The sequence below is a fragment of the Lissotriton helveticus genome, chromosome 10, assembly GCF_964261635.1.
Source record: "Lissotriton helveticus chromosome 10, aLisHel1.1, whole genome shotgun sequence".
Classification (NCBI taxonomy): Eukaryota; Metazoa; Chordata; class Amphibia; order Caudata; family Salamandridae; genus Lissotriton; species Lissotriton helveticus.
In genome coordinates this window covers 179,056,241-179,200,419 of record NC_136071.1, presented here as the reverse complement: position 1 = coordinate 179,200,419, position 144,179 = coordinate 179,056,241, and positions in this window count along the sequence as shown.

The following is a 144,179-nucleotide window of genomic DNA, read 5'->3' as shown; positions in this document are numbered from 1 at the left end:
CGTAGTGTGCATTATGGCTGCATTGTAATTGAAAACTTTAAAATGATAAAATGCTGCGCCCTCTCTGAGGATGTGCGCAGATAAGATATGGCAGTGCGCCTGTGAAAAGGCTGTCCAGACAGATGAATCTCCGGGTACCTCAATGATCGTTTGAAATGCCAACCTTTCTCGGGTAATATGCGGCAAAAACAGATCACTGTGAATATTAAATGGTTCTGTTAGAGCGAGTTCAGATTCCTCTGCCACTATTTAAAATGACGAAATGCCAGCCTTTCTTGGAAGATTCACAGAGAGAAGTCAAGTTACGAGGCTGCTCTTCTAGAGGTGCTCAGTTTCTTTCATGGCGGTTTGAAATGATTATATGCTACCTAGGCCTGGGCGGTAAATTCCGTTCCGCTCGCGGAATTTGTGGAATTTCGCATCGCGAGCGGGTGGAACAAGCAATTCCGCATGTTTGCGGAACTTTTGTGTGCTCGCTGAGATTTTTTACCGTTTCACAGAGCTTTGCGTAGCGCGACTACGCAAATTCCGCCCACCCTATGAGGAGAGGAGAGAAAGCTGTGCAGATTACAACTGCTGTTTTAGAGGAAGTACAGTTTCCTCAGTGATTGTTTGAATTGATTACAGATCAGCCCTTCTACCGTGATATGCTAAGATGAGAGGTGGCAGTGCATCTAAAGGAGCAGCTCTTTTCTTTAAATTTTATATTTTTTAACACTGTTACCAGAGACACCGCCAAGTGTTGGGTCAAATGATGAATGGCAGACCATCTCGCAGAGATGGGAGGAAGAGCACAGCAAGCAATTGAAGTTTTAGAGGGAGATTGTTTTGTTATGAGATTATGACATTTTTGCTTAGGTGGTATGAGGAGATCACAGACATACTGGCCTGTTGGATGAAGGTCAGATACTCAATGCCTTCTTCTCAGACATTATAGCAAGAGGAGGGACTACAGTGCATTGTAATGTGCCAAGGCTTCTCAGATTCCACAAAATGTGTATTTATTTATTTATTTTTAAAATTTCTAAAGTGCACAAATACCTTACGGTGTCTCGGCGCTAGTGTTTGCAGATTGCGAGGGTTATAAAGATGTTACTGGTTGAAGAGCCAGGTTTTAAGATGTTTTCGAAAGGAAAACAGCAAGGTGTGTTCCTTAATCTGAGAGGGAACCTGGTTCCATAGTTTTGATGCAGCCACTACAAAACGTCTGTCTCCCCATGTTACCTTTTTTGTTGGAGGAATTTGGAGCTGTTGGGCAGTAGATGACCGCAATGTTCGACTGGGTTTGTAGATTTTAAAAGCGCTTTTAAAAAAGTCGGGACCATTATTTTTCAACGCCTTGTAAGTGATACACATGGCCTTGAACTTTATCCTACTTCTTATAGGTAGCCAGTGAAGCTCTCGAATTGTAGGAGAGATAGAGGCATGTTTTGGAATCCCCATGAGGATCCTTGCAGCGGCATTTTGAACAAGCTGTAGCTTGCTCACCACTTGTTCCTGTGCATTGAGCAGTAGGCCATTGCAGTAGTCCACCTTGGATAGTACCAAGGAGGACATTAAAGTTTTGCCAGCAGTGGGAGGAAGAAAAGGGAGCAGTTTCTTCACCATTCTCAAAGTGAAAAAAGAGGCCGAAACCACGGCGTTGGCGTGACTAAGGAACGTAAGCTTGCTGTCAAAAAGCACGCCCAAGTTTTTCACCTTGGCTACTGGCAATGGAGGCATACCCAGTTCCGAAGGCCACCAGACCGGAGACCAAGACGGAGTCAGTTCACCAAAAACCAATACCTCCGTCTTGTCGGAATTTAGCTTTAGGCAATTCCGGTTCATCCATGTACTGATGGCCTTCATGCCTGCCTGAAAATTCGCTGCCACAGCTTCTCCGTTTTTGTGTATCTCCAGGACCAACTGTGTGTCATCGGCGTACGATGTTAGCCCTATGCCAAATGACTTAATTACCCTCGCCAAGTCCGACACGTAGATGTTGAAAAGTGTCGGACTTAGCGAGGAGCCCTGGGGGACACCACACGGGAGAGAGAAATCAGGGGAGCTGAAATTTCCCATCTTTACGGACTGTATCCTGTTGGCCAGAAAGGATGCTAGCGTTGCTCTGGCCCTGCCCTGAATGCCAAGGGCGGCGACACGGTCGATCAGGATAGAATGATCGACCGTGTCGAAGGCCGCGGATAGATCCAGGAGTATTAGGATAGCAGCGCCGCCCCTGTCCATGATGATCCTGACCTCTTCTGCCGCTTTCATTAGAGCTGTCTCTGTCCCATGGCCCTTCCTAAACCCGAACTGCGTGTTGTCAAGCAGATCGTTCTGGTCAATAAAGGTCGACAGCTGTTGGTTTATTACCTTTTCGATTATTTTTGAGGGATGGGGAGAGAGGCAATTGGACGGTAGTTTTTGGGCTCTGAGGGGTTTAATGCGGGTTTTTTCAGAAGTGGTGTTACAGTTGCCTTTTTCCAGATTGCGGGAAATACACCTGTCTGAAATATGGCTTGGCAGATGTTGGTAAGTACTGGGGCGATTAAGTCAGATACTGATTTGATGATACGTGGGGGGCAGGGGTCCAGTGGGGATCCTGACTTAACAGTATTTATGAATTCCATCATAGATGCAGGTGGTGTAAAAGCCTCTAAGATTGGTTTTAGTGGCCGAGGAAGAGTCTCCAGAGAGACTCCATCTGCGGTCGGTGTTGTGGTGAATTTATTCGAAAATATCGTTAACCTTGGCCTGAAAGAAGTCTGCCACCTTATTGCAGAATGATTGGGATGGTTCGACGGAAGGTGGGGCAGGAGGATTGGCTAGGTCTTTTACCACCTGATAGAGTTGTCTGTTAGAGTTGAGAGCGTTTTCTATTTGTGTACTGTAGAAGGCGCATTTTTCCGCAGTGATCAGCTTTCTGTAGCTAGTCAACGCGTTCTTGTAGGTCTCTCGGTCGGGGTTGGCATAGTTCCTGTGCCAACGCCGCTCCAAGTTTCTGCAGCGTTGTCTCTCGAGCCGTAATGACTCCGAGAACCAGGCCGCAGAAGGTTTGACGCGGTTTGGCTGCATTTTTTTTGGGGAGCTAGGTGATCTAATGCCTTAAGTAGCCAGCGTTGATAGTTCTGAGAGGCTTCGTGGGGATCGGGTCGATCTTCGGGTATCGAAGATTCCAGGATGTTATGTAGGGCAGTGACATCAATGTTTTTCCAGTTGCGACATAGGATCGAAGGGCAGGTGCTAGTGGAGAGATTCTTATGAGATTTAACTAAAATTGTGAATTTGACAGCTAGGTGATCTGTCCAGGTAAGAGGGAGTACTGTAGAAAGGGTAATGTGGGCATTGTTGGTAAATAAGGCATCTAAAGTGTGCCCCGCTTGATGGGTGGCTGTAGTGATCTGCTGTTCTAAACCAGCGGCCAGAAAGTCAGAGATCAGCGTACGCGAGTCCTTATCGTTCGCATTCTCCAAATGGAAGTTAAAATCTCCCTTTATGGTGTAGTCCTGATTAGCGGCTACTGGTTCTAATAAAGGATTGAGAGATTTTAGGAAGAGCGTACGTGAGGTGGGTGGTCGATAGAGGAGGGTTCCTTTAAAAGTTTGTGTGGGAGAAAGAGAAATCGTAAAGGCAAGGGCTTCCGCACAGCTGTAATCAAGCGGTTCGGTTTTTAAGGCTAGCTTAGCTCGATGTATAATAGCCAGCCCCCCCCCTCTTTTCCCTGATGACCTATCTAGTCTTGTTACTTGATAGCCAGCTGGAGTAGCGATGTTGAAATCCGGGCCAGATGCAAGGTCTGCCCAGGTCTCAGTAATAAACATGATGTCGATATTTTGGCTGGTTATTAGTTCTGCGACGTCATTCCTGTGTTTTATGAGAGAGCGTGTGTTTATCAGAATGCAGCTTATATATGTAGCGCTGTCATCTCCTGAGGGTGCAGCCAAGGGGTGCTGGGAGATGGATGATGTGGTTGTGAACGCGCAATTGGAACAGACGGAGTGTAAGGAATTATACAATGAACCAAAATCAAAGTGGGTGCATTTCTTGTCCTGAAATCTGTTGCCTATGGTCAGGAGCTGTGACCTGGGATAGGTAATTACCTTAGAAGTTTGTTGGGGTGAGTGGTGGGCAGAGGAGGTGACACGCAGCACGGAACCAGCGCGGACTGGCGCAGACTGGCACCCCTTTGGCGCGGCTTCGGCGCGGAGACGGCGCTCCCGCTGCGCTTCCGGGTGGCCATTTTAAATCCTGAGCCCCGCCCCCAGCTGAGACACTAGCTCCGTTGTGATTGGAGAGCCAGCGCTGAGGCGCAATGGAGCTGACCCTGCCCTCCACGCAAACGGCACAGAGCCGCGATGGAACGGGGCTAAGGGTGGGAATAGTGCAACACAAAGGTGAGTTAAGCGAGTGGATTTTTAAAAATACAATTAGTGATTCAATTGCATGGGTGACAGATAAATTTTTAAAATCAAATGCAGTCAAGCGTTTCACAGTGGCCGGTAGCGTCCAGAGGAGGATCCCCTCGCAATCTGTGCTAACACAACAAACAAAACAGAGAGCTGCCACCACCCTGCTCGTTAGTCGAGTGGCTCGCTGATGCTTCGACTTAAATCCTGAGCCCCGCCCCCAGCTGAGACACTAGCTCCGTTGTGATTGGAGAGCCAGCGCTGAGGCGCAATGGAGCTGACCCTGCCATCCACGCAAACGGCACAGAGCCGCGATGGAACGGGGCTAAGGGTGGGAATAGTGCAACACAAAGGTGAGTTAAGCGAGTGGATTTTTAAAAATACAATTAGTGATTCAATTGCATGGGTGACAGATACATTTTTAAAATCAAATGCAGTCAAGCGTTTCACAGTGGCCGGTAGCGTCCAGAGGAGGATCCCCTCGCAATCTGTGCTAACACAACAAACAAAACAGAGATCTGCCACCACCCTGCTCGTTAGTGTATCTGCAGGAGCCAGAGGCCAGTGGTAGGGTACTGGTCACAGGAAACTGTACTTGGTCCAGGTTCCATTGCAAGGTCGCGAAGACTCAAAGATCCAGGAGGAAGCAGGAGGCAAACAGGAGGTGTGACCAATCAGAAGCAAGAAAAGGAGAGTGACATCAGAGACAACCAATGGTAACAAATGGTAAGTAATGGGTGGGCTCCAAGCCCCTTTTAAGTTTTTTTTCATTTACAAGAGGTTTCACAAGCACAGCACAGCACAAGCACTGAGCAGGCTAAACCTATAAAGCACTCTTTCAGAGTAAAGATCTAGCTTTCTGACAGACTTGGTGTAATTCTTTGCCCATTTTTTATGTATTGGTGTCTAAAGTTCTTTTGGAAATTGCATGTAGAAAATACATCTTGGGAGCCCCCTTTTCTCAGCCCCCTCTTGGCAAATCACCCTGAAACTTTCCAGGAAGAAGCTGAAGTTGTTGAACTTTTTTTGTGCGGTTTTGTGAAGATTCATCAAATTGTGCCAATTTATTAGTGAAACAATAAATACTCTTCAACTACTTTAACTGTAACTCACCACTCTACAATGCTCTGTCTTCTCACAAAGGATATTGATTTGCTATGGCACGTGTTGCTATAAATGTTATGATTTCAGATGGTATAAATGATGTAATATGAAAGGATATAAGCAGTGCACCAAGAAGGCGTGAGTTACAGGTAATGTAGTACGCCTACTGAGATCACTACACTGTGTATGGAGGTGCACAAGTTTTAATAATTTGAAAGCGGTGCATAAATTATACATTTAAGGTATAACTTTAGAATTTTTAATGTATGTGTAATTTAAGTTTTTTTTTAGTATGTAAGGAATAAATAGTGTTTTCCTAACTATAATTTATCCTTAAATCTTTTTTTATTGAATATATATGTGTTTGTGTGTGTATATATATTTAAATATATATATATATATATATATATATATATATATATATATATATATATATCAATCTATCAATCTAGCTATCTAGCTATCTATCAATCTAGCTATCTAGCTATCTAGCTATCTAACTATCTATCAATCTAGCTATCTAGCTAGATAGCTATCTATCAATCAATCTAGCTATCTAGCTATCCAGCTATCTAGCTATCTATCAATCTAGCTATCTATCTAGCTATCTAGCTATCTAGCTATCTAGCTATCTATCAATCTAGCAATCTAGCTATCTAGCTATCTATCAATCTAGCTATCTATCTAGCTATCTAGATATCTATCTATCTATCTATCTATCTATCTATCTATCTATCTATCTATCTATCTATCTATCTATCTATCTATCTATCTATCTATCTATCTATCTATCTATCTATCTATCTATCTATCAATCTAGCTATCTAGCCATCAATCAATCTAGCTATCTATCTATCTATCTATCTATCTATCTATCTAGCTAGCTATTTAGCTATCTAGCTATCTAGCTATCTAGCTATCTATCAATCTAGCTATCTAGCTATATATATATATATATACACGGCTTAATTTTTTCGCGTTATGACATGAGTCAATTGGATAACAGCACGAGGAAAGTGCTTGTGATGTTGTTATAAATCTTTGTACATATCACCTACCTAAAAGACTTATGTGAAGGGTGGATGGACATGTTTTGAGAAAAACTGAATCACAAAACATGTTTGCAATACAAATCTACTTGTAAATATGTAAATATGTACCACTCTAAGATGGCGCTGGCTATTACCGGTTGGCCTGTAGTCCTTCCTCTACCTGACTAATTGTTAAAAACAGGATGTTGCAAGAGGGTCATTGACATTGAGAAAGGCAATCTGCCGAAACGCGAGGGCGTCTGTCATTGCAATAAAGCAACTGTTGGCAAATTTACCCCAGAGTGCGGAGAATTCTTTGTCTTTAGACGGAGGAGTTGGAGCAGGAATATATATATATATATATATATATATATATATATATATATATATATATATATTCAGTTCCACAAGTGCCCAAGCTTTAGGACGCACTCTTCACCAGTACAATCCATATAAAGGTTGCAGCGCAGTTCACAGCTTCACGGAAATAATTACATCAGCCTTACGCGTTTCAGATATTTTTCTATCCTTGTTCACAAGCAAAAGCGGCAGCAGATATAAGGCAAAGGACTTCTGTTTACGTCACCAGTATCTCTTTATTGCCAGCAGGTGAGGCAACACGTGATGTTACAATAGCATCCTGGGATCAGTAGTCCAAATATACCAACAGTTCATAGTCAAACTGATACTGCCACTTTTCAATAATATACAATTCAGCCATTAGTGGGCTCCTCGTGAGCTGCTCAGATGCACTGCACATACTAACTGCCAAACTGATGAACCGATCACGGGCTTCCCACATAGGCACCCACTGGACCGCTCACTCTCCAGTGGTGGTGCAGTCCCCACGGCAGGACTGCCGTGCATTAATTCAGTTCCACAAGTGCCCAAGCTTTAGGACGCACTCTTCACCAGTACAATCCATATAAAGGCTACAGCGCAGTTCACAGCTTCACGGAAATAATTACATCAGCCTTACGCGTTTCAGATATTTTTCTATCCTTGTTCACAGGCAAAAGCGGCAGCAGATATAAGGCAAAGGACTTCTGTTTACGTCACCAGTATCTCTTTATTGCCAGCAGGTGAGGCAACACGTGATGTTACAATAGCATCCTGGGATCAGTAGTCCAAATATACCAACAGTTCATAGTCAAACTGATACTGCCACTTTTCAATAATATACAATTCAGCCATTAGTGGGCTCCTCGTGAGCTGCTCAGATGCACTGCACATACTAACTGCCAAACTGATGAACCGATCACGGGCTTCCCACATAGGCGCCCACTGGACCACTCACTCTCCAGCGGTGGTGCAGTCCCCACGGCAGGACTGCCGTGCATTAATTCAGTTCCACAAGTGCCCAAGCTTTAGGACGCACTCTTCACCAGTACAATCCATAGAAAGGCTGCAGCGCAGTTCACAGCTTCACGGAAATAATTACATCAGCCTTACGCGTTTCAGATATTTTTCTATCCTTGTTCACAGGCAAAAGCGGCAGATATGTGTGTGTGTGTGTATCTGTAAATTACCCACTTACTCACAGAGTTTGAGTTTAGTCTATGGTCGCTGGTGCTGCATCATCTCTATCTGGTTCTCGCAGGCTGCAGAGAGAGATGAGTAAGCATCAGGGTTGCCCTGGGGAGTGTGACGGCTTGAGGCTTAAGCCACCTTAGTGCTCCACCCTCCAGGTCTTGGGTCCCCAAATGTGCTGTCGATCCTCAGTTGGAAGATTCCCCTCTTCCAGGGACCACCAAGTAGGCCCCATCCTTCTACCATCCCCTACCCAGGGATTAGGGGCCGAAATGCCATCCAGCTGCATCTCACGTACACTTAACAACCAAGATGTTCTTGTTTCAAGCATGCACTGCCACTCACAAAGAGACTCTCAAGCAGGCACCCTCAACTCATGCCATCAAAAGAGGCTCTGAACCAGGCACTCAGCCTCACTCACACCACGAACACTCCTTTGTCCTCCATGAAGGGTCTTTGGATTCACTGCAAACAGAGAGACCCTTGTATGGCAGCACACCAGGTGATCAAACCAGTTGGGTAGAGTTTCTTGTATACATGTACATTTTCATGCTCATTTCTATAATTTTAGGCACTATCACTTGATTACTTCCCTTTTAGAAGCTATTACAGTCCTGCCATTTGGTTGTGACTTTTGGTCATTTGTTCAAGAACGTACCGATTGATTGTCTATTTTATGTCCTCTTTTTTTGTCCTTGAGGGCCTAATCCCATATCAATTGGGGAGATGAGTTGGCCCAATGGCTAGGACGGTCAACCTCAAATCTGGGGAACTGGGTTCGAGTCTCGGCAAGGACATGCAACATCCTGTGATTCTGGGCAAATCACTAAATCTCACCATGCCCAAAAATGAATGTGTTCTCATGTAACCCAACTGGTGCTCGTGTAAAGCGCTCTGATACCCAATACCTTTGGATAAAGTTTGCACTATATAAAACTCCGTAAATAAAAAATAATTGTGCCTAGGTTCTAAAGCCTTTCCTGGATTAGGAGCTGCTCGTCTTCTTTGGTCGTACACAGTGCCACACAGTAATCAGTCCTGGACCTGACCAGCGCCCTTGCCCTGGCGGCCCATATTCTGAGACTCAAAGGGTCTTAGATTCGGGAGTCATGAGGTAGAAGCAAAATGATAAAGGACATTTACAGAAAACACCTGGGCATAAGGCGGCACAGCGAGGCAATCATGCCAGAGATTTTAGATTTTTTTTTTTCTGAAATACAAGAGGAAGTGAGAAAGGCAATGCCTGTCTGGAGATATGAGGAGGGACAGAAATACTATTTTTGTCCGAATAGATGCAGAGTGACATGTAGAATGGCTTGCACAGCCCCCATGTGTCCCTAAAAGTATGTGTGGTGCAGACCCTATTAGTAGCTGCCACTCCTGGATTTCTCTGTGGTGCAGATACCAAAATTGCATATATTTATATATCGGCGCACCCTGTAAAAAAAAAATCCAAATCAATTGTTCAATTTTCTTTGTTTCTTCTTTAATTTGTATCCAAAAAAGTTATTATGTTTTCATTACTCATATTCAAATTGTTACAGCTTCAGCTTCAGCCAACGCGTTTCATTCACGACAGTGAACTTCTTTAGGGCATTCAAAACGGGCACTCGACATGTAGGTGGCACACAACAAAGAACTCGAAAGTTCCTGAACATTATGGGCCTCATTAGGATGGCGGGCGGACTTTGCCCGCCTGCCATCCTCGTGGTAAATGGGACCGCCCGCCATGAGGGCGGGGGTCCCGTGGGGGGTATTAGGATGTGCCCGCCACAGTGGCGAGCACATCCTGTATTTTTAGTATTGTGGGGGGCGGTGCTCTCTGCACCGCCCGCCACAATACACAATACATGCCTGCCGCTTTGTTTATGTACATGTGGGGGGGGTACCACAAGTACCCCCCGTGTGCATGTCCCCACTCTGCTTCACTCTGGGGGCCCGCAAGCCCCCAGAGTGAACACCGCCTGCCTTTCCATGGCGACATTGCCGCCGCGGAAAAGCATGACACACAGCCCATGTTAATATGGCTGGCAGTGTCTAATAGACACCGCCACCATATTAATCATTTTCCGCCCCGGCCGCAGGGCGACCGGGGCGGAAAACAGGCGGGCTGTGCTTTCTCCCGCTGCGGTGTCCCCCCCCCCCCCGCCATTGTAATAGGGGGACATTAGGATGTCTGGCGGATTGCCTCCGCCAGCCTGGCAGAGGCAATCCGCCAGACATCCTAATGTCCCCCTTTGTGTAGATGTGTATACAGTGCTGGCATGCATGCTACCCTCCTTCCCCAGTGTAGGGACCGACCCAATGTGTGTGATGTGGAGACTGAATTTGTGTTTCTTTGTGCAGATGGTGCAACCTGTTAGTGCTGCAGATTGCTGGTAATATATACCATCAACGGTGCCAGCACTAGGGTGGTGTGTCCAGTGCCCCTGCATCAGGCACTAAACTTGTGTCATGCCATTTTACAGCCCCCCTCAGCTCACTGCTATATTGTCAGTGAGCAGAGTATGATGACTCAGTACCTCTCTTGTTTTATCTCTGCAGGCGGCAGCGTTTCTCAGTGACTCACATGAATATGGTGCACAGATTTTAAGAAACAATCTTTGATATGCCCTTGCTATGCTCTTCATCCTGGAGCAGTTCATTGACTTGTGAGCAGCGGTAGAGCGGCCCAAAAAAAGTTTGGGTTACAAATAAAGGGTAAACACAAAATCCCTGGGACCTGGGTGCAAGGCAGTATATATTACAGTGGTCCCAGTATTAGAACATCAAAATCGTGTTAAATAGGGGAAGAAAAGATACAATAATACTCAAAACAAAAGGTTAATGCAAGACCGAATCAGTTGTTCCAGTGTTAAAAAGTTTGGGAACTGAGATCCTGGGAATGGGGGTGGGGTCAGTGAATGTGGGAGAAGTATCAGGCACGTAGCTAAAAAGAACTAAGGGCCAGGTGTAGGTAGGCGTTTACCAGTCGGTAACGGCCGAAAAACAGTAAAATCGGCCGTTACCGACCGGAATCCAGGAAATGAGATGTAGGAGATCATAAATATCCGATTCGGAAAACACGAGATCGGAAACATACCTACTCGGTAATAATGAAACGGTAAAATTACCGTGGCGGAATCTACCGTATTCATAAATACCGAGTTCGTATTTTCCGACTCGGAAAATAAGAAACAGTAAAAAATGGCCTTGGAGATGTAGGTAAGCCCAAAAATACCGATTCTGCAGAAAAACGGTATTTTTGAGTCGGTATTTACCATGGATTGAAAGCAGGTGGTAACCAAGGGAGGGCTATAAAAAAAGTCCCAAAATGCACCTCAGGACCCATGATGGCGGCTTTTTACATCATAGCAAGACGGCAGAGACTACAGGCAGCAGGAGAGAGAGAATGGCAAAGGGATGAACAAGTGTACAGGCAGAGGATAACACTGTTCCAACTGACAGAGCCTGAAATACTGCAGAGGTACAGGCTACACCCAGACACCATCAAGGAATTGATCAGGGACCTACACCCACTCCTGGACCACCCAGGGCCCATGCCATCCCACCCCATGTCCAGGTGCTATGTAGCTTATACCTGCTGGCCTCAGGGAGCTACCAGAGTGTGATAGCTGCAGTGGGTGGCGTGTCCCAGGGCTGCCTGTCCCGCTTCTTCAGGAGGTTTCTTGACGCCATGATGCAGAGGATGGGGCATTATATTTCTTTCCCTGTAACACCAGCAGAATTAGCAAAAACCAAGACAGACTTCTATCAACTGGCACACTTCCCTCACGTGATAGGCTGCATCGATGGCACCCACGTCCCACTCTGTCCACCTGCAGCCACAGAGCACATTTACAGGAATCGCAAATCGACGCACTCCATCAACGTCCAGGTCATATGTAATGCAGGGAACCTCATCACTGACATCGTAGCCAAGTTCCCCGGAAGTACCCATGATTCTTATATATTCCAGAATAGTGGAATATACACACGCCTACTTGCCGGAGAATTTGGAAATGGATACCTGCTAGGTAAATCACAATGACACACCATGACACTCACATCAGATCTACGTCTCATGTACTTGCAATTAATGTCTATCTTTCTCCCCCCTAGGCGACAGTGCATATGCCCTGCGGTCCTTTGTGCTCACTCCCTACCTCAACCCATCCACCAGGAGTGAAAGGCGATACAATGTGGCTCACAGATCTACACGAAACGTTGTTGAGCGCACATTTGGACTCCTTAAGAGCAGGTTTCGCTGCCTCCACAAGAGTGGAGGTGCACGGCAGTACACCCCTATCATCTGCTGCAAAATAATAGCGACCTGTGCAATGTTACATAATCTCGCCACCAAGGAAGGCACAGAGGTGGAGATCACATATCATGAGGACATCGATGACGACCCAGAGGAGGCAGAGCCCCATGCTACGGTGGCAGCAGCAGCTACAGATGGGAGAATGAGACGGGAAGAGGTTACACAACAATATTTCTGAGTGAGTAAAGAGACACAGGCATGAATGTAACTTTGTGTAAGTAGTTTAATTTTCACTACGCCACACCATTGATAGCTCACATTGGGCTCACAATATCAAACACTCCATGAGTGTGTTGTCACGGTTAACACCACCGTGACTACAGCCTCGGGTGGAGGGCAAAGTCATTGTTTGTGGGCACGGGCCACAGGGCGGGGCTGCTGTGGCTGTGAATCAATGTTCTCACTCTGGCCTGTCACACTTCCCCGACGCCTGCCACTCCTCCGTAAGTCTTGCACAGGAGTGCTTGCACCACTCCTGCTGGTGGACCCCTCGCTTTCCGCAGCACAAGTGTCGCCTCCAGTGCCAGTCTGATGCGCGAGCACGAGCTCCATATCATCCTGGCCATACCTTCAGTTAAATTGTTGCAGCACTGCACTATGGCATCCTGCATCGTCACTGACCGTCTGCACAGCACAGTGGTAGCAGTGGCTAACCTGTTCAGGGCCTTTGTTTGCTGACGCACATCCACACGGGCCTTGCGTCTCTCTAAATGGTCCCTGTCCAATTTGTCACACAGGACAGTCATGCACTGTGTAATATCAGATATTCCTGACGCCATAGATTGCATGCTTTCTGCCATTTCCCCTATGCCCTTGCCTACTGCTTCCAGTTTGTTATTTGTAGTGCGTGTTTGCCTCTGAACCCCCATCATCGTTTTAGCCTGCAGGCGCTGCACTTTCACCATGGTGGCCTCCAGTCCGCAGAAGACACCCTGAACTTGACGCACATCCTCTACCTCCCGTGGCCGTCGCCCTCGGACACTGGCCCGCGTGACTTTGGGAGTGGGCTGCTGCTCGGTGTTGCCTCTGTCCTGTGTGTCACCCTCCACCTCCTCCTCCGATGATGTTACCAGTATTCTGCGAGGGGGCACATCATGGCACCTTACCCTTCCCAGCACTGGGGATGGTGTTGTGGGGGTGGGTGATTGTTCAGCCGCTCCTGTGTCCTGACTACCGAATAGGAGAGGGGATTGTGGATTTTGTGCTGTTGCCTCCTCAGGTATCGGGGCTGCCTGCTCTTGGTCCTTCCCTCCGTGTGATGTGCTTGGTCCGGCTCCTTCCCTCCTCTTCTCTCTAACCTCTGCTGTGCTGCGCATTGACTCTCCTGTGGACAGACATGGACATTGTGTCAGTGGAGTTGTTCACCTGTGTCTTATGATAAAAAACACTTCTATTGCACTTTTAGCTGTCTCTCATTTGCCTATGCTAGTTGTCTGTTGCTCCCCTTGCTGCAATGCACGCTGACTGCTCTGAGGTATCTACACATGACTACATTTCCCAGGATGCATTGCAGGGCATTAGTTAAACCTGTTGTGGAGTCTGATTTGTCCTGTGAGGGGAATAGGTAAATGGGTAAATGATAATGTACTTGCATCTTACCTGGTTTCTTTGCTCCTCTTGCTGAGCTGTCTGCGTCTCCGATGCCGTGAATGCATTCCTTCTCAAGGGTGGATGCCACCATCTCCTCGATGTCGCTGAGTCTAGGGGCTCTGTTTCTTCCTCCCCCTGTTGCAGCACTTTCCTTGCGGTGGGCAGCAAGTTTTTTCTTTGTGATGATGCGGATGTCATACCACCGTTTTTTCAGGTCTTCAAGGTCACGGTGGGTGACACCAATGGCATTTACCTTGCCTTGTATTTCCAACCAGGTGCTGCGTTTGATAGATTCTGCAACATGCAGAGTTTGCTTCCCGAAAATTTTGCCGTCATGTCTTACAATCTCGGAAATTAGCACCTGCAGTTCTTCCTGGCTGAACTTCTGCTTCCTTTTGCGCTCTGCAGCATCTCTCTGTGCCTCCTGACTCTCCATCTTGCAGTGTTGTTTGACTCAGGAAAGGCTGCTCCACACTCTGTCCTCCTGCTCTCCTGACTGTTGGTTTCTGCACCTGCATGGGCGTGGCCTGTCCCAGGTACTGGGGTGTGGTGCTTGGATCTGATTGGTTAGTTCCCCTGTGGCTTTGGATCTGGGTGTGGTTGGAGTACCTGATTGGTTCACAGGCTCACATGTTTGTCAGTTTCAAATTCTGAGACGGATATTACCGACACGGTAAATACCGGGTCGGTTTTTTCCGACTCGGTATTTTCCGAGTCGGGACTTGCCATTCATTCCTATGGGCCATGGAACCGGTGGATAAGTTTGGGTTTTTCCGTATCGGATTTTACCGTGTAGGTATATTCCGACTCGGTAAATACCGATTACGATTACCGACTGATTCCGAGTCGGTATTTGTTACCGATTTTTTATCTACATCTCATTTTCCGATTCTGAAATACCGAGTCGGTATGACTCGGTATTTAAGAGGTCGGAAAATAAAATTTACCTACATCTGGCCCTTAATGTTCTGTAACTATTTTGTTTACATTTCATCTACAAGGATATGCATATAACCTGTAAGGCACATGTCTTAAATGAAAAATACATTTTATTTAAAGTTCTCTGTGGGAAATGCATTGTTCCTCAAGGAAAGCTAAGATAGTTAATGCGGTCCCTTCAGATGTCTAAATGTGTAGACATTCTGAGTGACACACACTTGACTTACACGCTTGTATGATGACTAGCGCCTGGATACCCTCGCGGGTGAGTAGCCGCGCTTTATAAATCTGAGTAGATTAATTGATTCATTCATTGCCTCTATACGATATAAGTGTGTGATAGAAAGCACCTAGACACCCTACATTATGATAAGAAGCTCTACAACAGAAATTCAATCTGAGAGAAGGGCTCTGGAGAGATGAGGGGCACAGTTGGAAGTTCTCTGTGCAGGAGCTGGTAAGTGGTTATGTCAACAAATATTGTTACACTGGTCGCCACTATCGCTAAAGCCAGACATTCTCTTCAAAATAAGGTAGGAACAAAAGGGAGAAAAGACATAACAGAGCAGGCAGATATGACAAGCCAATGGAAGAAAGGGAAACAGAAAAAAAAGGCAAAAACAGAGCACAATATATCTATATTTTTACTTAAGTCTGAATTATATATTTAATAAACGTTTAAACAAATAATCACGGAAAACATTCTACAAGCCACACATCAATGCATTTTAAATGTTGGAGAACGAAGGGATTCATAAACATTGATATGCATGTTTTAAACTAGTAAAATTTGTAGGTAGTTCTCTGCCTGTGTAAGGTCCTATTGATGTTATTATGGGCCCCATTCTGTTTCTTAGAAAATCTTCAGCAGGACACTCTGGGTATATGCTGCTTACTGAAAATGCATGCAGTGCCCATTGTAGGGGCACAGGACACATTAATGCAGTCTGCTCAGTGGCTGCGTGGCCCAGGGTTGCACGGGGCACCCTGCACGTAGTTTTGGTTGCCTTTTCATACTTAATCAGGGGTTGGGATCACCATTTTTTGGGGCTTCCATAAGGGCCTATGATATCCTTGCTACTCCATTGGCTTTGCCCATCGTGGGCCGGTGGATCTACCTGCCACTCTGCCAGGATGTGCTTCAAGCCATCTGACCTTTGAAGGAAGGGTCATTCTCAGTTTGCATTCCTCCTCATGTGGGTCCCAGACCCCCAGATGTACAGGCACTCTTTTTTTTCCTAACCCATGTTAGGGCCTCATCTCTGGTACAGATACATCTATTGTCACCTTCCACAAAGCCCTATTTTAATCGTAAGTCGTTAGTAGCAAACTTGACAACAAGTACATAAGCTATCTCATTGACCTTTTACCTGGGAAGGAAAAAGGTCACGTTAGTCAAATACATACAGTAAATAATTACATTTACTCCACCTGTCATCTTACGCCTTCTCATCTCCTCTTCACTGACCAGTTCCTGGGTGTGGGGAAAACAGGGCAAAAACTGATTAGTGGCATCTCCACCCCCCCACCCCCCTCCCTGGGACAAGGGCAGGGGGACCCCTTGGGTCCGCAGCTGTCGTCATCATCTTCATTACCTGAGCCTTTCAGGGCCCCCATGTGAGGGTACAAGAGGACCCCTTTGGATCCTCAGGATTCATCGTCGCTGTCTTCATCTGATCCGCCCAGTGCTGCGTAGTCGCGTAGGAGGCTGTTGATCATCTTATGGCATGCCAGGGTCGATGTCTCCTTCTTCCCTACTACCAGGCGGTTTCTGTAAAACAGAAAAACAGAAGAACATCTTTAAAACAGCACAGGAGCCTCCAGCAGTTCTGGAGGTCACTCAGTGTGTGTGTCCCTGGGAACAAACCATGCATCACAGAGTCCACTGTGATGCAGGGCGTAGGTATTCAGGCCCTAAGCTCTGTGCCAAGGGCCTTCAGCAGGTCCTGTTTGTACGCACACTCTCAGAAGAGATGGTATGTTGTCTCCTCTGCAATGCACCCTCTAGGGCAGGACTTGCATTGGTAGAGTCATCTTGCATGCATGAAGGCTCTCATGGGAAGTCCTCCATGGATGGCCATTCAGGTGATGTTTTTGTGCTGGTTGGTCAGGCTCTTGGATGCGACGTTTCCCTATACGTGGTCCGCTGTGGCAGAGGGGAGGGTGCCGATCGGTTCGCTGATGTCCTTTGCTCATATCTGGCATTGGACAAGCTTCTGGGTCCATGTGGCGGGTCAGCAGCCTCTAGCCCGAACTCCTTAAAAAACGTCTCCACTTTCCCAGTTGTACGGGACGGTGCTGACCCACTCTGCCATCTGAGGTGCCTCCACTTTGGCAACAAGAAGAATGGTGCCATCAGAAAGCCGGCGTAGCTCTCGTCTTTGGTCCTCAGGGTGCTCCTCATGCAGTGGCACACGAAGATTCCCCTCAGGATGGTGGTGAAGTCTGGCCCTCCCTTGTCGTTGTTCTTGAACATCACCTCCCTCTTTACCCTGCCCATCTTTGAGCTCCAGATGAAGTAGAAGATCATTCTCATGATGGCCCTGGCCGTGCGGAACTGCAAAGGCCATACTTGGACATCGTACTGGAGCACTGGCAGGGTCTCGTTCCGCAGGACCAAAGACTTCCCTTTGATTGCTAGCTTCCAGAGGCTCCAGAGTTCCAGCTTCTGCCTTGTCTTCGCCAGTCTCATTTCCCACGTCTTCTCCGCTGCATGTTCTCCGCCGAACTAGACTCCAAGGATCTTCAGGAAGTCCTGCTTGATGGGACATGGCAGTGAATCTCTGGTAGGGGTCCAGAGTCCGAAGAGTAAGGTTTCCGACTTGGCACTGTTGATCTTTGCTCCTGATGTCTTTCCAAACTTGATACAAGTCCTCTCCAGTTCTCTCACAGATGGTTCGTCCGTGCAGAAGACTGAGACGTCGTCCATGTAGAGGGAACACTTCACTTCGCCCTTTCCGTTGCTTCTTGGGGCTATCACTCCTCTGACGTTCTGTCTGATGCATTTGGCGGTGATTTCAATCACGCAGATGAACAGAAGAGGGAAGAGCGGACAACCTTGCCTGACGCCTGACAGGACGGGGAAGGGGTCAGTTTTCCAGCCGTTAACCAACACCGTGCTAGAGATATCTCTATACATTGTAGTCACCACGTCACAGAAGAAGTCTCCCAGCCCCAGTGCCCTGACTGTCCGGTCTATGAACTCATGGGAAACACGGTTGAACACCTTTTCCTGATCCATGCTGACCAAGGCTGTTGGAACCTTGCGGCTCTTGACGTATTCGATCATGTCCCGGACCAGGGCCAGGCTGTCCACAATTTACTGACCCGGTATCCCACAAGTCTGGTCTGGGTGGACTATCTCCACTATTACCTTCTTAAGGCGGTTGGCCATCACCTTTGCGAGAATTTTGTAGTCTGCATTGAGGAGAGAGATGGGCCTCCAGTTCTTGAGGTCTTCTCTATCTCCCTTCTTCTTGTGCAAAAGTGTTATCATACCCTCTGGCAGAAATTGCGGCATACTGCCCTTGCCCACCATTTCCTCGTAGAGGTCCAGCAAGTCCGACCCCATCAGGTCTCACAGTACGACATAAAGTTCCACTGGGAGACTGTCATTTCCAGGCATCCTGCCTCTCTTGGAGGTCGTAGCGGCCAAGGTGAAGGGTGCCTTCAGGCCCTCTCTCTCTACCAGATCCAGTGTCTTCGAGATGCCCTCCAGCGAACTATTCGCTTGGGCTCTCTCTGATGACTTTGGTGAGTAGAGCTCGCCATAAAAGTCAGTTACGACTCTCATGACTTGCTCTGATTTAGAAGGGGACCAAGATACTCATCACTGGGATGCTGTGTTACAGTTTCCACCACGTAGAGCCTATAAGGCACATCATTTACCACCCTAATCTTAGGGCTTTGAGTCTATTTTTTGGAAGTTAGTAGTGCTTTATAAACACCTCCAAATAAAAACATTAAAAAAACTTAGTGCCCCTTCACCTTCTCCTAGAGAGCATAAAAAGCCTGACACTTCATGGGTGATTGACATGCGCTGAGTATCCTGGGAAATCTCTTGCACGCAATGCTTAATTTGAGCCAGTGGTTTCCGGGGCTCAGCCCGACAATTAATTGTGAACACCTGCACATATCACAGTCTGCCACATGGTGGCGCTGTCTGCCTAATTTAGAAATGAGCAGAACAATAGTTATTTATTAATTCAATATACTTTAAAACGGACTAATACCTGCCACCCAAGCCATTCTTCTAGTGCTGGGCGCCTGGAATAGTCTCAATTGTCACACTTCTAGGAGTGTGATGGTTAGTAGTTGTGTTGGTACTGTCATTGGCAGCTTTGACAGGGGCAACGGGTGGTGCAATCGCACTGGCCTCCTGATAAGGGCCCTGTCACTTTTTTTTCCAACATTAAGCACTGCATGTAGCATACTCCCATAGTGAGTCCTATTTCCCACTGAACTTGACTGCTTGCAATTGAGGGGACGCCCCTTTGGGATCGTTTGTATGCTATCTTTAAGCTCATAGAATACATTTTGCAGATGGTGTCTTGCAGGGCTGGAGTGAGAACCAAAAGCAGTCCTGGCAAATTTTGTCAGGCCAGCCTCCATACTGCAGGTAGCGGGTAATCACAGCAAGCATGTCCACCCACCGTAAGGACTGTTAATATTTCTTCTGGCGAGATTCTCCCTGCAAAAAAACAAAAATATTTTTAACAAAATAGTGGTAAAATGGTGCATTTTACAACACATTTTTCATTGTATATTCAAATACCATAACTTTCAAAGCATAGTAAATGCTGACTTAGCTGTGCTCCGCAATGTCCAATCATGGTGGGAACAACAAGGAGCGCACAGGCATTCTTTTGCATAATACGGCGCACATTGTCATATATCTATTCTTTATTTGCCAAACTTCTGCTCTCTTATTCTCGCTCTCTGCTGCATCCTTCATTAGTTTTCCCGCTTTCTGCTTTTCTTCATCACAGTAACTCTTCTGGCTTTCTATTGTATCTTCCGTCCTTGATTACAGTTAGTTTCGATGTACTGCAGTCTCAGTGCATTCATGCGTCACCAGACTGCTTTCTCTCAATGCCCCCCCCCCCCCACATGATAGCTTCTCTGTCTGCATTGTTTGGCTGCCATAAACTATCCTTTCGATTTCTTCTAGTTTTGTCACTCTTCAATGGATTCCCTGTTACCAGTGCTATACCTTATTAGAACCTATTTCAGTTTTCTATCACTGGGTAAAAGAACCAGGCACATTTAAAATAAGTACAATGCATCTTGCTCAGCATGCACTAACTTACTAGAGGTGCTGTGTTATGGGAAGCTACTGTGTGGCCTCAAAAGTTGTGAGCTGGGGCCAAGGCAAGGACTGATAATCAGTAGCGGCTGATAGGGGGCAGTAGTGGTAAGGCAGGGAGGGGGTTTAAAAAAAAGAAAATTTCACTTACTTACTGGAAGCGGCCTCTCCTCCATCCTCTTTGGTCAACGCAGGAAGCACACAGGCTCCTAGACTCCCCTAAGCCAATCACGACGCTGCTGTCATCCAGTGGTGGCTCTTCCGATATGGCGGAGAAGCGTCACCCCACAAGAAAAATAAAATGATAATAATGCCAGGTTACTAACATTTTATTTTTACCTAGCAATCTCCAGGAGTGGGACGTGCCTGGGCTGCCCACAGAGCAGGGGAGGAGTGGTGGGACTCCCAAGTGCACATGACTGCTTGGTCGCCAGCCTTGGGCCAGCAATACAGTCCTGCACACGGTGCATGTTACCCACCGGGCTGTAATACACAGCCTGGTGAGGAACATGCTCAGCCTCCCATTCTGCGTCTGCGCGCCGAGCTACACCGCTCAGACCAATCACAAGGCTGCATTGCAGCACTGTGATTGACTTAGGGGAGGGAGCCTGGGTGCTTCCAGTTCCTACGTCTGCAAAAAAGGCGGAGGAGATGCAGCCGCCGGTAAGGTAAGTTTTATTTCTTTTTTGTTTTTCTATCTTTTTTTTTAAACACCCCACTCAACCTCTCCCGCCCTGCCCCAACACTGATGCCCGGTAGCAGCCGCTACCTCTGTCATCAGCATGACATCAGCGTAGTGATTGTTCTGAGCAGCATGGTTCGGTGCTCTGACAGGTGTGTGGAATACAGCTGGGCGGCGAACATGCAAAGTGCGCATAACTGTTTGGCCGGCCCAAGACGGCCGGCAAACCACCATGCGTCCTTAGAAAGTGCCCACCACTCCTCCCTCTGCTCTGTGGGCAGCCCAGCCCGCCCCGCCCCACCCCGCACCTAAAAGAAACATAACAGAGCCAGTACTGACAAATACAATTATAATAACATGGTTTTTATTATCATTTGATTTTTTTCTGTGGGGTGATGCTCATGCATCTTGACTGCTGAGAATGGAAGAAAAGAAGGACGAGCCGGGGAAACCAACAACAGCGCTGGCAAAAATCTCAAAACCAGCCCCACTCATCGTCTCCTCCTGCAACCTTTCTTTTTACATCCATCATTTCTCTTTCTCTACTTCTCCCCTCTCGCTCTTCTACCTTTCTGGCCGTTCCTAGCTTCCCCCTCTCTCCGTTCCTCTCTCCCTTGAAAGCTCCATGCCTGATGCACTCCACCTCAGTGGGATGGGGGAATTGACAGAGCCACCGGGAGTGGCCCTGGGCTTTCAGAACCGTCCTCCAAGGGCTCCAGCCAACCGGGGAAATGCCCGGTGGAATAACAGGCCTGTCCGGCCTTCAAGGGAAGGATTGATAAATGAAATGTGTAGCCCTTGGAGGATGTTTGCCACAGGATGAAGCTTTTTATGGCTGTAGAGGATTGGGCAGCTGAGATATTTTCTTCCTGCTGTTGTGGGTCGCTTTGGAGGTCCATATGGTTGCGCGAAGCAGCACCTGTCTTTAAAACCCTTTGTTTTTGCAATTGATTTTAAAGTGTGTTTGGCAGGCAGCAGCCTCCATGGCCCTAAGCACCAAAAGCAGCCATCGCCCTTCTTGCCTCCTGGGAAAATGCTTGGTGCCCAATATGGCCAGTCCAGCCACAAAAAGAGGTATATGCCTTTAGTAGAGAAAAATCCATGCTGTCCTGCAGAAGAATCACATTGATGAACTTTCCCTACAGCTCTGCCTTAGTATGTGGAATAGACTGATGCACCCGCTGCTTACCACATACACATGCTTCTATAGGGGTTTGTGTATTGCAAGTGACAGTAACAAAACCCTCATATTTTATGTTTTTTTCCCTTTAATTCCTATCCAAGTGTGTCACTTGCTTAATGTAGGATGTCATCCTTCTCCTTCATACATAATTATTCATACCAGGAATGTTTTGGGCCATCATCCCAAGACTGTAAGTCATTGCCATCTCATAACACACATTGTGCCCTAAATTCACCATGTTATGTTTCTGAACCCCAAACACGCCAGGATAGCCATTCCATGACCTGTGCATTAAACCGCCTGGAAGATTAGAAGTTCAATTCCAGACCCAAGGGGCATCCTTTTTAACTTGCTCTTTGATACATTGTGGGATACGTTCTGCTAGGAAATTTTGTATTCCACAGAGCTCTAATCCTATTCAAAACCCCTAAAAAAGGTGTGATTATGCCTGGTCCATATATTAATAAATACATTATTTGACAGATTGAACATCGTTGTGTCCCAGGTGCACATAAGGATTGTGGTGTAGCCATGGTGTGATAGGCCCTAGTATAAGTAAGGAAAATCGCCCCCTAGGTAGTAAAGTACAGCCTTCCAGGCCACTGAACATGCTGCACCATTGATAACTATGCCTCTGACTAAGGGCTCAGGATGACGAGAGCCAAGGGATTGTGTGCTATCACAGGACAGCACAAACCCAGCATCGGGCAAACACTATGTGCCTGATATGTTCTGTCATGTTACATGTAATGTTAATTTGTACAGCACAATAATCAACCAAAGGGGTATCAAAGTGCTTGAGCAGGTGTGTGGGTGTGTGGTCCCAAGTTGTTTATATGAATAGCCCGGTCTCCAGCATCTTGCGAAATACAAGAAGTGAGGAAGAGTTTCCGATGTGTTGCGGGAGGTCGTTCCATATCTTGAATGCTATATAGGCGAATGAGTGACCTTGTTTTGTTTTTGAGGATGCAGGGAGTGAGTGAGAGTGAGGTAGAGCATAAGTGTCTGCTGGGTTTGTGAAAATATATGCAACTGTTCAGGTATTCTGTTCCTGTGTTGTGTAGGGCTTTGAACTTGTGCATTGATGTTTGAATTGGCTGCGTTTGTGAATGAGAAGCCAGTGAAGCTTTCTGAGGTGCGGTGTTATGTGGGTGTAGCGTTTGAGGTTGAGTATGAGTCTTGAGATGGTGTTCTGGATGGTCTGCTGTCCATGTGGGAGTTGTTCATGGATTTGGCCATAGTCCAGCCTGCTGGTGATGAGTGCTTGTGTAACGGTCCATCTAGTATTCTGAGGCAACCATTTGAAGATCTTTTGCAGCATGCATAAGATGTGGAAGCAGGAGGTGCACACTGTGTTGACTTGAACTGTCATGTTGAGCTTGTTGTCTAGGATGATCTCTAAATTTCTTGCATGGGTGTGAGTGTTGGTGGAGTCCTCTGGGCAGGTATTGTTGCCGAAGACCAGTATGTCCATTCTTGTCGGAGTTGAGCTTCACGCAGATGGTTTGCATCCAATTTGCTACCATGGTCATGCAGATGGTGAACTTGGTTGTGATGGTGTTTGTCTAGTCCATCAGAGAGAGGATGAGTTGGGTGTCATCGGCGTAGGAGTTTACGGTGATATCTTGTGATCAGATGATGTTAGTGAGTGGTGTCATGTATTTGTTGAAAAGGGTGAGGCTGAGGGACGATCCCTGTGGGACATTGCATATCAGTTTCTTGGTCTCTGATGTGAAGGGTGACAGCCTGACCCTTTGGGTTCTTCACGTGAGGAAGGAACAGAATCATTTTGAAAGAGGATCCTTGTATACTAATCTCATGGAGTCTTCTGGTGATGGTGTTGTGAGAGACAGTGTCGAAGGCTGCAGAGGTGGTCGAGCATGATGAGGGCCGCTGTTTTCTTGGTTCAGAATGTTTCAAATGTCATCAGTGGTCACAATAAGTGCTGTTTCGGTGCTGTGGTTCTTTCTGAATCCTGATTGAGGAGCAGGGAGAGGTATCGGAAGTTGCTCCGTTGATTCGGGTTAGCTGTGGGCTTTTTGAGGAGGGGGCTGATTTCTGCAAGTTTCCATAAAAGTGGCGGATGTGATGGAGGTATTTATGATGAGGGTTAGGGTGGTGGTGATTGGCGATTGGTGATGTTCCCAGGTTGTAGATGTGGTAGGGGCATGGGTCCATTAGGGCCCTTGAGGGGATGGTCTGCATAATTGCTGCTGTATCGTTTCTGGTGAGGGTTGTCCATTTGGTCAGATGGCCGTCTTGAATGGAGGTGGGTTAGTTAGCGATTAGTGCTCTGGGGTTGGTTTGGTGTGTGGAATTTTGTTGTGTAAGAGGTTTGGATACATTGTTGCAGAGTTGTTGGGAGGCAGCAATGTTGTTGGCAGTAGCCGAGGGAGAGGTGAAATCCTTGATGATGGAGAAGATGTCCTTTCAGCTGTTAGAGCTTCCTTCGAAGCGGTCCACTGGTGCTTTTTGCTTTGTGTCTCTCATTTGCTGGTGATAGCGTCTGAGTGTAGCCTTGTAGGTAGTTCTATCAGTTGTATTATGGCTGTCTCTCCATTTTCTTTCTAGCTGTTTACAGTGTCTTTTTGTGTCTCGGAGGTCTTCTGTGTACCAACTGGCCTGCTTGTTTGATCTACTATTCTTGTTGAGTTACATTGGTGTGAGAGAGTCCGCACAGTTCTTGATTCAGTTGTTGAAGTTGTTGATGTTCTTGTCAAGGTTGTCTGTGGGGCTAGACTGATTCGTGCTGAAGGCGCTAAACCAGTCTGCTTCTGTCTTTTTGCCCCTGCTGCGGCTTGGAATGCTGAGCCTGGTAGGGGTTGACTTGAGGTGTGTCGACTTGGAAGTGGATGATGGAGTGGTTGGTCCATGTCAGCTGTGTGGTGGAGTTGTATTTGATGCTGTCGCTTGTGGTGAAGATAGGGTCCAGTGTGTTTTCTGTGGTGTGTGTTGGTTCTGTGATGAGCTGGGTGAGTCCGATGTTACACAAACCTTCAAGTAGTGCTGTGGAGCAGGGGTTGTTTTGGTCATCCAAGTGAAAGTTGAGGTCACTGTGGAGAATTTAGGCTCTGGAGTCCATGATGAGCGGCGCAATGAAGTCAGTGATTATTTTGGTAAAGGTGGCTTGTGGTCCGGGTGGCTGGTAGGAGAGAGTTCCGTTCAGGGTGAAGTTTTCAGAAATATAACTTTGGTCTAATTTCCTATGACAGCAATTCACTTAATTTCCTTCAACATTTTTAAAAAACCTGATATTTTTGTCTCATGTGTAGTATGTAGAAAGGATCAGCTTTGCCTCTCATCACTCGTTATGATAGGCCTACAGACTATAAAACCAACTGCAAAAACAAAGGATTTTTAGGTCAAAGCCTACCAGACAGCACAGCTCCCTGGTTTGCTAACAACATCATGGGAACATTCGGAAAGCTTCTCTGGGAATGCATTTCGCCTATTGCTTACCACTGGCTTTGTGGTTTGTAAATTACATTTCCTTTCTTTCTATTCGCTGGCTCTATTTGATTTAGGCTGTCCAGCTTGAGTTCATCCCTTCCATTGTCCAAACCCTATTCACTGTATTCTTCCACCAGTACTCTATTTCTGTAAACAGGCCTTTAAATATTGATCATATCTTGTCACATTTGCTGTGTGTGCATTCAAAGACAGAGGTCTAATGTCAAGCTCTGTCTTCAAGGGAGCTTGGTGTTTACTTTTCGTTCTCTGACTTCAAAGTGAGAGGATTTATGTGACAATCATGCTGACTACTGGGGGTGTGCTTGAGGAAGGCTGCCAATGTTTTATTGTAGCACACAAGGAAATGTATCTGTCTGTAAATAAACAGTGCAGATATTTCAGAATATATCAGAATTAGGAAAGCTCAAATGAAGCATATTTTTGGAAATTCTGAAGTGAGTGGAAATAAATATTTTAACACGATCAAAACAAATTAATACACTAGGTGAGGACCTTTTCACACATTCTCGTTTATGCGCTGTATATTTTTTTCAGTAAAAATGTAGGTCTGTGCAAATGTAAGGGTCGTTTCATTTGAAGATGTGATGTCTGTCCACTCTCTACTCTGAACCACTCCAAACCACTGCAGTCTATCTGCACTACTACACACTGTGCCACTCCACTCCTCACCACTCAACACTGAGTCACTGCTATCTACTCTGCACCCCTCCATGCCACTTCACTCTACGCCTTTGTACAGCACTCCACTCTATGTGAATGCACTCTATCCTACACTACTCTACAATGTACCACTGTACTCTTCGCCACTGCACTCTGCACCACTCACTGCCACTCTACTCTGCAATATTGCACTCTGTGCCACTGCACTCTACACCAATGCACTCTACTCTGTACACATCCACTCTATGCCAGTGCACTCTGCCAATCCACTCTAATCTGCTCTGCACTCATTGCCACTCTACTGTACGCCACTGTACTCTACCACGAACCACTCCACTCTATTCTGAAATATTCTACTCTGCACCACTACACTCAGCACCACTGCACTTGGCCCCACTGCACTCAGCACCTATCCACTCAGTGCTATTCCACTCTGCGCCACTCCACTCTACTCTACACCACTGCCATCTACTCTGCACCAATGCACTCTACACCAATGCACTCTATCCTACTTTACTCAAAACCAATGCACTCTATACCAATCTACTCTGCACCACTGCACTCTACATTACTATACTCAACTCTGCAACACTTTACACCACTGCTTTATACGCCACTCCATTCCACTCTTTACCACTGTACTCTACAATATTACTCTCTATGCCACTTTACTCTGCACCACGCTATGCCACTGCCCTCCACGCCAAAGCATTCTATGTCCTGCTACTATACACAAATGCACTCTACCACAGTTTACTCTGCAACACTGCACTCTTGGCCGCTGAAGTATATACAACTCTACTCTATGCCACAGCACTCTATGCTACTGCACTCTATGCCACTGCACTTTACTCTGCATCAATCTACCCTCTGCCACTTTACTCCAATGCACTCTACGCCACTCCACTCTACGCCACTCCACTCTGTGCCATTGCAATCTACCCAGCATCACTCCACACCACTATTCTATGCCACTGCACTTCACACCACTGCACTCAATGCTAACACACTCTACACCACTTTACTTAAAACCAATACACTGTATGCCAATGCACTTTATCCCAATACACTCTACACCACTACTCTATGCCACTGCAATCTATCCTGAACCACTCCACTGTACCCTGAACCACTCCACTCTATGCCACTTCCCTCTACTCTGAAACAATTACTCTATGCCACTGCACTCTATGCAACTGCACTCTACGCTGCGCCACTCTACTTTACTCTGCACTGCTCTACCCTACACCACTCTACTCTAAAGCACGACACTGTATGCCAATGCACTCAATAGCTCTTTACCCAAAGCCAAAGCTCTAAGCCACAGCACTCTATGACTACTACCCTGCACTACTGCACTCTACTCCACTGTACTCTACAACACTATGCCACTGCACTCTACACCACTGCACTCTATGCCACTCTGCACCAGTATGCTCTACAGCACAGGACTCTACACCACTCTATTCTATTCTGCACTACTGTACTCTATGCAACTGCTCTCTGCACCACTCTACTCTGCACCACTCTACTCTGCACTACTCTTTTCTACACCACTGCACGTTATATCACTGCACTTTATGCCACTCTACTTTGCAAGAGTGCACCTCCACTACTGAACTCAGCACCACTCTACTCTGCACCACTGCACTCTATGCCACTGCACACTATGCCACTTTGCACCATTGTGCTCTATGTCCCTGCACTCCACGCCACTCTATTCTACTCTGCATCACTGTGTGCTATACCACTGAACTCTATAGCACTACACTCATTGCACTCTACTTTGCACCACTCAACTCTACACCACTCTACTGCACTCTACACTAATGCACTCTATGCCACTACACCCTGCATCACTCTATGTCACTCAAATCTAATCTTCACTACTCTACGCCGCTGCACTCTATGACACTCTATTCTACAAGACTACACTTTCTGCCACTGATATCAATTCCACTCTACTCTGCACCGCTGCACTCTATGCCACTGCATGCTATGCCACCGCACTCTACACCATTGCACTCTACTCCGCTCTACTCTACTCTGCACTACTGCACTATACGCCACTGCTCTCTGCACCACTCTATTCTACGTCTCTCTACTCTATGCTACTGCACTCCATGCCCCTGCCCTCTACACCACTGCACTCTACTCTGCAACACTCAACTCCACTCCACTCCACTGCACTCTATGCCAGTGCATTTTATGCCACTACACTCTGCATCACTCAACTCCACTCTAATCTATTCTGCACCACTGCACTCCATGCTACTGCACTCTACACCACTCCACTCTATGCCCCTGCACTCTACCCTGCACTTATCCACTCTACGTCACTTCACTCTACTCTGAAACATTCAACTTTAAGCCACAGTACTCTACAACACTGCAATCAACACTGCACCAAACCACTGCACTCTACTCTACACCAATGCACTCTACACCACTTTAGTCAAAGCCAGTGCACTCTACAGCAATCTACTCTGCACCAGTGTGTTTTACGCCACTTCAGTCAAAGCCACTCTACTCTACTTCATGACACTCCATTTTACTATACTAGACTATATGATGCTCACACCATTAAACTTTACTCCACTCTATGCCACTCTAATCCACTCTATGCCACTCCAGTCTACAACACTCTACTCCACTGAACAAGACTACTCCACTCTATGATGCTCTACGCAACTCCCTCTATGCCACTCCATGCCACTTTACTCCACTGTATTCTATGACACACTACTCCACTCTACTCCACTCCACTACTCCACTCTACGCCACTCCATTCTATGCACTTTAACTCAATGACACTCTATGCCACTCCACTCTACTCTACGCCTATCAACTCTACAACACTCTTCTCCACTCTATGCCATTCCAATCTCCTACACTACTCCACCCTATTCCACTCCACAACAATCTACTACACTCTAAGTCACTTTACAACACTCTACTCCACTCTGCGCAGTATCCTCTATGCCACTCCACTCTACTACACTCCACTCCTTGCCACTCCGCTCTACAACACTCTACTCGACTATGCCACTCTACTCCACTCTACTCCACTCAACACTACTCCATTCTACTCCCTTCCACTCTGACACTGTACACCATGACTTCAGTATTCCATGACACTCCACAACACCTTACACCAGTCCACACCACTCCATGACACCCCACTTTACCCCACTCTACACCACTCAACTCTACTGTACACCACTCCATGCCACTTCATGCCACTCCACTTTACTCCACTTTACGACACTCCACTCCATGTCACTCTCCTTTACCCCACTAACTTTTAGCCATGCTGCACAGCAGCTGCGCTGGTGTAAAACATGGCTGAAACATATTGGCAAAGCCAATAGCTCTTGCATAGTCAAGAACTACTAACTATGCCACTGCTTGGTAAAGTTTGTGCAGATAAGCACCGATCACTGATAGGTGCGCACGCTTTAAAAGCCTCTGTTTAGCAATTGGTTGTAAAGCACTTTCAACAGGCAGTCGTCCTCCCAGCCCCAGCACTAAAACCCCATTTGAACCAAACTAGCCAACACCCTTCAAGCCTTGTGGGAAAATGCCCTGTGAAATATAGAGCAAGTCCCAGCCATGGGTTTTGGACTAGCAAGTACCTCCTCTATTACTAATCTGAATCTGGAATGTGAAACCAGCCCTATTGGTGGATGTGTTGTAAACATAGTTTGTACAAAATGATGCTATGAGTTATTGACAAAGATAGTAATACAGAGCAACAACAAACTGACCTAGCACTTGAACTGATGACTTCTGTATCTATACAAAGTGGAAAATGCACAGGCCCAAACTTAAATTACACAAAACGTAGTCTATGTGGTTGGCCCAGCCTCTGCCTTCAAGCCTTAAATCCTATACATGCGAGAGGGAGGGGTCTACGCATGTGTGTGCCATTGGCTCGCTTGTTCATGGACCAGGAACTGCTAACTATTGGAGTATTTCTTGAGAAGACTCCTTTGGCTAAGTAGCACTCGAGTCTTCCACACATCCAACTTGGGTTTTCCAGCCTTTTAGTTTTGAGCTATCTCCAACCTTATCCTATAATTAGGTGAATGTGGCCTTTAAAGCAAAGAGGATCAAACTCAAGTAGCTTTGGCCAGACTCATATTAAATTGATTGTTTGTCATCAACCAAGGAACCCTCTGTAATGATCCCCAGGTGGTCATCTCAAAGAGCAGGAGAGAAAGTCAAGGATTGTTAACTTGTTCCGGTATCTAAACAGTCATTGATAAACTCCTTTAGTGTATTTGGAGGAGGGTAGGAAGATCCTTGATTTATAGGGAAGTATGTAGAGGGTGAAGCAAAGCATGGATGGCTCTGGATCAACTTTGTCTTATCTGTCCTGGATGTACAAAGCATCTTCATATCTGTAGTGTGTAAGTAGAGTTTAATAATGTGTATATTCTGCATGCCTTCAATTACTTCTTCCACTAGAGCAATGAATTGTTTTATATTGGAGTATAAACCAGTAGTGCCAGAAAGGCATACGACGGTCCTAAAGCAGATACTTACCTAAACACTCCACTCTACTCCACTGTACGACATGTGTTATCAACATGATTATTGCCCAAAGTCATACACTGCGGTGGTACTTTGAATGATGTCATCTGCATATCTCTGATTGTATTTGACTGTCATGGCCGCCTAGATGCCGAGTCCCTTAAAACCTTCCCTCACCAAGGACACAATACTTCAAGAAATAAAAGTTTTTATACTGTCTTTACTAGAAAATACGGTAGCTTCAGTGTCCATGTAGATAGCTGTGTCATTCATTTGGAAAATAGTTTAACATAAAAAGGGTACAGTAGAAATATTAAGATACCACCTAATAATTTAAATACATTCAAGATTAGAGAAATAGGCCTAATGCCTTAATTTTATGTTGGATGGTAGCATTGGATCGGACAATAACCAATGGATACCAGTGGCAGCTTGCACAGGTAATGCTGTGGGGCGGTGCAGCGGGCCAGGGTGGGGGGTAAGGGAGTTCGAAATACGACGGGAAAGTCGAGAGCAAAGAAATAAATGAATAAAGCACTTACCTTGAGCTTGCAGCATCGCCGAGTCGAAAATGCTGCAAGCGCAAGGTAAGTGCTTTTATTTATTTAATCCTTTGCTCTCCACTTTCCCGTCGTATGTCAAACTCCACTACCCCCACCCAGCCACTACCCCCCACCCAGACCTGCCCCCAACCCGCCCCACAGCGTTACCTGTGCGAGCCGCCACTGATGGATACTCTAGCCCACCAAATTCGGGCTCCACACCACATTTATAGGCAGAGAACCACTGTGTTTCCGAAGGCGGAGCCTAGATGGCCCAGCCAACGGAAATACCTTCCCAACAGCCTTAATGTCTTGGAACTTTTTGATGGATTGGTTGTCCTGATTTAGGTAGGTTTATTATAGATTTCTGACAGGATTTAAACCATAGTGTCAGATGTATACCTTCACTATCTCGCGTGAGATATATATAGCACATAACAAAAATATTGCATCCAGTACATCGACTTCAACCTCTTCTCTGGATAGTACGTATAGAAAGACAGATGAAGAATTAAGAATAGTAAATATGTACTTGCCATATTGGTATCCTGGTAGACTATGTAGTGGATATGATATTTATATAAGTCAATTTTTTTGACTTCTATATAGAATCATACAATTTTGCCAGAAGGCTCTCCCTGCTTATTTTTTGATATTACAATACTTGTCTCGTACTGTCCCACTTTCATAGACGCATCTTGTGGATCTTTGTATTGAGTGGAACACTTCGGCCTAGCTTTCATTCAACCTATCTAGGTACATTTAGGTGTAAGGAAAATGTGACCATAAGTTCTGCAAGTGCTTTGCAAACATTTTGTAAATCTCGCTGAGTGTCTGACTTGGTGGCTGTCCACACAATTTGCCTTGCATTTACCTGATCACACTCATGCCAGCACTTTTTTTAAGGCATTACCCCTAATACCCCCTATTAACCAGATTTACTCACTCTACTCATTTGTGAGTTATACAATACTAAATTACCCACATTACATAGGAGTAACTTTAATGTTCTTAATGTTCTGCATGCATAACTAAGATATTTCTAGCTTTTGGATTCACATGTTAGCTACTCCTGCCTTAATTACAGATTTTTTCACCTGTAAGTGCTACTGCAACTTGGAAAACCTTGGTGAATGAGGCCCTTCTGGCTTTGTGAACCATGTGTTAATTACCCATGTGCAAAGTATGTTTTTTCCAGTCACTAGTTTTACTCACACCTTCAAAAAATCTGTGAATTGGATCCTCTGTCTGCTAAAAAAAATGGCCCATCAGAGAAGTTTTGAGTGTTTTTTGTTAAATGCTCCAGCAGGAAAGATGAGGTGTAAGAGCTAAGAGGTGTAAGGATACAAATGTGTGATTCCCTGCTTTGCCTTGCGGTAGGATCTCCAATTACCTATTAGGAGAGAGTTCCTAAAGGTCAGACCTTTGGCTCAGCCGCAGCTGCGTATTTTAAGATCTCGTTATCTTACAAGTGTTTCTTCAGCCTGCCCTGCTCTTCCTTTGATTACAGTCTTTTGCTACGATGAGGCTGACAAGGCCCTCAGAGCAAATTAGCTCAAAGTAAGTGCTTTCAAGTAGGTGCACAACATTTTCCTTCATCCTCCTGTCCAAGATACCTTGATAATCACTAATCCATGGTCGTTAAAGAGATGGACACATAATGGAGATGTCAAACTGTTCATGTAATTGACAGTAATTGGTATTTAAGCTTTGTGTATGAGCAGTACAGCTTAAGTGGAGCATCCGTTGATCTATGTGGATCTAATAAGGAGCCAGAAGCAAAGCACAGATGTTTATCTGGGTCCATCTGGACTCAATCTGCAGTGGATGCTCAAAGAGAATCAACAGCCAGAGTATCTTTATTGGTACTTCTGTAACCATAAATTCAATTATCTCTTGCTATCTGCAGCTCTCCAACTCCTCATTGACCCCACTCCTAGTCTCATATATTTTATGGGCTAGAAGGCAGTTGTCGGTGGGTCTTACCCAGTGTGTAAACTCAACTTCTTCTCAGTGGCCCAAAGTGCATTCTGAAAAAGATATGGCAAATAGTGCTTTTTAAGGCATATTTTAACATAACTTTGCAAAAAATCAATGTCTGCTTAAAAGACTGTCCTTAAATATAAGTACTTTCATGTCGTAGCAAGCCAATGAAGCCTGATGCTCTCTTTGATTTAAAAAAAAAAGTGCTTTGAGTGGGTGCCAACATATCAATTATGACCTCCATTGTGCCTGGGACAGCATTTTGCCACGGGTGGAGTATACGTGAATAATCACCTCCAGTATGCCAACACCGCCATTTTGAAATGGGTGTCTGTGGTGCATTATCTTTCTCTATGAAGTAATTTAGATCTGTAGTGTGAGTGATGGATATCATTCTGTTCACCCTCATTGGTGGACAGTGTATTCTATTAGAGAACATTCAAGTGCTATCTTATGTGCCCAGTGCCCCTCTGCACCCTGGTCCCTTGCTCTAGGGTTATTTACTATCTCTTCTCATCAGTAACTCATAAGAAAATCATCCTGTGGAGCTTGGGGTGCAGATCTTTATCACTGCATTGTCCAATATGCCAAGTAATACTTATAGTATGCCATAGGCTGTATTGTGCCAACGGTGCCACTTATGCCAAAAAAAACAACTATAGTATGCCAGTGCTAGAGTTTTGTCCCAGGTGTCGGTTGTGAATTGCCTCCAGTATGCCAGGGTCAATGGCTAACTCACAAAGCAAACATACTCACACACAAACACATTCTCTATCACTCATGCTCACTTACATTCACTCACTGAAACACATTCCTACTCCCACATACTCAATCTTATTTTTTATCATTCACTCTACTTCATTCACACTCATCCAATTTCACTCACTCTTACTTATCAAGATTCAGTCACTCACCCTCACTTATCCACTCTTCCTCTAACTCTTTATTTCCCATTCACTCATATTCACTTTCACTCACTCCCTCTCACACACTCATTCTCACTCATAGTTACATTCACTCTCACTCGCACCGTGTGTGTGTGGCACTGTGTGTCATGCTGTCACTATATATGCTTATCAGAGCTTCCCTTTACCCTTTTTTGCTCGCCTACAAACTTGTGGGTTAGTTACGTTGACGTTTACAGTGAGGCACCATGTTGCGGTGTACTCACTCATTGGCTTGCTTCCATTCCACTATTTTCATCCTGGAAAATGTCTCTGTGACGAAACACGTGTCGGCTGCCTGTCTGTATTGGAAATTACATTTGACATAAGGAATGTGAAATGCTGTGGGAAGAAAAAGTCAACTCCAACTCTGATTGTCTCCAACAATGTCTCTTGAGTACATTTGTATGATTTTGGACTTCTTCATGTGCTTCTGTATTTCTTTGACTACCAGCCATGAACAGTCTGTCTGATGCCTGGTGCAGGCCCGCTCATGCACATATGCTAGCAATCCCATAAATGTCACAGTTTGCCTCAGACTGCTGCTTGGCCTTCAACCCCAGAAGCCCTCAGAAGTTTTCAATAATAATTATATAATAAGCATGTGTCTATAATAAACTATTATTCCCTATTAGAATAATAATAAAGAGACAGAAAGCAAACGGCAGAGGTCCATTGCCCTTAATAACAAGTTGCCACTGCTAGTGGATTTAAGACACTTTTGCATGGTCTTACTTGTGAAATGCCCACGGATACCCTGCCCGCGTGTGCTACAGTCATTGAGAGCGATACAAAAGGGGATGATGGACGGAGCGCCTGAACAAATCAAACACTCACCCCCAGTCAACTGATCCGGGTTTAATCCATCACCATTCTTTAGTTCACTCAGCCACCCCAGTTCAGACATGGCTATACGCAAATCAGTCTGACCCTGTGCCTTATGGGAACAGTCCAGCCCGAACTGCCAAGCCATGTCTTCCCTGGACCGGAAACAGGCATCCTGGGACCGGTTTCGGATTCATAATCCTCATCAGCCAGGCTATCTTGAATCCAGTGGCCAAGTGAACAAGGGACTCACGTCTGAGCATACCCTGCCACACTTAGGGCAAACAAAGCGATATAAAAGGGGATGATGGACGGAGCGCCTGAACAAATCAAACACTCACCCCCAGTCAACTGATCCGGGTTTAATCCATCACCATTCTTTAGTTCACTCAGCCACCCCAGTTCAGACATGGCTATATGCAAATCAGTCTGACCCTGTGCCTTATGGGAACAGTCCAGCCCGAACTGCCAAGCCATGTCTTCCCTGGACCGGAAACAAGCATCCTGGGACCGGTTTCGGATTCATAATCCTCATCAGCCAGGCTATCTTGAATCCAGTGGCCAAGTGAACAAGGGACTCACGTCTGAGCATACCCTGCCACACTTAGGGCGAACAAAGCGATACAAAAGGGGATGATGGACGGAGCGCCTGAACAAATCAAACACTCACCCCCAGTCAACTGATCCGGGTTTAATCCATCACCATTCTTTAGTTCACTCAGCCACCCCAGTTCAGACATGGCTATATGCAAATCAGTCTGACCCTGTGCCTTATGGGAACAGTCCAGCCCGAACTGCCAAGCCATGTCTTCCCTGGACCGGAAACAAGCATCCTGGGACCAGTTTCGGATTCATAATCCTCATCAGCCAGGCTATCTTGAATCCAGTGGCCAAGTGAACAAGGGACTCACGTCTGAGCATACCCTGCCAAATTTAGGGCGAACAAAGCGATACAAAAGGGGATGATGGACGGAGCGCCTGAACAAATCAAACACTCACCCCCAGTCAACTGATCCGGGTTTAATCCATCACCATTCTTTAGTTCACTCAGCCACCCCAGTTCAGACATGGCTATATGCAAATCAGTCTGACCCTGTGCCTTATGGGAACAGTCCAGCCCGAACTGCCAAGCCATGTCTTCCCTGGACCGGAAACAAGCATCCTGGGACCGGTTTCGGATTCATAATCCTCATCAGCCAGGCTATCTTGAATCCAGTGGCCAAGTGAACAAGGGACTCACGTCTGAGCATACCCTGCCACACTTAGGGCGAACAAAGCGATACAAAAGGGGATGATGGACGGAGCGCCTGAACAAATCAAACACTCACCCCCAGTCAACTGATCCGGGTTTAATCCATCACCATTCTTTAGTTCACTCAGCCACCCCAGTTCAGACATGGCTATATGCAAATCAGTCTGACCCTATGCCTTATGAGAACAGTCCAGCCCGAACTGCCAAGCCATGTCTTCCCTGGACCGGAAACAAGCATCCTGGGACCGGTTTCGGATTCATAATCCTCATCAGCCAGGCTATCTTGAATCCAGTGGCCAAGTGAACAAGGGACTCACGTCTGAGCATACCCTGCCACACTTAGGGCGAACAAAGCGATACAAAAGGGGATGATGGACGGAGCGCCTGAACAAATCAAACACTCACCCCCAGTCAACTGATCCGGGTTTAATCCATCACCATTCTTTAGTTCACTCAGCCACCCCAGTTCAGACATGGCTATATGCAAATCAGTCTGACCCTATGCCTTATGGGAACAGTCCAGCCCGAACTGCCAAGCCATGTCTTCCCTGGACCGGAAACAAGCATCCTGGGACCGGTTTCGGATTCATAATCCTCATCAGCCAGGCTATCTTGAATCCAGTGGCCAAGTGAACAAGGGACTCACGTCTGAGCATACCCTGCCACACTTAGGGCGAACAAAGCGATACAAAAGGGGATGATGGAAGGAGCGCCTGAACAAATCAAACACTCACCCCCAGTCAACTGATCCGGGTTTAATCCATCACCATTCTTTAGTTCACTCAGCCACCCCAGTTCAGACATGGCTATATGCAAATCAGTCTGACCCTGTGCCTTATGGGAACAGTCCAGCCCGAACTGCCAAGCCATGTCTTCCCTGGACCGGAAACAAGCATCCTGGGACCGGTTTCGGATTCATAATCCTCATCAGCCAGGCTATCTTGAATCCAGTGGCCAAGTGAACAAGGGACTCACGTCTGAGCATACCCTGCCACACTTAGGGCGAACAAAGCGATACAAAAGGGGATGATGGACGGAGCGCCTGAACAAATCAAACACTCACCCCCAGTCAACTGATCCGGGTTTAATCCGTCACCATTCTTTAGTTCACTCAGCCACCCCAGTTCAGACATGGCTATATGCAAATCAGTCTGACCCTGTGCCTTATGGGAACAGTCCAGCCCGAACTGCCAAGCCATGTCTTCCCTGGACCGGAAACAAGCATCCTGGGACCGGTTTCGGATTCATAATCCTCATCAGCCAGGCTATCTTGAATCCAGTGGCCAAGTGAACAAGGGACTCACGTCTGAGCATACCCTGCCACACTTAGGGCGAACAAAGCGATACAAAAGGGGATGATGGACGGAGCGCCTGAACAAATCAAACACTCACCCCCAGTCAACTGATCCGGGTTTAATCCATCACCATTCTTTAGTTCACTCAGCCACCCCAGTTCAGACATGGCTATATGCAAATCAGTCTGACCCTGTGCCTTATGGGAGCCAAGCCATGTCTTCCCTGGACCGGAAACAAGCATCCTGGGACCGGTTTCGGATTCATAATCCTCATCAGCCAGGCTATCTTGAATCCAGTGGCCAAGTGAACAAGGGACTCACGTCTGAGCATACCCTGCCACACTTAGGGCGAACAAAGCGATACAAAAGGGGATGATGGACGGAGCGCCTGAACAAATCAAACACTCACCCCCAGTCAACTGATCCGGGTTTAATCCATCACCATTCTTTAGTTCACTCAGCCACCCCAGTTCAGACATGGCTATATGCAAATCAGTCTGACCCTGTGCCTTATGGGAACAGTCCAGCCCGAACTGCCAAGCCATGTCTTCCCTGGACCGGAAACAAGCATCCTGGGACCGGTTTCGGATTCATAATCCTCATCAGCCAGGCTATCTTGAATCCAGTGGCCAAGTGAACAAGGGACTCACGTCTGAGCATACCCTGCCACACTTAGGGCGAACAAAGCGATACAAAAGGGGATGATGGACGGAGCGCCTGAACAACTGTGTTTTTTGCAATTTCACCCCAAGTGGGCTGGGGATGCTCAGACGTGAGTCCCAGGCTCTCCACACCACTGGAGTCAAGCTATCCAGGCTGAAGAAGGCTGATAGCCAGAAACCGGTCCTTGGATGCTTGATTCCGGTCTGGGAAAGACATGGCTTGGTAGTTCGGACTGGACTGTTCCCATGAGGCACAGGGTCAGAGCTGATTTGCATATAGCCAGTGTCTAACCCAGGGTGGTGTGGAGTGCAAAAAAACGATGGATTTAGGCCCAGATCCTTGTACTGGGGTGAATGTATGACATTGTTCTACATTCTGTCCATCAACTGTGTTTTTTGCAATTTCACCCCATGTGGGCTGGGGATGCTCAGATGTGAGTCCCAGGCTCTCCACACCACTGGAGTCAAGCTATCCAGGCTGAAGAAGGCTGATAGCCAGAAACCGGTCCTTGGATGCTTGATTCCGGTCTGGGAAAGACATGGCTTGGTAGTTCGGACTGGACTGTTCCCATGAGGCACAGGGTCAGAGCTGATTTGCATATAGCCAGTGTCTAACCCAGGGTGGTGTGGAGTGCAAAGAAACGATGGATTTAGGCCCAGATCCTTGTACTGAGGTGAATGTGTGACATTGTTCTACATTCTGTCCATCAACTGTGTTTTTTGCAATTTCACCCCAAGTGGGCTGGGGATGCTCAGACGTGAGTCCCAGGCTCTCCACACCACTGGAGTCAAGCTATCCAGGCTGAAGAAGGCTGATAGCCAGAAACCGGTCCTTGGATGCTTGATTCCGGTCTGGGAAAGACATGGCTTGGTAGTTCGGACTGGACTGTTCCCATGAGGCACAGGGTCAGAGCTGATTTGCATATAGCCAGTGTCTAACCCAGGGTGGTGTGGAGTGCAAAAAAACGATGGATTTAGGCCCAGATCCTTGTACTGGGGTGAATGTATGACATTGTTCTACATTCTGTCCATCAACTGTGTTTTTTGCAATTTCACCCCAAGTGGGCTGGGGATGCTCAGACGTGAGTCCCAGGCTCTCCACACCACTGGAGTCAAGCTATCCAGGCTGAAGAAGGCTGATAGCCAGAAACCGGTCCTTGGATGCTTGATTCCGGTCTGGGAAAGACATGGCTTGGTACTTCGGACTGGACTGTTCCCATGAGGCACAGGGTCAGAGCTGATTTGCATATAGCCAGTGTCTAACCCAGGGTGGTGTGGAGTGCAAAAAAACGATGGATTTAGGCCCAGATCCTTGTACTGGGGTGAATGTATGACATTGGTCTACATTCTGTCCATCAACTGTGTTTTTTGCAATTTCACCCCAAGTGGGCTGTGGATGCTCAGACGTGAGTCCCAGGCTCTCCACACCACTGGAGTCAAGCTATCCAGGCTGAAGAAGGCTGATAGCCAGAAACCGGTCCTTGGATGCTTGATTCCGGTCTGGGAAAGACATGGCTTGGTAGTTCGGACTGGACTGTTCCCATGAGGCACAGGGTCAGAGCTGATTTGCATATAGCCAGTGTCTAACCCAGGGTGGTGTGGAGTGCAAAAAAACGATGGATTTAGGCCCAGATCCTTGTACTGGGGTGAATGTATGACATTGTTCTACATTCTGTCCATCCACTGTGTTTTTTGCAATTTCACCCCAAGTGGGCTGGGGATGCTCAGACGTGAGTCCCAGGCTCCCCACACCACTGGAGTCAAGCTATCCAGGCTGAAGAAGGCTGATAGCCAGAAACCGGTCCTTGGATGCTTGATTCCGGTCTGGGAAAGACATGGCTTGGTCGTTCGGACTGGACTGTTCCCATGAGGCACAGGGTCAGAGCTGATTTGCATATAGCCAGTGTCTAACCCAGGGTGGTGTGGAGTGCAAAAAAACGATGGATTTAGGCCCAGATCCTTGTACTGGGGTGAATGTATGACATTGTTCTACATTCTGTCCATCAACTGTGTTTTTTGCACAGTCATTGAGAGGACATGCCCAGGAAAGAATAAAGATATTTTGGCATTTGGTACTAATGACTCTTTTTCTGAAGCAAATGCTAAATCCAGATGTAAACTAACTGGTGGAAATGTTTATTTCTCCACCAAAAATATCAAAAGGTTGGAGGTCGACTCTGCTATAGGTTAGAACTTTATCCAGAAATTGTGTAAATGCCATAAAATGTCCACACCCTTCTCCTGGGAGGAGATTAGTATTATTGTTGATGTTATTATGATTAAGCACTCCAACACAGAGTCAATGGAACAGGTAGGTCTGTCCAAAAGCAAGCGTCTAAAAAGCAAGGTAGATTTATTTACATGTAACATTACACAGTGCACGTCTAAAAACATGTATGTAAATCGATTTATGGTATACGTTTATGTTTTGTGAATTACACAAGCGAATTAGCACTTGTAAATCATGGCCCCTGCGCCTAAAATGGAAGTGGCTAGAAAATATTTGTGAATTGGGCCGAATCTGCCAAATAGGTATGGATCCGACCAGGTGTCAGCTTGGTTCGAAGCCCATGTTCGCCGAATCGTAACTCAGCTAACCTATCACATCTTCACAGCATTTAGGCATTTGTCCTTGCAGAAGACACCTCGCTGCGTTCTGAAGTTTGCAAATGGCTGGTCCAAAAACCGATCAGGCATATGGATAAATATCAAATCAAGGTGTAGTTGGTATCCGACCGCGTAACAAACGGCCAGATTCATGAAATGAAAATCGGCTCGCAAAGGGCCAGATTCTGAGAAACTGGCCCTTTGCGAGCGCAATTATTGCATTTGGGATTCATCATCCCAAATGCAATAATCGCTATTATAGAATTCGCTATTGTGCGAGGAATTGCATTTAAGGAATCTCTATTTGAGATTCCTTAAATGCAATTCATCAACCAATTTTAAATTGCGAATTCGCAATATTTGGCCGCTATTTACCACAAAGTCTGACTTCGTGGTAAATAGCAAAAAAATAGATTAAAGTACTTTAGTGCATTTTTTTCTTTTGCATGTTACACACACACATGTCCTTTGGACATGTGTGTGCGCAACACCTGTGTAAATTTTCATTTCAGAGGTGCTACAGGGTGTCCTTTGGACACCCCTGTAAACAAAAAAACAATTCCCAACAGGTATTATTGAGAGACAATTTCAATTATGCATGCTTAAAGGCATTACTGAGAACAGAGACAAGGAGTCAAATTGGATTTTGAAGAAAGGTGGTATTATTCACCAAGGACAAGGGGTATTGGATGTACATTTACAGTTTGGAACAGCACTGTAAAGATTAGATCTTGTGACAACCCAGTGGCACTTGGTGCGAGGTGCTATATACAGTTTGAAGTGAAATAAAAAAGTGCAAGTGCTTAAAAGAACAGCATTTGGTGGCGCATAGAATATATTGTATACATCAAATACAGCTTCAATTACAGTACAAGTTACAGTCACTTGGAAAGAGTTAGTTTCTTGTAAGAGCTGAATGTGTCATATGCGTCTTTTAATTCAAGCTGTGTGGTCGACGGCGTTTCGATCCCCTTTGGTCGGGATCGTCATCAGGACGGGGTTGTCGATAAGTACAGTGCTGTGGAAGGAGGAAGGGAAGAGTGAGTGTGGTTCACCTGGGGGGCGGGAAGTGAGGGTGCAGCAGCACTCAAAGGGTCTAACTCGTAAAGGTATACTGTGTTTAGGGAATGGTGGTGGTGGTGGTGGCCAGAAAGGGAAGAAGAGTGAGATTGGGGGTGCCTATTGGGAAGGTGGGGCAAAAGTCTAGGTGGGATCGTGTTCCACAATATTAAATAATTGGATGAACACTTACAGGAAGCCAAGCAGGGATGCGTGGCTTGTGGCATTCGGGGGAACTGTGCGCCGGTAACTGGAGGAAAAATGGTAGGTATAAGTTTAAGCACGCTTGTGTGAGAGTAAACAATGGCGCGGGGGGTATTTATACCTGGTCGCGGTAAGGTCCTGGGTCTGCTCACGTAGTTGGGCAGCGTCTGTATGAAGGGAGACAGATAGCGCGCGGTCAATGAGGAAAAATGCCACCGTTGAGGAACAGGCGTGCAATTGAGCAGCGCGAGCTAAGGGCGTAGTCTCTGTCCAAGAGAGAGGCTCTTACCTGAAGATTTAAGGGCACAGAAGGCGGGGGCTCATCTGGCGAGGTCAGTCAGCGGTGAATGCGATAACAGACCGCATCTGCACCGTGTACTTGGAGATATGAAGGATGCCGCGAGGAGGGGGCGGGGAAGTGGGCGTGTGCCGGGGGCGGGATCTGCGACTGAATGCAGATGTGTCGCGAGGTGATTGGAGTAGTGCTGCGGGGTGGGCGGGGTCAGGACGGGGAGGCGAACGGTTCCTATGGAAACCGGAGAAACAGGAAGTGTCAGAGCCAGGACGGACACATTGGAGAAGGGCGCTTGGTAGCGGGGCACATGATTGGACAAAAATGCGTTAGTTACATATCAGAGTAAACGCAAAGAAACCCTTATACAATAACCGTTTGGCACATTGGTAAATCAGCTGGCGCTTAGAGGGAAAGTTCTGGGTTACGTTGTAATGTTCCGCAACACAGATTCACAAGGTATTACAAGTCAATTAAAAAAGGTTTAACACAAAATAGGTCAAGGTATGAAACCGGGTGGTTAATTACAAAGTCACATTATGGGTGGGACAAACCTCTTATATGAAGAGGGAACTAAATTTCAGAGCAGTGGTCAATCATCAGGTTACGGTACAGGGATAATATTATCTTAGACCATTTGTGTTGACCCAGGGCGTGTAAACAGGAGGGGAAAGGGCAAGGAAGGGGGTTAGATGGAAATAGTACTGGTCCATTCGTCAAGGGTGTTGAGCCCATGATTCACCGAGTCCACCCTCGCGATCCATTTACATTCGGCTCTGTTGAGCAGGGCAGTCATGTTACCTCCTCTGAGGGGTAAGGTGGGTTTCTCAATGACTTGCCATTTGAGATCCGAGTCCGTGTGAGAGTGCTCAATGAAATGTGAGACCAGGGGTGCTGTAAGTACCTTGCAGTTGATTCTGCTCTTGTGTTGTATGATCCGCAGTTTCACCATTTGGGTTGTCTGGCCGATGTAGATCAGGTCGCATGGGCATCGGATAGCGTAAATAACGTTTTGGGTCTTGCAGTTGGACTGATGGGTGAGGTGGTGTGTCTGGTCTTTGTATTTGAATTCCTTGGTGTTAAATGTCAACTCGCACACGCTGCAGGATTGGCATTTGAAATGCCCGATGACCGGGGGCAGGCCCCATGCCGCTGTGATGGTGTTTTTTTCGGTGTTGGAAGTAGGCCAAGTAATGGCACGAACGAGGTGGTTGGCAATGTTGTTGCCTCTCTTGTATGAGAACAATGGTGGTTCATTGAATTGTTCTTCTGATCGTAGTACAGTCCAGTTCTTTTTGATTATTTTGGCTACTTTATTGCTGTCTGGGCTGAAAACTGAGACAAAGGGAATCCTCTTCAAAGTAGCTTTGTTGAGATTTGGTTTCAGTAGATCCTCCCGGTGGTTGTACCATGCCCTTTTCTTGGCCTGTTTAACCAGCCGTCTGGGGTATCCCCTGTTGATCAATTTGGAGCCTAAGATGTCTGCTTCTCTAAAGTAATCCTTTCTCCATTTGCAATTTCTCCGGATGCGGAGGAATTGGTCAAATGGGAGACCATCGCGTAGGCCTCTGGGGTGGTTACTTGAGTAGTGCAACAAGGTGTTGCGTTCAGTTGGTTTGCGGTACAGTACAGTTCCAATTTTTCCTTCCTCCGCATGTATTGTAACATCAAGGAAGTGTAGATCGTTGGGTTTTGTTTCGTGCGTGAATTTAAGGTGTTCCTGGGAAGAATTTAGCCAGTCAATGCACGGCTGTAGAGAGTTAGCTGAGCCATTCCAAAATAGTAAAATATCGTCGATGTATCGACGCCACAGGTGGATTTGGGGTCGATGTGGATTGATTTGGTTGAGGAACAGTGATTTCTCAAGAGCATGTACATAGAGGATGGCAAAATTTGGAGCAAAGCAAGCCCCCATCGCTACTCCCTTGATTTGTAGGTAGTAGGTATTCTTGTACATAAAGTAATTGTTTTGGAGTGCCACTCTTAGAAGGTCCATAATGAAATCAGTAGGAATCTTGGATGGTTGTGGTCTGGAGTTAAGAAGATTTTTGATTACCTCGAGTCCTTCACAGTGGGGAATGTTCGTGTAGAGGGACTCGATGTCCAGACTGGCCATGATTTGATTGTCCATATCGAACGGTTGGTCTTCGATCGTGTTAATTAGATCCATCGTGTCCCGGATGTAGGTGTCTGTGATGGGTACAAACTCTTTAATCATAGAGTCCACATATTTGCCAAGGGGTTCCAAGATGGAGCCGCACCCTGATACAATCGGGCGTCCAGGAGGGTTTCTGGCATCTTTATGTATTTTGGGAAGTACGTAAAGGATCGGGGTCCTAGGGTGTTGGTTGTTCAAGAACTCAAATTCTTTTTTGGTGATGATGTTGTTGTCCCTTGCTGAGGTAGTTATGGAGAGAATCTTTTGTCTAATGTCTGTTAATGGATCTTTAGTCAAAGCACGGTAATGGTCGTGGTTCGTGAGTTGTCGTTCCACCTCTCGATCATATTCGGTGTTGTTGAGGACAACAATACCTCCTCCCTTGTCCGCGGGTTTGATGACTATTCCCGGATTATTTTGGAGAGTGGTAAGTGCTTCTTTTTCTTCTCGTGGCAGGTTGTAGGGGACGTAGCGTGGAGAGGTCTTGAGTTCCATAACTTCTTTAAGGACCAGTTTTTCAAAGGTCAAAATTTCGGGTGGCATATGGTGCGAAGGAGGATTAAAGGTAGAGGGGGGGCGAAATGGGGAAACTTCTACCCAATTGGTGTCTGGTTTGTCCGAGAAGAAGTATTTTAGTCTGATTCTTCTGAAGAATTTCAGGAGGCTGGCTTGGAGATCCAGGAAATTCGTTCTAACCGTTGGCACGAAGGAGAGACCACGTGACAGAAGTTTGGTTTCTAGTGGGGTCAGATTGTGGTCCGACAGGTTGAAGATGGGGATGGACGTTACTGTATTTGTGGTTCCCATGTTCATTGTTGTGGTTGTCCCCACTGGTAGTACCGGTTGCGGGTTTGCCTGTTGCCCGGTGTTGGAGGTTGGTACTGCTTGGCCCTCGTTTGACGATTTTGTGGTTGTGGATGTTGGCCGCGACCTCGGCCCCGTCCTAAAAAACCGGGTGGGAGTAGTGGCTGTGGGCCGGAGGTGCTGGCGTCTGTGTCTTCACCTGAGCTGTTTGAGGAGACGGAGAAGGTAACACGCTGATTGTTTCTGTAACGGCCCCAGTTTTGTGATCTAGGCTGGTTCTGATGTGTATTATAGAACTCCTCGTTTAGATAAGGGTATGTGTTTTCATTCTTATAGTTTTTGATATCTTTCTCAATTTTATTGATCTTCTTGTTGACCTCGAAGGTGTTAAAGGTTGCAATAGAGTTGTGTATTTTTTCCAGGAGGTTTTTTGCGTCAGTGATGGTAGAATCTTCTAGGATGCGTTTTTCCAGCTCTTCAATTTCTTGAAGTTCTTGGCGGCTATGTTCTATCGCTGTGTCTATTCCCAAGACCATCCAGTGGCGAGAGCAGGTCGTCGCTAGGTGGCTAAAGCTGACTCGAAATTTGGGGTCCTGTGTGAATATAGCCGGGGTGTTCCGGATTTGTAGGCCTAGAGGAATTACACCAGACCGTAGGTAATCTGTAAGCATACGTGCATGTAGATCCGTTCTGATCTGTTTCTTCTTTAGTTTCTCCAGTTGGTCCAAAAGGACTCGGGAAGAGTTGGGGGTGGTGGGGGTCGATGTAGACTGTTGCGGGCCTGACAATAATGAGGGCCCCGTAAGTCTAGATTGGATATATTCCTCTGAGTAAGTGAGGGACTCCTTGGACATCTTGTACAGGCCAGGGGGTCCTGGGCAGATGTGTACCTAAATTAATGAGGTAAACTGGATCGAGTACACAGAGGTACTCCTCTCGCAGCGGGCAGGCTGCTCCTAATAGTTATAGGAAGAACAGGAGGAAACCCATAAACCACGTTGGGATGGGTAAGTTATGTAAACAAAAAAACAATTCCCAACAGGTATTATTGAGAGACAATTTCAATTATGCATGCTTAAAGGCATTACTGAGAACAGAGACAAGGAGTCAAATTGGATTTTGAAGAAAGGTGGTATTATTCACCAAGGACAAGGGGTATTGGATGTACATTTACAGTTTGGAACAGCACTGTAAAGATTAGATCTTGTGACAACCCAGTGGCACTTGGTGCAAGGTGCTATATACAGTTTGAAGTGAAATAAAAAAGTGCAAGTGCTTAAAAGAACAGCATTTGGTGGCGCATAGAATATATTGTATACATCAAATACAGCTTCAATTACAGTACAAGTTACAGTCACTTGGAAAGAGTTAGTTTCTTGTAAGAGCTGAATGTGTCATATGCGTCTTTTAATTCAAGCTGTGTGGTCGACGGCGTTTCGATCCCCTTTGGTCGGGATCGTCATCAGGACGGGGTTGTCGATAAGTACAGTGCTGTGGAAGGAGGAAGGGAAGAGTGAGTGTGGTTCACCTGGGGGGCGGGAAGTGAGGGTGCAGCAGCACTCAAAGGGTCTAACTCGTAAAGGTATACTGTGTTTAGGGAATGGTGGTGGTGGTGGTGGCCAGAAAGGGAAGAAGAGTGAGATTGGGGGTGCCTATTGGGAAGGTGGGGCAAAAGTCTAGGTGGGATCGTGTTCCACAATATTAAATAATTGGATGAACACTTACAGGAAGCCAAGCAGGGATGCGTGGCTTGTGGCATTCGGGGGAACTGTGCGCCGGTAACTGGAGGAAAAATGGTAGGTATAAGTTTAAGCACGCTTGTGTGAGAGTAAACAATGGCGCGGGGGGTATTTATACCTGGTCGCGGTAAGGTCCTGGGTCTGCTCACGTAGTTGGGCAGCGTCTGTATGAAGGGAGACAGATAGCGCGCGGTCAATGAGGAGAAATGCCACCGTTGAGGAACAGGCGTGCAATTGAGCAGCGCGAGCTAAGGGCGTAGTCTCTGTCCAAGAGAGAGGCTCTTACCTGAAGATTTAAGGGCACAGAAGGCGGGGGCTCATCTGGCGAGGTCAGTCAGCGGTGAATGCGATAACAGACCGCATCTGCACCGTGTACTTGGAGATATGAAGGATGCCGCGAGGAGGGGGCGGGGAAGTGGGCGTGTGCCGGGGGCGGGATCTGCGACTGAATGCAGATGTGTCGCGAGGTGATTGGAGTAGTGCTGCGGGGTGGGCGGGGTCAGGACGGGGAGGCGAACGGTTCCTATGGAAACCGGAGAAACAGGAAGTGTCAGAGCCAGGACGGACACATTGGAGAAGGGCGCTTGGTAGCGGGGCACATGATTGGACAAAAATGCGTTAGTTACATATCAGAGTAAACGCAAAGAAACCCTTATACAATAACCGTTTGGCACATTGGTAAATCCCCCGGCACACGCCCACTTCCCCGCCCCCTCCTCGCGGCATCCTTCATATCTCCAAGTACACGGTGCAGATGCGGTCTGTTATCGCATTCACCGCTGACTGACCTCGCCAGATGAGCCCCCGCCTTCTGTGCCCTTAAATCTTCAGGTAAGAACCTCTCTCTTGGACAGAGACTACGCCCTTAGCTCGCGCTGCTCAATTGCACGCCTGTTCCTCAACGGTGGCATTTCTCCTCATTGACCGCGCGCTATCTGTCTCCCTTCATACAGACGCTGCCCAACTACGTGAGCAGACCCAGGACCTTACCGCGACCAGGTATAAATACCCCCCGCGCCATTGTTTACTCTCACACAAGCGTGCTTAAACTTATACCTACCATTTTTCCTCCAGTTACCGGCGCACAGTTCCCCCGAATGCCACAAGCCACGCATCCCTGCTTGGCTTCCTGTAAGTGTTCATCCAATTATTTAATATTGTGGAACACGATCCCACCTAGACTTTTGCCCCACCTTCCCAATAGGCACCCCCAATCTCACTCTTCTTCCCTTTCTGGCCACCACCACCACCACCATTCCCTAAACACAGTATACCTTTACGAGTTAGACCCTTTGAGTGCTGCTGCACCCTCACTTCCCGCCCCCCAGGTGAACCACACTCACTCTTCCCTTCCTCCTTCCACAGCACTGTACTTATCGACAACCCCGTCCTGATGACGATCCCGACCAAAGGGGATCGAAACGCCGTCGACCACACAGCTTGAATTAAAAGACGCATATGACACATTCAGCTCTTACAAGAAACTAACTCTTTCCAAGTGACTGTAACTTGTACTGTAATTGAAGCTGTATTTGATGTATACAATATATTCTATGCGCCACCAAATGCTGTTCTTTTAAGCACTTGCACTTTTTTATTTCACTTCAAACTGTATATAGCACCTTGCACCAAGTGCCACTGGGTTGTCACAAGATCTAATCTTTACAGTGCTGTTCCAAACTGTAAATGTACATCCAATACCCCTTGTCCTTGGTGAATAATACCACCTTTCTTCAAAATCCAATTTGACTCCTTGTCTCTGTTCTCAGTAATGCCTTTAAGCATGCATAATTGAAATTGTCTCTCAATAATACCTGTTGGGAATTGTTTTTTTGTTTACATAACTTACCCATCCCAACGTGGTTTATGGGTTTCCTCCTGTTCTTCCTATAACTATTAGGAGCAGCCTGCCCGCTGCGAGAGGAGTACCTCTGTGTACTCGATCCAGTTTACCTCATTAATTTAGGTACACATCTGCCCAGGACCCCCTGGCCTGTACAAGATGTCCAAGGAGTCCCTCACTTACTCAGAGGAATATATCCAATCTAGACTTACGGGGCCCTCATTATTGTCAGGCCCGCAACAGTCTACATCGACCCCCACCACCCCCAACTCTTCCCGAGTCCTTTTGGACCAACTGGAGAAACTAAAGAAGAAACAGATCAGAACGGATCTACATGCACGTATGCTTACAGATTACCTACGGTCTGGTGTAATTCCTCTAGGCCTACAAATCCGGAACACCCCGGCTATATTCACACAGGACCCCAAATTTCGAGTCAGCTTTAGCCACCTAGCGACGACCTGCTCTCGCCACTGGATGGTCTTGGGAATAGACACAGCGATAGAACATAGCCGCCAAGAACTTCAAGAAATTGAAGAGCTGGAAAAACGCATCCTAGAAGATTCTACCATCACTGACGCAAAAAACCTCCTGGAAAAAATACACAACTCTATTGCAACCTTTAACACCTTCGAGGTCAACAAGAAGATCAATAAAATTGAGAAAGATATCAAAAACTATAAGAATGAAAACACATACCCTTATCTAAACGAGGAGTTCTATAATACACATCAGAACCAGCCTAGATCACAAAACTGGGGCCGTTACAGAAACAATCAGCGTGTTACCTTCTCCGTCTCCTCAAACAGCTCAGGTGAAGACACAGACGCCAGCACCTCCGGCCCACAGCCACTACTCCCACCCGGTTTTTTAGGACGGGGCCGAGGTCGCGGCCAACATCCACAACCACAAAATCGTCAAACGAGGGCCAAGCAGTACCAACCTCCAACACCGGGCAACAGGCAAACCCGCAACCGGTACTACCAGTGGGGACAACCACAACAATGAACATGGGAACCACAAATACAGTAACGTCCATCCCCATCTTCAACCTGTCGGACCACAATCTGACCCCACTAGAAACCAAACTTCTGTCACGTGGTCTCTCCTTCGTGCCAACGGTTAGAACGAATTTCCTGGATCTCCAAGCCAGCCTCCTGAAATTCTTCAGAAGAATCAGACTAAAATACTTCTTCTCGGACAAACCAGACACCAATTGGGTAGAAGTTTCCCCATTTCGCCCCCCCTCTACCTTTAATCCTCCTTCGCACCATATGCCACCCGAAATTTTGACCTTTGAAAAACTGGTCCTTAAAGAAGTTATGGAACTCAAGACCTCTCCACGCTACGTCCCCTACAACCTGCCACGAGAAGAAAAAGAAGCACTTACCACTCTCCAAAATAATCCGGGAATAGTCATCAAACCCGCGGACAAGGGAGGAGGTATTGTTGTCCTCAACAACACCGAATATGATCGAGAGGTGGAACGACAACTCACGAACCACGACCATTACCGTGCTTTGACTAAAGATCCATTAACAGACATTAGACAAAAGATTCTCTCCATAACTACCTCAGCAAGGGACAACAACATCATCACCAAAAAAGAATTTGAGTTCTTGAACAACCAACACCCTAGGACCCCGATCCTTTACGTACTTCCCAAAATACATAAAGATGCCAGAAACCCTCCTGGACGCCCGATTGTATCAGGGTGCGGCTCCATCTTGGAACCCCTTGGCAAATATGTGGACTCTATGATTAAAGAGTTTGTACCCATCACAGACACCTACATCCGGGACACGATGGATCTAATTAACACGATCGAAGACCAACCGTTCGATATGGACAATCAAATCATGGCCAGTCTGGACATCGAGTCCCTCTACACGAACATTCCCCACTGTGAAGGACTCGAGGTAATCAAAAATCTTCTTAACTCCAGACCACAACCATCCAAGATTCCTACTGATTTCATTATGGACCTTCTAAGAGTGGCACTCCAAAACAATTACTTTATGTACAAGAATACCTACTACCTACAAATCAAGGGAGTAGCGATGGGGGCTTGCTTTGCTCCAAATTTTGCCATCCTCTATGTACATGCTCTTGAGAAATCACTGTTCCTCAACCAAATCAATCCACATCGACCCCAAATCCACCTGTGGCGTCGATACATCGACGATATTTTACTATTTTGGAATGGCTCAGCTAACTCTCTACAGCCGTGCATTGACTGGCTAAATTCTTCCCAGGAACACCTTAAATTCACGCACGAAACAAAACCCAACGATCTACACTTCCTTGATGTTACAATACATGCGGAGGAAGGAAAAATTGGAACTGTACTGTACCGCAAACCAACTGAACGCAACACCTTGTTGCACTACTCAAGTAACCACCCCAGAGGCCTACGCGATGGTCTCCCATTTGGCCAATTCCTCCGCATCCGGAGAAATTGCAAATGGAGAAAGGATTACTTTAGAGAAGCAGACATCTTAGGCTCCAAATTGATCAACAGGGGATACCCCAGACGGCTGGTTAAACAGGCCAAGAAAAGGGCATGGTACAACCACCGGGAGGATCTACTGAAGCCAAATCTCAACAAAGCTACTTTGAAGAGGATTCCCTTTGTCTCAGTTTTCAGCCCAGACAGCAATAAAGTAGCCAAAATAATCAAAAAGAACTGGACTGTACTACGATCAGAAGAACAATTCAATGAACCACCATTGTTCTCATACAAGAGAGGCAACAACATTGCCAACCACCTCGTTCGTGCCATTACTTGGCCTACTTCCAACACCGAAAAAAACACCATCACAGCGGCATGGGGCCTGCCCCCGGTCATCGGGCATTTCAAATGCCAATCCTGCAGCGTGTGCGAGTTGACATTTAACACCAAGGAATTCAAATACAAAGACCAGACACACCACCTCACCCATCAGTCCAACTGCAAGACCCAAAACGTTATTTACGCTATCCGATGCCCATGCGACCTGATCTACATCGGCCAGACAACCCAAATGGTGAAACTGCGGATCATACAACACAAGAGCAGAATCAACTGCAAGGTACTTACAGCACCCCTGGTCTCACATTTCATTGAGCACTCTCACACGGACTCGGATCTCAAATGGCAAGTCATTGAGAAACCCACCTTACCCCTCAGAGGAGGTAACATGACTGCCCTGCTCAACAGAGCCGAATGTAAATGGATCGCGAGGGTGGACTCGGTGAATCATGGGCTCAACACCCTTGACGAATGGACCAGTACTATTTCCATCTAACCCCCTTCCTTGCCCTTTCCCCTCCTGTTTACACGCCCTGGGTCAACACAAATGGTCTAAGATAATACTATCCCTGTACCGTAACCTGATGATTGACCACTGCTCTGAAATTTAGTTCCCTCTTCATATAAGAGGTTTGTCCCACCCATAATGTGACTTTGTAATTAACCACCCGGTTTCATACCTTGACCTATTTTGTGTTAAACCTTTTTTAATTGACTTGTAATACCTTGTGAATCTGTGTTGCGGAACATTACAACGTAACCCAGAACTTTCCCTCTAAGCGCCAGCTGATTTACCAATGTGCCAAACGGTTATTGTATAAGGGTTTCTTTGCGTTTACTCTGATATGTAACTAACGCATTTTTGTCCAATCATGTGCCCCGCTACCAAGCGCCCTTCTCCAATGTGTCCGTCCTGGCTCTGACACTTCCTGTTTCTCCGGTTTCCATAGGAACCGTTCGCCTCCCCGTCCTGACCCCGCCCACCCCGCAGCACTACTCCAATCACCTCGCGACACATCTGCATTCAGTCGCAGATCCCGCCCCCGGCACACGCCCACTTCCCCGCCCCCTCCTCGCGGCATCCTTCATATCTCCAAGTACACGGTGCAGATGCGGTCTGTTATCGCATTCACCGCTGACTGACCTCGCCAGATGAGCCCCCGCCTTCTGTGCCCTTAAATCTTCAGGTAAGAGCCTCTCTCTTGGACAGAGACTACGCCCTTAGCTCGCGCTGCTCAATTGCACGCCTGTTCCTCAACGGTGGCATTTCTCCTCATTGACCGCGCGCTATCTGTCTCCCTTCATACAGACGCTGCCCAACTACGTGAGCAGACCCAGGACCTTACCGCGACCAGGTATAAATACCCCCCGCGCCATTGTTTACTCTCACACAAGCGTGCTTAAACTTATACCTACCATTTTTCCTCCAGTTACCGGCACACAGTTCCCCCGAATGCCACAAGCCACGCATCCCTGCTTGGCTTCCTGTAAGTGTTCATCCAATTATTTAATATTGTGGAACACGATCCCACCTAGACTTTTGCCCCACCTTCCCAATAGGCACCCCCAATCTCACTCTTCTTCCCTTTCTGGCCACCACCACCACCACCATTCCCTAAACACAGAATACCTTTACGAGTTAGACCCTTTGAGTGCTGCTGCACCCTCACTTCCCGCCCCCCAGGTGAACCACACTCACTCTTCCCTTCCTCCTTCCACAGCACTGTACTTATCGACAACCCCGTCCTGATGACGATCCCGACCAAAGGGGATCGAAACGCCGTCGACCACACAGCTTGAATTAAAAGACGCATATGACACATTCAGCTCTTACAAGAAACTAACTCTTTCCAAGTGACTGTAACTTGTACTGTAATTGAAGCTGTATTTGATGTATACAATATATTCTATGCGCCACCAAATGCTGTTCTTTTAAGCACTTGCACTTTTTTATTTCACTTCAAACTGTATATAGCACCTTGCACCAAGTGCCACTGGGTTGTCACAAGATCTAATCTTTACAGTGCTGTTCCAAACTGTAAATGTACATCCAATACCCCTTGTCCTTGGTGAATAATACCACCTTTCTTCAAAATCCAATTTGACTCCTTGTCTCTGTTCTCAGTAATGCCTTTAAGCATGCATAATTGAAATTGTCTCTCAATAATACCTGTTGGGAATTGTTGTTTTGTTTACATAACTTACCCATCCCAACGTGGTTTATGGGTTTCCTCCTGTTCTTCCTATAACTTTGGACACCCCTGGCACCCTTGAAATCGCATCCTTATTTGCGATTAGCAAATTGCTAATCGCAAACAAGGAATAACTCCCCATTCATTCCTTTAGGCCCATAGGAATGAATGGGGAGTTATTCCTTATTTGCGATTAGCAATTTGCTAATCGCAAATAAGGAATGTGTAGGAATCGCAATTTATTTAGCAATTCCTACATGAATCCCGTTTTGCAAGTCCTTAATAGCGATTCCTTATGAATCGCTATTAAAGACTCGCAAAACGGCCCTTTCATGAATCTAGCTGAATGTCTTTTATATGTCGTTGTACTGTGGAACCCTGTAACTGATGTAACTTGTATCTCACTTGTCCTCATGTAACTTGTAACCCACTTGACCTCATGTAAAGCGCTCTGATATTGCCAGGTCTAGCCAGGGCTATATAAAACTCTTCAAATAAATAAACAAATATTTCAGAATCGCAATTTTCGGTCCAAATATCTTCCCTCGCAGTTCCGGCCATTCGTAAATGATGGCCTGCTGTTTTATTATGTAGATAATAACCAAAAAATACTGTTCTGTCATCTGCGGATCTGGTAAACAGATTTAACTGTCATCTGCAGATCTGGTAAACAGATTTATACTGGTAAATATTGTGTAAAACATTTGACGCTGAGTCGAAGAGATTTAATAAGCAAAAAGTGTAAACATATTTATTGCATTCCCTTAAGCCCATTGACGAAGATGCATTTGATATTTCGAAGATGCAGGGTATCTTGGAGCACAGATACTCATTGTTCGTCCCGCGGACGCATGCGACCCGCGTAAACTTTAAGGGGCTTATTTACAAGCCTCTTGCGCCACCTTGTGTCTCTTTTAACATGGGAAAAAGTGACCTACCGGCGGCGCTAGGGGCTTGTAAATAAGCCCCTAAGTGTGGCCGTCCGGTGAATAGCAGCACTGAACTGCGGTTTCTTGGACAGGACACAAACAGTCAGTCATATGTTAAATTACAGGCAAACATGTATTGACATTAACTGAAGTAAAGGAAAAGAAGCACAAAATGTGTCCTGCACCACTTATGTTAAGGAACACCTTCATGTTTAAAGACATCCTGCAACAAACATGGAACAATATAATGACGTCTCTTTCGAAGTAAATAAAAGTGTATTTCTCTAAAACACCCATCAGGAGTAACAAGTGCTATATGAATGCAAACCTTTCTTCCCCTTTTATCCCTCTGCTAACCTTCTCACTCCAAAAAACTGACTAACATCCACCATCGAAATTACTTCATACTTCACTATATTAATTCACCACAAATCCTTTATGGGCTTCCTGAATAGCGAGCTTCAACACCCCATCAGGGGTAACAAGTGCTATGTAAATACAAACCTTTGTCACCCTCTGTCCTTCTGCTATCATTCCAAATCCAAAACTCTGACTAACTGTTGGACTTTGGCCCTTAGGGCAGGTTCACCCCTAGACTTTTTCTTGAAATGGTGACCTGGAGATGGTGATTTTTGGATACTGCGCACTTTCACTGTGTCCCAGTGGAAAGTGCGTGCGCACTCTGAGTGCATGTGCTGAGCTAAGCCTGCCCGCCCATAGGAATGCATGGGGAATGTATGTGTCCCTGGTAGTTCCTGATGCGTGGGGTGTACAGGCTTGAGTCTGGTGTGTGTGAACTCGTGAGAGTGAATGCTGCGAGATGGTGTATGCAGCATGTATGTGTCTAGTAGCGAAGCGTCATTTCTAGACATGGCTGTACGTGTGCTGTGAGGGTGCTGGCGTGTGATTGGCTGGAGCTGGCTGGGATGCCAGGCTCCAGGAAGTCTGTGTGGGTCTGCCCCGGTGGTGAGTGGGAGATTAGCATGAGTGATGTGTGGGAGGAGTGTACCTGTGTCCTGGATGGGCTGGGTTTTCCCCACACAATGCTGGCTCCGCCCCCCTGTGGTGTGACTGATGACCCAAGCCCTGCCAGTGAATAGAATGGGTGGTTGGGCCATCAAGAGTGCTCCAGAACCAGCTGCGACTGGTTCTGCCCCCACCCTGCACCTAAAGACAAAGGGAAAAGGTGTATAAAAGAGGGGCTGTGACCCCATGAAAATGTTCTTGTTTGCTGCTTGAATCTGCCAGGGGCGGGCTGCTGCTTGGGCTCAGGGATGGCTTGCCTCCCTGAGCCCTGCCCAGCCCCTGGCTTGCTGATGGGCCCCTGAAGGACTTGCTGTTGCCCTAGCACCTGGGAGCGCTTTGGATTTCCCCTGTAGCGCTTGAGAGCGCTTTGTTGCCCCTCTAGCGCTGGGAGCGCTGAGATTGCCTGCCTAGCGCTTGGGAGCGCTTTTTGCTGCTGTTTAGCGCTTACGAGCGCTTATTTTTGCCTGCAGCGCTTGGGAGCGCTGTGGTCTGCAGAGGCCGGTGCCCACCCGGCCTCCGATCGCCCCGTGTGGTGGTTGGACGGCGCGGGTGCCACCCCGCTCATTGCCGTATTATTTTGCCCAAGTGCCGATTTGTTGGATTCACGAGGGAGCCCACTCCTCGGATCCTGGGAAGCCGCCTGCCTGCCGAAAACGGGCCGCCGCGCTGCCCGCGACGACCCGGAAGCACTGGGCCGGCTGGCCAATCAGAGTGCGGCCCCAGAAAGGCCGACCGGAAGTCCCGCCTCCCCCGCCGAGCCGCGAGAGAGCCTGCCGAGGCTCCCCGAGAGGAGAGGAGAGCCCCGGGACCAGCGGGAGAGACCCGCCGCCGCTGGAAAGCCCAGCGCCAGACCGGTAGGTGCCTGCAGAGGAGGGGGGGAGCGTCGGGACACCTTGCCGGTGTCCGCCCCGCCCCCTCTCTGTAGCGCGACCTCGCGCCTATGTGTTGTTGGAGGCTGAGGGCTCCGGGGGCATTTCTTTACTTCACGAGCCCTGAGAGGCTCTGAGCGCCCCACAATCACGTCGAGTCCCCAGAGGGGGGACTCCCAAAGAGAGGCGCCCGTGTGTTTCGAGCCTGAGGGCTCAGGGGGCATCTCCACGTTTTGGAGCCACGAGGTGCCCCGGGGGCACCAGTTGATTTAGAGCCCAGCGTGGCTCTTGGCGAACATCACTGCTTTGGGTCCCCAGAGCGAGGGACCCCACAGCCCAGCGAGGCTGCACCTTTTGTTGCTGGAGCCCTGAGAGGCTCAGCAGCCCCCTTACTTGTGTAAGAGAGCCTGAGAGAGGCTCACCAGTGCCACAGTGGTGGTTCTTTGAGCCCAGAGAGGCTCCAACTTTGCGCTAACTTTCCCTGCTCCAGTTGCCCAGCACTTTGTGGGCAACTGCCACGTTTAGGCCCTGACATTGGGACACCGGGACAGTCACAGGTGGTGACTGGTGAGTTTGGGGAAATTGGTATTTGTTCTGCACCTCTGAATGTATTGATTATGCGTCATGTGCCTTTACACCTCTGAATGTTACGGCATCATGTATTTTGCTTACACCTCTGAATGGGTAGATTATTCATCATGTGTTCTCTTTGTCCTTTTACACCTCTGAATGTTACGACATCATGTGTGTTGCTTTTGCACCCCTACAGGTAGTGTGACGTGTAGGTGGTTGTTTTCTCCCTAGTACAGGTGGTGCTAGTGAGGCCCTGTTACCAGTAATGACTGGTTGTATGCTATTACTGAAAGTATTGCTTTATTACTGAAGGTATTGCTAAAGTGCTATTACTGAAAGTATTGCTTTATTACTGAAGGTATTGCTTTATTTCTGAAAGTATTATTTCTGAAAGTGCTACTCCTGACAGTGGTCCAGGTGGCCCTGTCTTGTAAATAATCCCTTGTAAATTCTGCCCGTGCCTCTGGCACATTGTAAAGTGTGTGTTTTATCTAAATGTGTTTTGGTGTAATACAAAGGCTATTTTTATATAACCTTGTGTGGAGTTTCCTTTGTGGTGGGCCTTTGGTGGTTGTTGCTGGGGTGCGTGCGCAAATACTTAGCCTACATCGCCTCCAAGTTTAGCCTTGCTGCTCGCGCCACGTTACCTAGAGGGTGAGTAGGGGTTATCTTGGCGTGTAACTCCCTTGCCCTGACTTGGGTGTGGTGGTCTCTGACTGACTTTGGCGAACGCCCTGGCCAGCCGGGGATCCCATTTCCAACATTGGCGGCAAGCGGTGGGATAAGGATTTGTGTTTGCGTTGTACCTTAGTAGCAGCTGGCTGCACCACAAAACTCTGCATTTTAGATAAAAACATTTTGGGGATTATTGTATGGAGTTTGCTAAAAATGTCATTTCTGTGGAAATGTGTTTCTTGTGCACTTTGAGTTAGGTGTCCCTAGCTCGGGAGGGTAGATCATCCCCCTAAGTGCAGTGTGTTTTCTGGATTCACCAGAAGGGTGGGATCCAGTGGTGGCAGCATAAGTGTGTCCAGTGCATGTGTCCCCCGTCCCCGCCCTGGAGTAATGGTACCTGTGTCAAGTGTGGTCAGGTTGAGAAGTCAGGGGTGGTAGAAACTGCCTTACCAGTCTGGGGAGGGGTGTGTGTGGATGAATGGTGTGTGGCACTGGATGGGTTTGTGAGTTCTCTGGATGGGGAGCTTGCTGAATGCTAGTTTTGTTCAGATACCTAAGTCCTGTGTGTTGAACTTTTCCCAAGAACGTCTGCAGATAGTGGAGCCTGCTTTTTGATTTCTGTGGTCTGTTGAGAGACAGAATTTTGGAGTTGGTAATGTTCTGGGAGGAGAGAGGCATAGGGGATGGAGTGATTCCAAAAGGAGTGTCTGAGGTGTCTTCCAGCCCAGCGTGGTGGAAGAGGTTCAGTGTAGCCCAGCTAGGTCTCGGTGTAGGGGCTCACGTCCTGTCTCAAGAGGAGAAGGAGTGGGTGGGACTGCATGTCTCCAGGTGCCCGAAACCCAGTGTCAGGGCCTGGAGTGTTTCTGAAGGGAACATCAGGTCGGGGGCCTAGGCTGTACCAATAGGTCATTTGAGGAGGATCTTCCAGAGTGTCTGGAGAACGTGGAACCTCTGTAACCAGGGTTCCAGTAGTTCTGGTGTCTGGCAGTACCGCTCCAGTTGGGAGGGTGCAGAAGTCCAGATGGAGGGGTGCGAGGGGGATAGGTTCCCCAGTGGAAGAACCAGTGGGTCAGGGGCCAACCAGAAGGGTTGTGTCGCCAGTGAGTGACCATGGTGATGCCACTTCTGTCCTGAGTGTCAGGCAGACTTGTACACGACACATTAGTTGTGTCACCCTCAAGGAAGTCCTGGTGCGCCAGGCATCTGACCAAAGAGGTACGTCCCTTGGTTGGGGAGCCAGTAGCCGGTGTTTCCGGATCTGGACGTAAGGGCAACTGTATGTAGTGTCCTGAAGTTACAAGAGGGAACTCCTGCCTGATGAGAAGGAACCGGGTAAGCTGTATGGGGTATTGACCTGCAGTGGTTGCCTTGCTGCTGAAGGAGGAGAGAAAGTCTTAGATTTTTGTTTCCAACTTGTAGAAGTCCTGGTGCGCCAGGCATCTAACCAAAGGGTAGCATCCCTAGGTTGGGGAGCCAGGGTCAGGTGTTGCCTGTCCTGGACGGCAGGGCGACTGTAGCCAGTGTCCTGGCCGGTTTGTCTTCTAGGGGTACCCCTGTGAACACAGGTGGGGCTCATCTTAAGTGAAGAGACCCTGTGTTTCCCAGAAGGGGTGGTACAGGCCTAGCAGGGATCTTTAGGGTTCTTGGCTGAGTGTTGTGGTACTACCCTGAGAGCAGGTGGGGCCTACCTTAAGTGGAGGGACCCTGTTCTACAGTGGGAGGGTGCAGAACTCTGGAAGGGGGTCAGAGGAAGTCTGACCCCTGTGCATCCGGTGAATTTGAATCCCAGGTGGTAAACCAGTTAAGGGAGCTGTGACTCAGTCATGACCACCCTGGTGTCCTGTAGGCACCGCACTGAGCAACGTCCCCCTCGAGCAACGCCGCCTCTGCGCTCACCGACGTCGTCTCGACGCCGTCTACGAGCCATAGGATGCACCGCAACTGGGGGGCACCGCGGCGTGCAACGCCTCGCTACACCGTTCTGGTGGTGGTCTGACTGTGGTCACTGCTGCTGAGGAAGGCAGGTCCTAAACTGGTGGGAGAGTTGTGTTCTGGAGGGTGCTTCAGAAATAGAGGTAGGGTGGGGCATTCCTGACTGTGACCTCTGGTCAGCCTGAGGGTGCGGACCCTAGGTTGAAGGATCAGTGGTAGTTGGAACTAGACTGAGAAAGGGAGTGGAGAATGGCTATTGTAGGCCAGGGGTTACTACCCCCCACTCTGTGGATGGGCATGGACCAGTGGTATCTGGGTGGCCTAGGGCCTGGTCCTGGCCGTGGACAGCTTGGGAGTACCAGTGGGGTAGCCCAGTTGGTCCAGACAGTGTGTTTAGAAGGAATCCCATGGGTTCACCGTGGCGTAGAACAGGAGGGTGTCCCTGCAGTTGCGGGCCTGCGTCCGTGTTCTATCGCCCCAAGCAGGGAAGTCCATCACGGTGGTGATTGGTCTCCCCTGCGTTTTGGCTGGAAGGGGGTTATGTTGGACTGGTGACTGGTGAGTTTGGGGAAATTGGTATTTGTTCTGCACCTCTGAATGTATTGATTATGCGTCATGTGCCTTTACACCTCTGAATGTTACGGCATCATGTATTTTGCTTACACCTCTGAATGGGTAGATTATTCATCATGTGTTCTCTTTGTCCTTTTACACCTCTGAATGTTACGACATCATGTGTGTTGCTTTTGCACCCCTACAGGTAGTGTGACGTGTAGGTGGTTGTTTTCTCCCTAGTACAGGTGGTGCTAGTGAGGCCCTGTTACCAGTAATGACTGGTTGTATGCTATTACTGAAAGTATTGCTTTATTACTGAAGGTATTGCTAAAGTGCTATTACTGAAAGTATTGCTTTATTACTGAAGGTATTGCTTTATTTCTGAAAGTATTATTTCTGAAAGTGCTACTTCTGATTCCTGACAGTGGTCCAGGTGGCCCTGTCTTGTAAATAATCCCTTGTAAATTCTGCCCGTGCCTCTGGCACATTGTAAAGTGTGTGTTTTATCTAAATGTGTTTTGGTGTAATACAAAGGCTATTTTTATATAACCTTGTGTGGAGTTTCCTTTGTGGTGGGCCTTTGGTGGTTGTTGCTGGGGTGCGTGCGCAAATACTTAGCCTACATCGCCTCCAAGTTTAGCCTTGCTGCTCGCGCCACGTTACCTAGAGGGTGAGTAGGGGTTATCTTGGCGTGTAACTCCCTTGCCCTGACTTGGGTGTGGTGGTCTCTGACTGACTTTGGCGAACGCCCTGGCCAGCCGGGGATCCCATTTCCAACACTAACCTATCCACCACTTAAAATGTACTTGCATGTTTCACTATACTGATTCAACACTAACCCTCTATAGGTCCCAGAGTAGCGTGCTACTCACCAAAAGAGCGCTTTGATGCCGCGTCAGGGGCAGTAAGCGCTATATAAATGCAATTACAATACAAAAATACAATGTGAAATCTTTTGCACCTTAGGGCGTCAGATTATATAATTTCATTGAGGACCCATTTACCGGAAGAGATAGTTTTATAACATGAACGTAGAAATGTTCAAGCCCTCCTAATCTCTAAAGACAATGTCATTAGTAAGTCAAGTGGCAAGTCAGTTGTATATGACCTAGGTTTTTTCTACACATAGAACAATATTAGTCTATTAAATCAAGAGACGTTTTTGGACATTGCGCATCCTAAACTCACTCATGCAATATGAAGTAAAAGGATTCAAGGATAAATGAAACTATTGCCTAGTATCACACAGTTTGTCAAGCAGGAAAACTGGGAGTGAGCCCAGATTCACTGGTTTCACATTATGCAAGTAAGTCACTAGACGAGTATCTCGTTCTCTCATTGTACTGCAAATGTTAATACTTTGTCTTTATATTCTTGGTGCATGAATTTAAATCATGGGTGGTGGACGTGATCCACTCAAGGGCTCGGCCAGTTTGGGATCAAGAGAAGAAAAGAAGCCTGAGCTAAGCCAGAACCAAGCATTCGGCTCAAGCCTTCAGTGGCTTGCCCACCTCTATCACACAATGGCAATTAAGATGGAAAAAGCATAGGAGGGACATGATTTAGACATGATCAAAGAATTTGGTGAAGCAGGAGTACCAACCCCACAGTGCATGAATCCTTGGTTCAAGCTCCATAACTTTCTCCCCGCACCACATTTTAGTGAGTGGAATGCGAGACTGGTCTTTCTCTCCCCATTTATAAAATCAAATGATTGTTGGGTTACAGTCCTGTTTTCATATCACATGCTGACTACCTTTAGTTAGATTTTCTTCCTCTCTCTCTCTGTAAAGATAAGCATTTGCCATGCAATAGGTCTCGCATTTATGAGAGTTTAAGCTTTTGGCATTGTAAACGACAATAGCCAAGTTACTCAATTAATTGAATACAAACACATGATCTAGGTGAGACTGGGTTATAAAGGACCCACATACCAGAAACTGGTCACACAAATTGGAAAACTATTATCATTTTATTGATTGATTTTATGTTATATAAAAATATATATTATTTTTTTGATATATTTTTGGAATCAATGTTTCTCTTGTTTATCTAATGTGCAAAATTAATCTCAGACATTGCTATTATTATACATTTTTTCCATTAAAAACATCAAAGCATAAGACAAGTATTCACAGAGGCAATGCAGTAGATTCAAAACAAATCAGTTTACTTCCCTATGTATAGCAAGTTCATTTGATATAAAGGGGTTCCCCTTTTTTCCAAACAAAATTTTAAACGACAATGCCTTTTATTTAATGTGTTGTTTTTAAAACAGATAAATAAAAGGCACTGTGAATTATAATGCCAATAACTTAAACTCTCGCAAATGCGAAACCTATTGCATTGCAAATGCCTTCAATGCCCGTGCTGTATATTTTTTTTAAAAGCATTAAGAGAGAGCATGTGCAGGCAGGACAAAGCTATTTGAGAAAGTAGTGCTCGGACACTGTAATTGAAGCCTACCAAGTAACAACACAGGTTACAAAGGGTGTCGCCATGCGGAGTTACAAAACGAGCCAAGGCGATAATAAGGAGGAACTACTAAGCCTATTCACCAAAAAACCGCCACAGTTTACAGTGGACAATGACACAAGCCAATGAAAAATATGGGAGGAGACTTGGTGGTGCTTCAAGTCCCTACCTGAATACAGCATGCCTTGCAGACCAGAGCACGCACTGCTGAGGCTCGACCTTATAACGGAGAGTGGGGTGGCAAAATATGTCCAAAAATGACTTCCCAAGAACACACAATTCGTTGAAAGGGGAGGTTGGGGTTCATAAGCCCATGTTTTTGGTTCAATAGTTTTTATCTTGCACATTGTACAACAACTTGTTAGTGGGTGGTTCCATTAGTGAGACTCAAGGATTATTCTCATCAAGTAAATGGCCCAGTGTTGTGGAACCTGTTCAGACTTTTAATACAGAGGTCACAACCAGCATATTTTTTTGCTAGGATTAAACTTCAAATCTCCTAGTGCCATGGCTAAATCATTTCCACTGCACCACATTTGGCAGTGGAAGTTAGATGTTTGTGTCTGTCCATCTCAGTGAATTACACAGTTTGTGTGTGTGGGTGGGGGGGTGCTTCTCAAAGATTTTTTCGAGCGTTTGCTACCTTAACTGACCCTGGGGCGCATTTAGTACGTCACTTTTCCCAATTTTAATAGTGACGGACCGGCGGTTGCAAGGGGTTTGTAAATTAGCCTCCCTGTTTTTCAGCACTCTAAATGTGTATAGTTAAGAGCTTAAAGGCATAAAGAGATTATGAGGCCTGGAGTTCCATTTAACTTCAATTCAATGATCAAGTTACTTTCTTTGTACTCTGGTCTTGGTAGTGACAGCAAGTAAAGATGGCTTACTCCTGAGTGCAGCAGAGTGATTGTGACTCAGATACAGTGTAACACAGTACTGCCAACTCTGTAATCTAGGGGGTGGTATTGAATGAAACCCTCAAAACAGCTCCATATTTTACAATCCACACCATGTACATGATTCAGTCACCCTATGCCCACCTTACACCTCACCCCCCCTGACCACCACCCTGCTGGCATCAATACGGTCCTCGATCAGACCATAGACCATACGTTTTGGCGTCTCTGAAAATGTTTGTGAGAACCATGTCTTTGAAACAATTTAAGAAAATCAAAGGGCAAAGAAAGAAGTACTCAGATGCTATTATTAGAGGTGAAAAGTGCCAGGATGCAGTGAATTGCCCAAGAGTAGTTCCATTGTAATTGGTATCCACAAGGAAGAAACTAGTAGTAAAGTGCATTAGTGAGGCAGAATCAATCAGTTCCTCTGGCAACGGTCACATGTCTCTCAGGGAGGAATGTAAAACTGACTTTCTATTGCGTTGCAGGTAAATGCTGGCTTTCCTTCAAACGCATTTGATGTACATTTTGTACTTGTGTGGAGAGAACAGACTTACAAGCAATGCAGCTGGGGAGAAATTCCCTCTGATGTCCTCTGAGTCGCTGATGGACAGTTATAAAGGGCAGGGCTTTCTATTTATTTATCGTTGACCAACCGTGTTTTTCTTGCCAGTAATTGAAATAATTGCTGCCACCCCACCCCTATTCCTTTTAATTTCATGCATCTGCTTTTTGCCCCCCCTCTTTATCGGCCTTCTTTCCCCATTGGAGGTTCTGTATGCGGATGGAATCTTCTGATTTTAACCCCTTGGGCGCGGGCGCGATTCTGCGCCTGTGCGGCGCTTTCCGTAGTGGGCGGGTTCATGACAGCCCCCAGCCGTCATCAGCACATGCCCACCGCGGTGCATGACGGACGGGGACCGTCATCAGCACCGAAGGGGTTAAGGGATACATACCCATTGTATTGAAGTTCCATTTATTTAGCAGCCTCATACCCTTGACGAGGCGCCACACAACATTAGCAGGCGGGCAGCATGCAACGTTCGAAGTGTGTAAAAAAAAAAAAAAGCATGGGAATTAGAAATCTGAGTCCTCTCAGAATGGAAACCTGTCAATAAAGTATCAATTTGTACCAGACTAGATATTTTTCTGCAGTGCAATCCTTCCGTATGCAAATTCCTGCCTTGCCTTTGACGGACAATTGAGTAAGTTTGTCAATTTCGTACATGCTTCACATTGAATTCAGCCAGATCTCTCATTATTACATGCTCAAAACCAGCTCAGGCTTTAAATCCACCCGAGTGATAGAGATCGCAGGTCACCGGCCAATAATTTCACCATACACGTACCGGGCCCATATATTTTTCCAATTTTATCATGTATATTAATCGGGCGACCTTACACTCTACTACCAGTAATCCTTGGTTCCTTCCTATTTATTTCTACCTGTACCCGACTTACCAATCCACTGTTACGGGTACCTATGACCACAACGGATCAGGGAGCTAGCTGTGAAAGAAAGGCAGACAACCAAAATACCAACATATACTCTTATACTTTCATTAAATGACCACAGACTACTGGGATGTTTTAAAGTTTTATCTAGAATTCAGATTCGGAAAGCATACAGTTTACAACTAAAAGGCAATCAATAATCAAAATAACGAACAGCACATATCCATATAAAAAATATATCAGGGCAACCATTTATGAGTCTAATGAAAGATAAGAACAAGAAACATGCTAATCAAACTTGCAGAGATGAAATGTAAGATTAAATAACTCTAGATGGGCAATCTTAGACACAAACTAGAATTTTACTACTGGGAAATACTTCAAAGTTGAATACGAGTTTGGGAAAAATCCTATACATCTATAGGAAGGGTAGAGAAAAAGAACACGCTATAGTTCTAGGAACCTATCTTCAATCCACTCGGAAAGGGAAGATTATAAACCACATCTATATTTCATAAACGGTATGAAGAGTTGTACTTAAAGGGAGGGTAACATTGGAACATGCTAGAAAACAGAAATAACGTATGAGCTTTCATTCAGTAGCTTTGTGAAAGCATGGAAAATCAATTATGCGCAAGAGTATGTCTTTATTAAAGCAAAAGACAGAAAATAGAAAGTGCAGTATGGATTTTCAGCACTATATATTTACCTATAATGGTGTGAAGACCAACCCTGGCCACGGATCAGTCAAGGACAGGAAAAACCCCAAGGAAGGACAGTCATCAATGGGAAAGCAGGTGCAGAATGGACACCCCAGGACAGGACAGGAAAACCAGATTAGGATCAGGAACAGGACCACGAAGGAACGACCAGCACCCGCAGTTTGGAAGCAACGCCTGCGCTCCACCCTCTCTGCAGCTATCAGCCAGAACCACGATTGGGTTATCGAACTCCCCAGCAAAGTGCTCCGCCAGCACTTAAGGTTTAGTAAAACCTCTCGAGTCTATGGTATATTTCAGACAGGGTGCTCCACAGCGCTCTGTATTCAGTCACCTATTGAGTGCGTTGGGTCAGTGACAGGTCAGCTATTCGGACAAGTCGGACAATTTCTCTAGCTAAACCTAGGCTAGTTATACTGTTTTCGGGTCAGTGTACCACCCCCCAAATGTTGCAAGTGTCAGAATCCCCAATTTCGATTGGTCCCTGAGTAGGCTAGGTCAACACACCAATCACATTAACTCTCTTCAAGCCTGCATTTGCATTCTCTGGGACCGCCTAGCAAATTTGGGGTTCCCATTAGATTCTCTACAGAATACAATGAAAACATAACAATTGTATCAATTGCAGGACAGTTCAGCTCCATCCTGCTGGGTCGCAGGTCACGTTCTCAGGAGCATCTTGACTGTGGCTGCCAGCTGGCTGTGCTCCACTGTTCAAGGTTGTCTTCCCTCTGCCAGGGTGACATGCGCAATAGAGTTTTTCAAGATGGATTCATGTGCGGCTCGCACCCTCAAGAACGTGGTACATGAAAAGTAAGCGAAAACAAATTAAAACACAGAAATAAATGAATTCACTGTATACCATGAATAGCTACTCTAGACCCCTTTACTTATAATATACTATTGCGTGAGTGTTTTAGAGCAGACAGACAACAACATAAAACATTTGCGCAAGCTTCACCATGTGAGAACACACACAGCCATCTTAAAAGCAAGTGCGCAAGCGCAAAGTTTCCCACCAGAACTGCAAGTGCGTCACGTCACGTGAGTGTGACTAACGCATGCGCAGAAAGAAAACCTGCCAAGCAGCGGCCATTTTAGGAACAATCGTTATTGAGTTAGTAAACACATATGCAAGCGTCTCTAGGACACCCCAAATGTCAGAATACAGGGAAATTAGTAAGACAAACAGGTTGAATTACATGGTTATAGGTTATTCGAGGTTCATGAGTAAGAGCAAGCCGCGTAACGTGCGAATTCTTGCTCAATCAATCCCCTCTTTGATGATATTTACTATCATCATAACTAATGGAATCAGATGCCAACTTTTCTTTCACACTTTGTACATTTCAATTTCTTCCAACATTCGGTTCAATTTTTCTTTAACGTCTTTGGTAGGGTGAGAATTTTTCACCCTTTTGTAAATCTGATTATTCTGTTCTTCTAGTTCAAGTTCATCCACACTCCTTTTCACACCTCTCTTATTCACAGTATATTTCTTTTGGTGTTGGCGGCATTTGCAACAGACAAATATAAGGAATATAATAAACCCTATTATGGCAATTGGCATCAATACCTTAAACAACAAACCTTTACCTAAACTAGAAAACCAATGACCTACAGAGGAGAGACCATCAGTGAGTCTCTTCCAGGCACTGTCAACCTCCAGTGGTTTGAGTTCTTTTTCCAACTTTGTGATGTTCCTCACATACTTTTTTATTTGTACAGTTTTATCCGGTATGTAAGTGCAACAATGTTGCGCTTTCAACATCCGGCAGACTCCGCCCTCTTTTGCTAATAATGTATCAAGCGCAAGTCTGTTCTGTAAAACCATAGATCTGATCGCAACAATTTCGGTATTGACCATCAGAAATCCACTAGCAGTGTCAGTAGCTAACCGATCCACTACTGTAGACAATTTGCAAATTCTGTGTGTGTTCAGAACCACTCCCACTCCAGGTATCAGAGCACTAAAAATACTACCCATTATTTCACCTACGCTTTCCCTCTTACTACGCACTAAGCCATTAGTGTTTTCACTGCTTCCAGCAATTTCATTCACATGGTATATTTTCGGGAAGACAATGCCAAAGTAGCAGCTTCCATACCAGTAATCCGGCAATTTGAAATAAGCCTTGTTTCCACATATATAATAAATTCCGGGAAACACAGGTTCTGACCCATTTTTGAAACCCCAACCTCCAATTACCTTGTAATTGTGCTCACATTGACTGGAACCAATGAAAATGTTATTATAATAACTAGTCTTTTCACGGTGAAGACAGAGTTTCCCTTTTCTCTCGAAATCCAGCAACAAAGAAGGACCACTCCCACCATTTGAGGTGCTTTCCATGTTTTCAGCCCATTTAGGAGTTTTCTGCCTTTTGTCATTTGCCTTTCTTTGGAAACTTTCCCTTCTTTTCTCTGCCATGTTTAAAAACATTTTCTCTTGTTCATGTAATGAACAGGTCAAGTTATCTCTGTGTGCTTCACCTAAATCTATGGTACCTATAGTCAGGAAGTATTCTCCCATATAACGTGTAACGTCACTTTTAGTATGTACAGGATTCAGATTTCCATGTATAGGAAGTTCAGAAAATATTACGTCAGAGTTTGAGTAGTAGTACTGTAACGGTCCTTTTTTGTAAAATAAACTAGCTAAAATACTACAGGAAATTCCATAAGTCAAGGGCAGGTGATGATAAGTCACGCCTTCAGCTACAGAAGTAGGTAGCTTCATGCAAACATAACAGTCTTCTATCTCCATAGTTTCTACGTAATGTACTAAAAGGTTAGCGAATACATTTAGATGAGTCTGGTTCTTGATTCCGTGATAGTGTAGTCCTTCCTCATCTGGTGCTTCTAAGTCTGGTCTTGTTTGTCTGAGGCTAAGTGTTTTCTCACGTCTTTCTACACTTCGTGTTGTCAGTTCTTCAGTGTCTTTTGTCACAGTCTGTGTAGGGTCAATATTAGTGTTTTTGCTCACCATATAAGGAATAAAAACTGTTAGTCCTATCCATAATATTAACACTATAGCTACACTACATATGCATACTTTGCAGCATGTTTTACAACAATTACGTCTAGGCCTTCCATTCACACTTGAATCAGACATTTTTGCTCAGAAGAAGTTCTCAACCCCTCTTTGTAACTTTGCACAGGTAGCTTACACTGAGCAACTTCAAGTTGGTTCGTCTTCTTCGGCAGACTGATCAGCTGTCTGTTCTTCGTCACTTTCGTCAGTTATATCAAGATCTTCAAATTCCTCCAACACTAAATAAGTCCATTCAGGATCTTGATATTTTTCGTTCAGTCTTTTTATTCGATCACTCCTTCTTTTGGAGCTCTCTCCAGTTTGCTTTGCTATTCGGGAACTTTGTCTTCTTTGTTCAAGGTTTTCTTCTACTGTTTTTAGTCTCAGTCTCAGTCTTTTAATAAACCTTGGTTCAGTATGTTTCTTTTTCTTTAGTCTTTTAGCTGGCACTGTAGTTTGGCTTTCTTCTAATGCTCTTTTATTCTCACTGGTTTGTGGCACTTCTGCTTCTGCTTCTTCTCTTCCTGTCTGACTAGTCCCAGGTCTTGTATCTGTTTCTTCTGCCTGGTCGCCAAGCTGGCCTTGTTCAGGTGTAGACTGGGTTTGACTTTTGGGTGTTTCTATTTCTGTGTCCTGAACACGTTCTTCTAATTCTATCTGGTCCTGTTCAAGCACTTCGAACCTTTGATTTTTTTCCGCTTGAACTTTCACCCTAATTTCTGTCTGTCCCTTTTCAATCTCAGGAGTTTGTGGAGGTGTGTCGATTACTTGTTCTGTCCCTATCTGATCTTCTTCTCCTTCAGATTTTACCTGGATTTCGATAATCTGATTGTCCTCTCCTATTCCTGTCTCGTCCTCTCTATTCCACTCTCTGTCTGCGTAGGTTTGACGTCTTGTTCTGATTGGGTCATCGGTCAGGTCGATTATGGGTATCCACTCATCTTGACTGGTGCTCGGTTGTTCTTCATCAGCTACTTCGGAACCCACGTCTGGAGACTCCTCAGCTGGGCAACCTTCAGCGTCAGTCTTCTCTTCGTCTCTTATTACCTTCTTGGTATGGCTGGCATGGATCCACTTTGGGACGCCGGCACACTTCACCGCTGTCGTGGTCACCAGTATTACTTGGCGTTGTTGTCCCCACTTCGGTGCAAGGCAATTTGAACGAGTATGTTTCTTGAGTACAACCCAGTCACCTGGAACCAATGTATGGACTGGAGTTGTTGGATTGGCGACGGCGTCCTCCCCAATCTGGCGAGAGATAGAACGCACTTGGTCACCTAGTTGCTTGCAGTATTCAAGTACCAAATCATCAGAAATGCTTAACAGTTTGTATCCTGGTACCCATGCCTGTCTCATCACTCTTCCCATCAGGATTTCATGGGGGCTCAGGCCTGTTTTTCGGTCTGGAATACTTCGGATTCCCATCAGAACAAGAGGCAAAGCATCTATCCAGTTCATACCAGTGGATCCACACATCTTTCCTAATCTCGATTTGATGGTGCCATTTATTTGTTCCACCACTCCAGAAACCTCTGGACGATATGCACAGTGCAGTTTTTGTGTAATCTTTAATGCTTTACAGAGCTGATCGATTACCTCATTCTGGAAATGCCCACCTCTATCTGATTCAATTGTGACTGGAACCCCGTACCTAGGTATTAGTTCCTGCAGTAACAATTTAGCTACAGTTATGGCGTCATTCTTTTTGGCTGGATAGGCTTCTACCCATTTTGAAAACAGGGAGACAATGACAAGGACGTATCTCATTCCTTTACAAAGGGGCAACTGGATGAAGTCTATTTGTAATCTTACAAAGGGACCTCCTGATTTCCCAATTTTTCCCAATTCAACTACTGTTCTCTTCCCAGCGTTGAACTTCTGACATGTCAAACACCTCTGGCAAAGTGACTCTGCTACTTTCCTGAACTTCGGGTTGTACCATGTTTGTTGGAAAACCAGAACCATGGCATCCCTGTCAACGTGTGCATCTCCATGCATCAATCTGGCCATAGAAGCAAGCAAGCGTCTAGGCAACACAGGCATACTGTCAGGGCCCACAATGATACCATCCTCACTTCTCTGTCGACAACCAAGCTTTCTCCATTTTCCTTTGGTGGTGCAGCATACTGCCAATCTCTCAATTCCTCCCATGTAGGCACCTCTTCAAACACCATAAGTTGGCAGCTGTTTCCATATCCCCCCAACTTAATATTTACAGACATTCGATGTCTGGCACAATGTTGGGCCACTTCATCAGCATATCTATTTCCCACTGTCACATGATCAGTGCCAGATTTGTGAGCAGCACATTTTACCACTGCCAATTCTTTTGGTAACTGGATTGCATCCAGTAATTCTTGTACAACTTTGTAGTGTAGTTCCTATATTCCCAATAGGCTCTGCGCATTGGAATAATATCTTCAATAGTATAGACGTGGGACAGAGGTTAACTAGGTCTTCTACTAACGATATTAGACTTAAAGTTTTGTGTGCCAGCTAGCTCAGAGTTCACTAGAAACTTTCTCGAATAGGCGAGGAGGAGTTTAACCTCCCTGGATAGACAAGAAGGGATTTAGTTTCTGACAACCATAGAACATGACAACTTTGCTCTCCCTAATCAAGAGTATATCTCTAGAGTCGTGTGAAAACAAAAGACAATCATTTTACTCAGTCAGTACGTGCATACTTAGGTCCACCAGATTGTAGAGAAAGAAGAGATGGGCGTGTTCAATAAAAGGTGTTATTTATTGATCAGTCTCTTTTTCTCATACAAGAGAAATGAATCGCTACAGTTGCAATATTTAAGGTTAAGTAAAGTGCATACAGTAAAAGCAGGATTATAAAATAATACTGTAAAAGCATTGATATGGTTTCTTAGCCATATGATACTTTAAAATGGATAAAAGATAAACATACATATATACATTGACTAATCGTACTCAACTGGTGCTTCTAACTACGCCTACCCCGGTGTACCTGACCTGAGCCTAATACGTGGGAGGGAGTAAATAAGTAGCAGTTTAAGTTAAGTTTGTTTTGCCAAGAATCTGACTCAAGAATTCTCTGTAAGGGGTTAGTCAGTTCAGTACCTGGGATTTAGAAGGTAGGAGGGCTGGTATCTCTTTCTCAGGACTCGATATCCCAGTTACCCGCGAAGGTAAGCCGAAAACGCCGGAGGCTGGATTTCTCGGCAGGAGAAAAGACAGCGTCTCTCTCAGCGCGTCAAAAGGGAGGGGCAGCGTCCATGGGCTTCCTGCATCAGCTGGGCTCTCCGGCAAGTAGCGCTGCTCCAAGCTTATCACCACCGTTCTTTGCTTAGGGCGGCGTCGGTATATTTATACCTGAAAGGTGCCGTGTTTGACGTAAGGATGGACATAATACGTCAGTAAGGATGTCATAAGAACTGGTCGTTCTTGCATTCTTTACAGGAGTTCTCGAACAAAATCAAAACAATAGCTACGGGGGATTTCCCAGGTTTGCAGGAGGTTTGGTTTGTTTTGAGAACTCGGTGTGCTTTCTAGGGGGCTGGAGGAATAGTGCTTGCTCAATGTGACAGCATGCGCTATGACTTAATCTGAAAACGGGATTCTGTGCCGTTGTATGGATATTAATGAATTATTAACTGGACAAGGGTCAGAAATAGGAGTATCGATATAGGTACCTAGATAAACACACTACACCCAATCCACGCTTTTATGTCCATATTTACTAACTAAGCAATAGTAAACAAAACTAATAGTGCATGTGTATACCGAACCACCCCAAAATAAAATTTTTGCATTTGAAAAAATGCATATGCGAAATACACGAAAATGAGTATAGGTACTGTATGCATTCAAGCAGTATAATCATTCAAAAAAGAGATGCACATTTATATCAGCATGAATGATTTGCGAAAATTACACATGAAATGGCTCTTAATACAGAAAAAAGGTTTTAGACCATCTCATCACATATAAATACAATAATTTGTAAATAAGCTAGAGGTTGATTTAATGTCTCTGGAGTTCATAAAAATAGAAGCTCTGTTCTCTAAGAATAGGTCTACTGTAAGCAGAAGACAAGTGCCAAAAAGAGAAAAGTTTCCGCTTGTCAGGGGAGAAGAGAGAAAAAATAGTTCACAGTAGCTTTGTTTTCCCAAAGCTGAAGGCCAAATTCAGAGTTCAGGGAACGCTGTGTGTTCGTTTGTTTAAAGTTATTCTCTCTGTTCGGGTGAAAACATCATTCCAGACAGACTCTCGAAAAAACAGTCTACCGCTTCTGGTGAAAGTTCGACCAAGGTGGAAAATGTCGCTACCATGCAGTCATGAGCATGTTCGCTTTCAGTGATGTTTAGATCAGCACTGCTTACAGAAGGTCGTACCTGGTTGATGCTGCTCTCATCCTGTACTTCACTACCCTTCAATCGTAGTGGTGAAGTCTCCACGAATGCCGTCATCAGGATAGGTAGCCGCTGGGGACAGCACAATGCATGAGCCTTTACTGGACTCAACAAAGTGTCTGCATCCAATGGTACTTCTGATTGTAGTGTAAGACAGGTGTCCAACACGCATTCTTCGCCACATAGCCTGCATCTTAATACAGTTAAGACACAATTCTGCCATATGGGTCTGAATGAAAGAAACCAGGTCATATTTAGATCTCGTAGCCGGGCTAAGCCAAGGACTTTAGTTATGCGGTCCCAGTAGCGTATAGCTAGGATCGTTTCTTCCATTGTTGCTGGAGTCTTGTCTGTGACATGGCTTGCCATAACGAAGCAAGAGTAGCAAAAATATGATGCCTGCTACGAGTCCCAACAGGAGTGGAAGTCCGCCAAAGATGGAATGGACGAAATTTGGAAAAATACCCAGGACTGCTTTGAATGGTGTTAACAGTCCAGAAAAAACGGTCTTAAATATACTCGCGATACCATTTGTATCAGAAGATTTCGTTTAGCATTTCTGCGAAGTGTAGGGGGCAATTTGTTGATAACAATGCATGTATCTCTCCAGTTGTCCTTGCAACTTGGAGATCATACGTTTCTTTTGATGACGTCAAATGGGTTGGCGTCTGTAGGAGCACAGTCTTCATTCTGCTTAAAGTATCAATTCGAATAGAAGAGATATTCAAACTGGGCCAAATTTTTCCCTCCCTGTCTGGAGTGTCATTCGGAAACAATACTCGCTCACAGCAAATGACCATGGAAGTCACGCTTACTAGATAAGGTTTTCCTGGCAGCAAGCCACAACATCTGTGATCCACAATTAGAATATAGCTCCCGTTAGAAAGCCTTCTAAAGAATGGTTCTATTTGCGCTGCAGGTGTGCCGAGCTGGTGGCATGAAAGGTTATTTGAAGTCCCCTCGCAGGCCCCATGTAAACTTATGCCCTGACACAGAAGTATACCACTTAGTGATTTTTCACAATTATTACCACTAAGAAATACACTCTGTCCTTTATTACTGTAACATGTGTGTGTATAAGGTAAGTTCCATGTTGACTTAATGTATCCTTTACCCAACCTTTCATACTGGCCTGCCTGTATATATTTTTGGCAGTATCGAAATTGGAAAGTCGTTATCGGAATAGTTATGATTCCATGTATTATCCATTCAATGACAGGTCGTTCTGACATTGTCAATGGTAATCTCTCAAGTTTTTCAATGCTCAGAATTGTATACTCTGCACCCTTTTGTGCCAAGCTGATTTGTGTATCAGTAAGGTTAAAGATAGTGAATAGTGACGTTGTGTTGATTAAACGCCAAGGCACGTAGCCTGAACGCAGATTTTGTAACGTCCAGCCAAGCTGTACAATAGAACACAATTGGGACTGACCGTGTTGCAACATCAGTAAGTCTTGTTCTATTATATCGATTGCAGATGATACAATACTGTCCAGTGAATATATTCTGGAAGACAGAGTCATTAACCCATTGTCCACAACAGAAAGCGATTTTTCCAAATTAACACGGTCAATTTCCCGTATTTTCTCTGCTGTTTCAATTTGAGTTACTTTCCAAGCTTCGTTGTAAGCTGCATATATAGAGGCCGCTATGAAACGTTTTTGACGCTGTTTGCGTGGTCCAAAATGAAATCACGCAAGTCAGCACCTTCTTTAAGTAAAGTCAAGTGTTGCTTAATTTCTGCCAGTGTGGATGTTCGTAGCCATTCGAGGCAGAGTTTCCCTACACTGTATGTAGTTATAATCCCTGGATGTTGTCTCTGGGAGTATCTAGGGTCTGGCCTGGTCAATGTGAACCCCTGTTTTTTGTTAAGGAATCTATCTTGACAGTTATTTGTGTCTGTGGGCCAGATCAACCATTTCTTCCAATCAGGATGTGTTCTGTTTTGGTTTAAAATATGGGATACGTCTATCTCAACATCTGCAGTGCTATTACTGTCGGGTGTTGGTTTTGGAATAGACGGTTTATTTAAGTCTTTAATTTTGGCTAGGCCAAGACAGGTTGTTTGTTGAATTGTATCATTCAAAAATATAATTTGTTCTGGGATCATGCAGGCTCTAAATAATGATTCTAAACCTTGCACTTGCCAATCTTTTGTACCCCAGATTGTCTTCGTTTCAATATTTTTGTTCCAGAAATCAAAACCGAATGTTTTCATTTTTTCAAAAAATGTCTCTGAATAGATAAATTTTGTGTTTGTAAGCATGGTTTTCATTCCTGTCTTATTTAACAATTTGAAATAAAAGGTTTCTGCATCACTTGTGTTAAACCCCGAGAAATAAGAAAACATTTTATAAAATGTTTTTGAGCTACCTTTTGGTGGAGTAGCACAATGTTCCCATTGATTATAATTAAAAAAAATTCTGGGTTGAGCAGATTTATGCAGATAATGGTGACCATAGTGGTTGTAACAATACATCTGGTCATAATTAGATGAACCCTGTAAATAATCATGTTCTGTAAATTTAGCTGACATCACTAGATCTGACATCATATCATTAATACTTTCAAAGTCCCAATCATCAGTGAATGTGCTTGGTTTTACAAAGTCACTTAATGAAATCTTGAATTGATGAGGATACTTCAGGAGCTCAACCGGACCATCGATTTCGTAATCAGTTTTGTCCCATGCTACCCCACCGGGTATAGGATTGGCTGTGAAGTTTACTGAAGAAAGTTCTCTTTTCTCGATGTGTGAAGACTTGTGTGGTTTCAGGACCAAGATGATATTCTGACTTGCTGTGTCCATTGTAACATATTTTCCTTCAATGAAATGTCCCAAGCATAGTACCATGATGAGCCAAAGTATGAGGATAAATACACCTTGTGCCACCCAAAGTTCAATCCATGGAGAAATTAGATATGTTTCTTGAAGTTGATGAAAGAGTTCCTTTGCTTTGTCTTTAAAAGTTTTTGTTGTTGGCTGTTCCTCAAGTTCACTTGGATCTTCAGAAAAATCATCGAAGTTGATGAAGTAGCCTGATGCTGTTCTGTCAATTGTTTCAATTGCTTCTGGATTCTTTTTTGCTTTTTGAATTTTCTTTGTTTCATTAGCATAGTCAGCAGGTACATCATTGTAGATTGGTTTTTCTTGATGTAAGATTTTGATTTGGGTTTCAAGAGGTTTACGTTCCATTGCTTTGTTGCATAGTCCTTGTTGATTCACTGTAGGTTTATCAATTGTGATTAGTCTCTCAGTTTGAACCTCTGTATTTGTAGCAAACGTTGGTGTTCTACTACTTCTTGGGAGTCCACTTGGCCTACTACTTGTTATCGGCGACATGATTGTGGTTTAACCAGGTCGATGGATACAACTCGGTTCTCCTTTTTACCAGCAAGGGGCGGTAATACATCTGATCTTGTCCCGTTGATAGACAAGACAGATACTGCTTTTCTGTAAGAAGGCCCAAATTCCTTCTTTACCGTGATCTTCTCTCTGACCAGATCCCCGATTTTTGGAATCCAGACAGGCCTTGCTGGGACAGGTGGTTTCTCTTCAGTGGCTGTTGGCTGTTGCTTCAACTTTATGTTGCTCAGGTCTTTTCTTTTTTCATTTAAGTCCTGTAAAATAGCCAAACGATCTTTGATATCAAAGCATTTTTCTTTAACCACTGAAGTTTGACTATCGAGGTCCTGGATTAGCATTCTAGTCCCAAACAATAGTTCGTACGGACTGAGACGTCTCAGAGAATTTCTTGGCAGATTATTAAGACTACGTTGGACACTTATTAAATGTTTGACCCACCCAGCTCCCGAACCTAATACCTTTGCCGTTATAGATTGCTTTATGCCTTGGTTTTTTCTTTACACCATCCCGTTTCCCTAAGGAAGGAAGTGATAAGAGTCCCGCAATGCAATGCCCATGCTGGCCATATACCCCCCATAAGCTCGAGAGCTAAAAGCAGGGCAATTGTCAGAATGTAGCATGCCCCATGCGCATATGCCATTATAGACTCGCAAATCTTTTTATAACAGTTCAGACGTCAGCCGAGAGCTGGGGTCTACATTTTAAGTGACGATTGTCTCAAATAATATACATTGGGACGCATGTTTCTTGTTTAATCATGCGAATAGATCGCTTTATGCTTTCTATTATGTGTTCTGGCACTACCTCAGCCGGTTCGCCACTGCGATCTCTGTTGCAGTTTTCACAATTTTTTGCAAATTTGTGATTATCCACGCTCATCCCCGGCCACCAGTATTCTGATTTTAATTCTGTTAAAGATTCTTTGATTGTCTGATGCCTTAAACCTAATCCCATATGTGCTTCTTGTATTAAAAAGCCTCTCCTGTTCCTGTTTGGAATTACCCTATCCCCCACTCCAGGGATTTGAGCAAAAGGAACAGAGTTCGCATCGATTATGTATGTATAATTGAGTGGATAGTTGATGGGTAGCGCTGAGCGGTCGCCTTTTGATGACGTTTTTACCACAAGCATTGTTTCCCCGTCAATGTATTTTCCTGAACGCTTTTTTGTAGCTACGGAAGCCGGTTTAGTTGCTTCCGCTGTGGCTGTCTCAGCCAATAAATTCCCTGCAGCGTGAACGCCATCACACTGATGACTCAGTGAGTGTATCACGTGAGCCTTTTGTGGTTCTTTCTGTACAATAACTACTTGTTCCCAAAACGATTTTTGCTTTATTGTGGCACCTGTGTCATCTTTGTAACCGTTTCGAACCCATTTCTGCAAGTCTTCGTTGTATGATTTGACGCAGTAATACGAATCGCACACTATTAGTGTCGGGAATTCGCGATCGGTATTATCTAGCGCCATTTTTAATGCTATTATTTCAGTCTGTTGTTCTGAATTATTTTCCACTGAGTGTGTTTTTGTAAACAGAGGTCTCAATTTACCTCCGCGCCACACGTCTTTTACAATCTCGCATGTGGCTTTGTAGGCTTGTTTTCCCCAAACCGAGGGTTCTGCATAACTGTTTGTGTATATTACGCAGGCGTAAAGTTGTATGGGCAGAATATCGCTAGGCAGAGGGTATTCTCTTTCATATTCAAGATTATTTAATGTTTTCAATTCCGGGTCAAAATAGTATTTCACTCTGTCTGTAGCAAGAGAATTCTCCCATTGTATCCATTTTGGATTTAATGCCATAGTAGGTAAATTACATGGGCTTGTTAATGCCTCAAAGGCCGATTCTGCTGTTCTGACTGTAATCTGTCTGCCGTCAGCTTGGTATCTTTCTCTTGCTACAGCTGTTTGAACCGCATGAACAATGTTTTCCTTTATGCTGAATGTTTTTTCAGCTTCTGTGTACAAATGTGATTTGTAAGCTATTGGTACCGTTTCTCCCTCATTAGAGGTTAGGTATGTGAATCCGCATCTTCGTGGGATGACTCGAATCACAAGGTTGCGTGTGTTATCGCGTGTTTGTAGTTTTGTTTTAACTAACATGTCTGTTTGTAAAGATCTCAAAATTTCTGTGTGTTTTTCAGTCCAATTGATTCTTTTAAAATCTGGTCTTATTAAGTCATAGAGAGGTTTAACCCTCTCCGCGTAATTTATAATGTAAGTTCTTCCGAAATTCAGGAAACCTAGAATTGATTGTAAGTTTTTCAGCGTTCTTGGTGCTTGGATTACAGCACATTTCTCTAGGAAATTTTCTGCCAGGCTTTTGCCTTCACTTGATAATTCATATCCTAAAAACAGGACAGTTAGATTGGCAATTCTAGACTTTTTGAAGTTGAATTTGTAACCCTCTGCTGCGAACCCAAGTATGATGGTGTTCACTCTTTTCAAGTGAGTATCCAAGTCATCATCTGTTAGATAGATGTCGTCGACATAAGATAATGCCTCATCATCATACATTTGTAGTAACTCTGTTACTCTAGCTGAGAATAATCCTGGGCTGTTCTTGAACCCCTGTGGCAAACGACAGAAATTTTTTGCGAGCCATTTATTGAGAAAGCGGTCAAATATCTGCTTTCTGGTGCTATATTTTGACAAAAGAATCCATTAGAGATGTCTAATGTTGTTTTGTATTTTTTGCGCACTATGCTATTCATTAGTGCTGCACTGTGTGAGTTTTGTACTGCAAATGTTTTGCAACATGAGTTAAGGTGTCTGTAGTCCAAAACTAGACGATATGAATCATCTGGCTTGGAGACAGGAAACAAAGAATTGTTCATTTGTGAGGTGCAAGTTTCAATCACCCCCTGGTATTCAAGTTGATCTAAGATCTCCCTGACCTGTTTTTTAGCTTCTTGCTTAATTGGGTACTGTCTTTGTGCAGTTGGCTGAGATTTTAACTGGATTTTGTGAGGAGGTGAGTCCTCATCCCATCCCACATGATTTTTATATAATGCAGGTGCTTGGGCTACTGCCCATTTTCTTGCAAGCGTGTATTTTTTATGAATTGGAATGTGATTTGAGAAGGCAGGCATAATCATTTCTTCGCCATGAGGGCACTCCCTGACAAACTCTGGTGGCCAGTCTTTTTCAGCTAGAAGGATGTCATAACCCTTGGAGAGATTATCCCAAAATAGACCCCTTATTTTCCTAGTCTTATCTCCCTCTATACGTAATGTTATTTCATATATTTTATGAGGTTTGCTAACTCTGGTATCTGCAGTTTCCACCTGAATGTATTCATTCGTGTCCACTGTCTCCAGATGATTCATCAGGATCTTGCGAGCTATGCTCACTTCTGCTGCGCTGTCTAGCATTGTCTGAGCCCACTCTCCGTTTTTCAGTTGTGTCCTCAGTATCCTCGGCATGTTTGATTACTTTAATACTGGCTACCTTCTTCTTTGGAAATTGTAACTTTTTATTTTGATGAGCAGGTTCCTTGTCTTTGGACTTGACGTGCTCGTCCCTGTGTTCTGACCGTCCTCTTCTTTCCGATTTCTGCGAGGAAGTCTGAAAAGATCGAGATGGACGTGTATCAATATCTTGATATCTATCAGGTTTCTTCAAATTATCCCTATTTCTAAGGTTGTATTTTTTCTCAGAGGGCTCCCTCTGGGGAGACTTGTGTCCTTGGTCTGGAGATCTTTCTCTCCGCCGTGGAGACCTTCCTCTGGACTGGAATTTTTTCTCTTTGGGAGTGGATTGTTTATTTCCATCCCAGCTCTTTTTTGGAGTGTTCAGTTTATTTTTAATAAATATCTTTTCAGGATTTTCTGTTAGTTGGGGTTTCACTGGTTTTCCACCCAAACTATCTCTTCCTAGTTCTTCATAGGATTTTTCTATGATTCTGGCAAGTTCAAATGGTTGGTCTGCTATATCTGTTTCTTTCAACCTTTGGCGGATTGCCACAGTTGCTGCTTCCCCCTTTATATTGGCTAGTAATATTGCCGAAACCTGCTTGAAGTCTTTCAGTAATTTCATACCCAGAGTTAAAGCAGGTTCTGGACCGTATTCACTTTGAATCTGTTTTAGCACTTCTGGTATTACTGACATGGACGGGACACCATGTGTTTTTGTGTAAATGGAAGCAAAGACTGTGCCCCAAGTGTCACAGTCTTCCACATGTGGTGCGATCCCCATTGGAAGACAGATAGTCAGAATTCTGTGTTTCTCAACAGGGGTGGTATCTGGAAATACTGCCTCTATTTGAGTGATTTTCTGTGCTAACCAGAATGGAATTTGTTCCCTTTTAATGGGTACTTTACCTAGACAGGACTGTATGTTCTGTGGTGTGATTTTATTTGTGTTCCCCTGATGAGGGGTCAGCTGTGGAATTTTAATAGCTGTTTGGACTGTTGAAGTCCGCATTACATATTGGACTAATTGTCTGTGTATTTTAATCAGTTGTTTTAGCTGTACTAAACGTTCTGGTATTGACATTTTTTCAATGTCTGGATATGGTGTGTAGCTGGCTAGAACCGGCCACATTGCTCCTGGTCTACCTAGTGGACCGAGCCTGGTGATGTGATCATTATGTTTTAGGGCGCCTTTAAACCAGAGCAGGTGCTCTTGGTATTTGAGTGGTATTTCCACCTCCTCGAAAGGAGTGTACTCATCCGGTGGTTCCTCTATTTTGTAATAGTGGAACTCCTTTGTTACAGCATTTGCTGCTGGAAAGTTTATCCATGAATAGAATACCTCTGTCTGCCTATAATCGTGTATCTCAATTACAAATATGTCAGTGCATTTTCTATAAGTTTTAAAGTTATAGTTTTTCTTATGCTGACCGGGATGAGTATTGCATCCGGGTCTTGCTGTAGGAGACTTGTGTCATCCGCTAGGAGTTGAGCTGCTATTCTAGCTGTCTCCCTATCTTCTTCATTGTCTGACATTTTACTGACGAGAAGATTTTTGTTGCAGATCAGGTTTTCACGGAAACAAAGATTAGGTGCACAATGATTTTGGAACAGTGTATCCTTCAACGTTGAATAAACCAAAAACTATACATAGGAGTCTCCTCCTACTAAGTTTGGCGGATTTAACCTTTGACCCACTCCAGACGTCTTTGGAGTTTTTTATGGGAGAAAGGGTCTGTGTGGAAAAGCACGACTGAGTTACTCTAATGTCTTGCGTTAGTTTTATCGCCTTACCAAACGTTGGGCGCCATGTAGTGTAGTTCCTATATTCCCAATAGGCTCTGCGCATTGGAATAATATCTTCAATAGTATAGACGTAGGACAGAGGTTAACTAGGTCTTCTACTGACGATATTAGACTTAAAGTTTTGTGTGCCAGCTAGCTCAGAGTTCACTAGAAACTTTCTCGAATAGGCGAGGAGGAGTTTAACCTCCCTGGATAGACAAGAAGGGATTTTGTTTCTGACAACCATAGAACATGACAACTTTGCTCTCCCTAATCAAGAGTATATCTCTAGAGTCGTGTGAAAACAAAAGACAATCATTTTACTCAGTCAGTACGTGCATACTTAGTTCCACCAGATTGTACAGAAAGAAGAGATGGGCGTGTTCAATAAAAGGTGTTATTTATTGATCGGTCTCTTTTTCTCATACAAGAGAAATGAATCGCTACAGTTGCAATATTTAAGGTTAAGTAAAGTGCATACAGTAAAAGCAGGATTATAAAATAATACTGTAAAAGCATTGATATGGTTTCTTAGCCATATGATACTTTAAAATGGATAAAAAATATACATACGTATATACATTGACTAATCGTACTCAACTGGTGCTTCTAACTACGCCTACCCCGGTGTACCTGACCTGAGCCTAATACGTGGGAGGGAGTAAATAAGTAGCAGTTTAAGTTAAGTTTGTTTTGCCAAGAATCTGACTCAAGAATTCTCTGTAAGGGGTTAGTCAGTTCAGTACCTGGGATTTAGAAGGTAGGAGGGCTGGTATCTCTTTCTCAGGACTCGATATCCCAGTTACCCGGGAAGGTAAGCCGGAAACGCCGGAGGCTGGATTTCTCGGCAGGAGAAAAGACAGCGTCTCTCTCAGCGCGTCAAAAGGGAGGGGCAGCGTCCGTGGGCTTCCTGCATCAGCTGGGCTCTCCGGCAAGTAGCGCTGCTCCAAGCTTATCACCACCGTGTCTTTGCTTAGGGCGTCGTCGGTATATTTATACCTGAAAGGTGCCGTGTTTGACGTAAGGATGGACATAATACGTCAGTAAGGATGTCATAAGAACTGGTCGTTCTTGCATTCTTTACAGGAGTTCTCGAACGAAATCAAAACAATAGCTATGGGGGATTTCCCAGGTTTGCTGGAGGTTTGGTTTGTTTTGAGAACTCGGTGTGCTTTCTAGGGGGCTGGAGGAATAGTGCTTGCTCAATGTGACAGCATGCGCTATGACTTAATCTGAAAACGGGATTCTTTGCCGTTGTATGGATATTAATGAATTATTAACTGGACAAGGGTCAGAAATAGTAGTATCGATATAGGTACCTGGATAAACACACTACAACTTTTCCATTTCTGATAGGAGTACCTGATGAAGTCAGGAACTCTCTTTGTAGCCACAATTGGCCGAAGTCATGCACAACCCCATAACAGTATTGACTGTCAGTATATACTGTTATTTCTTTGTTTTTCCCAATTTTACAGGCCCTTGTCAAAGCAATCAATTCGGCTACTTGTGCAGACTTCACTCCAAATAAACAGGATGCTTTTATAGTGCGTTTTACCGTGACTACAGCATAAGCAGCACTTAGGCCTACAAGTTCGTGTCTCAGACATGAGCCATCTACAAACAGCTCGCAATCTTCTACAGGCAGGGGCATTTCTTTGATATCTGGGCGTGGTTTAGTACTGAACTCAGTTAGGTCAATGCAGTCATGCTCGACCTCTCCCTTTGCTTCTGCAATCAGTGACTCAGGCAACAAGGTTGCTGGGTTCAATATGTTACACCGAGTAATGACTACATTTGCAGCACCTACAAGGATCCTTTCATACTTAGTCAGCCGACTAAGGGTGAGGTACTGAGTTTTAGTTCTTGTCAGTAAGATTACAACTGCATGTGGAACATACACAGTTACAGGATGTCCCATAATAATGGATTCACTTTGCTCAAGACGTGTGCAAGTTGCAGCTACAGCTTTCAGACATCCAGGTAATCCAGCAGCCACTGGATCTAAAGTGGCAGAAAAATATGCCACTGGACATCTAGTCAAACCATGGGCTTGGGTTAGGACCGACAACGCACAATTGTCTCGTGTGCCACAAAACAATGAAAATTCCTTAGAATAGTCAGGCATGCCTAAAGCAGGGGCTGTACACAGACATTCCCGTAATTTAGTAAATGCTGTCATGCTCTCCTCATCCCATTCCACTGGGTCCTTTGCTCCTTTCTTTGTCATTTTTATTAAAGGCTTTGATAGGACTGCAAACCCCACAATCCATTGCCTGCAGTAGCCTACGACTCCAAGGAACATTCTAACTTCTTTCTGAGTACGGGGTAACTGCATGTTTCGAATTATTCTGACTCTCTCTGAAGTAACCTTCCTGATGCCTTTTTCTATCTGGTGCCCCAGATATTTTACTGACTTGGTACAGAACTGAAGTTTGTCAGGTGATACTTTATGTCCTCCTTCACCCAGATGGTTCAGAAGGGCAATGGTGTCAACAACACAGTCTTTCTGACTCTTAGACGCCACCAAGAGGTCATCTATATATTGCAACAAAACTGAGTTTCCAGGTAAAGTTAAAGATTCAAGGCACTTTTTCAAAATCTGATTAAAGATCGAGGGGCTTTCAGTGTACCCCTGGGGGACGCGATTCCAAACGAACACGTGACTGTCGAAAGCAAATGAGCAAAGAAATTTGCTATCTGGATGTAAAGGAATGGAAAAGAATGCATGACATAGGTCAATCACGGTGAACCATTCAGCATCCCAAGGGATCTGATACAGAATCACTTATTTATTTATTTATTTATTTATTTATTGGTACTTGTAAAGCGCAGCATATACCCTCAGGTGTCTTGGCGCTGAATAATCTTGCCGGCTTGGTGAAACTGCCTTGCTCTAATGATAATTCTAAACCTGGAGTCACTTAGCTGTTTATTTATTAAACAGCCAAGTCTTCAATTTCTTGCGAAATTGAAGTAGCGTGGGACAAGCCCTAATATCTTGGGGTAGGAACAATAGGACAGCAAGGAACAACTATTTTGTTTACCTTTCTCAGGTCCTGCACTACCCTGTACTTGCCACTAGGTTTCTTGATTCCAATTATGGGTGAGTTACACGGGCTACTCATCACTTCTTGTACGATGTTTGCTTCCAATAGTCTTTTTATTTCAATTTCAACTCCTGCTCTAACTTCTACACTCATTTTGTATGGCTTGGTATTGGGGTAAACTGCATTTTCTTTCATGGCTATTTTGATGGGGTCTACATTTGCCATTAGACCTACATCCTTTCCAGTAAAGTCCCATACTTCTGGTTTCACTGTCTTTTGGAGTTCTTCGGGTAAGTCTTGTATAGTCAACTGTTTAATTTCTGAGTCAGGTCTGATTAACATTAACTTATATATTCCATCTTCGTCTGGGGTTTGAATTTCGACGCCTTTTGGTGTGCAAAAGATGGTGCAATTCATTTTACACAACAAATCACGTCCCAGTAAGTTTACTGGACTGGTATCACAAACTACAAATCTATGCATTTCTTTGAAGTTTCCTATTGTAATCTCCATGGGCTCAGTAACTGGGGTACTAATCAATTGATTAGATACACCCACTACTTGGATTGCTTCTCCCGAGAGGGGTAGGTTTGGAACGTCTGCTGTTCTTACAGTAGAACGGGTAGCACCAGTGTCCAACAGAAAGGTGACATCATTGCCTTCAACCTTTCCTTCAATGTATGGCCCAGACTGGTCTACCGGAAAGGAGGCGCCAAGCACGCACTCCTCCCCCCTCAGGCCCCATCAGTACTGTTCGTCACAGAAAAAAGTGTCATTCAACAGAAATTGCGAAGTTCCTGCATTTCTATCCTCATTTCCTCCCCAGATCTCTATGTCATCACCCTGCGGTGTTTTCCCTTTATAATTCGGTTTAGGTGCACGGGGCAACTGACTCGCCTTTACCTGTTGCTGGGTCTTTCTTGGTCTTTCATTCTGCGTCTGTGGATTTAAATCAGTGTTTTGGAGGTTACCATTCTGTAAATATGGACACTCGTCTCTCCAGTGCCCGATTTCTCCGCACTGGTGACAGGGAAATTTCTTTTTGGCTTCCTCTCGACTCATTTTCACTCTTGGCTTCCCTCCTCCCCCAGAACCTTGATTTTGGGAATTTTTATTCATTTTACCTAATTGTTTTTTCTGCTGTTCCGCTAGTTTTACCTGTGCCCACATAACCTTTTCCTTCAGAGCCTTTCGCTTGTCTGCCATCTCGTCCTCGCAATACTTTGCGTATCGCAAGACTTCATCTATTTTCTTTGACTGCCAACCGATTTTATTGTCTTTGATCCACTGACAAATTTCAGGTTTTAAACCCTTTACAAACCTGTAAATGAAGTGGGTCATATCCTTCATCTCGATATTATCTATACGGCTGTACGTTTTAAACACCTGTAACAGTCTTTCATAGAAGGAGTGCACAGTCTCATCCCTTTCCTGCGTGGTTCTATCTATCTTGGTCCAATCAGTTTCCTTTGCAGGCACCTTTTTCTTTAGGTGTAACATGACCTGGTCGTATTTTCTCATCACCTCATCAGAGGGAGCTCCTGTAGCAGGGTCCCTCGTGTATTCTTTATTAGGCCAATCAACGGCAATTTTACATTCGGTCCATAAATCCACAGCCACCACTATGTCGAAAAACCCATCCAAGTCTTTCCATAGGCATTTTTGCACCTTAACAAACCTTTCCCCTTGCCTGTACCATTCCACAGGCTTTTCTCGCAATTTTGGAAAGTCATTTGTAAAGGACACAATATCCTGTCTGGACCATGGAACGTGCACGTACTTCCCACCTGGCACCTCTCGCATGGGGTATAACTGTTCGGGCTTGTCTGCTTCCCTTAAAGCAAATTCTGAAGTCGGCTGTTTGGACCTAACCTCTTCCTTTTTCTTTGCCCACCTGGCTTTCCACTTTTCTACATCTCCCCATTTTTGCAACACGGTCAACAATTCTTTGATCTGAACCTTCTTTCCTGACACATTCATATTTTCCAGATCCTTGTCTGAGAAATCTGCTCTGTAGGGCTTTTGTAATGGCTTTGATTTGGAAATATCTATTCCCATACTAGCTGCAGTGTCTGTTAATTTCTCATGGAGCACTCTGGTATTACGGGTAAGACTCTTGCCGATAAACAGCAGCTCTTCCTCGGAAAAGGTATTTAATCTGTCTAACCCCACATTTCCGGCCGTCAGTTCAACCATTTCTATTCTCAGCTTGTAGATGTCTAAAGGTTTTGACTGAGGAGTCTGTCTCTCTAATTCTCGACTCCATCTCTCAATCTCTTCAGGAGTTACCAATGTGACACTTTTGGTACCTGAAGTTGATTCCATTTGAATCTCTCTCGTATTGAAAGGATTATGTCTCTTCTGCAAACTCCTTCCTGAGTTCCTAATCGGCAAATCCATTAAAGAAGCTTCAGATTCACACTCACTTGTCTGATCATCTACAATTAAGGGCTCTCTTCGAGGCTGTACTATAGTCGGGGAAATAATTGGGGCTTGTGGACTCACTTGTATATCCCCATACAAAGGAACAACAGGTCCAATAGTTACTGGGATTGTCAAGGCTTCGGGGCTTGTATTTAACTGGGAGAGTTTCTGAATGATCTCGGTTCTCTGTTTGGCTAGAGCCTCTCGCTCGGTTTCCTCCAATAACCGTTCTAGGGATTTCTCATGCAATACTTGCGGAGTCAAAGTTGGAGCACAACTCGGGGCAGTGGCATTCGTCGTACTTGGTCCTTCACCATAATTAGGTTTTGGGAAACAGCTTCCTGTATTTAAGGCTCTCGGTCCTCCCTCATAAGGAGGTCTTGAACCGAAATCTCGGTCACCTGAATATCTTGATTCCCCACTAAATGGTGGTCTTAGACAGGTGCCTCCGGCACCTATAAGTCCTAGGCCCTCGCTATAGGAAGGTATTTGACAGCTATCTCTTGGGTTTCCAGATCCACTCCCTTCCTGACACGGGGGACGTTGGGAGGTATCCCCTACACTAGATGATCTGGGTCCTTCATTATAAGGAGGCAGACTTTTCATAAACATGTCATCTAATAATTCATCATCCGACTCCCCAAGGGGCACCCAATGTTTGCATTTTTCTGTCTTTTTCTCTCCCCCAGGACCACCCATTGGCATCATTGGAAACAATCCTTCCACAATCATATTCTGCCTCCACTGTTTCATCTTTTTATCACGGGTCTCTTGTTTTAACTTCGGATAAAATTTTGTTAGCCCTTTGTCCAATCGGGGCTTGTCTCTCTCAAAAGCCTCGATCTCCACTTCCTCTAATGCTTCGTACTGCATTAATCTAGGTCTGGGATGTAAGTCATTCATTCGGGTTCTCAAATTAAATAGAATTCTACCATTAAATGTACCTTCTAACGGAAAAGCCAAAATTCCGTCGTCTTTTGTGTATTCCGCCCAATTTTCCAACCATACACGTGAGTGGTACCCTTTATCAAACATCATGAAAGATGCGGGAGTATTAGGTGGCGGAATGACAACACCTTCTCTAGTTTTTATAGGTTGGTCCTTTTTGAAGTAATTCTTCACTTTATTTACAAGGGACAATTTTCTCTTATTCCCGTACATGATGCTAGTGTTATGCCCTTTCCACTGATCGTTTTCAAACCCTAAATGTCGTGGATCAGGTCTAGTATTCGGTCTATACATATGCCACATACGACTTCTGCGAGCGACTTTGTTTACAAATCACTCCCAATCCAAATGCGCCTTTTATTTTCGTGCAACCAATCAAGTGCACGGGTTCAAATAATCTCGACCAATGGGTGCGCAGCCTTTCGCGAGACAGGTTCTCACGCTTCGGCACTCACCCCTCCTTTACAACTTCAGCTCCACTACACACCCGCTGTTCTGACCAATACCAGCAGGGCACAGAGTGACGTCAGAGCAGCTCCGCAACTGACTCCCTCCCTCACAAGGTAACGGAAACTTAATTTCTCTCTTAAAGTGCAAGTGCTTTTAGTTATTTAACAACGAAAACACATTCGCCACTGTACTCGAGTGTCTAGAAAAGGAAAGATTATGTTTCACTGCAAGCAAACTACTTCCATTTACTTTTCAATTACTACGAGTAGAACTCTTCTGCCTACCCTTCACTCAAGCATTAAGGAACCTGTTACTTCTTTGACTCATCCACTTCTTTCCGGGATATATACTAAGTCTAAAAGTTTCACTAGCGAACCTCTTTGCTATCACCCAAGCTCCGACAATCCTGCTACTCCTTCCAGTGTGACCCTTACTAGGGTATATCACAATAGAAGTTTTGCCAGCGAACTCGTTGCTATCATTTATTCAGACATATATTCAGAAACCCTAATTAGTGCTTCCAGTTTTGCCTAACCTGCACTAATTTTCCTAGAGCCAGTGACCTCACCACGGCGTGGATTCTCTTTACCACCCGCTATTCAATTCCCCGGGGATTCCAGACAAACACTAAACAATTACTAACGAGTGGGTTAATACATAAATCAATATAACAATAAGAAAAACAATTTAAAACATTTCATAATTTTCAAAAGCAATAACACATTTGTAAATACGTTCGAACGTTTTTAGCAGCAAAATCTTTTTTATAGCAGCATCTGACCTATCTAACTACCTTAACTAGTCCTACCTAACTTTAACTAGTCCCTAACCATAGCTCTGCTACCAGAAAATTACTGATAGAGATCGCAGGTCACCCGGCCAATAATTTCACCATACACGTACCGGGCCCATATATTTTTCCAATTTTATCATGTATATTAATCGGGCGACCTTACACTGTACTACCAGTAATCCTTGGTTCCTTCCTATTTATTTCTACCTGTACCCGACTTACCAATCCACTGTTACGGGTACCTATGACCACAACGGATCAGGGAGCTAGCTGTGAAAGAAAGGCAGACAACCAAAATACCAACATATACTCTTATACTTTCATTAAATGACCACAGACTACTGGGAAGTTTTAAAGTTTTATCTAGAATTCAGATTCGGAAAGCATACAGTTTACAACTAAAAGGCAATCAATAATCAAAATAACGAACAGCACATATCCATATAAAAAATATATCAGGGCAACCATTTATGAGTCTAATGAAAGATAAGAACAAGAAACATGCTAATCAAACTTGCAGAGATGAAATGTAAGATTAAATAACTCTAGATGGGCAATATTAGACACAAACTAGAATTTTACTACTGGGAAATACTTCAAAGTTGAATACGAGTTTGGGAAAAATCCTATTCATCTATAGGAAGGGTAGAGAAAAAGAACACGCTATAGTTCTAGGAACCTATCTTCAATCCACTCGGAAAGGGAAGATTATAAACCACATCTATATTTCATAAACGGTATGAAGAGTTGTACTTAAAGGGAGGGTAACATAGGAACATGCTAGAAAACAGAAATAACGTATGAGCTTTCATTCAGTAGCTTTGCGAAAGCATGGAAAATCAATTATGCGCAAGAGTATGTCTTTATTAAAGCAAAAGACAGAAAATAGAAAGTGCAGTACAGATTTTCAGCACTATATATTTACCTAGAATGGTGTGAAGACCAACCCTGGCCACGGATCAGTCAAGGACAGGAAAAACCCCAAGGAAGGACAGTCATCAATGGGACAGCAGGTGCAGAATGGACACCCCAGGACAGGACAGGAAAACCAGATTAGGATCAGGACAGGACCACCAAGGAACGACCAGCACCCGCAGTTTGGAAGCAACGCCTGCGCTCCACCCTCTCTGCAGCTATCGGCCAGAACCCCGATTGCGTTATCGAACTCCCCAGCAAAGTGCTCCGCCAGCACTTAAGGTTTAGTAAAACCTCTCGAGTCTATGGTATATTTCGGACAGGGTGCTCCGCAGCGCTCTGAATTCAGTCACCTATTGAGTGCGTTGGGTCAGTGACAGGTCAGCTATTCGGACAAGTCGGACAATTTCTCTAGCTAAACCTAGGCTAGTTATACTGTTTTCGGGTCAGTGTACCACCCCCCAAATGTTGCAAGTGTCAGAATCCCCAATTTCGATTGGTCCCTAAGTAGGCTAGGTCAACACACCAATCACATTAACTCTCTTCAAGCCTGCATTTGCATTTGCATTCTCTGGGACCGCCTAGCAAATTTGGGGTTCCCATGAGATTCTCTACAGAATACAATGAAAACATAACAATTGTATCAATTGCAGGACAGTTCAGCTCCATCCTGCTGGGTCACAGGTCACGTTCTCAGGAGCATCTTGACTGTGGCTGCCAGCTGGCTGTGCTCCACTGTTCAAGGTTGTCTTCCCTCTGCCAGGGTGACATGCGCAATAGAGTTTTTCAAGATGGATTCATGTGCGGCTCGCACCCTCAAGAACGTGGTACATGAAAAGTAAGCGAAAACAAATTAAAACACAGAAATAAATGAATTCACTGTATACCATGAATAGCTACTCTAGACCCCTTTACTTATAATATACTATTGCGTGAGTGTTTTAGAGCAGACAGACAACAACGTTAAAACGTTTGCGCAAGCTTCACCATGTGAGAACACAGACAGCCATCTTAAAAGCAAGTGCGCAAGCGCAAAGTTTCCCTCCAGAACTGCAAGTGCGTCACGTCACGTGAGTGTGACTAACGCATGCGCAGAAAGAAAACCCGCCAAGCAGCGGCCATTTTAGGAACAATCGTTATTGAGTTAGTAAACACATATGCAAGCGTCTCTAGGACACCCCAAATGTCAAAATACAGGGAAATTAGTAAGACAAACAGGTTGAATTACATGGTTATAGGTTATTCGAGGTTCATGAGTAAGAGCAAGCCGCGTAACGTGCGAATTCTTGCTCCATCACGAGTTCCCATGCAGCCACCCAAGGTTTCTGACTCTAAACCCTATTTACTTAAAAAAGTAGACAGGGTTTAGTGTGACAAAATACAGCCCATTTCACATATGCACTATGAAGATGAAATGCTTTCATTTTTCCTATCTATCTTTTCTGACTTTGTATGTGTGCTGCACTGTACAGCACATATACAATGTGGGAAAAGGTTTCAAGTTAGTCTAAGCATGGTATTTTGTCCTGGAAGTTTTCCCTTCCAGTACAAAACTTATGTTAGACTCACAAAGACACCCTTGCACTATAGTGCAAAGGTGTGTCTGTGGCACATGACAGCATATTTTGTGCGCTAGGGAGAGGGGGGCAGAGTAGGGGCATCTATTCTGAGGATGAGTTGGATGTCATTGGCATAAGATAAAAACTTAAGGCTAAATGGTCTACTTTGTTTTTCATGGAGAGCGTTATATGTGTTGAAGAGAGTGGGACTGAGGGAGGGTCAGGGCCCCTTTGAAGGCAACAGGGAAGGGATTTAAATGTAGATTAAATAAAGGGAGCAGCTGAAGCCTGGGCTTTGTTGTTCAGAAAACAAAAGCAATATGAGCCAAGCAGTGCTTAAACTGGGCAGGTGGTTGCTTGTGGGGCACACTGGCACTCATTTTTGGGGACCAGCTTCATATTTCCTCATCACACATTTACAGAGAGCAAGAAAATGTAAAACACATAAAGGGGGAAAACAGAGGAAGACAGCAAAACTTTCACAATGGAAGAAAGCATGAATCTGCAAGAGTGATATAAAGTGGCCAGGAGTGTCTGGTAGTGGATTAACAAGGCGCCGAATACGCAGCCTTCGTATTCGGTGTGTGTACACTTTAATAGTACCAGTCAAAGGCTTCTGAGTAGAGTAGAGCAGGGCTTTGGGATTCGGCACTCATTGTTTTACGAATTAAGCACTGGAGTCAACATAGTGCTTTTGCTCGTATTCAGGGCCGGATTGGCCATAGCGGGCACCGGGCAATCTCCCGGTGCGCCGCACGGGTGGGGACCGATTTTGGGCACCGGGGGGCCGTTTTGTTACACAGCCGTTTTTGCAGCATAGCTGCAAAGTAGGCCCTGTACCAAAATCAGCCGAAAACTGGCCTCGGCAAAGAGCTCGGCGGCCCCTTCAACCCTCCCCCAGTGGGGTGGGGGGGCCGGCTGAGCACTTTACCAGGGCCGGTTGTGGTTCTCAGTCTGGCCCTGCTCGTATTCCAGCCTCATGTTATCTAGAAGTAAGGACTGCGCGGAACACAGTAACAAAAGAAGCAGAGAGATCAAAAAGGATAACCAGTCTACACTTCCTCCCCCCTGAAACAGTAAAATCTGATTCATAACTGCACCGGGGGCATGTAGGCCCTGATGCGGATGGGTGCAGCCAGAGACAGCACCCACTTTGATGTCCGCCTTTAGAACTGCTCTAAGTTTCCTAGGTACATGGTAACCACACACAAAAATCGTCAGAGCTGGCCCTGCTGATGTGTCACTGTCCTTGCAGGGACACCCATGGCCTGCCTTTGCAAGTAGGACAGAGACCACTTGCAGCTGAGAAGTAGAGCAGGTTTCAGATCATAAACTTGGTCACAATAGGGTGACCCACATTGGCCCCTGTGGCCGTTCTTGCCACCACACAGCGGGCTAAAGTGCTGTTGAGCTTCAAGAACCTTTTTCCCCATGCACATTGGTCAGTAATATGGAGCAGGCTCACAGGCAAAGTTATTTCATCATTTGCTTATGGCTTAAGGTTCTTGAAATAAAAGAAGGACCCTGTGCTAATGAGCCTAACCCTCCATGGGCCTATTTATGAATCTGGCACTGCGGAACCCTTGAATTGTGCCAGTGCTTAATTTGAACCAGTGGTTTAGGGTGGTCAGCACTGGCACTTAATTGCCGGCACGAAATTGCTGGAACCTGCACTTATGACAGCTGCCACATGGTGGCACTCTTTGTGCAACTTAAAGATGAGCAGAAAAAACATTTGTTTGTTAATTAAATATACATTAAAAATAAATAATACCTGCCACCCACGCCATTCATAACACTTTGGCGGCCTCAAACAGTCTGAATTGTCACACTTGTACCAGTGTGATGGTTAGGAGTTGTGTAAGCACAGTAACAATGTGTGGAGCAAACTGCGGTAGCCTCCTGAGGAGGGCCTTTTTTTAGGTCTCGCCTGTCGATGCGCATGCGCATCGAGCTTGCGAGACTATTGGGGCTTAAACAGTCTTTAACCAACTTGCAAGGAATCGTGGCGATTCCTTGCAGTGCCCGTGAAATACAAGCTTAATGCGCATGCGCTTAAAAGCGCGTGCACATGCCCCCAGCCGCCTGCCTGCCCCTGCTGCTTTCACACCCTCTCGCCGTCTGTTCCCCCTGCTGCGTCATCAAAGGCTTTCACGGCCGGCCGGCCGTGCTTTCAGTTTCACTGCCGGCCGGCCGTGTAAAGTGCGCTTCAAAGGCCGCTCTCCCCGCTCCGCCCCCTCCCCTGCCCGCCGTGTCGCATTTCTCCTCCCCCCTCCCCTTCTCTGCCTTCCCTCCGTCTTGGATTTTCCCTCTGCTCTTTCCTTTATTCTTTTTCTCTTTCCTTTCACATTCCGTTTCTTTCCTTCCCTAGTTTGTTTCTTTTTTCCTGATCCATTTTAAACCTCACACTGTATTTTCTGTACTCTTCCTGGGTGCACGCACCTCTTTTAGGACAAACGTTTAATCACACGCAGGGTGATGAACAAGGGGTTACATTTGCATGTTGTTTAGAGCTTCACTTCAAAGGGAACCACTCTCCCGCCCCCTGCTTCACACTTCAAAGGAATGCGCCCACGCCCACACAATGCCGAGAGCATTTCCCGGCCGATTTTCACCTTTTTTTTTAACATTGTAAGTGCTGGCTCAAAATGTCCCGACTGAAGTCATCATGTATGGCGTTCTATGTTTGCATTTGCGGAAGAAAGAAGCCTGGATCCAAGTCATTTGCCTTAAATAGTGAGGTCCTTGTTGAGCCATGTCACCACTGCGCAATGACTCGTACACCTTATTTGAAACATTTTGCGTGTTTTCAGAAATGCCGGGAGCCTTTGTCACCCATTTAAATCCGGATACTGACATAAACGCACTTTAGGCAGCCATGTTGTACGTCTCTTTCTCTATACGCCAATGTCTGCGTGTCCTCCTCTCCTCCCCCTCTCATTTTTCCCTCCACTCACCCTCCTCTCTCCCTGCCTTGTTTTTATAATGCTCTGTATTTATTACGCCAATGTCTCCGTGTCCTCCTCTCCTTCCCCTCTCATTTTGTCCCCCCCCCGTCACCCTCCTCTCTGACTGCCTTGTTTATCTAGTGCTGCACGCCACACGTGCCATTTCCAAATACCTGTAAATGCCATGTGTGATTGTTACCCAGTTTAAGAGAGGCCAGGTAGCTTCACATCACCGCACGTTTCAGCGACGAATGTCCAACTCACTGAACCTTCTTTCCTGCTTAAAAAAAATAAGAGTGAACACTACAACCGGGCGTACTACTCCCACGTGTGATGGGCAATTTGAGACCTATGAAAACCTAACCATTATTTTGGCCACATTTAGATATTACTACCTTACTCGGGACTGCTTAATTCAGCGGCCTCTGCTCTTTTGCAGCTAAACCTCAGAAGCTTCCGGCAGCAGGCTGTTCTCTGCAGCAGCCCCCGAACCCTTTCAGCTATCCTCTAGTTTAAATCCACCCCAAGTACAGTGGCTTCGTAGGGAAGTGTTTCACTGCAGTTCCTTTTAACCTTCTCCATGAATTCAACCCCTGGGACACACCTCGTGCTGGTATTGTGCAATATTCTGCAATTGGCCAATTTAATATCGGGTTAACGTGTTGTTTTGCAACTAGCTGATGTGAAGTGCTTCAGGGTACTACAAACAACTCGTTTTGTAAAGTTAGATCTGCCCTGGTTTGCGGCTTCACATCTCAGTGATTCGTAGATGCTATTTAACTACAACACAGCGTTGCACATTTTTCTCGACTTCGGAAGGATGAGTCCCAATCTCATTTGTGCAAAGTGTTGTAATGGGATTATTGGAGAGTTAGAGAAACGTGCTCACAAGTTACATTTTTATGCAAATCATCTGAGTAAATAAACAATAGCATGGTGCCGTTTGCGTCCTTGACTTGATCTGGTTTTTATTTTTATTTTGCTATTATTCTCACAAAGGCTAAGGTCTGCCTACTTTAGTATTAAGTGCTATACGTCGCATAAGCAACAGCTAACCATTCACTCAACCACGCAACGCCACTCACCCACGCAACGCCACTCACCCACGCAACGCCACTCACCCACGCAACGCCACTCACCCACGCAACGCCACTCACCCATGCAACGCCACTCACCCACGCAACGCCACTCACACACGCAACGCCACTCACCCACGCAACGTCACTCACACACGCAACGCCACTCACACACGCAACGCCACTCACCCACGCAACGCCACTCATCCACGCAACGCCACTCATCCACGCAACGCCACTCATCCACGCAACGCCACTCATCCATTTGCAAAACGAAAAATGTAAAACTCTTCTATTGCGAGACCTATTGCATTTTCAATGCTTGTTTTTACTCTGGGCACCAGTGTGTGGAAACCTGTCGACCACCGTAGTCAGATCAGACTGTTCTCGAAGATGGAACACGAGGCCCTCGCTGGCAGGATGCCAGAGATGAAAGGGGACACATTAGCATGCATGTTCTGTTCAGTCCTGAATTTAGGGAAGATGCTTTGTCACTGATACATATTGTGTCTCGCGCTCTAACCGTTTTTTTGCTCGGACATTGATTCATGCTTCAGCTGCTTTATGCTAAAAGCGTGCAGCTTATTTCGGGCATCTTCTCTCCTTAGTTCCGCTTGAACTTCCATCAGAACCTCTCTCCTTTATTCTCCCCCATGGACGTCAGGGTCAGGGATAGGTTGCGCTCTTTCAATGACGCATTCCATATTCTCCATTCAGTGGGAGGAGAGAGTTTTCTTAAGTCAGTTTCTTTGATCTGCACTTTCGTTCACTAACAAAGGGGAAGTTAATGGTAAATACCACATACGCTGTACTGTAGGTTTCGGTGCTCGATGAGCTGGCAGCGAGCGTCTCATTCTCGCAAAGATACTTTGTGAACCAACCTCCCCCACCCCCACCCCCCACAACCTTCATTTGCCCTCTTAAAAGCCTCTGCTCGTAATATGTAAGCATGGCCGGGGTGAGGGGCAGCTCTCCGGCAGCGTTAGTTTGTGCGTTGTACGAGCAAGGCGCCCCAAGGGAGGCCTGTCTTGGTAAACAAGAGATGCTGAGAGCTAGTTCAGGTTCTATACATTCTGAAATCATAAAAGCTTCATCTTGCTAAAGTTTATGAACCAAAGATAACAGGCTGAAGATTTTTTTTATCCATGCATTATATTGTCTAGTTGTTTTTCTCAAGGACACCATAATACAAGTGCTTGCTCAAAGTGCACTTTTTTTTATCAGTTTTCCTTCCTGTGCCAAGTGAGATGGCTCAGTTTCCACTCTTCCCCTTGTCGTGGATTGATTTGTGAACATTTTCCCTGCCTGTCCTGCTCCCCCAATGCTCTGCGGATGAAGCAGGGTTCTAATAACCCAATCAGGGTCATCTGATCTAGTTTATATGACCTTGTGGCTCGTGCTAGAAAGGACAACCAGATGTCTGCGCGCAGTTATCCAAAAAAAAAACTGCTTGGCCATCTAAGAGAACCAATCTGTGAACAGGGCTTGACAGCAATAGTCACTGAAAGAACAAAGTGCCAGATCCCTCAGAGGTGATGGAGCGCTCTGCTTCGTGCAAATTCTGGAGCATTTTTAGGTTCATGAAGCTCTTTCTGATGTTACTTTCATTCCAACTAAGGCTAAACATTAAAATTGTATACATTTCAATAGTGCGAAGCACATTAGGATCCTCAAAGAAGACAAGAGAGTGATTCGGTTTTGGAGCAGCGTAATTTTGGTTCCACCCTTTTATTTTTGACCAGTCCACATACATATTTGCACTTTTTTTTCTTCTGGAGTTTGATATAGCGCGAATTTGACCCAAGGGTATTGGGTACAGAGCGCTTTACATGAGCACCAGTTACATTACACAAAGACACATTCATTTTTGGTAGGCACAGGGAGATTAAGTGATTTGCCCAGAATTACAGGATGTTGAGCGTCGTTGTTGCAGAGACTCTGATCCGGTTCCCCAGATTTGAGGTAGACCATCCTAGCCGTTAGGCTACATCCTCTCCCCAAATGGCCTCATGTAGTCAATAACATTAATGTGATGTGGTGCATTGAACAGCTACAGAAAGTGCATTTATGGTGTAATCTTAATATTTATACAAGTGTGCATACTAATGTTTTCCTTCCAGTAACGTCGAATTGCAGCTCCCATGTATATCTGCATTTGTGTGGTTTGAATAATATGGACTCATGTAATCATGTATTCATTCAAATAGTACTCTGCATCTATATTGTATATGTATCCAAAATCATGGATTTAAACGTGTACTAAATCTTGCCACATAAACTTGACCAATGACCCTAAACATATGGATTTCTTAATGTTTAACCTTCAATGAGAAGTTTGCTTGGGTTGCAATGTTTTCTCTCTGAAGGTGCAGTCGTATGATCTCATGAATAGAGAAAAGCACATTGTATGTAAGAGATAGTGAGATTCAGGAGGAGTACTTTTGGCATGGTCAAGACTTAACAAACAAAGGGAGCACTACTGCCTGTGTAGAATTGGGAGACAGGAGGAATTCAAGGGATTTCTGTTATGCGGACCAAAGGAATGGAGTTTTAAGGGTAGTTGCTAAGTTTGTCCTGTGCGAAGGTGGAAAGTAATGACACACATGATATGGGACTCTCAAATGTTCTTTTGTGGGGTTTAATTGTTGGTCACACTTCAGCTTTAGTCAGATTCCTTTTAGACTCAGAGGGGTATGGACCTCTTCACAAGATCTCTGTTGTGTGGCTTTATATTTGAAGAACCTCTACAGAAGTTTGGCTATACTCACACCTTCCTACATTACCAGATCTGATTAGGGTTTCTTCTATCAGTGCTTTTAATTCAGACTTAGTTTAGGAAATTTAGATTTCCTCAAGTTTAATAGGCAAGGGCTTCGCAAATCTTATTCTGATCATCAGATTTTATTCCTTATTTTCTCTGCTGCTACCACCGAATTCCTTGTATGTTTCATGTTATTGAGGCCAAACTTTGTGAGATGATTTGGCCTGTCAGTAGTGATTCTGCATTTTTACTACATATTCATAAGACTTGTGTACATCAGTCTGGCTTTAAAATTGTAAATAACATGGGACGTGGCCATGGAGGTTAGATGACGGTCGGATGTTAACAGATCATCAAACATCCTGCCTTACAGCACCAATTGGAACCCCTCCTCCTGAACCCCCCCCCCACAACTGAGATGCAGTGGGTTTCCCCTGAGCCATTTATCGCAATCGATGGACTGCCAAAGACTGTGAAACACAACCAACGCATTGTGAGGGGAGGGGTCAAAATGGCAGCTGCGGTGGTGCTACTCAGAGACCAATGAGTGATCCCTCAGAACTCCCAGGCCTGCCACACAGGCCCACCTGAGGTTGTTTACTGGCTGCCTGTACCCACGGTGAGAGTTGTGTCCCCTTTGCAGTTGCATGAAGCTGATGCGGGGATGGCGGGACAGGACGGAGCTTCGGTATGGCCTTACCCCTGTGAGAAGCGGCTGAGGTGCATCCAGTCGGCCTCACGACTTTTCGTACCCTAGGCATTGCAATCTCACTGTGCAGAGGTAGAAGGCCCACACTGTGTTCTCTGCTGGTGCCCTCCTCCCCAGCTCTTGATTCAGATAGATGGCAGAATGAGACTGCCAAACTGTCTCCCCCATAAGAACTGTGCCTGCAAGCGGAATAGCCCTCAATGGATGGCTCCTAATATACAAGCCAGCATTTGGAACCTGCCTGACCAGTGAATGCAGGGCGTCTGGGGAGTGCCCTACGGCCCAACAACTGAATATTGCAGTGCCGGTGGGACTGTTGGGAGAAGTACATAACTGCACTCTGCCTAACTGGGGGACCTGGCATGAGGACTCCGCTGTTGTGAAGGAGCGCCTGATGGTGCTGGCCGTGGTGTACCCCATGGGGCGCTTCTGATCCCCCACTGCCTGAGTGATACCTACTAACCCACTGGACTCAATTTCTTCAGGAGACCCCCTATGCAGTAACATCCCAGTGTCCCTGGACTGGCACTCTCTGGAGTGTGTGTTTGCCCCGAGTACCTGGGGAATTTATGTCCTAGAGTGGTCTGACCCACGCAACTGTTGCTCCCCACATCTGCTGTTGTGCACTGCGGGGGCCTCTGCCTGGAGTTTGGCTGCCCTTCTTGCCCGGGCATTCCTGTCTGCACAACGCTGGGACCCTGCTCCTCAGGGGAACCCGGGATCACCAGTGGCAGACTATGTGTGGTGCCTCGGGGCAAGCGGGTCAGGTACACACGCCTTTAGAGCTACCTGGCTATCCAGCCTCACCTTGCTGTCATTGCACAAGGGACTTCCCACACCATCTGGGATCAGCCCCCCTGAACTTGCTGGAGTGGACCGCTGATGCTGCCCTGTGGCAGGTGAGCTAGCCCCCAGACGTCTGTCTTGCTGGCCCCCTTATACCTGAAGATGGGCCACAATAAACCCCCACAGACGAAGGCAGGCACAACTAAAAAAGCTCAGTACACCACTTCAGCACCTCACACAAGGGGTGCAGCGGGGGAGTCCCTGCTGGTACCCCGACCCAATCCTCTGTAGCCATCCTCAAAGCAATCCGAAATTCCAGGAAGGAGGTTGAATCCAAAGTAGAGGGCGTCCATGTCAACCTCTTCCTCATGCGGCAGGATCTCTGTAAAGTGGAGGAGAGAGTTACTGAGGCCGATGTGCGGATCTCAACGACCGAAGATGACGTTCCGACTCTGAAATGGCAGGTCTCCCAATTGCTGTCCACAGTGGCGGTTCTCGGCAAGTGAGCGGAGGACGATGAGAATCACTCAAGGTGAAATAATCTGCACCTGATTAGCCTGCCAGAAGGGATCGAGGGCTTCAGGATGGCCAATCTTTTGGTGGAGTGGTTCCTATCCTGGAATCCAGCTGATACGCTATCCCGCTGTTTTGTGGTGGAGCTTCGCACCGAGCCATGACCAAAACATCTCCCCTAGGGGCCTCTCTCCGCCCTGTGTTGGCACACATCCTCAACCAAGGAGAGTGAGACACCATCATCTGAGAGGCCCAAACTCAACCAGACTTGAGACATACCAACACAAAAAATTCTGATCTTTCCAGATTACACCAGGGTGGTCCAGCAGCACTGTTGCTCATTTGAGAAGGTCAAACTAAAACTCCAGGCACTTAACATCCACTCCATGCTCCTCTTTCCGGCCCAGCTCAAAGACATATTTGCTCCCTCACCCTATTTCTTTGACAGCCCAAGCATGCCTGGTAATGGGAGACGGAGCAAAGACCAATCCACATGCGAGGCTCAGAGATCCCGAAGGAGTCTGAAACAGGGGAGCCCCATCTGCCATTTCCCACCTGAGTGCCACCCAAAAGACCTACCAGATCCCGCAGGACAGGGCTGACATGGGGCGAGCAACGAGCCTCATCAGGTCCAGCTCCAGGGACTGGATTACTGCACCCTGCTGATCAGGAGGCCTCTCTCACCGATACTCTGCTGCTCTTCAAATCCACTGAAAGCCTACCGGGCTCACTGACCTAGATGCCTGGTGGACACCATTAGAGACACGAAAAGGGCCTTGCACTGGGAGGCCGGAAATCAAGGTCGCCCTGGAGGTGGTAACGTATATCTATTGGCTGGACTGCTGAACTGATTGAGGGTATGGGGTGTTCCTTTCTCAATGGTTGTATCGTAAAACCCATCACAAACTTGTTAGATGTTGCGGTCAGTCAAGATTATCCTTACATGGGTGGATGAAGCTCCTGACCGTGTGTTTTTGCCCTCAACTTATGTATGTTCTTGATAGGGATGACAGATGCTTCCAGGGTGGAAGTATGAGGAGGGGAGGTGGTGTGGGGGGGGCATGTTGTTTTAGATAGATATGGTATTTTGAACTGTTTACTTTACAGGTCCTCACCGCACAATGTCTCTGCTGTATTAGTTTTCACCTCTGGGTAGAATCTTGCAGTGATGGCCATCGTCCCAACCCCACTTGTGGGGAACCGGGACTGGCCCCACCACTTGCTAGCCCAACTCCCAAATGGTTAGAATCATTTCCTGGAATGTAAATGGGCTCTTGGGCGCACTAACCAATCTGCGGTTCTGCAATATGTTAAGAGATACAAATCAGACATGGTCCTGCTTCAGGAGACACATCTCCTAGGAGCTTGATGCTCTTTCCTGGGTGCTTTGGGTATGACTGTGTGTACCATGTGGACTACTTTAGAGGCTTGGGAGGGGTTTTGATACTCTTACACAAAACCTTCCCAATAGCGGTATCTGATGTTCATGAGGACCTCGTGCAGTGATGCAGGAGTGTTGAGGGGTGCCTGAGCGCTAATCAGCATAGCCACATTTATTTATTTATTTATTTTTGGCATTTATTAAGCGCGAACAACTGCCCGCAGGCATCTCGGCGCTGTACTGTGTTACCCTCCTATTTGATCTATACAGGTTTTCAGAGGTTGAATAGCCAGGTTTTTACTTTCTTCCTGAAGGACAGTAAATTTGGGCTTGATCTTATTGTCTGTGGAAGCGTGTTCCACAATCTTGGGGCGGCAGCTAGGAAACGTCTGTCTCCCCAATTGACCAATCTAGTCCGTGGCACTACCAGGTCATTATGTCCTGCAGAACGTAGCATTCGATTAGGGATGTACGGGACAAGGTGGTCGCACAGGAATTGAGGGGCTTGATGGTGAAGTGCCTTATAGACGATACATAACGTCTTAAATTTAATTCGGTTCCTAACAGGTAACCAGTGGAGACTTCTCAAGGATTCGGATATAGGTTTGAATTTGGGAATATTGAGGAGAAGTCTGGCTGCTGCATTTTGGATTGTTTGTAATTTCTTAATTGTCTTAACTTGGGCATTTGCAAACAAGCCATTGCAGTAGTCCAGTGCTGATAGGACCATTGCGCTGACCAATGTCTTTCCCACATTAGTGGGGAGGAAAGGCATAATCTTCTTTACCAATCGTAGTTTATAGAAGGCATTAGAGGCAGTTTGATTGGCATGGGCCATGAAATTTAGGTTATCATCGAAGATGACACCCAAGTTTCTCACCTTCGTGACCGGTTCAGGTACTGCTCCGAAGGATGATGGCCACCAAGTAGGGGACCAACTGGGACTGAGGTGGCCAAAGGTGACCACCTCAGTTTTGTCGGAATTTAATTTCAAGCAGTTTGCTGCCATCCATTTTCCAATGGCCAGCATACCTGTCTTGAAATTTTCCGCTACAGTTTCCCCATCATTTCTGACGGCCAATATCAGCTGAGTATCATCCGCATATGAGGTAAGGTTCATCCCGTGTGCTTTGATGGTGTTAGCAAGGTCCGACACATAGATATTAAATAGTGTCGGACTAAGGGATGAACCTTGAGGTACCCCACATGGTAATGATAGTTCAGCAGATTCGTATTGGCCCAGTATGACTGCCTGGGATCTCTCTGCCAGAAATGATGCTATTAGATCTTTTGCTAGGCCTTGTACGCCCATCATTTCAACACGGTTGACTAAGATCTTATGGTCAACCGTGTCGAAGGCAGCTGAGAGATCTAAGAGCACGAGTAGTGCCGTTCCGCCCTGGTCTCTGATTAATCGGATGTCGTCAGCTGCCTTAATGAGGGCTGTTTCCGTCCCATGAAACTTGCGGAAGCCGAACTGAGTTTCATCGAGCAGATGGTGTTGCTCGATGAATCCCGCAAGTTGAATGTTCATGGCCTTTTCAATTACTTTAGCAATAAAAGGTAGATTCGCTATAGGCCTATAATTTTTAAGTTCTGCTTTATCCAGGCCTGCTTTCTTCAAAAGTGGCTTAAGTAGCGTTTTTTTCAGTTGGTTGGGAAAGATTCCTGTGCAAAACATAAGATTGATCATTTGAGTAATAGCAGGGATTACAACGTCTATTAGTGACCGAAGGGTGTTTAGGGGGCATGGATCCAGAGCTGATCCGGATTTAATTGTTTTCACAATGTCCAGGACATTGTCATTTGTTACCTCTGCAAAGCAGGTGAAGGTATTACTTGAAGAGGGGATATTTGTTTTCATAATCCCTTGATCTTCGCCTTGGTTAAATGCTGAAAATATATCATTTACTTTGGTGAAGAAAAATGCTGCTAATGAGTTGCAAAACTCTTGTGAGCAAGGAGGATTGAGATCTGGGGCACATCCCGTGAGATGTTTAGTTATTTCGAAAAGCTTTTTATTCGAGTTTTTTGCATTTTCGATTTGCTCTGTATAGAACTTCTATAATTCGATGTTTGTATTGAGTTAAGATTTCATTGTACATTATCTTATCCTCAATATCATATTTCTTCCTCCAGATTCTTTCTTTATTTCTGCATTGTTGTTTCAGTTTTCTAAGCTCTTCAGTATACCAAGGAGCTGAGGGGGAACTTCTGTTTCTGGACATTCTTTTTTCAGGTACCAGTTCGTCTGCCGCCTGGCCTACCCATGTGTGATATTGTTCTATAACAGTAACTGGGTCAGTTGCCCATTTGGGGGTAGAGTTTAGTAGCGCCTCCTTGAAGCAGGGGATGCTGATATCTTTCCAGACCTTGAACCTATGTCGTAAAGGAGGTATAAAGGTGGTTGTGGCTTTGTTAATTTGAATGGTTGCCAAAACCAGATAATGATCTGACCAGGCCATGGGTAAAACCTCAGTTATTAATATATTGTCCAGGTTGGTGAAGATACCATCTAAGGTATGGCCTGCATTATGGGTGGGTCCTTTCACCAGCTGAGATAAACCGAAGATCTCCATTTCAGATTGCAAGGATATAGTATCCTTGTCTTCGCCACATTCCAAATGAAAATTGAAATCACCTAGGAGGGTTATCGAGTTATCAATGCCTGAGGTTTCTAAGATGGTGAGTATTTCTGTCAGGAAATCTGCCCGGGTTTCTGGTCTTCTATAAAATAATATACCTTTAAAATTATACGAGGGTGTGAAATAAATATCAAATTGAAGTGCTTCACATGCCTTTGAAGGTATAGCTGTGGTGCGGATTTTAAAAAAGTCACGGGCGATTATTGCAACCCCACCACCTCTTTTTCCCATTCTATCTAGTCTGTAGCATTTGTATCCCTGTGGAACAGCTATTACGAGGTCTGGGTCAGAGGCTTTATCCAGCCATGTCTCCGTCAGGAACATTATATCAATGTTCCTATCGGTGAGTACATCTGCTACCTCTTGCCTGTGCTTGGGTAATGAACGCACATTAATCAGAGCCAGCGTGAAGATTTGGTTTGTGTGTTTCAGGCTGTCACTACCTGCTTTTGTATTTAATATGAGAGTAAACGTTTGACAATGTTTACAGTGTAATACTGTTTTGGATAGCAGGGACTCAGGGCTGTGTCTTATACAGTTTTCTGAGATTTGTGGGAGTAGATCGGTCAGTGCTGAGCACGGGTATGAAATGAGGCTTACCTGAGCTGTTTGGCCAGGGGGGGTGGCCCTAGGCCCGTGACTGGCGCGGACGGGCGCAGACGGGCACGCCTTTGGCGCGCCTTTGGCGCACCTTTGGCGCGCCCGCTGCGCCCGCCCGCTGCGCGGACGGAATGACCCCATCATTTTATATCCTGCCGAGGAGGGTGGGAGGCGTCCTGCCACTGGACCGCCAACCCTTCCTCCCTCCAAGATGGCGCCCCTGTCCCGCGTCGTCAGCCCCTAATCGGCCACGCCGGGATGGGGGGTAAGTGAAACACGCCTCGGTGCTAGCTTGATCCTGCACTCGGGCCAACTATAATTACACAACATAAAATTGCGCCAATTAAAATATTATACAGTTTTTTAAAAGTCTGTGCAAATCAGTGCAAGCAATTCTCGCAGTGTCAGCGCGCTTATAGCAAGGGATAGAGAATAGAACCCCCGGCTATTTTGCCTCAGGGGAGAGTAAATGAGTATTCCCTATTATGTCCCTCCACAACTCTTGCAATCCACACTGTGAGCATTCCAATCCTTGATTGCAGTTTACCCTCATGCAACAACCATGATCAGTGAGAATTTTAACACAGTTCTCGACCCCAAGCAGGACCCATTGGACACCCCACACCCAGGGCAGGCGGACACATTCTGCAAGTCTCACTTCCTGGGTGGACTCCATAGATCTCTGTGACGCTTGCTGTTCTTGGAACCCTGCACAGTACTCTTACACACACCTGTCTGCAGCCCACAAAATCGAATCCAGAATGTATCTTCTCTGGTTGCCAGCATGTGACTTGCTGCAGGTGCAGCATATCCGGATCCTACCAAGAGGCATATCAGATCACGCTCCTCTTCTTCTTGACTGGGGTGTTCCCACAAGCTCCCTTGGACCAATGTGGAAATTTAATGTGTGGCATCTGACTGACCAAGACTGCGCAGATTCTGTGGAGGAGGAGATACACACCTTCTTCATAATCAATCAGGGCTCTGTGCTCTCCATGGGGACATTATGGGTGACGAGCAAACCCACATTGTGGAATCATCTAAAAGGGTATGTGTGACATAAAGAGCAGCAACGGCAGGCACAGTTGGTGGAGCTGGAGAATCAGATCCTTGATTTGGAGCGGTAAGTGGGTGGCTCTGAATCGGGAGTGGCTGATGGTGAGTACCAAACTGCATCAGGTCTCTCTAGAGGAGGTGCAGCAAGGCTAGCGGGCATCTACCCAGAGAGCACACACCTCGGGAGGTAAATTGGGCAAATAACTATATTGGATAGCAACTCTGGAGGTCTCTAACAGGGTGGTTCCAGCTATTAAAGATGCCTCCGGCGTCCTATGTGAGGTACTACCCGCAATTGCTCAAACGTTTGCGACCTATTATCAGATACTGTACGTGTCACGCCTGACTCCTCCAGGTGAGCTGTCTCCTCCTTCTTGAAGATATCCCCCTACCATCTAACCCACCCTCATTGGTCAGAGAACTGGACCTGCCATTATCTGTAGAGGAAATTGGGCAAGCAATATCTGATCTTCACTCTGGTAAGACCCCATATCATTTTTCAAACGGTATTGTGATCTCTCGACTCAGCATCTATTGGCCCTTTATACAGTAGGACTGAAGCACGGCTCCTTTCCCCTAAACCTTGATATTGTCATCATTGTAGTCCTATCTAAGGCGGACATTCTGCAGAATGTTCCTCCTCATATCGCCTGATCTCCCTCATCAACACAGACATCAAAATCTTTGCGAAGGTGCTTGCGACCGGGCTTAGTCAAACTCTCACATACCTTATACACCCGGACCAATACAGCTTTATGCCAGGTAGGAGCACCCACCACTGTATTCAGAGGGTGCAACTGGCTCTCTCTCAAACACATTATACAACACATAAGAGAGACTTGAGGGTATTTAGAGTCAACTAGGTCCTGTTAGGGTTCCATTGACTTCTTCTGGTTTGTGTCATCAAAAGATTTTTGAGAAGTCGTCTCACCCTCAATTTATGGATGCATGCTTCATCATTTGACAACCTCTTACACCGGGGTAGGAGCAATGCCACCCCAGTGGGCTCAACCGAGGGAAGCTAATCTAACTGTTGGAGTTCTTATAAAGATATGCTCAAGACAATACACTGGGTCCTGCTTTTTTTCTTGGCATGTTCTTTTGATGACCCACAACCAGGAGGTGTCAATAGAAACCTAATACGACCTAGTTGACTTTAAACACCCTCAAGTCTCTCTTTTGTGTTGTATAGATTTTGGAGGATATACTTGAGGTGGAACCACCCCTATTCTCCCCATAGGGATCTATTCTCTCTCAAGCACACCACCTAGGGGATGATGTGACTGTCCCCCTAGTTGATTTCCAAAAGGTTATTCTGGTCTTTCTTGAGGCTGTGCTCCAATAGACAGACTTTTTCGTAGACCGGTGGGGCTGCTGTACAATACAGCCACTGCTCAGGTTTGGGTGAATGGGATCCTTTCAGCAGCTTTTTCCGATTTGCAGGGGAATGCGCCAGGCTGCCCCCTGCTCTTCAACCTTGCCATAGAGCTGCTGGCAAGACTGCTGAGATGCAATGTGGGGGTTCCAGGCTGGTGATTGGGGGGGGGCATGGAAGACAGTGTTGCCCTGTATGCGGATGATGGCCTGTTTTTCCTTAGTGAGCCACAGGCATCAGGTCCTAGATGCCTTGAGATTCTCCGACTTTACGCAGAGGCATCTGGCTTGTGTGTTAATGCTAGCAAATCTGTTCTGCTAACAGTGGCTGGTAATGTGGCAGAGAGACAGTGATGATTTGATATCCCTACCGAATGGGACTCCTTCATGTACTTAGTGATTCACGTCTCCTGCGTTACAGACCCGGCCTGGTCTCTTAACTTTCACCGTCTTGCATCAATGCTGGACCGCGACCTACACAAGTGGAGCCACCTGCCATTTAACCTGATGGGGTGCATTGCTGTGTTTAAACTGATGTGTTTAACCTGAAATCTATATGTTCTACTGAATTACCCTTATCATATTCCCCGTACGTGGTTTTGCTCTTAACTTTGAAATTGACATCCTTTGTCTGGAATGGTGGGCAACATTGTGTGGCTTTCTGCTTGGCTCGCAAATCACAGTTTGTTGGAGGTCTCAGCGTCCTGGATCTCTACAGGTCCCATCTTGCAGCACACCTCGTCCCTGTGAATGAATGGTTTACCGGGGGCTGTCATGATCCTGCATATCATCTTGAACTCCACCTTGGAGGCCTCAATTTGCTTCTCAATCTACTCTATGGCAGTTCTCTGCCCTCCATGACACCTTCCTGCACACAAGTGATGCTGCTTTGTTACAGAGCGGCCATTTCCTCACTCGATGAACTTGCCACCTCACAGACGTGACACCCGTGTGGCGTGGTACCTGGCTATGCCAGGTGGGGGGCCTTGCGGAATGTTCTCAGTGGGATCGCATAGGTATGACGTGCCTGGGTGACATTCACCAGCAGGGAGTTCTGATATCCTTCCAGGAACTGCAGGATCAATACAGCCTTTCTCATACACAATTTGTGCGTTATCTCCAGCTTCGTCATGCTCTGCTTGCTCACCTCCTGGCAGATGCACAGATCCCTGAATATAGCCCCCTTGAGGCAAAACTCATGATGGGTCGTCTGGGCAGGGATGCAATCTCTGGCTTTATCATCCCTAATGATCAACACGGCAGATCTTTTCTTGCAGTTCTGTCGCAAATGGGAGGGCAGGGTGGGCGAAGTGGATGACGAGGGATGGCAGGAGGAATGTCTAGCCCCAAGGGAACTGGCATTTTGCTCATGTTTGCAGATGGTTCGGATCAAATATCTACATGCAAAATATCTGTCCCCTCAACAACTACAACGAATGGGGCGTGCAGACCAGGCAGTATGTGCATGCTGCTCTGCCCTGGCCGCTTCATTTTTATTATGCGGCCTGGTCGTGCCTGGTCTTGACTTCCTTTAAGAGTGGGGTGGGGGAGAGATCTCAGAGGTCAGACCACCAAATTGAATTGGGCCCCCGGAAGGCACTCTTGAGTCTCTTGGAGAGAGTTGGTGAGTCCCACTCAGAGAGGACTTTCATGGGGATTGCATCCTTTGTGGCCAAGCGAGACATCGCTCGCTACTGGAAAAGTCCAGAATCTCCCTCCCTGGTGGTTTGGAAGAGAGGTGTTGATTGGTTCCCGCGCCAAGTTCAACTAATTTACAAAGCTCTTGGATGCCCCCGAAAACAGGAGAAAATATGGGGTGAATGGTGTACTTAACTTGACTGCTAATGGAAAGTGTGTAACTATTATGGGTAAATGTCCATATTCAATGATTGGGTCCAGAAATATGATACCACTTATTTGTTACTATCAGTGGATGATGCCTTGTACTGTTAAGCCTAATAAAATGTGGTTATATAAAAAATAAATTGTAATAAACCCATACTTAATCTGATTTACCGACTTTGGGTCCTCAATGTGTGGCCAAATTGGTTACACTGTAAATTGAACCTGTGGATGATGTCAACTCCCTTTTTTCCATAGGCAACTAAAAAGGTCAGTTGCAGTGAAATTAGGACCGACGGCTCAGTGCTCTAGCAGTTTCAAACCATATAGGTTTATTACAGGATTAGCAAAGTTATAAATTCAAATCAGCAAATTAACTATACATCAATAAATGCTGCATGAATGCATTAGTCAGTGTTATGGTTCAAAGCAATTCAAAGTCATGAAACATTTACAAGCTATTCTAAAGTTGTCTCAAAAAAGAAAGGTAAACAAATTAGTTATCGCATAAAGAGACCACCCTACTCTGCTTAGGTAGGGAAAGACTGCTAGTAAGTCAGGAAAAGGTGACTCTGGCTAAAAGTCAGGCAAAGAAAGTGGCAGAGAGTTCATGGCTATGTTGCAATACTTTGAATCACACAATTCTATCATTTGATACCCATCACTTGATTTCTATATGAAGGACCAATCAGGTTAAGGCACACACACATATTCTAAACTTATGACTTTCTCAAGCTCCTACACAATGAGGCTACTCTAAGCGTACTTTAGCATACAGTTATCTGCAACATAATGAGATACATTAGATTAAGCGTACCCTGCAGGAGCATTCAAAAGCTTGATAACCCATTCTAAAAGGATCACGGAAATGAAAACAATTTCACCTGAGAATGGAAAACCAAGGACACATCATGACGGTACATGTGAAGTAAGTTTCAATTGGAAAAGAAAGACATGTTATGTGAAGCAAGATAACAACTAAACGTCAGCAATTTTTAAATGCAAGCATTCATTAGCTATAGTCAGTCTAAACGTGAATCAGACACACTCTGCACATTTGCGTATTATATGTTAAAGTTGAAAAAGGTACAAAATACATAATTTAAAAAAAATATATCTATCAAATGCAGGGGACAGAGGAGCCATTATGCCCTAGGCCCCACAATTTCCAGGACCCCGGTCTTTTTTCAGCAACATCTATTTATATATTTTTAATTACAAGCAAGCCTGCTGTATCCATTAATAAAGAGGCAGCTTGTGTGGTCACACCAGTAGATGGTGCCAGAAACCTTGTTTTCTCTTTCCAGGGGGCACCACATAAGTTTCCAGCGGGCAGGACATAAAGTTTTGGCCCAGGCCTCACACCAACTTCTAACGACTTTGTAATCTCATACCCCTGTACTCTTTATCACTTTGGCCCCTCCTCTCTTACTCTTCTCAACACCAACATACCACACCAACACTGTTGTGTTTCCCTCATCCAATGTAGGGTTGGATTGAGATAAAAAATCGTCCCGGGCACGCAAAAAAAGTGGCCCACATTTGCATATTGCCTCGTAAAACACAGCTGCGGCGAAATTTTATTTAAAAAAAGGGGGCGGGGTTTAAAAAAATGCACGGATTAGTTTACACTGGTGAAACACACCTGAAAAACAAGTGAGGCCACTTTTGCTCAGGCCCTCTGCCCCCGCTGAATATGCACATATATATATATATTAATGGGCCAGCGCAGCAAGAGAAAATGAGTGCCACCTCTGCGGTTGATCAAAGGGAGGTAATGAGCGCCCATCCACCTCCAGAAAGGCCACTCAGGCACCCCCTGGGCCACTGGCGCCCTCGAACAACACAGAAACTGCCCAGATCGGCCCTCTAGGCTGCTCAAAAAAGCAAACCACAGCTGGAATTCGGATACTGGCCCCTCGGGCATTGCCCGAGTCAGGGCCGGACTGGGAACCAAAACCGGCCCTGGCAAAGTGCTTGGCCGGCCCCCCCGCCCCCCGGGCTTTAGGGGGGCGAGCGCTTTGCCAGGGCCGCTCTTCAGCCGATTTTGTTACAGGGCCGATTTTGCAGCTATGCTGCAAAACCGGCTCTGCAACAAAAACGGCCCCCAGGGCCCAAAACCGGCCCCCACCCTTGCGGCCGACCGGGGGATTGCCCGGTGCAAACAACGGCCAGTCCGGGCCTGGCCCGAGTGCCCGTGTTACCAATCCGACGCTGCCAATGTCACCAGCTCACACCTTGTACTTCCACGCCTTCCTTCGTGTGTGTCCAAGGGTACTGAAACCTGACTAAGTTACAAGGTGACACTGAAATGGATACATTGACAGAAGACGAAGGCGTTGAGACAAGCAATCACTGAGAGCAGCAGCACGCCGTCACTAGGATGGGAAAAGATGGCCTAGGATAGGAACACACTAACAGAGGCAGAAGGACACGCTGTCACAGGGAGACTGACAGCGCACATGGACATATGTATACTGGAGCAAAAGCACACCAGCACACACATGTGCACACCAAATATAGGACCCAGACACCAAACGTAAAACGTGCGGATACTGACTGTAAGACAAATAAATGGTGAGAGGGAAAGAATGATATGCTGATATTGGACTAGGGAGACCAGGGAAGGGTTACACTGAGAGTGGAAGAGAGAGAACCACACCCTGAGATAGAAACACACTAAACTTGAACTGGAAGACACCAACCATGACACTGAGACAGGCACATGAAAAGACAGTCTGGTACCTGAACGGTGGGGGTATTACACTAAGGGGCACATTACGATGGAGGATTTTCCGCATCCTCCGGGCCGGCGGAAGCCACCGCCGGCCCGGAGGATGCGGAAAATCCTCTGCGGACCCACCAAAGACCCACCGCCACATTAGGATGGCTGGTGGGTCCTGGTTTCTGTCCGCCGCTGTTCCGCCGCGGTTGGCTTACAACCGCGGCGGAAAAGGCCTAATATGGTGGCGTGTTGTCTCAGACACCGCCAGACATATTAGGATGGCTGTGCAAATATGCTTTTCCGCGGCGGATTCTCCGCCGAGGAAAAGCATGTGGATCTTCACCTCGGGGGCCCGTAGCAGGCCCCCTGGGTGAAGGGGGTGCACATGGGGGGTACCTACGGTACCCCCCTGCCTTTGCGTGCACGAAGCGGCAGGCACCGTACGGTGCCTGCCGCTTTGTGCATGCAAATGCACTGCTTTCATTTTTTACATTGCGGCGGGTGCTGCTTCAAGCAGCACCCGCCGCAATGTAAAAAATACAGGATGTGACCGCCAGGGTGGCGGTCACATCCTAATTGCCATGGAGGGACCGCCGCTGCCCATGCGGACGGTCCCTCTTACACAGGGGTGGCGGGCATGTGTACCAGCTTTCTGCACCCCTGGGGTAGTTTGGATTAACAAAACGGGCCACAGACATGTGTGCAGCCCTATCTTAGTTCAGATCGAGCCGGTGCTAGATGTACTCTAGAGCAGGGTTCTCCAATGTCGGTCCTGGAGAACCGGATCCATGCCAGAGTTTAGGATAACTAAATTGATCTACATGTGGATATGCTAAAATTCTTGCATGGATCCGGCCCTCCAGGACCGACATTGGAGAACCCTGCTCTGGAGCGATCTTAAGGGGCCATGCTCTCTTTTGCATGGGGATGTGGCTCCATGCAAATGAAGAAACACTTTTTTCCAGTAACTGCTCTATATTACAGATGTGAGCGTGGAGGCAAAGAAGCTGCTTGGAGGCACCCTGGCTGTATCACCCTCAAGGTGGTACCACCTCCCACCACCGAACTGCACTTCTTAGAAGGAGTGGAAGAGGGTCCCAGGAATCCTCCAGGAAGCCCCCCTTTTTAGCTCAGATTTGCTGTTTCCTGGAAGATTGACCTGCAGCTTCAAACAGCTGGTTTGTCATTCACTACTGCATTGTTCCCTGTGCATGCGTAAGCTCGTGTCTGCTCAGGGAGCATCTGATTTGTTGTAAATAATAGATTCTATCTGCATGATTAATCAAAACTATTAGAAAAGCAAAATGATAAAACCATGCCAAGCCTCCAACTGTGGCCTTCATGACAGAAAGTAGAGCAATGATAGCCATACGGGAGGCGGGCAATAAAAATTCTGTATAAAATTTTTATGATCACAGTGAAGTTCACAAACTGTCAGTGAGTCATAAAAGCACATAATAGCATGAAGAATCAGTGGAATTTACAGAGTCCAAAACCCATGAATTTTATAAAACGCCCTAACATCTGAGGGTCTGCCTGTTCCAACAAGCTATGACTGCATCTGTAGGCGCCTCCTGATGCCGAGATGATGAAATAATGGTTTCAGAACACATACCATGTAAACCCTGGCATGCACACAGTGGTTAGTTTGTGTAAAAACAAAAAAGATTGTTGGGTCTCTCGTCGCCAGTCCATTTCTTCTGTTCGTGCCGCCTAAAAAAGAACCAACTACTAATCATCAAGTTGGGAATAGAATGTGGCATAATGGCTAGAGCTGCTGATTTCAGAGCTGAAAACTAGGGGGCATATTATGTCTTCACATCTAACATGGGCTTCGATTGGAATTCCATAGAGCACATTATCAAGCCCATTATCGCCGCTTTATCGGCAGTTTTCTGCCGATAAAGCGGCGATCATTTTATCTCCCGTCTTGATAATATGCCCCCAGGTTCGAGTCTCGGTGTCAGCTCAACATCCTGTGATTCTAGGCAAATCACGTAATCTCCTGTAAATGAATGTATTCTTAACTGGTGCTCATGAAAGCGCTGGTGTTGATGAGCACTAGAATCCACCGGCTCAAATTAAGCACTGCATGTGCATTAAATATTTGCCAATGATGCCACCAGAGCTGAGCAAAGACATCTCCATACGTAACTGTTCTGTGTCATTCTCCCCCTTTGGGTGCCTGGATCAGTTAGCGCTTTTCTGTTCCATACCCTAGAAGAATGTGTTGCTCTCATTGTGCATCTTTCTCCTTTCTGTTGTGACGAGAACAGAATAACAGTAATGTCCCAGTAGAAGCAAAGGATATAATTGTGGTTTTACATTAGTGCTTTCTCACACCTCATCTTCCAACACACTGCTAAGCACTGCGTCCCAGAACTCGATAACTGCATCTTGTGGTCAACAGGCACAACATGGAAACATCTGCCACAGAGGCTAACACAACAGACAGACAGTGGCGGTTGGTGGCAAATCACATGAAGGGGGCACAGAAAATATACAAATAACAAATACACATACTGAATATAACATACACACACACACACACACACATATATATAGGTGAAGAAGCGAAACGCGTCATGGCGGATGTGCTGGGCACAATAAATCCACTTTAGCTTTGCACCAGCAAATTTGGGTCTGCTCCTCGTCATTTCAGCCTGATAAAGGCCTGTGTGTGTTGATGACAATTTTTTATATATATATATATATATATATATATATATATATATATATATATATATATATATATATATATACACACATATACACATAACACATACACATAATACACAGCAAATAAACAGTAGTATAGACATTAACATAAGTATCACGCATTAAAAAATCACTTAACTTACACTGCCGCTCGATGTTCTGCAGTGCGTCCTCGTTGCTCTGCAGGATGTCATCCGAGCACGAAGCCCACAGCCAACACTCTCATCCAATCAAGACGCTGCTCAAAAGCATCTTGATTGGCCGAAGCGGGCTGACTCTACCCTCCAAAAGGCACTGTAGGCCTGCGCCTGCTCTCCAACCCAGATGTCCAAGACAGCCAGGTTGGCGAGGTTTGGATTGCGCATGCCGATTTTGCAGTACCGAGGTAGAAGGCCAAACCAACATGCGCAATGCAATCTTAAGTGGCTACAACTCACTGCTGCCAATCATAGGCAGCAGTGACACCCTGGACCCGCCCTGCCCTCACACTCCGTTTGCTGGCAGAAAGTGCACAAAAAAATGGTAATAAAATAATGTTGATGCCATTTCATTTTTGACACTTTAGGCCGAGCAGTGTTGAAGGCAAAGTTCCACTGCTCCAATGGAGGAACCGCCTCTGCAGACAGCAACTTCCACCTACACATCCAGCATGGTCAGGGCCGGACTGGGTACTGGGCGTTTTGGCATGCTGCCGAGCTGGGGGCTGATGTCACTGCGGTGGGGGCTAATTTAGTTGATGGAGACCTGCATGTGCTTCGAAATAAACAAAGCAAAACAAATTTCGTTCAGCACACGCAGGCCCCCATCGACGAAATCAGCCCCCAGCTCGGCAGCATGCCAAAGCGCCCGGGAGCCAGTCCGGCCCTGAGCGTGGTGTAGCTTGCTGCTCATGTAGGCCAGTGCTTCAGTACCCGACAAAGACATAGTAAGCCCTATATAAATGCAGCACTAGAGTACAATACAATAGAATAAAGTCAACAAGTAACAGGAGCGGTAATAGGTTATTGGACTGTTAATGTATCATTATGTGTTCTTTAACCTCTTCAACGGTCATGGCGAGCTGAGCTCGTCATGAGCCACGGCGCTCCGGTGCTCATGACCAGCTCAGCACGTCATGGCCCGTGGAACGCTCAGGTGCGGGGAGAATTCCCCCGCTGTGCTTGTCATGAGCATGGGGGCGCTGTGCACGCCCCCCTCCCCCCCAGCACAGCGGGGGAACAACCCCCACAGCGAAGGGGTTAAAGAGGTGCATCTTCAACTCTTTCCTAAAGTGGAGCCGCTCTGGGGTGTGATATTCTAGATTCTGGGAGGGTAGACATACTGCAGAATATTTCAATATTTCTGAACTTCGTAAGAGGATTTGGTTGGGATATGCCTCACTTTCCCAGTCTGCACCATGCACATGGATGCAAGTGCGCGCCAGGGAGCCAAGTGGGGCAATTCGCCATATACACAATACTGCCCCAGATGTCCAGTGCTGCCCTTAGAGTGGTGGTAGGCATGGAAAGGGGATGTAATTTAAACAGGAAGTCCTTTTCCCCTGGCAGACTGGAGTGAATACATTGAAAGGGAAATCCAGCACATGGAACAAAGCAGGGGTACTGTGGAAAATCCAGAATTGGGAAACAGGGTGTTTAAGGGGCGTGGGCAAAGCTAGAAGTATTTGTTTTGTAGGGAAGAGCCCTAGTGATAACATCATGATGGGTATTCAGGGCAAGGATGGGGGAACCTAGTACCTTACAAGATTTGAAAAAAAACTACAGGGATACATATCAGTGTGATTTTTCATTTTGTGTTTTTTGATTATTGTTTTATTGCCCCTCAACTAATGTGTACCAAGTTATACTTAATAAAGCATGCTAAGTCTAAACAATTTTGAATCAATTAAGAATGGGGTGTAGATTGCGGTTTTCACTAAGTGATTGCCTGAAGTACAATTGTGAACCTAAAACATATGTAAGTGGACTTTGGGACTCCCCTTAGGCCTCTCCCAAAGAAGTTCTGAGGCAAAATTTGGTAAATGGCCATTTTAAGCCCAGAGTCCCCAAACAGTGGTTAAACTTGGGGAAAGGTCAAAGGATCATTCTGGGCCTCTCTCCTTCAAGGTACCTGAATAACACAGTATTTTTAATGCGCAAACTAATCACCTCTAAGGGTCTCAAGGCACTTGGGGATGCCGGTAAGATTACGCGAGCCACATGGTGCTGGGCTGAGCTGCCGCCGGGAATCAAACCGTGAGCCCAGTGCTCCAGAGTCAGCCGCCCTGGACTTTGCGCCACACCTCTCCCCCATACATTGGTTACATCAATGGCAAATGTTATATATAAAAACTCAATGGCCACGTTACACCTTTGAAAAGCTAATATTATTTAAAGAATGCCTTACTGGGGTGTCATGGTTGTCCCCGAAGAAAGTTGTGGGAAAATGTGGTAACAATAACTGCAAATGGTACAGTTACGACACTTTCCCCTATACCGTTGGTTAAAACTGAACAGTATTTAAAACAGGGTTCTGGGGGTACTTTTTGAGCTAAAGACATATTTAGAAAATTAGGCAAATTATACATTTAAGAGCACAGTGAGCTTGTAACATTTGAGAAAAAAGTATATGTTTTAAATGTTACATATCAAGCTAGCTTGTCATTAAGTTACACAGTATCCATGAGCCTTATTTGTACGTATTTCTCTTTACATAAATGAGTAATGACTTGTATGTTATGCAACATCTTCACGGACTTTGCTTTGCAGTGTCATAACCCAATAAAATACACAGTAGTGTCAGCCAGATTAATGTTTCCTATTTTATCGACCTCAGAAGAATGAAATGCTGAGATGTCAAGGTAATATTCCAAAATGTGGCTGCCGTTACACCCAGATTTAGTAGTGCGTTTGCCAACCTCCAGAGCTTTCTTACTAGTTTACCAGTAATTCTTTACTGTATTATGCATACTTTATATTTAATCAAAGTAAAGGATATGAGATTTCCATTAACAGCCTCGTTATTGAACCTATGTATGTCTAGAGCTACAGTTTCAGGTCCTCACAAACATTGATTTATGGCCTACCCTAGCTGTCAAACCCCCTTCTTACAATGCAGGCTGTCGCCTCTAGGAGTAACTGTATTAGAACATAGGAATGTTGGGAGTTCTGTTGAAAACAATGGAGTGCTTTGGGTTTCTAATGGCAAGTAGAAGCCCGGAGTATCAACATTCCAATGTTGAACAAAGGCCTCACGGAGCCCGGGGAATTTCAACCCCCTCGGGCTCTGTGAGGCCTTTGTTTTGCTAATTAGAACATTCTGCCCTCTAAGGGAATTTACGAATATCCTTAGAGCTGTCCATAGCAGGCTCTACCGGCCATTAAAGGCCCAGGCTCTTGTTAAAGGCTTAAGCCGAGCATGCCTTTAAAGGCCGGTAGAGCCTGCTACAGTGGGCCATCTCTTGCATTGCTATATCTGGAGGAAAGAGGAAATGGGGCAGTGGAATGTTCCTATCAACCTGCTCCGAATCACTTCCCTTTCACAGATGGTCCCGTAGCTGAGCATACAAGAAATGATGACTTGAGAAAGCAGTCATTTTGTCAAACAACTGCTCCTCTTGATTATCACCAGTTAGACAGTGGCCTAAGAACGAACTAGGAATTGCACTACCTGCCAATGGATAATTGATGAACCAACCAGTGAAGGACCCGCCGGGGATAGAACGTTTAGGAACTTCCACCAAAGACTTTTCCTGGGGTAAAATCAACCATGGTGATGGTCATCCGTGTTGATGTCATTATCTCTTGAAACGGGTCAACCGTCACAAATCTCTCTGGAGAAGTTGTTCCTGAAAAGAGCTACCTTGAATCCTTTGCAAGGGTGAATCTGCACCCCACCAGGATTACTATTTCGACTAGACACTACATCGATGTTACCACTACAGAGAATGTCACTACATTGATTTAGGCATGTATAATAGCATTTATTGAAATGCCAAGGTACATTCATTAAAGGGTAAGCGTTAATTTAATATAATTTGGTTTCAAATAAGAGTTAAACTTACTTATTTACTTTAAATGTAGATGACTTTCATTTAACTTAAGTATGGGTTATATTAAATTATTTGATTTAACGTAATTTAATGTAGAATACTTTAGGGTTATGCTTAACATATCATATCTTACTGTTCCTTTAACTTTAATCGTTAGGATTAGGATAACGTTTACATTTATTCAATGTCATTGGATTTGGTGTAATTATCATAGTTGGGGCACTTATTTAATTTAACTTAATTATTAAAATTAATTTACAGATTTTTTAATTATTTAAATTAATTTAATTACATTGCAATGAATACAGGATTATTGCTCGGAATTAGGGTACATTAAGATAATTTATTTATTCACTACTTATACATTTTAATATAATTAAAATCAAGTAAGGTTAAGATCAATTATTTCGTTTAATTTATTTACATTTAAGTAAAGTTATTTAAGGGCTAGAATTGATAATATGATAATGATTAGGATAATTATTTTATTTTATTTTATATTGATTAAGCCTTAGGGTTACGATTCATTTGAGGGTTATAATTAAGAATAATAATTGTATTTAAACTAATTTGCCCTCATTTAGAGCTAGAGTTACAATTAAGCTTTGCATCAAGTTAATTAACATAATTAAAATGAATTAAAGAAATTAATTTTGCTTTGATTAAAAAGATCAATGTGGAGAGAGAGTTGAAGTAGTTCTTGTGGAGGTAGTGGCATCAATGTAGTGATACTTTGATGTAGTGGACTTTGAGGCAGTATAATGGAACTAACTCAAGTATTACTTGACTAGGTTGAAGACAATGTGATATTTGAAGGCGTGGTTCAAGGGAATTGATGAGTTTGAAACAGACCGAGGACCAAATCAGTGATCTGCACTTCAAGGTATTGTTGGCCATTATGAACTGCCGAAGGGCCTTATTATGACTTTGGCGGTCTTGGAGCGGGCTGCCATTCCGCCGCCCCGCTCCAAAGTCACCAAAGTCATAAGAAAGCGCCTGCCAAAATACAACTTTTTGTGTGTCTGGTGAGCGGTTCTTTGGCGGTCGCACTGCGATGTCTCTGAAAAAGGCACTGCATTGGGAGCGTCAAAGGCAGTTCCTGCAGGGCATGGCCTATTAAGTCTGTGACCTGCAGGAACTGGGGTTGCATGCATACAGGGGTCAACACCATGTGCCACCCTGCATGCATCTCCTGGTGCAAAGGCAACTTCATTTCTGCACCGTGACACATAAAACTGTGGCGGTGGTGAGGAAACTACTAATATGTTTGGAGGGGCTGCAGTGGCACCACCAGCATATTAGGGGCCTCAGACCACTGCAAGACCACCAGGGATTGTGGCTCCCTGGTGGCAGCAGCGGTCCTATGGTGGTCCAACTGTCCTACTTGTAATAGGGCAGTCGGACCACCACCGGAAATATGGCAGTCCATCAGACCGCCAAACTCATAATAATGGCCCTAAGGCATCAGATATGATTAACTGCAAATTGGTAACTTCATGTTAGTTGGAAGGACTTTGAGGTTCGATCAGCTGAGCTCGGACCTCTGTTCTGGTTAAATATGCATAGTCTGAAAGTAGTTTAAAACATGAAGCCCTTCTAACTTAGATCCTGGGCTCCGGGGTTTTTGTAAGAACATATATGCAGTTCAGACACAACCCCATAGGCCTAACGCAAGGAAAACTTTGTGAGGGCATTTCCAGTCCCAGAGCTGGTGCATGTGGCGAGTTGCTGCTACTCTGTGGATTCATTCCCTGAACCATTTGTCTGCATCCATGTACTCATCCAGTAGCACATAAGAGCACACATGCACAAGATGACTCATGTTACCAATGTAAGTGCAGAATTGATCCACAGAGAGATCGTTGTTTCTAGGCTGAAATGCCATAATGATCTTGAATTAACTCCCAAATAAGATAATCTCATACCAGCAGGCCTTGCAAGCAAAAGCACTTTCAGTGAGATATCTTTGGAAACATTGACAACCAGCTTACCTGTCAGTGCGGAATGTTCCTTTCTCCTTCCATCATATAACTTAGCAGGAAATTGGTACGATTTAGCGGATTAGCACAACACAGGCCCCGGTTCACAGCACGCGAGAAGGGAGGCATACCTGCTGCTTCGAGGCGGATTGCTCGCCTTTGCATTGTTAAAAGGGCAGCTTTCCACCACTGGGAAGTTTTAGTGCATCACTGGCACAGCAGATTAGCTAACTACATCACAGTGGGGATGGAGACATATTTAGAATTGATAGAAAGGAAGGTAAAGACCTTCAGCGACAGGCATAGGTGGTGTGCAGGAGTGAGTGCGGTGCGGTTGATGGGATCGTAGGGGCGGGGGGGGATCAGGGGTCAGCTATTCAATGTATAGCGAAGCTTTAGTTTTGAAAAGGAGTTGCCAGTTGGATATTTGGAATATGCACCTGTTTCAATAAAGCGGCCTTTTTCACACACAAATGGGTATTGGTTTGGCTTGCCCCCCTCCCTCCCAATCAAGTGTTTGTGATATCCAGTCTTTTATAAGTCTACTTTAGACTCAAGAACTGCATATTAAGTGCTGCCTCAGGAAGGTCTGAACATGCGTGCTTCAAATGTATTATGCGTCCGTTCCTCTCACTATTTCCATATGCAAATTTTCCAATTCGTTCATGTTACATAAACTTGGAAAAATATGACTTTAGGAGTACTCTGGGATGTGGGATATTTGTGTATCGCTGAAACGTCGTAAATCTGCTACTAACAAGGCGTCTACCCACAGTAGCGAATATATGTATATGCAGGGCACGAGTCAGGGTTACACGGGGTGGACGGCGTCCACCCACTTTTTTCACAGGGTGGACGCCACCACCCTGCCTAGAAGTTGGGCCCCACTGAAAAACAGGCTGAATTCGTCCTGGTGTAATTTGCAAACACATGGACACATTCAGCAGCGCCTGCACGTTGTTGTCTGCTTTCGATCTCAACAACGTGCAGGCGGGAGGGGGCTTTCTTAGTTCAGACTCCTGCTGGGCCGAATCTGAGGGGTCATTAGGCCTCCTTTTGTTCAGTCTCCTGGCTGGAAGCAGTCAGGAGCCTCACACCTAGATGCCAATGAAGCAGAGGGGAAACAAAGGCTCACACCTTGGTAGCACTTCACACATCCTTAAGAGAGGCAGCTTTTCACTTTGTTCAGTCCCTGTTTAGGAGATATGCATGCAACGTAAGAATGTCAGATGCGTTGGTCTTTCCCTGTATTTACACAGAATAAATGTAATTTATATAGTACTTACTACCCCTGAAGAGGCATTGAAAGAATTTATTTTTCTTGTAAAGAACTATGGGTAGAGGAAGTTTACACTGACAAAAGGCAACATTGTTTTATGTGTAGCTTTCAAAAGTGTGAATCTTCTGCCTAAATCAGGAGGGTTTCCCTGTGTACTCGAAATGTGCTCCAATGTACTCATGATAGACCTGCTAAACCTGCACATGTGGTCTTAAGTTCTGATGTCACTTCTTATAATGCCACTTCCTGTGATGTCACGTGCCGTGATGTCACGCGCGGCGATGTCACACACAGTGATGTCCAGGGTGACCAACCGTCCGTAAATTTCACGGACTGTCCGTGAATTTACCATAATGTCCGTTGTCCGTGAAGGAAGTTTCCACGGACGGCATTTGTCCGTAATTTTAGCCTTGATGCTAAAGGACAAGTATTTTCAGAAGGTGAGATGGCTCAGCAGAAGGTAGTGGGGCCTCCTGTGAAGTGATTCAGTGGGAGGGGAAGCCAGGGGGCCGGGCTGCTTTAAAGAAATGGAAATGCGGGAAAGTAGTTAATCTTCTGCACATGTAAAGGCTGCTTGAATGCGAAATGGGTGTTAATTGCTGAGTTCATGTTACGCTGCCTGAAGTGAAAGATTTCCTATTTCTACTGTAACTGCACGTGGGCAGGCTTTTCTCGAAATGTTTGCTATATTATATTGGCTCACTGCCCATGCCCCCCCCTTCATTGATCTCTCTGACTTGCTTCTTGTGGCTATCTTGAGTTTCTCGGTTTGGATGTCCCACTTGTTCCCTTCCGTATCCTAGGTTCTTTGATTTCTGTTTGTATGCCCCTGTTGTGTGGTTGTGTTATGCTTTTACTTGTCCTAAGCGCCGGGACGCCCCTTTGCTGGGGCAGCCGTGCGCTATAAAAATGTATATAACATAACATAACATAACAAATGAGACAATGAAGTGATATTTTGTGAACGTGAATGTAAGAAGGCATGCTATCTCACAGATGTTTTATACTAAGTGAAGCAACAAAAAAGCTCTATTGTTTTGAAAGCAAGTCACAAGCTTAACAGATTAGGACACATACACAATTTTGAAACACCTGAGATGCGATAGGTTTACAGAAGTGTTGCTTTCTTTACATATTTAGTTCTGCATCTAAAAGGTAATGCAAAAAAACGTTTCACTGTCAAGTGCCATTTCTCTACCTGTGGATCCAATATATTAATCTGCCCCATGAGCTGCATATCCATTTTATAGTTTGCCTACCATTTCATAATTGCATGTAAAACTACTGCCAACATTCGCTTCTTGCATTCATCTTTGCCAAGTTGTCCTATCACTGAAAGATTCAGCAAATCCCACAGGCCAAAATAGCTTCAAGATCAAGGTAGTATAGCAGCGCGATTATCGCCACAATTAGGATGAAAGAGAGCAAACAAAAGGTCTTGATTTACTGGAGTACTGTAAGTGGAATTCCTTGGGGAAACGGTGCAAAGTTGGTTGTAAGAAGATGTTTGTAAAAGTTTAATTGCAAAATATTAAGGAGGATGCTTTTATCAATTGTTTTATTTTGATAACCGCCATTGCCTAAATATGTGCTAGCTTTGCCATTCCCTAGAGCTTCAACATTCTTAAATCCTATGAAATACAACAAACAGACCTGCACAGTTGCTCAAAGCTGCGCGCATACTGAACAAGCATTGACAGAGCCAATAGGTCTCGCTTTTGGGACCTTATAAGTAATTAGTTATGCAGCAGAATATCCTTGGTGCAACAACACCAACTGTTGCATAGTGAAACACTTATAAACACTCCTCCCTGACAGTGACGCTCAGCAGGATGGCCCCGCCCTAACGGCTGGAATACAATGACAAGGGAGAAAGGAGGGATGAAAAATAATTTGTAAGTGTGAGATACAGAGGCAGAAGTGTATGGTGGCGGTATAAAGAGGTATGAGCGTATTTGCCACCATTGATGTAAAGGAAGGTGGAGATTTAGAAAAGCATTTTCCCCATTGACTTCTATTGAAGCGGAGGCAATTTCAGGCAGGAGATCGCTAAAATGAAATCACATTTTGCTTTAAGAATCAGGAGTCTACCGCCTGAAGCGGGTCGATTGGCATGTATGTAGGAGGTGAAATCAAGACCAGGCAGCTTTGGTATCCTTCCCTCCAGCATTCAAAAAACTTTGGGCCCCTGATTTCATTGTTTCAATTTCAGCACTAGGCCAGGGGCATGGGTGGAGTTCGTGATTTGGGCTCTACTTAATGTGAAAGGGTGGGTGGTTGGTTGAGTGAGTGAAATGACTGAAGTGTAGGTGTGTGAGTGAAAGGGGGATTAGAAGTATGATGGATACAATTGTAGATGGACGGATAAGTGAAAGAATGGATGAATGAAAGGGAAGGTAGGTGGATGAAAGGGTGAATGTGTGGATGAATGGATGGATGAAAGGGTGGATGAGTAGGTAAACAAATGGATGCAAGGATGGATGAGTGAAAGGGAGAGTGGGTGTGAATGGATTAGTGAAAGGGAGGGTGGATGGGAATGGATGAGTGAAAGGGAGGGTGTGTGGGTGGGAATGGATGAGTGAAAGGGAGGGTGTGTGGGTGGGAATGGATGAGTGAAAGGGAGGGTGGGTGGGTGGGTGGGAATGGATTAGTGAAAGGGAGGGTGGGTGGGTGGGAATGGATTAGTGAAAGGGAGGGTGGGTGGGTGGGAATGGATGAGTGAAAGGGAGGGTGGGTGGTTGGGAATAGATGAGTGAAAGGGTGGATGGCTGAGTGAAAGGATGGATGGCCGAGTAAAAGAACGTCGATAGATTGATGGATGGAATGAGTGAACGGGTGGATGGATGAGCAAATGGATGGAAGAATGAAAATATGGCTGAATGATTGAAAGGATGGATGAATTAAAGGGTAAATAAATGAGTGAAAGGGAGGGTGAATGGAAGAATTAAAGGGTGGATAGATGATTAAAAGAATGGATGTATGAGTGGAAGGGAGGGTGGATGGATGAGTGACAGCACGGATGAGTGAGTGGATGGGTGAACTAAAGGGTAAATGGATGGATGAGTGGTTGGGTGGAAGGATGAGAGAAAGGATGGATGATTAGATTGCTGAGTGAAAGGGTAGGTGGATGAGTGTAAGGTAAGATCGCTAGAGTGCAAGGATGAATGTAGTGAAAGGGTATACATATGGAAGGATGGATGAGTGAAAGGAGTGATGGATGGGTGGATGGACAGAATGGTGAAAGACTGAATGATGAATGAAAGATTAAATGCACAACAGAATATAAAGGTGACATTGTGGATATCAGCAGGTGGAGGGAAGGATGAATGGTAGATGCATGGATGGAATAGACAAGCGAGCTCTTCTGAGGATTGTCGTAATGACTTGTTTAGTTTGCATGGTGCCATAAGATTTTTGGTTCAAAGTGGGGGGGATTTTAATATTTTGGCTACTCCCTTGACTAGGCCCCACCAGTAATTTCCTGAACAGGACGACCAAGATGGCGGGTCACCGGGCTGGGCAGCTCTCTGTCCCACAACGCAGACTTGACTGCAGAGTTGGGCTCCTTGTCCACGCTTAGGCGCTTCCATACAAGCCTTCATTATAGCGCCTGGCATCAGGGGAGGGGAGGCGCTTTGGAGCGGGTCCAGCGAGCTGCCTCATTCAACGCAGGGCAGAAGAGGAGGCCTGCGGGGGTTGGGGCGGGAGGGCTGGCAGCAAGGCCACTGTCGCACGCAGGCTCCCAATTACAAAGATATTTGGCACACGCTGGTAATTAATGCCAACCTGGCGGAGGATGACTGGAAACCGCACAGCGATCCGCAAGGATGAGGTGGCGTCTCGGGGGAGTGGGGTGAGGGGAGAGAAAGTGGATGAGAGGGGATGGCTGATGGTAGGGAAGAGTGTGGGAGTGTGAAGAGAGCGGGAGAGAAAAGACTGGAACAAGTGAGGCACAGAAAGGAGGAAAGGGAACAGAAAACATAGACAGGAGATAAAACTCATGATACTTAAACTGTTTTCATAGCTGAGAATCTGTAAAGCTTTCACAACACTGGTTGGAGCCATGTCAACTAGGGAAACGGAGAGAGGAGGGAGAAAACGGAGCAGGAGAAAGAAGAAAGGTGGTAGGAGAGTAAGATAATAAGATATGGCGTAAGAGGTAGAATGATATTGAGGAAAGATGGGGAGGGAGGGAGAAAAAGGGAGGCAAATAAGGGGAGGGGTTGCGAAGCTAGGGAGAGACAAGATAAGGAGAGAAAGAGCTTTCACTCTGTAAACAATTAACAAATCTCGGGTCACATAAATCATGCTTCTAATTTACCTCTTGAAAAGGGCACAGCGGAGCAGAGCATCAGGGAAACAAGCATGGGAGTGGTGCGTGCGTGCGCGAAAACAAGCCCGGGAGTTCTGTGCGCGCGCTAAAAGGGAAAAAAGCACCAGAAGTGGTGCGTGCGCGCTGGCAAAAATTTAAGCAGGCTGGCAAGTGGTGTGCGACGTGCGTGCACCATGACGAGAGAGGAAAGCCAGATGGCGTCTCTGCTCGTCATTGTGCGCGCAACCGCACGCTCTATCCCAGCCAAAAAACTGTGGTAGGACTTTTAAAAGCCCACTTACTAAATGTCTCGCAGAGCAGCGCATGCGCTGGCTCAGGCGAGACCTAAAAACGTGAAGTGCACGGAATCTCAACCTAATATAAACTTATTTTGGCTTGTACTTATGTTGGTTGCCTATTTACTTACTTGTATACTATTGCGCCACCTCCTCTGTGTCTATAAAACATACCTTTTGTTGCCAAATTTTGTCCTGAATTTTGACCTTCTGTCCTGAATTTTTGTCCTGAATTTTGACCCTTCGTCCTGAATTTTTACACTCACTGTCCTGAATTTGCACCCATGCCACTTGGTCACCCTAATGATGTCACGTGCTGTGATGCCACTTGCATTCTGATTAACTAGGTTAGTCCCCCACTTCTTTTTTTAGAACTTGTGCCCTGTGTATGTGTTAGCCCCTTCTGCTGCGCTCAGAGGTTGTAAATGTCAGCTGCAAATGCGCCTTCCCCGTATAGCTCAGGGAGGTCCCTGGTGCGAAACACTTTGAATCCCGGAAGTCGAGTTTCTTCCTGCAGTTCACCGCGTGGCTTATGGCCTCTAGAGGTTTGAGGGCGTCACTGCACACATTGACTGGCTGCCCCGGGCCACCAAAGGTGTGCGACGTGCGTGCACCATGACGAGAGAGGAAAGCCAGATGGCGCCTCTGCTCACCAAAGGTGGCCCGGGGCATCCTTTTAGCCTTATGGGGGGCCGGGTTAGCTTCTTCTGACACACTGTGAGTTATATTCGGATGGGTCATTTCTGTTGGGTAATGATCCGTATTTAGAGAGCTCTTTAGGGTAAGGCGGGCGCAGCAGGGACCTGGGATAACCATATCAGGCTTGCTCCTGGGCTTGTCAAGTTCTGTATGGGTCAATGGGTGCTACACCACGAGTATAGGCATGGTACAGCATCTATTTCACTGGTTCGGTAGGGAACCATCTTAGCAGCGGTGGTTGGGCACAGGGGTAACGGTGTGGCTCTGTTTAGTTCACCCAGGGATAGGGCGGGCAAGGTCAGCAGCGTGGCGGCCGGAAACGGAGTGGAAGAAATTCATAGCCGCATAGGTGCAATACACACTTGGCAGTCAAGCAGGCAAATTTTCTGCAGAACCCTGGTTAATGTTGGAAATATATGCTAGGTATGGGCTACTTATAATATCTGCCTTTCTGGATCAAGGGGTGTGAGTGAGTTAATTCCAGGAGGGGGCGATTTTGCCTTTAAAGTGCAGAAATGGTGGGGACAGGGTTCCATTTCAGACAACCCCAGAATGCAGTTTGCGGGCATAATTGATAGGTTCAGGGACTTTACTCATAGGTTTACGCCTTTTCCCCTGTTCGAAATGGATTGAAGGTTCCTGTCGCTTCAGTTAGGCGAAGCATTCGAGGAGATTGTCAGCTAACAGTAGGGTTGGCTTTGTGGGAGTGAGCCGGCTGGCTGGCCCTTTATAGATGGGGTTTAACCCCGGTATGTCTAAAGTAAGGGTTGAGAGGCCAGAAGCCAGACAGGGGACACAATTTGACAGGTAGTAGACCGGCTGACCGGATAGGGGCTTTTGGTTGCTGGGCAACACAGCTGTCCATAATAGGAAAAGACTGGGGGGCGTGGAGCACTAAGAAGGACATCTCCAGAGCACAGTTTGCAGTCAGTTGAGAAGTTCTGGGACTTTATTGTTACAGTTCTTAGCCCGGAGGAGCGGCAGAACTGATAAGGGAGTTTGGTTGCTGGGCAGCACTGCTGTCCAGAGGATGGGAGGACATGTCCTTGCTTTATCCAGGAAGGTCTGGGAATGCACAGGCTGTAGGTCACTAGATCTTTGGGCGACAAGGATATGGTGGATAGTGTCGCTCGACATACATTGGAGTAGCTTTAAGCAAAGGGGATTTGGCTTCATAAGACATGGTTTGCTACGTACTAAATGCACTGGGTGCTTTGATGAAGATGGTGTTCATTTAGCCAATGTAAGGATGGCGAGCTTTCTGCTTGATATAGCGGAAGCGCTGGTAGCAGCAGGTTGTAACTAAGAGGTAGCTAGTATGTAGGGGGACTCTGGGAGGCGGCTGCTGCACTCAGAGCCATGGCAGAGTTACAGGGCGATCCAATTCAAGAAGGTACAGAAGGGTACCCTCTACAGGAGCACCGGAAGGGTGCGAGAGCAAATTATCCCCAGGGAGATCCACGCTGGGATGGATCCTGGAGGAGTGACGGCGCCCGTTAGTCCTTCGGGCGGTTGTAGACCTGAGCAACCGGGGGTTGCCTACAACACTCCGCCCCCCGGAGGGGGAGGGGCGTGAGTAAGGGGCGGAATAGAGGTCCGCCGAGGGGAGGGGTTAGACCTTCCCCCAAAACTGACAATGCCTCGCGGTTAACACCACTGGGGGTTATGGCTCACCAGGTGGGCGGGTCGCGAGAGACGGCCTGCTCTTGGATCGCCCGTAAGATAACCCAACATGTTGGCATAATGTACATGCTAAAAAAGCTGCAACAACTTTCTCCAACAAATCCTAGTGTGGTGTCTGTTATTTGGGAAAGTTGGAGGAGGAGCGGTCCGGGGTATGGGCCGATATTGGCACTATGACTGGCTGCCCCGGGCCTCCAAAGGTGGCCACCTACGAGGGCGGCCACCCTTAGTGCCAGAGGATGGCACAGACCCATGAGCGGTCTAGTGTTGGGGGGACCAGATGGTCCCCCTGTGATGTCACTTCCTTCGTCCAGGGGGAGGGGCAAGATAGGCTATATGACCCAGGGGTGAGGGTCAAGCACCCTCTTTGTTCCTGGACGCGGTGGCGAGCTGACCCTCCCCCCCCTTTCCCCCGTGGACTTCGGACAGTGGCTGCCCGTGCGCTTTTTGCCCGCCCTTCCGCTTACCCTGCTTTCGGGCAGTAAGGGGGGGGCGTGTTGCTACTAATATTACTGTCTTTTGTGTTGCAGGCGGAGTTACAGGGCGATCCAATGCAGGAAGGTACAGAAGGGTACCCTCTACAGGAGCACCAGAAGGGTGCGAGAGCAAATTATCTCCAGGGAGATCCACGCTGGGATGGATCCTGGAGGAGTGACGGTGCCCCGTTAGTCCTTCGGGCGGTTGTAGACCTGAGCAACCGGGGGTTGCCTACAACACTCCGCCCCCCGGAGGGGGAGGGGCGTGAGTAAGGGGCGGAATAGAGGTCCGCCGAGGGGAGGGGTTAGACCTTCCCCCAAAACTGACAACGCCCCGCGGTTAACACCACGGGGGTTATGGCTCACCAGGTGGGCGGGTCGCGAGAGGCGGCCTGCTCTTGGATCGCCCGTAAGATAACCCAACATGTTGGCATAATGTACATGCTAATAAAGCTGCAACAACTTTCTCCAACAAATCATAGTGTGGTGTCTGTTATTTGGGAAAGTTGGAGGAGGAGCGGTCCGGGGCATGGGCCGATATTGGCACTAAAGTCAGGAACGCATCTATTTATATTGTCACCGCTAGAGCCGAGGCCTTCATTTTACCACCAAGGTAGCATACGGCGTTCCCGCCATTGTCCCCTGCTTAGTGACACTGAGAATATTCCCGCTGGTTGACGTGTGTTGCACTACAGCAAGCACTAACCTTCGGAGAGAGATGCTATGCATCCGGTATACGTTATTGTCTAAAATATTGAAATGATAGAGTTAATCTAAACAGAGAAGTGCATTGTTTATTTTAATGGTTTTGTATGAACATGGGGTGCGAACGTCGGCGGAAAATACATATTATTTCACGAACATGCATTCGAGCATCTGCTGCTCTCTGACCTCTGACTAACTGCAAGTAAAACCTCGTATTATAGGACCCTGTTCACTAATCAAATGCTGCGAGTCCTGCATCTTAGCTGTTATTTTCCATTACCACAGGTAAATACATTTCCTTCTGTTTATGTGGCACGTGGCTGTTTCTTGACACCTGTGAATGTACTGGCGAGACTTCGGATCCCGAGTGAATATGCGTCAGGGAATACTAAAAATAGAACGGTTAATTCAGACGTTTATTAAAGTAATTCACTGTGATAAACATGACATACATGCTTTGGATTTAGTAAGTACCACTGCCTTGTAGTATTCCCGACCCTGCGCCATTTGGAATTTTGCAGCTGGAATGGAAAAGAACATGAATGGAAAAGACCATGCTGGATTCAGTGTTTCCGTGTTGACATCCTTATTTTATTCCCCATTTTTGGCAAATGTTTTTATTAACATTTACATATATAACATGTCCAACTATCCTTAAACATTTTTCAGGGTATTTCCATATAATTTAGTAAACTCTGTGTAAATTCTCCTGAGACCTTCTGCTACTTTTAACATAGCTCCCTCCCTCCCCCTAGAGTGGATATAATTCGCCTTCATATCCTATAGATGTTTTACATCAACCAGACAGACATAGACCCAGATATTATGCGTGGACGTCACCTTATATTCATTCACTCTTTGCAATCAAGTTTTCAAACAACCCTGTCTGTGGCACTTCATCTAGTGGGGGCATGCCATTGCCCTGGCCTCACTTCCCATAAAATCTAGTAACAATCTCCATTTGGTTTCAAAATCTATAATGTGGTGTACATGACTTGTTAGACATTCTAGGATCAGTATCAACCACAGCCTATAATTCTATAATGAAATAGGAGGCGCGTCTTCCTTTTTCCAATAAAGGCTTATGGTCGTTTTCGTCTCCCCCTGACATTGGAGTATTATATACCTTAACTGCTTCCCCAAGCTTTTGCTACCTAGTAGTCTTTTTGGTGCAAGTGAAAATAAATGCCTACTTGTACTATAATCTACACTTAACGATTACTGCTTGCCATTCTGATCTGTTAGAATTATTAAAAATGTAATATAATCTTCTAGGCACAATTATGCCTAAGATTCAGGGGGTCATTAGGATGGCGGGCGGACTTTGCCCGCCTGCCATCCTGACGGGGATTGGGACCGCCCGCCATAAGGGCGGAGGTCCCGTGGGTGGTATTAGGATGCGGCCACCACAGTGCCGGCCGCATCCTGCATTTATAACATTGGGGCGGGCGGTTCTCTCTGCACCGCCCACCACAATGCCATAAATGCATGTATGCATTTGCATACACAATGCGGCAGGCACCGCGCGGTGCCTACCGCATTGTATATGCAAATGCAGGGGGGTACCTGTGTGCACCCCCACCCCTCCTTCACTTTGGGGGCCCACAGGAGGCCCCGAAAGTGAAGACCGCATGCAATGCCGCCACGGAAAGGCATTGTAAAATGCCCATGCTAATATGGCTGGCAGTGTCTGATAGACACCGTCACCATAATATTCCTTTTCCGCCCCGGCCGCAAGGCGACTGGGGCGGAAAAGCGGCGGACGGTCTTTTCGTCCGCCGAGGTCCTCCCGCCATACTAATATGGCGGGGGGAAACGAGTGAGGATGTCGGACGGATTGCCCCCGCCAGGCTGGCGGTGGCTACCGCCAGCCTGGCGGGGGCAATCCGCCCGACATCCTAATGGGCCCCTCAGTGTTCAAGTCATAGGCTGTTGTAGGCTTACGCCAGGGTACTACAATGAAGGCATATTTATAATCTTAAAACGGTTTCCAAGCTCCTGTTTATGCTGCACCAATGTACATCAAATATAAATTATCACGAAGGTGAGTTTTTCCACCCAAATGTGATTTGTATTCATAAATGGTTTCCACACTCCTGCTACCACTGTACCAAGGGCAATTTTACAGCTGTGATTGCGCTTCTTAATGTAAACATGGGCCTAAATGTGAGACCTCAAACCTGCTTACTTTGTACAAAAGGTTATTTCTTTTTACCTAAAAGTGATTTTGCACAGAGATGTGATTTTGTACCTCAATGTGGATTATGCTCGTAAAAGTGTCCTACGCATGGGCTGATGGAGCACCAAGTCTATATTTGCACTTGTCAGCTAAATGAGATGTCATCCTGATAAACACCATTAGCATCCAATGTGATTTCTTTCAACCACATGTTCACTCTGTTCTGAGTGATTTTGTGCCTGAGTGTGATAGCACATTCCTCACTTTGCACCAGGAGTGACTTTGCATCTAATTGTGTTTGCTCACCTCCCTATGACTTTTCCTCTTAAATGAATTTTTGCCCCTAAAATTGTTTCTACACTCAATAAAGGTTGCAGGAAGGATGAATTTGCACATACATGTGATTTTGCACCTATATATGCTTTTTCTCCTAAATATGTTTTTCCACCAAGAGTGTTTCCACACCATGGCACCAAGGCTGAATTTCCATATACACGTGTTTTTGCTCTTAAATGTGGCCTGTGCTTCCAAAAGTGCCACCACGCTCCTGTTGATGTTTCACGAAAGGATGTTTCAACAAAGGCGATTTTTAACTGAAATATTACCTGTGTTTTTAATCCTAAGTGTGGTTTGTTCTTTTAAACGTGCACCTAAGCATGCTAACACACTCCTGTTGAAATTGCACCTTCGTGTGATTTAGCACATAAATATAATCTAATTCTGTTTACTTTGCACCAAGGGAGGTTTTGCACCAAAAAGTGATTTAACATATACATGTAGTTTGTGCTCCTAAAGGTTTTCCTCTTGTATACTGATCTTGCACCTTAAAGTGCAGTCATGCAAACAATAGATCATACTGATGCACTCTTTTCACACATCCTATTGCCTTATTTTTCTCTCCACTGAATGATACCCCTGTTCAAATTGCAGTTGTCCCATGCAGAATCTGTAATACACTCAAAAGACAAATTCTCTACCTGTGCATATCATATGGAGCAATAAATCACTAATTCATAATCAACTAAGAACACAGGCCTATAAATGTGACCATACCATATATGAATTAATAAATTATATCAAAACGTTTTGTTATTGTCAGTTTAACAATTTTTGCTTTTAGATATGAATAAAAATAAAGTAAACATTGAGCACATCCCACATCACACACACTCAGAAAGTCAGACATCCGAATTCATAACCACACATACTCACACGTCCAATAAAATCAGGCATCCCATAATACAATGATCATAAGTAAATGCACGTGAACAAATCCTCCCGAAAGACGGTTACACAGAAGGTATTATTCACCTTATTCAAAACATCAGTGTAACCAGATGAGAGATAGAAAATAGGTCAATAAAGATCTACTGGATGGTCAAATGATAGACAAAGTTCATATCCATGAAGTGATAAATAAAACTCAGGGGGGAGAAATTTGATCATAAAGGTTCACGTCACTGTTTAAATGCCATGCAGAATCTGTCCCTCAAGAGTAGCCTACACATTTTTTGTGTGATCTTGTTATGGCCACCAAACCTAGAACAAAGTGTTCTTCATATCAAATCAAACTATACGATGCAAGTAACAATAGCTCAGAAAGCCCTTTCATCCTAGGCCTCTCCAAAAACTCTTCAAAATATCACAGCTCTGAGCCCTGCCATCCAAACTGGAAACCCAACTCAGTTACAAATGTCATATCATAGTCTCAGTCATACTGAGTTCAATTGAAATTGGCCTAGTTGCATTTTCTAAGGAATTTCACGTATTCATTTAGGGCCCGATGTAGGTCGGTCGGTAACGGCCGAAAATCGGCATTTTCGGCCGTTACCGATCGGTATCGAGCCCTCGGGATGTAGCAGTCCCAAAACCGGCCGAATCGTTGAATATACCGAATCGGAAAAGATACCGATTCGTCAGAATACCGAATCGGAAATTACCCCGATTCGGCAAATATACCGAATCGGTAACAAACCGAATCGGTAAAAAATCGGGAATCGGAAAAATCACCGAATCGGAAGAATACCGAATCGGAAAAACACAGAATCGGAAAAATTACCGATTCGGTATAAAACCGATTCTGTGTGAAAAACTGAAGATTGAGATGTAGGAAAGCTCTGCAATACCGATTTAGCCTCAATTTCTGTATTTAAGAATCGGTAGTTACCATAGATTGGAATCAGGTGGTAACCAGGTGCAACCTATAAAAAAGGACCCAAAATGCATTTCTGCTTGCACCATGGCAGCTTTTTATGTCATAGCAAGACGGCTACGGCTACAGCAGGATGGAGAGAGGGAATGGCTGAGACAGGAGCATGTGTATACAGGACACCATCAATGTTTATAGTGTCCAATGAAGTTTTAACCATGACAAATTATGTATATTTACAATGAAGTTTGCATTTCCCCTGAACATTGTAATACATTTTTATCGTATGATTTTTTATGAATATCCAAAAAGAAATTAAAACCAAGTTTATTGGAGAAAGCAGTTGCCTAATGTTCTTGTAGATAATTCTATCTGCATGTGTACATGCTAGTAATGTTTGTGCATGCCTGGGAATTTTTTGTTTACATATATTCTCTACCCTGACCCAGGATTGCTATTCGCACCAGGGGGCTCCTGTTTCTTTACATAGTAGGAGCAGGTGTATAGACAGCGGATCACCCTGTTCATGCAGACAGATGCTGAAATCCTACAGAGGTACAGGCTGGACCCAGAGACCATCTTAGAGCTCATTAGGGACCTCCAACCCCTGTTGCAGCACCCCACCCCAAGGGCACACGCAATCCCAGTGCACGTGCAGGTGCTATGCAGCCTACACCTGCTTGCGTCTGGCAGCTATCAAAGTGCAGTAGCTGCGGTAGGAGGGGTGAGCCAGAGCTGCCTGTCCCGGTTCTTCCACAAGTTCCTAGACGCCATGATACAAAGGATGGACCAATACATTTCCTTCCCTGCAACCCATGCAGAACTGGTACAGACAAAAGCAGACTTCTACCAGATGGCAAGATTCCCCCACATCATTGGCTGCATAGATGGCACTCACATTCCGATTTGTCCCCCTGCTGACACGGAATACATATACCGTAATCGGAAGTCAACGCACACCATAAATGTGCAGGTGATTTGCAATGCCAAGTGTGTAATCACTGACGTGGTAGCAAAATTTCCAGGGAGTACCCATGACTCCTACATCTTTCAGAATAGCGGAATTTATGCACGGCTGACAGCAGGGGAATTCGGTGAAGGATACCTCCTAGGTAAGACACAGTGTCAGACCCCCATAACCTAAATAGCAGTGTGAAGTACATGTATGCATGTGAGTAATGTTACCCCTTTTTCTTCTAGGCGACAGTGCATATGCCCTCCGCTCATTCATTCTCACCCCCTACCTCAACCCCTCAACACCCAGCCAAAGGAGGTATAATCGTGCGCACAAAAGCACAAGGAATGTAGTCGAAGGGACCTTCGGCATCTGGAAAAGCAGGTTCAGATGCCTGCACAAGAGCGGAGGTGCAAGACAATATACCCCATCACCTGCTGCAAGATAATTGCTGTATGTGCAATGTTGCACAACCTTGCGGTCAAGAAGGGCACAGAGGTAGAGTTGTCTGACTACGAGGACCCTGACGATGACATAGCTGTGCCACTAACACAACCTGCTGGAGTGTCTACACCAAGTGATGGGAGGTACAGACGTGAGGAGATAACAGACAACTATTTCTGAGTGAGTACAGATGCACAGACACGTTGTGAATGTGAAGAAATGCCATTTTTAATTTTCGGTATAACGTCACAGCACTGATGTGCAACAAATGAACAGAAAACAACAATATGTGGTCAGGAAATGGGCCTGGTTGCCTCACCCACACTGGCAGTCTCATTTCTTGCTGCGCTTTGCAGACCCACTGGGATGCGGCTCCCCCCCTTCTGCATGTCCGGCTGCCTCTGCCGAGCGCCTGGTGCTCCGGCGCGGCGCGGACACTGCGCTGGCAGGACTGCTGCGGCTGCTGCTGTCCCCAGCCTCTGCCACGTCCAGGGCAGGATTCACAACAGTGTTAGAAATAATTAGTGCCTCCATGGCACTGGTGATGCGGGCCATGCCCCTGGTCACCTCAGCAGTGTTATTAGTGAGGCACTCCTCCATATTTGCCCCTCGGCAGCATAGCAGGGCTGTTGATGCCGCAAGCCTGTTAATGGCCCGGTTCTGTACTCGGGCATCCCTGCGCCGTATGTGCTCATGTTGGTCTAACTTTGCACACAGCTGTGTCATGGCAGTTGTCATTCTGCCCATACCTGTGGCTATTTCCCGGTTGGTTGCAACTAAGTCAACAATCCCCTTTGTCAACTCCCCCATCTGCAGGTTGTGCTGTCGCAATTGGCGGTGACAAGCAAGGATGGATTTGACCTGCATCCGCTGTATCCGGACCATGCTCCCCTCTAGCCCTTGGAAGACGCTGCCCTCCCGTGATGGAATAGCACTGCCACTGCTGGAAGTGCGTGGACGGCGGCGTTCGGTGCTGGTCTGCTGTATGGGCTGCTGTGCCACAGGTGTGACAGGTGTGGGATCTGGTGCCTGACCCGCAGCTCCTCCATGATGGACAATGGGGCCACATAAATCCTCCTGGCTGTAGCTGTGGCAGGTGCTGGCTGGGACCGTGTGGGTGAGTCCTCTGGGGAGAACTGGAGTGTTGGGGATTGCGATAATTGGGGGGAGTGGGGAAACAAGAGGGAACGTCCTGAGTCATCCTCAATTGCAGTCTCGCTGCTGTCCTCCACCTCCTGCGACTCAGCCATGCTGCTTGGCCCTGCCACCACACTGTCTGCTGTTGCTGGTGCTGAGACTTGTGCAGCTGCTGCTCCACTACCTGATGGTGGCCCTAGGAATAAATTAGCATTTGTCAACTGAGTGGAAATGTCTTCCTGTCACTACAATAAATGCATTGCACATGTCAATTTCATTACTCAGATTATTTCTTAAGGTGCATTGCAGTGTCATGTGCACTGTAAAATGTTCCTACATTATCTGGCTACATTTCCCATCATGAATTGCACATTTATATTGCTAGCAGTACTGGACTGGGGTTTGGCTGTACATGGGGGCCAATGGGGAGGTGTCTGGTAGGGTGTGTCATGCTGTGCATGCTTCTTACCTTTAGCTTTGGCTGAGCTGTCCAGGTCCCCAACTCCGACCACACTCTCCCTCTCGATAGTTGTCGATACCAGTTCCTCCAGTTCAGTGAGGGGGGGCGCGGGGTTCCTGCCGCCACCGGTCAGTCCTGCCTGCTTGCTGATCTCCGCCAGTTTCCTCTTGGTGAGGCTCCTGATGTCATAGAACCTCTTCTTGAGGTCATCCATGGTCCTGGGGGTAATTTCAACTGCATTCACCCTCTCGCTGATGGCACTCCACAGGTTCCTCTTCGTTGACTCTGGGACTGTGAGGGACAGCCTCCCATACAGCTGCCTGTGTACCATCACCACCTCCTCCACCAATACTTTCAGCTCCAAGCTGCTGAACTTGACCTTTCTCTTCCTGTCAGCCTTCTGGCTCTCAGAGCTGCTTGCCATTTTGACTGTGTACACAGTACTCCCAAAACTCTGTCTGCTGCTCACTCTCCCTGTTCAGCTCTGGCTTCCTTTCCAGAAAGTTCTGATCAGTTGCACCTGCCTGGGTAGCCACTCCCTGCTAGGGTGGGGGAGGTTGCTTCCACCTCATTGGCTGCTTTCATTAGTTTCACTTCCTTGTTTGCCGATCACGTGTTTACCGAATCGGTATTTACCGATTCGGTATCTACCGATTCGGGAAATACCGAATCGGGAAATACCGAATCGGGAAATACCAATTCGGTTTTGACAATGCTTTCCTATGGGCCTTTGGCCCATACGGTTGTATTGCCATTACCGATTCGGTATCTACCGATTGGGTATCTACCGATTCGGGATATACCGAATCGGGACATACCGAATCGGGAAATACCGATTCGAGTGTAACCGAATCGGTAGGTGTAGAAACACGATACCGATTGTTACCGATTCGGTATTTTTACGATTTTTTTTATCTACATATCATTTACCGATTTCAGAATACCGATTCGGTATAAATCGGTATTTTAAAATCGGTAAATGACTTTTACCTACATCGGGCCCAAAGTCTCAAAGAACACATTTTATTTGTGGGCAAACATTTACTATTTCAGGTTCTATAAAGAGCCATGTGATTTACACATCACCCTGTATGAAAATGAAAAGGTCAAGATCCTAGTCTTGGATATCAACCTCCATACCTTCACCACAGTATTTGATGCTCCGAAGAGTCCTAAAAGCATCTACTACGCTAGAAACATTAACACTAATACCATTCTTATCATATCTATTGATTTATCACAAGTATTGTCTCTTACACACCCAGTCTTCCTATTACTATCAACACATCCCATCAGTGCAGCCTGGACCATAACCTAGAAAAAACTTACTCCTACAATCAAACAGACTGAAATACTGTGAAGTATCAAGCGAGCTGCCATTCAGATTATGACCACCACCGGCCTTCAATGCAGAGTCCTTCTGTCAACAAACTTTCCAGTTCAGTCTAGCTGCACCACAACAGCATAACAGCTGACACTCTGAAGATGAACTAAATCACCAATGGGCAAGCCTCCCAAGAAAGATGTGCTTACTCAACTCATAATTCTACACAGCCACTTACTGCTGACTAGATCGAGCACACATCTCCAATCCATTCCCCAAAATAAACTGCTTCACATCAAATTAAAGCTGGGTCCTCTGAATACAACGACACATTCTACAAAACACACTCTCCATCACTGTCTTTTCTACAAGCACTCTTCTCTTCAGACAGGTCTCCTAACAGACACCATTACACCTCACTCGACATGTCTACTCCCGAAGAACTGAATAGCCACACTAACCGCAATGTTTGGAATATTCTTCCATGTAAATCAACTCTAGCACATTGCAAATACCCAAAGACATAGATCACAAATTACTCTTCTATGAAATAAAGTTGTCATAAATAATATCAACATATACAAATATTGTCAAAATATTGAGGATACGAAAATCTCCATCCTACACATAAAGCTCCAAAACAAAAATATTGAGTGCAAAATATTGCCCTAAATATTGAAAATAAAGATACAGAAATACTAAATATCATGATTACAATAAAACTTAGGGCACATGACAAAAAACACAAATAACAAAAATATCTCTAAAATCATTCAAAAATATATATACTTATAATTATTTCTTTTAATAGACATAAATAAACAGAGATAAATGAAAAATGCAGAAATACCCGAAAAAAACAGATTGAGCGTTTACCACCTAAAGTAGGAAAGAGGCTTCAAACTATTAAACCAGAAAAAACTGAAATTACATTTGAAACAATTTAAAAACTGGAAACACTTTTACATATAAACAAGAAGGAAGCAAAACATGCAGCCAACTACTGGTGAAAAAAGTCACAATTGTTGCAAAGAATCACTCTGTCCAACTGAAGACACAAAACTATAAGGTTGCAACACCCTCCAGAAAAAAGCCCCTCCATTAGAAAGTACCAAATCATAAATTAACTGAAGCTTAAGTACAAATATAAATTAAATATTTAGTACACTAAAATAAATGACAATTGCTTTAAAATTACATCTCCAAAAAACACGTAGCAGTGCTATGAAACAACGCACAAAGATAACCAATCCAGGTAACCTGTGAAATAATATAATACAAGAAACACAAAAATAATTTTGAGTATAAAAATATAAAAGTATACTTAAACATTAGTTGCAATACTTAAAAAATATTTAACAAAATATGAAATAAACAAAAATAACTGTATTTCTCAACAGAATGAAAACAAAGAAAAGAACAATCTTCCTAATACCAAAGAACCAACATACTAAAAAAAAGACAAAAATCAAAATTGTAAGAACTTAGGGCCTGATTATGATGGCGGTCCTACCCCCATCGGCTCATGCAGGTCCGCCCACCGCATTAGGATTCAGCGGATGAAGGCATTTGGCGGGCGAACCGTCAGCTGCGATTCTGGGAGGAACAGTAATCCCTACAATGGTGGCAGTGCCTGCTCAGGCACAGCCGTAGGGATTACAATGTCCCTTTCCGCTTGCGCTATTCACAGCAGTTAGCCTGCCATAAAGAGGCAGGCGGAATGTGACTTTTGGGGCCCCTCGAGGGCCATTCTTCCCCACTGGCCCTCCGAAAGGAGGCCTGGGGGGCACTTATGGTACCCCCTAAACATCCCTTCATCATGTGGCAGGCACCGCATGGTGCCTGCTACATAGTGCAGGGATGTTTTAAATATGTATATTTTGTATTGCAGTGTGTGCTGCAGCCAGCAGCACCCGCCGTAATACAAAATATGCACATTGTGACTGCTGTGAAAGCCGTCACATCGTAATGCGGGCAGCGAGACCGTCAACTCCTAGTCAGGAGGTCCTTCTTCTGCCATCCGACCGGCATCGTAATCAGGCCCATAATGTAAAACATGTTCTAAAAATATAACACTAATGTTTAAATAACTTAAAATACACATAGAAGTAACATTGATTTGAATCATTCTGTAATCTACAGAAATAATGTCCGAAACTACAACATTAATCAAATCACAAAAGAGAAACTACTATTAAGTTATTAGGGATACTTCAATAGCACAGAAAGCTCTTCAAGAGAATGGACGGATTGGATATGAACTAAATATTATTTCAATGCCTACTATTTCAGAGCCACCACCAAAGAATATATTGTAAAAATGTGAAGGAACATAATCACTCTCCAAAACGTGATTGAAATTCAAGATAGGAACATCCTACAGCACTTGAGAGACGCAAGCACAAGCTCAAAAGAGTCCACAAGAACTTTATTAAAACAATATAATTCTCCAAGGTCCTGAAGATGCGACCGGGCAACTGCCGGCTATGGAAAACCTAAAAAGGCTAATAAGTACAAAAAGGAGAATCCCTCGATAAATACCAAGGGCACACAGAACTTTTGACGAATAGGAAATTCCTCAGCATTTAAAGATAGCACATACTAACCAAGATTTCTTACTGCATAACAGTTGTAGCAATGACTAAAGAATGATTGTCTATCCATCTAATATTAATTAATCCTAACACAGTGCAACACATGGATGATGGATGGCATAGTTAAACCATGTCCAGCACCATTTACACAAATATACATTATCCATGGAAAATACCATAACATAAATAACCCTTTGATATGTGTACTGCTGCCAAAGAGGCAAAGTGCAACTCATAATGTGCTTCTAATATTATTCAAACAAATCCAAATAAATACAATACCCCAAAATATTGATTTTAAACAAGCTTTTATTTCTACTATCTTAAACATTGACCCGCACACAGAAATACAAGGGTGCTAGTACCACGTAAATCATAGTACATGGAGGCGCCTACAAAAATCAACGCTTAGTATAGGATACAATTGCAAAATTATTCTTTGAAGTCAAAAATATATAGCATTAGCCCACATCTTTGTTACAGAAGAAACCAAACACTACAACATGCTAATAGAATCCCCTTACTACCAAAATAATGAACACAAACTTTCACCAATAATGGACTATTTCGAAGACTCTGTTGGCCTTCTGCAATGATCAGGACACAGGTATCAAACGAAATTTCACATCCCACGATTGAATGTCAGTACCATCTCTCAAGAAGCAAAAACAATGCAGTGGAAGGGTGACAATTCCTTCCAAGGAACACTTGGGAGAAAACACCCAACACTCGACCAATATCAAAAAATGCTTAAAAAAGAACAAAACTACCAGGAACTAAGGCTAGAACAATCCCTAACACAATTGAAACCAAAAGTATCCAAACAAATGCAACAAAAGCTAGCAAGAAATGTGTGACTATTTACAATTAACCAAGGCCTACACTACCTTGAAACAATAGCTAGAATACTACCACAAAAAAAGATAAAAAATCAAACTAAAACCTGACTTAAATAAATTAAATATCAAAAGAATACCTACCTAATAAATAATTATTAACCATTTTTATAATTATGAAAATATTTTTGTTAATTATTAATTAAATTGTTTAGGTTTTTGTTGTATAATTAAAACTTATAAAAACACTTTCTTCGAATAGAACAACTAAGATACTATAAAACAAAACAAACATAGATGAAAAAGTACATAATATAATACAATAACATTACTGACTGATGTCACTGACCATGTCATGAGTGATGTAATATGTGACATCATCAGCAGTGCATCGCACGCGCAAGTTATAGTGAGTCCAACTAACTATAACGTGGGCATTTCGTTGGTTTTATGCGAGTAAAATTTCCAGCTAACTATAACTGGTGTCAAACCTATGGTTTTTTCAGTGAATTTCATAGGTTTTGTAAATGCTATTTCCTAACTATAACGTGTGTAAAACCTATGGTTTTTTCAGTGAATTTCATAGGTTTTTTAAATGCTACTTCCTAACTATAACGTGTTTAAAACCTATGGATTTTTCAGTGAAAATATATATATATATATATATACAATTTCTATGGCAAAATGAAACCCCTCATTTAGTTCCTTTTCAAATTAAATGTATTAAGTGTTACCACTTTATTCCAATCAAGATGACTTCAGGTGTACCATACTTTTGTCATAAGTAAGACTGTTAGCGTTCTAGTTGTTCTTTAGAACACTCTGGAACATTCTGTCATTGGGCTATAGTTGGGCTACATCTGGCTGATATTTGGGCTACATTTGGGCTCTTTTGTCTCTGGTGGCCATCTTGGGAGACTGCATATCAGAATTTTTTTTATGAAATATAAGAGGATTTGAGAAGTCACTCAAAGTGTGCCCTAATTTTTCTTTCTTCAGCACTAATCATAATATCTATGGCAAAATGAACCCCCTCATTTTGTTCCTTTGCAAATTAAATGTTTTAAGTGTTAACACTTTATTCCAATCAAGATGACTTCAGGTGTGCCATACTTTTGTCATAAGTAAGACTGTTAGCGCTCTAGTTGTTCTTTAGAACACTCTGGGACATTCTGTCATTGGGCTATAGTTGGGCTACATCTGGCTGATATTTGGGCTACATTTGTTTTTTTTTGTCTCTGGTGGCCATCTTTGGGCTACATTGGGCTACATTGGGCTACATTTGGGCTCTAACATATATATAGCCCAATGTAGCCCAATATATATTTTTTCAAAGTTAATTTTCTCAGCAACTACTGAACAGATTTACAC